Source organism: Mauremys mutica, chromosome 12 (assembly GCF_020497125.1).
Source record: "Mauremys mutica isolate MM-2020 ecotype Southern chromosome 12, ASM2049712v1, whole genome shotgun sequence".
Lineage (NCBI taxonomy): Eukaryota > Metazoa > Chordata > Testudines > Geoemydidae > Mauremys > Mauremys mutica.
Genome location: NC_059083.1, coordinates 39,861,982 through 40,003,325, shown reverse-complemented (window position 1 = coordinate 40,003,325; position 141,344 = coordinate 39,861,982). Strand labels below are relative to the sequence as shown.

Below are 141,344 nucleotides of genomic sequence, written 5' to 3'. Positions count from 1 at the left end.
AGTCTCCTGTCAGAGCGTTCAGCTTAGTACCAGAGATGTATGTTTGATCCTAAAGAGATGTGGGCAACATTTTCAATACTGTTGTGACCAAGTTACATGTGTTTGGGTGCCCCTAAGTGTGGTTTGCAATGGTGGTTTGTAATAGTTTAACTTCTGGATGGTTTTAGTTAAAACTGGATCTTAACTTTTAATTTCCATGATTTAAAAGTTTGATTTCTTAAAATCTAAAATTGATTTTAATGCTCTTTTGAAAAAATGTCTGGCACCTCTGCTCAGCCTTCTCTGACACTGAGATAAATGGTCTGTGTATAATAATGATAATTAGCTATGCTGGTTTTAGCACTGATTCTAAACAGGGAGCTATAGAACTGACAGGTACATGTCCACATGTTCTGTGATGAACTAGATAAACCCAAAGTAGACTGGAGGAGCTCTGTGGGAAATGTACATCCATTTGGAAGGCCAGCATGAGACCTAGACCCAAATGAAATCCTGCTGAAGTCCCATTTTGAGGCTCTAAATGAGATGTAAGTGGCCTTGTGCTGGTCCCCTGTGAAGAGGAGAATTACATCCTTTCTAAATGCTTCTGAAATGAAATATAACTGCAGATACAGTGGGGCACTGAGAAAGTTGTTCTTTTTTCCATGACTAAATTTTTGTGTCCTGCTCTAAACACTATAGAGTGCTCACCTGCAGCAAATATCAAAAGTAAGGATACTATTCTGTCACAGAGACACGGAGACACGGCCCCTGCCAGCTATCAGCCCCTGGCAGCACTCACAGTGTTAGTCCACCGCGCCCTCAGGCTTTTTTTAGTTAAAAAATTTAGTTGCTGCCTTGCATGAATTTTGGTTTATTGCCTGTGACCGGTCCCTGGCTTTTACTAAAAATACTCCTGACAGAATCTTAACTTTAGTCATCAGCAGTAGGCTTCTGGACTTTCAGTTGATTCCCTGTAATTTCACTTGTGCCCACCAAGTGGCATCACTTTGTCAATATTATTCATCAAGATGTGCCTACACCTCAGATTACCTTGTCTTGGTCACTCATAAATGAATTGCTCTGTCATATTCCTAAGTGGGTCCCTCTCAAACCCTCTGTCAAAACAGTTCTAGGTGGTATCAATAATTATATAGTCATAGACAGAGAGATTGGGACCCAGGTGCTCACCCCTCCCCCCCTAATTCCCAACCTACAGAGTGATTCACACTTGCTTTCTGGACCAATAAGTATTAAAGTATATAAGTATGGAGGTAGATATTATCACATCCGAGGTAGAAGCCAAACTCGAACAGCTTAATGGGACAAAATCGGAGGGCCCAGATAATCTTCATCCAAGAATATTAAAGGAACTGGAACATGAAATTGCAAGCCCATTAGCAAGACTTTTGAATGAATCAGTAAACTCAGGGGTTGTACCCTACGACTGGAAAATTGATAACATAGTTCCTATTTTTAAGAAAGGGAAAAAATGTGATCTGAGCAACTACAGGCCTGTTAGTTTGACATCAGTAGTATGCTAGGTCTTGGAAAAAAATTTGGAGGAGAAAGTAGTTAAGGACATTGAGGTCAATGGTAATCGGGACAAAATACAACATGGTTTTACAAAAGGTAGATCATGCCAAACCAACCTGATCTCCTTCTTTGGGAAGGTAACAAATTTTTTAGACAAAGGAAACACAGTGGATCTAATTTACCTCGATTTCAGTAGGGCATTTGATATGGTTCCACATGGGGTATTATTAGTTAAATTTGAAAAGATGGGGATCAATATGAAAATTGAAAGATGGATAAGGAACTAGTTAAAGGGAAGACTACAACGGGTCGTACTGAAAGGTGAACTGTCAGGCTGGGAGATTACTAGTGGAGTTCCTCAGGGATCAGTTTTGGGACCAATCTTATCTAATCTTTTTATTACTGACCTTGGCACAAAAAGTGGGAATGTGCTAATAAAGTTTGCAGATGACACAAAACTGGGAGGTATTGCCAATACAGAGAAGGACCGGGATATCATACAGGAAGATCTGGATGACCATGTAAACTGGAGTAATTGTAATAGGTTGAAATTTAATAGTGAAAAGTGCAAGGTCATGCATTTAGGGATTAATAACAAGAATTTTAGTTATAAACTGGGGACACATCAGTTGGAAGTAACAGAGGAGGAGAAGGACCTTGGAGTATTGGTTGATCACAGGATGACTATGAGCCGCCAATGTGATATGGCCATTAAAAAAGCTAATGCAGTTTTAGGATACATTAGGCGAGGTATTTCCAGCAAAGATAAGGAGGTGTTAGTACCGTTATATATGGAACTGGAGAGACCTCATCTGGAATACTGTGTGCAGTTCTGGTCTCCCATGTTTAAGAAGGATGAATTCAAACTGGAACAGGTACAGAGACGGGCTACTAGGATGATCCGAGGAATGGAAAGGAGACTCAATGAGCTTGGCTTGTTTAGCCTAACCAAAAGAAGGTTGAGGGGGGATATGATTGCTCTATATAAATATATCAGAGGGATTAATATCAGGGAGGGAGAGGAACTATTTAAGCTTAGTACCAATGTGGACACAAGAACAAATGGATATAAACTGGACACTAGGAAGTTTAGACTTGAAATGAGACGAAGGTTTCTAACCGTTAGAGGAGTGAAGTTCTGGAACAGCCTTCCAAGGGGAGTAGTGGGGGCAAAAGACATATCTGGCTTCAAGACTAAGCTTGATAAGTTTATGGAGGGGATGGTATGATGGGATAGCCTAATTTTGGCAATTAAATTGGCAATTGATCTTTGATTATCAGCAGGTAAGTATGCCCAGTGGTCTGTGATGGGATGTTAGATGAGGTGGGATCTGAGTTACTACAGAGAATTCTTTCCTGGGTGCTGGCTGGTGAGTCTTGCCCACATGCTCAGGGTTTAACTAATCGCCATATTTGAGGTCGGGAAGGAATTTTCCTCCAGGGCAGATTGGCAGAGGCCCTGGAGGTTTTTCACCTTCCGCTGCAACATGGAGCACAGGTCACTTGCTGGAGGATTCTCTGCAGCTTGAGGTCTTCAAACCACAATTTGAGGACTTCAATAACTCAGACATAGGTTAGGGGTTTGTTACAGGAGTGGGTGGGTGAGATTCTGTGGCCTGCATTGTGCAGGAGGTCAGACTAGATGATCATGATGGTCCCTTCTGACCTTAAAGTCTATGAGTCTATTTTCATAAGTATTCACTAAGGTATATAAATTATATATAACGGTGACAGCCCTGCTAGAGATAAGGTTTAGATCAGGTTTCTGTTTAAAGCTGGTCTTTCCAAAGTGTTGTAAAATCTACACTGTTACTTGGACTGACCTGAAATGTAGTGTGGCTCTTGGGTGTGTAGGTTTCTATTACTGGTCCAAATTTGGGACCATTTGACCAAGGGGTTGCAGAGATACAGCATCCCCACCCCCAAGCCAGCTTTTCTTAAATTTGACAGATTTTGGCAACCAATTTTTGCTCATAGATAGAGATCAGACTAGGGCTCAGTTGGTCACATCAAGGTCTCCAAAGCTCAAGGACTGCCTAAACAGGGTGTGTGGGCATCCACCAGCCCTGAGGTGGCTCTGTGGGAAAGTTGCAGCCATTGAATGGGTTTAAGTCCAAACGGGGGGAGATGTGTCAACAACAAAAAACAGGCCTGTTGCTCCAATCTTCCTCTTCAAAGGGGGTTTGATTTGGGGGAAATGTAATCAGAGTACAGCAGAATAATCCAAAGGCATTTACACTATTTTAGAGCAGAAAATAAACTACACAAGAAAATAGTCGCTAGGAAGGGAGGATGTTTGGTGTGGAAGAGTAGGTGGGAATATAGGGAGAGGGGTTGGAGGCTCAGATGATGGGTTGGGGGAATGGGACACTGAAGGAAAAGATGGGAGTCAGTGACAAGAGGACTGAAGAAGAATAGGGGCAGGGGCACCTGTCAGTCTCACATTCCCCTCCTGTATGTGTGTGATGATCTGGGGACCCTAGCCGAGCTACAGAGGTGTGACCCACCCGTCCTTGTCCTCTCGTGAGAACCAGCTCCTGGAGGGAGACCCTGCCTTTCTGGGCAAATCTGAGCCCCCTCCCAGCTCTCTGGGTAGGGTGGGATGTGGATGTCCCTTCCTTTCCCAGACTTCTCCTTACAGGCAAGGGAGAGAAACCCTCCTCCCTGCCAACCACACGAATTACACGTAAGAGAACCCTCCAGTCTCAGCCCTCTGACTCCCTATCAGCACTTGGTCCAAGCCCTTGGCTGTTGCAGGAAGAGGGGTTGGCTTTTATCTTAAACTGATACAGTCATTCCTCATGAAGATGTCAAGCTGATGTCCAGGAGAATTCCCACTACCACCCACCCCAATCCTTCGTGTGTCTGCACAGGGATCTGAGCCATAGGCAGGGCAAACAGCTCCACATTTGGAAGCTCACCCCTGACTGTGCATCCTTTCAGCAGTGGTTGAGGTTTTACCACACACATTTTGATGGATATCCTGGGTTGCCCATCCCATGGTCCAGGGGTAGCAACTTGTGATGGAAGGGGATCTCCCTCATCACAACTTGTAACCCCCACTTGGCACAGGTGCAGCCATCTGAGTCCTTTCCTATCACAATTTGCTACCCCTGTGAAATCCTTATTTTAAGTTTGGACACAGATAAAATGAGATTTTTCTAATTTAGAAAATTATATCAAATTAGAATCTTATTTTCTTTGTGCCCAAATTTAAAACAGAGATTTCACAGTCAGCACATTGTGATGAGAGTGCTTCCACCTAGCAGAACTTCCTTCCCCTGGATCAGGGGATGTGGAATGGTGGGGGCAGCAAATTGTGATGGGGCGGCAAAAAATCCTAGCTGAGTGTCAGTAACTGCTATAGGTTGGAAATTGTGATGGGAGCAGTTTGTAATGTTACTCCTGGCTCCACAGGGAAAATGTCAATATCTTCATAGAGCAAGTGCTCTAAATAAAGGTCTCAAGCCTGGGGCAGTACCCAGGCCCCCAGGCGCTGACGAAGGTAGGGTAGGAGCCAGGACCAGACCCCAGCCCAGGGCCAGCTCCAGGCACCAATGAAGGAAGTAGGTGCTTGGGGTGGCCAATGGAAAGGTGCGGCACATCCAGGTCTTTGGCTGCAATTCGGCAGTGGGTCCCTCACTCCCTCTCAGAGGGAAGGACCCGCCGCTGAATTGCTGCCGAAGAATGAAGCGGCGGCGGTAGAGCTGCCGCCGAAGTGCCGGCAATCTTGGCTTTATCTTTTTTTTTGGCTTCACCGCTTTGGGCAGCAAAAAAGCTGGAGCCGGCCCTGGCCCAGCCTGAGGTACTAGCAGCAGAAACAGCAAACCCCAAAGCACACATGGCCAATGGAGAGCTAGAGTCACACACCACAGGGGATGGGCAGGAAAACTCACAGGATCCTGGTGTAAATCAGGAGTAACGCATTGGAATCACTGGGGCTAAGTCTGCTCTTGTTACCCTTGGGGTGTCATGTCTCCGCCACATTGGCTTGTTGGGTGAGTGTGGAAGGAGGGGGAAGGTGTCGTGAGCTGCTGCCACCAGAGAGCTCCAGTTATTTGTAATGGAGGGAGACTTTTTGCTCTCTGTGCTGAGCTTTTGGGTCAGATGCTGCTTCCCCCTTTCTTTTCAGCTTTGAGCCTGGACTGAGCAGCTGCTGCTCCCCCTGGGTTCTGTGCTAGTGAGAGACCTTCATTAAAGCTCCTCTGAGGGCTGAAACCAGCCACCTGGGCAGCCCGGCCTCTGCCATCATCAGCTGCTGAGCCAGAGACTCCAGGGGATGAGAGAGACCTGGGGGAAAGTGCTGGGGACAGGCAGGAAAGTGACTGGATAAACAGCCTCTCCTCACCCTGTGACATTCCCCAGGGTACCATCTGGACTGCTGGACCATTGTGTTCCCTTAATGCTCCAATATGGGTCACCTTTTGCACTGCTTTTCTGTGTAAACAGCCACTCCTGGTCAGTTTACACACAGCCGCTAGAATGTAAATTCCACCCAGCCAAAATATACGAATGGTCTGGCCAGCCACTCATGAATTATATATAAGATGATAATGGCAAATTCCCCAGTCCCAGACTTTCCCCAGAAATGTGCATCTTTTACTGCCCAGCCCTTTCCCCCGCTGGACAATGGTTCTTTAAGAACTGACTGGGGCCTACGGGCTTTTATCTCTGAAAAACTGGTTTGTGGATGTTAACAAACCAAATATGTATCAAAATTACAGCATATTACAGTAACAAGCACACAGTAGAATCTTGTAGCTTCATACACCATGTTGTTACACGTAGTTCAACAGGACGATAATGTTCAGCACATTATGAGTTTTCAGATGACACCTCACAAGGCATTCTTTGTACAAGATTTATCATCATTTTATGAAAAGGGGTGAACATGGGGTGCAGTTTGGCACACACCCCATCTCTGCTCCCTGTGTGTCTGTGAGTCCCAGAGCTGCTGCTCTCCCTGACATACCTAGGGTCTCACTCCCGTTACCACATGCAGGAGCTGATCTAGCTCCAGGAAAGCCAACACCCCCAGGGAGAACCCAATGACCAACTCTCCCAGCTAGAGGGGAGCAGAATGGGGGAAGAGGAGAGAATGGAACAGTGACTGAAGGCTTTGTTATATCCTTGGAGGCAGCCGGTTTAGGAAGAAATCACTTGAGGCCACAGAGCAGACAGCTAACAAAACAACCATTTTATTGACAGACTTCAGAGAGCTCACCCAGCCGGCTGAAGCTGGCCGAGCTATCCCCTAATAATCTAACTCAGTTGTCATAGGAACAAAAACCATGACAACCAAATACACAACATATTCCTCCCCCCCTAATAAGAACATCCCCTAAATAAAACACACACTAGACTAGAGAAGGAGGGTAGACTGCCTCCATTCCCGGCTAAACCCTGGGGATTATTTTGCCCCATAACCGTGGGTTCACCCTAGCTAAAGATCCAGCCGATGAGGAGGCCTTCTGTCTCTAGGTGGATTACGGCGAACTTCTGGTGGTGTTGCACCTGAAAGTACTAGGGGCTCAGGGTCCGCAGCACGAACGGGTGAGGAGGTGGTATCAGCTCGTGCTGGGCAAAGGGGTATCTCAGCCGCCGGCAGTAATGGAGGAGAACAGTCAGGAACAGGTGACTCGTGATTCGGTGTCTCACCAGAAGAGGTGAAGTCAGACCCCTCAACTGCAGATGGGTCCTGAGGACTGGCATGACCTGGCAACAGCTGATCTACATGTCGCCGCCAGGTAAGATTCTCTGCAGTCCGGACTGTGTAGGAAACAGGTCCTGTTTGAGTGATGACTGTGGCCGGGATCCATTTAGCTCTGGAAGTATAATTCCGAGCCAAAACTGGCTGTCCCGGGCTAAAGGTTCGGTCTTTTGCTCTGGGTGCCCGTCTGATGACTTGATATTGCTGCTGATGTTGCACAGTTTGTCGGGGTTCAGAAGGTTTCAGCAGATCAAAGCAAGTGCGCAGCTGTCGTCCCAACATTAGAAAGGCCGGGGATGCCTGGGTCGTAGCATGAGGTGTGTTTCTGTAGGAAAGTAAGAAGGTATCCAGATGCTTTTGAATGGAGTGTTGTCCCCTTGCTGATTTCAAAGCGTTTTTCATTGTCTGCACAAATCTTTCAGCTAATCCGTTGGTGGACGGATGATATGGTGCTGATGTGATGTGGTGTATCCCATTTGCCTTCATAAAATTTTGAAACTCCTCAGAGATGAACTGCGGTCCGTTGTCGCTCACAAGTTGTTCTGGCAGACCAAAACAAATAAAGAGTCCTCGTAGTTTTTGGATAGTACTCTCTGCAGAAGTGGACTGCATTATAGAGACTTCTGGCCATTTAGAATGGGCATCTATTGCCACCAAGAACATGCTTCCTTCAAGGGGGCCAGCAAAGTCAACGTGAATACGTTGCCACGGGTTTTCAGGCCAGTCCCATGGGTGTAGGGGTGCCCACTGGGGTGCATTCCTCACACCCTGACATGACATACAAGCTTTTGCCTTCTCTTCAATAGCACTGTCCAATCCAGGCCACCAAAAATAGCTTTGTGCAATTTCCTTCATGCGCACTATTCCACAGTGACCAGAATGTAGCTGTTCTAACATCTGTGATCTCAGTGGTGGTGGAATAATGACACGTCTCCCCCACAACAAACAACCAGATTGGACCGATAACTCCGTCCGCCTGGACATGTAGGGAACAAGGTCGGATGAGACCGGAGAGGTTTGTCGAGATTTTCCATGCATAACCAGGTCCATAACGTGGGACAATACTGGGTCAACGCGGGTTGCCTTCTTTATCTGAGTAGCGGCGATGGGTGTATTCTCTACCTGTTCAAAGTAGATTTGCTTTTGGGCACTATCTTGTGTTGGGAATAGAATGTGAAATGATGAGATTGTTTAGGCTTCTGGGACGAGCCGATAACGCTGGAAATTGTGTATAAAGGGCTGACCTTGGGCGCGCTCTCATCGGCCAGCTAACTGTAAATAGGATGATAAGTCAAACAGGTGTGTAGGATGTTAATTAGGATGGGGTTACAGCTGCGGCTGTGTATATTTAATTAACCAATTAGCAACTGTCTGATTGCTGGCCATAATGGGATATAAGAGCATGCTGGAAATGAATAAAGAACTCTCTGCTTATGATCACATGGGTTGTCAGACTCTGTCCCTGCTCCTCTGCGATGCAACAAATGGTGACCCCGACGTGATTCGTATCGAATGAGGATAGTGTTGGTGGCCTGAACTGAAAAGAAGAAAAGGAGGCGCACCTGAGCTCAGTGTCGAGCGGCTAGGAGCCGCAGGGCGTCCGAAAAGAGGGACGCACCTGAGCTCAGTGTCGAGCGGCGGCCGCAGGGCGTCCGAAGAGAAGGGCGCACCTGAGTTCAGTGTCGAGCGGCTAGGAGCCGCAGGGCATCCGAAAAGAGGGGCGCACCTGAGCTCAGTGTCGAGCGGCAAGCCGCAGGGCGTCTGAAAAAGGGAGGCACACCCCAGCCCAGAGGTGAGCAGCTAACATGGGAACCGCTGCATCAGCGGAAGAAAGGACGGTGCATGAATATTTGATGCGCATCGCGGAGCGGCAGGGAGAGAAGCTCCCCTCTGATAAGTTATCCCGTCTGCTGCGGTGGGGACGGAGAAGGGGACTTTCTGTTCAACCAAGTACAATTTTTGATAAAACTGTTTGGGAGCGGCTAGGCTCCGAGCTTTGGAAGTCGGTGGCTCGGGGCGATAAGGAGGCCTTCTCCCTGAGTCCAGTATGGAATAAGGCAAAGGAGATAGTAGAAACTCTCGCGGCCGAGGCAGGAGTGCAGGCGGCCCTTTCTGAGCTTTGCCGCCCAACGCCCGGAATGCCTTCTGTGTTGCCGGTTGGAGCCAGAGAGTTTTTCGGTGGTGAGGACACGGTGATACCTTTGGCTTCCAACCCCTACCCTATGGATGATGTTGCCCCTGCTACGGCCCCACTACCCTCCAATGTGGCTATCGGCCCCGACATGATTGATCCTGCTACGGTCCCGTTACCCCCCGATACGCCCGAGCCTATGGAGACAGCCTTGCCGTATGCACCCCCTCCAAAGCCATGCCGTGTCCACGGGGCCTGGGGGTGCCACGATTGCGGGGGGACAGAGGAGGCTCGGGTGGAACATGTGCCATCGAACCCATATCCCGATTTGACTACGTTTACTCAGTTTACTCAGTCTGATGCCTTCTATAAGGAGATGGAGCGCCAGGGTCGACAGCTGCAGCATATATGTGATAAGTTGGACCGATTGGAAGGTCTTCCACCTGGATCATCGCGATCGCATCTTCACAAGTGCTTTCATTCGACTCGCCCCCCCGCCCCGCCTGGCCCCGGGGACCCTCCACCTGGAGACCCTCCGGATCCGGTACAGCGCTGGCATGGGGTTTTAAGTGAAGCCATCCTTGAAGGTCTAACACCTGAGGCCTTTCCGGTGATTACGCCAGACCCTCAACACCCTAATCATAGACGGTGGGCCCCTTTGGACTGGAAGTTGATCCGTGAGGCACAGAAATCGATCATGGCTTATGGACTAGATAATCCGTATGTACAGTCTATCATTGAACAGATATTTGTTGGCCAAGCAATGTGTCCGTACGATGCGATTAAGCTAGCTGACATGCTTCTTACACCTACACAGAAACTGTTGTGGAAAGATGATTGGGCTAAGAGAGTTGACTTGGCTCTTGTCCGCAATTTGGATTTACCGGATGATGATCCTCGGCGCCTGGCCACTGCTGATATGTTTTTGGGAGCCGGTCGCTTTGTTGACCCGCACTTGCAAGCTCGCCTTGAGCCCCGGATCCTGCAGCAATCACAGGAACTAGCTTTGGCTGCCTTTAAAGCGGTGCCCCAGATGGGAAAGCCGGTCCCTCCCTATGCTAAAATTACACAAGGCCCATCGGAACCGTATTCCACCTTTTTGGATCGCCTTCGAGAGGCTATTGATAGATCTCCCAATCTGACGCCAGAAGCCAGAACTGCAGTTGGACTTGATCTTGCAACCCAGAATGCAAATCCCACTTGCCGCCGTATATTAGCCACCTTGCCCAAGACTGCGACCCTGATGGAAATGATCGAGGCATGTGGTAGGGCCGCTATGCTTGAGGAGACGGATAAGGCGGCAATTCATGCTAAGGCACAGGCCTCTGCACTGGCCGTGGCGTTACAACCCCTGCTCGGGCGACAGCGGGGGGCTAGAAGACCGACCCGGCCAGCCGGCCCCTGTTTTGGTTGTGGAAAACCCGGGCATTTCCGGCGGGACTGCCCTATGCAAAATGGGCAGCAGGCCTCTGATGTGTCACCTAAAGCTGCAACTGGCGCTTGCACACGATGTGATAAGTTTGGACATCGCGCCGCCGACTGTTGGGCGCGTTACACGAAGGATGGAACACCGCTGCCGGGAAACGGATCGCGGAGCGCCCCTCGGAGGAGCGCGACGACACAAGTGCCTCCACCCGCCAACCCGGCTGCCTGGAACACCTCACCGGAGCAACCCGTGGCAGTGCCGGAGTGGACTTGGCCACAGCGACAGATGTAGTTTTAGAGAGTGATGAGGTTCAAGTTCTTCCTTCCAACATCGATGGTCCATTAGGATTTGGACTGAGTGCCCTTTTGATTGGCCGTTCGTCAACATCGAAACAAGGTATTTTTGTTTTGCCTGGCCTTATTGATGCCGACCATACGGGGAATATTGGGATAATGGTACGCGCCCTTTGTCCCCCTGTGACTATAACTGCTGGTACACGTCTTGCTCAGTTAATACCTTTCAGGGGATGTGTGCCCCGACCGACCCCGATTGACCGCGGGTCTCGAGGGTTTGGATCCACTGGCCCTCCCCAACCTGCCTTTGCTATGGACATCACTTTGCGCAAGCCCACCCGAACCGCTCGGCTTCAGGGATCCGATGGGTGGCAGATCACTCAGGAAGCTTTTATTGGGGATGCAATGCAGAGTGGGGTAACTGAGGCACCTGGGACGACAGAGGTAGAAGATACTGTGTTTACCTTGGAATCAGAGCACACTGAAGCGGTTGCAGCTGAGGCCCCCATGCAGAATGATGTAGGAGATGCGCCATCTAACCTAGTATCAGAATGCCCAGGGGCAGTTGTAAATGGGGCCCCTCTACAGAGCGCCATGTGTCCTCAAGAACTGCCTGTGTGTGGAAAGGGAGACGAAGAGGAGCAAGAGAATTTAGCTGTGCAGCTGGCAGATACTGGCTCACCCATTTTTAGTATTGAAAGCTCTGGGGCTCAAAAAACATTTGTGCCTGTTACAGCTGCAGCAATTGAAGAACAAATCATTGCAGAAACTGTAACATCTATGGAAACCTCAGCTGAAACTTTAAAGCCTTTAGAAGCAGTGCCTGGAAAACTATTTCCTGAACTAGTCCAAGATATTACCACTGCTCATTCGGGATTTGAGGCTGCAAACAGTAGGACTGAAGAAACTGCAACAGTGTCAGTATTAGAGATGACTGCTGCAATGGTGGATGGAATGACTGAGAAAGCAACAAGATGTACACACCCTGAGCCCCTGGAGGACAACTGCTTGTTAGCTGTGCCAGGATCCTTTTTGTTTGATCCTCCCTGAATGATTTAATTGATTGAGATAATTTTTGCTTTGCCTGAATGTATAGGATGATGTCCTGATAATTTCCCCCGTAGAACTTGAACCACGATGGTGGTGGAACAGGAGAAAAAACACTCACATCATTGATATTGCCAATGTCTAGAAATTCCTGACTAAAAAGACATTGAGAACTGACCCTGGTAAAGAAGCAAAGAATTGCACACTGGCAGGAAAAAATTTGGGACTCCTGCTAAAAACTGTGGTATTGATTGGATTTTGGGGTTTATTTTGCAGGCTGCGCCCTGTGTTGTGGAATTTTTTTTTAGCATGTATTGCCCTCCCTAATTGGATTGTAAATGATATTACCCCTCCCCATTACTAACCCCTGTTTTTTAGAGCCTATTTGTTTTTTGTTTTTAAAGTTTGAGAAAACTCGGCCTAAAGGTTTGTTGAGTATTCTTAAAGCGGGGAGTTGTAGGCATAAATCTAGGAAATTTGGGAGAATGGCTTTGAATTTATGTGACCCAAAATACCTTTATGTAAAGTGCTTTGGATCGGGCCCAGGCAGGCACGCAATAGATAGAGAACTTGAGGAGGAAAAAAGGATCGGGCCCAGGCGGCGGGCAACAGACAACAAGCTTGGAATACTGGTTGATAACCTTGAGGGTGTAGTTGATAGAAAAGGTAATTAATTACTAGCGAGTAATGTTAGGCAGAGTACAAAGTTAACTCTGTGGTTGCTGGAGGGAATAGCAGTTGAATTTAGAAGTAAGTTAGGATGCAATTGTATTACTGTAAATGATTTAATTGATGATGTAATTTTCCTTTTTTGCCTGATGGTACTAAGGGTATTTGTATATTGTATGTAATGATTGATTGCCCAGTAGGGGTAGTTTTGTTTTGTTTTTTAGATATTAAGAAAATTGGTGTTAGCTGCATAGCATTTTATGTACCATGCATTTATTTACAGAGTTAAATTTATGTTATGTGTTTTTTGTTTTGTTTTGTGGTGTTTGTTTGTTTGTTTTTTCTGGCCAGGATTGTTTTTTGTGTTTTATGTGGTTTATGTTGTGTTTTTTCTAGGACCCCCCCTCCCTCAGTGTCAGTTTGATCGCCTGACATCTGAGGGATGATTTGGTAATAGAAGTTTGCCACAAGTTGGTGTGCTATTGAGTAGGGGGGAATCCTGTAGAATTTACACCATTTATTTGTTGTGCTTTGTTTTTGTTTGGTGTTGTTGGGGTTATGTTAAGAATTGCATGGTTATATAGGTTGGCTTTATAAAGTTTTAATTTTGGTTTGTGATAGATTGTGGTGTTATGTTGTTATAAGTTGGAAATGTTTTGCTAATGTTTTTATCCCTTTTTTTTTTCCCCTCCTTTTTGATTTTGGGTGGAGGGGGGAAGTGTTGGGAATAGAATGTGAAATGCTGAGATTGTTTAGGCTTCTGGGACGAGCCGATAACGCTGGAAATTGTGTATAAAGGGCTGACCTTGGGCGCGCTCTCATCGGCCAGCTAACTGTAAATAGGATGATAAGTCAAACAGGTGTGTAGGATGTTAATTAGGATGGGGTTACAGCTGCGGCTGTGTATATTTAATTAACCAATTAGCAACTGTCTGATTGCTGGCCATAATGGGATATAAGAGCATGCTGGAAATGAATAAAGAACTCTCTGCTTATGATCACATGGGTTGTCAGACTCTGTCCCTGCTCCTCTGCGATGCAACAATCTTGATGTTTGAGCGGCAAAGGCAACCTTGAGAGACCATCTGCATTGCCGTGCAGAGTGGATTTCCGATATTTGATTTCATATGTGTGTGCTGAAAGTAACAATGCCCAACGTTGCATACGACTAGCAGCTAATGGGGGAATGCCTGTGTAGGGTCCAAAAATTGACGTCAGAGGTCGATGGTCTGTAAGAAGAGTAAACTTCCGAATTCCAAAAACAATTCCTAATGCCTCACGTTAGATTAGGGCATAGTTAGTTTCTGCTTTGCTTAGAGTGCGTGAAGCAAAAGCAATAGGTCTCTCTTCTCCCGAAGGCATAATGTGTGACACGACTGCTCCCACTCCATAAGGGGAAGCATCACAGGCCAATTGCAGGGGTAAGGATGGATCAAAGTGTGTTAGAACTTCAGAATTTAACAATGCATCCTTAGCTTTGTTAAATGCAACATCACAGGCTTCAGTCCACTTCCAGGCCTTGTTCTGCCCAACGAGCTCATGAAGTGGTTTTAGCAGTGTGGCTAACTGTGAGATGAACTTTCCATAATAGTTCAGTAGTCCTAGAAACTAGCGCAGATGGCTTACATTTCGAGATGGGGGAGCCTCCACAATAGCTTTAACTTTTGCAGGGGCCTTATGAAGACCTGCAGAATCAATGATGTGTCCCAAATATTCAACAGAGGGCTTGAAGAATTCACACTTGTCTTTGCGAACTCGTAGGCCATACTCTTCCAGTCTTTGTAGGGTAGCCTCTAAATTCTTTAAGTGACCCTCTTCATTTCTTCCAGTGACCAGGATATCATCCAGATAGCACTGAACTCCTGACAAGCCACACAAGATCTGGTCCATTGCCCTCTGGAACAGGGCAGGAGCCGATGTTATTCCGAAGGGTAGGCGACAGTATCGATAAAGCCCCTTATGAGTCACGATAGTCAACAGCTGTTGGGACTTTTCATCGACGTGCATCTGTAAATATGCTTGACTCAGATCAATCTTACTGAACTTCTGTCCCGCAGCCAGGCCTGCGAAGAGGTCATCGATGCGGGGAAGCGGGTATTGCTCTGCACACAACACTGGGTTGACAGTGACTTTAAAATCACCGCAGATCCGGAGAGAGACATCTTTCTTCACTATTGGAACGATAGGAGTGGCCCATGAGCTATGGGTAACTGGTATTAGGACTCCATTGGTGACCAGGTGCTCCAGGTCTGCTTCAACTTTTGGCCTGATGGCATATGGCACAGTTCGGGCTTTCAGATATTTTGGTGGACTGTCAGGTTTAATGTTCAATGTCACAGTGATTCCCTTCATACTTCCCAAATCATCTCCAAAAACAGCAGCATGTTTCCTTAGTATAGGGGTTAGACTGGTTTCTTCTTTAGTCATCCGGTGCACTTCTTCCCAGTTCAGTTGAATCTTCCCAAGCCAAGACCTACCCATTAAGGCTGGGTAGTTACCTCTCACCACAAACAGTGGCAATTTAGCCGCCTGTCCATTGAGCTCCACCTTAACATCAATTGTGCCCAACATGGGCACAGCTTCTCCCGTATATGTCTTCAGAACAGTTTTTGTTGCCTTAAGCAGAAGATGGTGTAGCTTTTCTTTATATACAGTCTCAGAGACCAGCGAGACAGCTGCACCGGTGTCCAGTTCCATGCGTATAGGTTTGCCCTCCAATAAGGGGGTTACCCAGTATTCATGTGAGCCCGCTGCCAAAGACAAAACATGCAGTGGCACTTCCTCTTGCGATGAGGTGTCACCTTGATCATCCTGGGTCTGCTCTAGGGTATGCAAGGTTCCTCTTTTTGTCGGCCAGACCACAGGCCTCTATTTCTTTTGTTTACAGGCATACTCAATGTGTTCCTTTTTGCCACAGTGTCAACACACCAGGTCCTTACACCAGCATTCTGATGCCTGGTGACCCGGCTTACCGCAGCGGTAACATTCTTGACTCTGCACCGTTTTGTGGGTCAGTTCTTGTGACACTTTTTGCACCCTAGGGGATGCACTGATGTATTGCGCCTCACTTGTAGCCAGTTCCATGGTCACAGCAATATCAACAGCCTTCTGTAATGTAAGCTGAGCCTCTGTCAGTAGGTACTTCCGTATAGCTTGACTGCAGAGGCCACACACTAACCTGTCACGCAGGGCATCATTTAACATCTCTTTAAATTCACAGTGTTCTGCTAGCTTTTTTAAAATTGCTACAAATTGTACAACTGTTTCCTCTTCCTTTTGGTTTCTTTTGTGGAACCTATATCTTTCAGCAATTACCAGTGGTTTTGGGGAAAAATGGGACCCCAGGATTTCCACAATGTCACTGTAAGATTTAATCTCAGGCTTAACAGGGTGTAGTAAGCTGCATAGCAGGGAGTAGGTTTTAGCCCCTACAACACTTAAGAATATTGGCACCTTCTTCGCTTCTGTAATGTCATTTGCAATACCAAAAAGCTCAAAACGCTCAGTATACACATGCCACTGCTCTATATTCTCATCAAAAGGTTCCAGTGGCCTGGTCAGAGTAGCCATGATTTTTAGTTTCACTTTCACAGTCAGTGCAAACAAGCAGTATTTTTCTTTGTTTGTTCTTCACCTTGGCTTCTACTTCCTTCTGTTACTGGAGCAGCACCAGGATCCCATCCATCGTCGCCACTTGTTATATCGTTGGGGGCAGCCGGTTTAGGAAGAAAACACTTGAGGCCAGAGAGCAGACAGCTAACAAAACTACCATTTTATTTACAGACTTCAGAGAGCTCACCCAGCCGGCTGAAGCTGGCCGAGCTATCCCCTAATAATCTAACTCAGTTGTCATAGGAACAAAAACCATGACAACCAAATACACAACAGGCTTGTCTATACTTACAGTACTGTTGTCCTTAGCAAAGATGCTACCTATGCCAACAGAAGAACATCTCCTGTCAATGTAGGACTTTCCACCCTGAGCAATGTAGTTCTACCAACTTAAGTTTGTAGGGTAGACCAAGGCCAAGTCTCTCAGCCAGAGGGGAGGGGAGAAGAGAGAAAGAGATTGAAAAAGGGCAGCGGGATCAAAAGTGTGTTGAGAGGCTACAGGAGCCAATCCAGCTACAGGGGAGGATCAGCCCACATACACATCCTCCTGTGTGAGTGTTTCTGTCCCACCATTGTCTTGCTGGAGGCAGCGATCAGTAGAGGAAGTAGTCTGGGGGGCCCTTGTGTTAATCAGGTCGGGTGTGTCATGATAGCTGGACTCACAGAACATCTCAAAACCACCAGGTGTTAATTAGAGAAAACAGCTCCCAAGTACAGACAGAACCAGACAAACAAATAGGCTTATATTCATCTTGAGTCCCAGCTGCGTTATGCTGTATTGCTGAAGGAATTTGGCTGGAAGTCCTGCCTAGCATGCCAGCGAGTGTCACTCCAGCAAAAGGTGTCCCAACAGTGGCATGGAGCTAACACAGGGGCTCAATGCTCAGGTTGCAGTGCCCTGAGCCCTGGGTTGTGCTGTACTTGTCTGTTCCCCATGTGCTGGGTTAGCACAGCTGCAGTTTGAGGGCTGCTCTCTCTAACTTACACCAGGCTGTAACAACCACCAGGAGCCAGGACACTGCCCCCGAACAGTGCAGTATCAGGGTGCCCCAGACATGGCTCCTTTCTCCTGCTGTGATAGTAACAGGGGGCAAGTGTTGTTTTAATTATCTGTATTATCCTAAAAAGAACTAGCATCTTGGGGCTCCAGCCATGGATCAGGACCATGTTGTCCCACAGAACAGAGACAGTCCTGCCTCAGGAAGCTCACAATCTAAGTATAAGACAAGAGGTGGCTGCAGAGGAAGTAGAACAAGGAAACAGTGAGACAATGTTGGTCAGCACAATAGGCTGTGGTCACACACACCAGCAGCCTAACCGGTGTCAAGTTTTCTGGAGGCATCACAGCAAAGGAGGGTTTTGAGGACAGACTTGAAGGAGGATAATGAGGTAGCTTTGCAGAGGTTTAGGGGGAGCTTCTCCCAAGCATGAGGGACAGCAGGAGAGAACGTACCAAGGACCTTGTTTGAAATTGTAACAAATGGTGATAGAAGCTGGCACCATGGGCTGATGGGAAGCAGGAGGTGACCTTTTGGTACTGAATGATAGCTAACAGGTAGGTCAGGATAGGCTGTGAAGAGCCTTGAAAGTGAAGACGCAGCTTTTGTTTGATGCAATGGAGAAAGCGGAGCCAGTGGGTGGATGCACAGAGAGGGGTGAGATGGCCAGTGCTATGGGCTAGGCAAATGACCTTTGGAGCAGCATTCAAAATGGCTGAGTGGGGAAAGGTTGCATTTGTCAGTGTCAGAGGGGCAGACATTGCAATAATTGAGATATGAGGTGATGAGAGCCTGGAGAGGGGGTTTAGCTGTGTGGGAGGATCGGAAAGGCCGTATCTTAGAGATGTTATGCAAAAAGAATCTGCTAGGCCTGGATGTGAGGGCCTAGTGACAGGTAGGATGGGGGTGTCCACAGTGATCAGGAAAGTAGGCAGTGGGAAGGGGGTGGGGGAAAAATTAGGAGCACTGTTTTAGCCATGTCGAGCTTAAGCTGGCATCTAGATATTCATGAGGAGATGTCAGAAACAAGATGAACTTTTAGTCTAGACAGCAGGAGAGAGGTCTGGACCACAGATGCAAATCTGTGAGTCATCATCAGCATGGAGAAGGTAACTGAATTTGTGTTTGCAGGTGAGATAACCCAGAGCTTCTCTCACTGGCATAGTTACTCTAACTCCCCTAGATGTGATAGCTATGTTGATAGGAGAAGCCCTCCCATGGACATAGTTCTGTCTCCAGCGGGGGTTAGGTTGGTATAACTACATCACTTTGGATTTTCCACAGCCCTGAGCAACGTAGTTATACTGACATAAATTGGTGGTGCAGACCAAGCCTAACTCACTGGATCCTCAAATCAGAACAAAAAATAGAGAAAAACCAAGGGAAGGAGAGAGGCAGAGCAAACCAAATCAATAAAAATGAAAACAAAGAGTCCCACATAAGATGCAGTTTTTTAACAATGTGGGTAATTAACCATTGGAACAGCTGGCCCAGAGGCATGGTGGATTCTCCATCACTTGGGATCTTTAAATCAAGATTGGATGTCACTTTCTAAAAGATCTGCTTTACCTCTACCACAAATTATGGGCTTGATGCAGGAATTACTAGGTGAAATTCTCTAGCCCATGCTATGGAGAGGTCAGAGTAGATGATCTTGTCCCTTCTGGCCTTCACATCTGTCGGTGTTTATTTATTCAGTGTAGATAAATGCAAAGTAATGCACATTAGAAAACATAATGCCAACTATATATACAAAATGATGGGGTCTAAATGAGCTTTCATCACTCAAGAAAGAGATCTTGGAGTCATTGTGGATAGTTCTCTGAAAACGATGGGAAGCGGCAGTCAAAATAGCGAACAGAACATTAGGAACCATTTGGAAAGGAATAGATAACACGACAGAAAATATCGTATTGCCTCTCTATAAATCCATGGTAAGCCACATCTTCAATGCTGTGTGCAGATCTGGTGGCCTCACCTCAGAAAAGATATATTGGAATTGGAAAAGGTACAGAGAGGGGCAACAAAAATTATTAGAGGGTATGGAATCGCTTCCATGTGAGGAGACATTTAAAAAGATTGGGACTTTTCCTCTTGGAAAAGAGATAAATAAGGGGGGATGTGATAGAGGTCTATAAAATCTTGACTGGTGTGGAGAAAGTGAATAAGGAAATGTCATTTTCTCCTTCACATAACACAAGAACTAGGGGTCACCCAATGAAAATAATAGGCAGCAAGTTTAAAACAAACAAAAGGAAGTATTTCTTCACTCAATGCACACTCAACCTGTGGCACTCCTTGCCAGAGGATGTTGTGAAGGCCAAGACTATAGTAGGGTTCAAAAAAGAACTAGATAAGTTCATGGAGGATTGGTCCATCAATGGCTATTAGCCAGGATGGGCAGGGATGGTGTCCCTAGCCTCTCCCAGAAACTGGGAATGGGCGACAGGGGATGGCTCACTTGATAATTGCCTGTTCTGTTCATTCCCTCTGGAGCATCTGGCATTGACCACTGTCAGAGGACAGGATACTGAGCTAGATGAACCAGTAGTCTGACCCACTATGGCCTTTCTTATGTTTTTATGTTCAGTGTACAGCAAATCTTTTAGAAAGGCTTCTAATAGTCTAAAAACTTGATGACAAATGCTGCCATTTCCATTGAGAAGCTGTTCCAATGGTTTGCTACCCTCACTGTTAAATATCATCTAATTTGCAGTTACAATATAACTCATTAAGTGAAACTGATCACTAAAACACTTACATTCCCACAGCCATGGCCTCTGCCCATCCTTTGATGAAGCTACTGGAAGAAGCGGTCTGTCCCATCTGTCTGGGTTACTTCAAGGATCCAGTGAGCATAGTTTGTGGACACAACTTCTGCAGAGTTTGTATCACAGAGCACTATGAAAAATGGGAAATGGAAACAGAGGGAGTTTTCTGTCCACAATGCAAGAAAAGTATCAAGAAAGAGAATTTCCAGACCAACAGGCAGTTTGCCAGCATGGTGGAAAATATCCAGGAATTAGGGATAAAACTTGAAGATCGAAAAAAGCAGACAGTCTGCAGGCAGCACAAGAACAAACACAAGCTGTTCTGTGAAGATGATGGTGAGGTGATCTGTCTGGTTTGTGATAAAACCCAGAAGCACGGATCTCACACTCTGGTGCCCATCGAGAAGGCTGCGCAGGAATACAAGGTAGGAAACATTATTTATTTCTAAATAGTCAGGAGACATTAAATCACTGCAGGAGAAGTTTAATTTTAAAATTACATGGAGTTTAGCCATGACGGGTTGGAGTCTTCTAAATATACTGGGTGAAATCCTGGTCCCATTGAAATTAATGGAAAACTCCCAGACCTGGATCCACAAAGATACATAGGAACCTAAGTCCCAGTTATAGGTGCCATTGCGATCCTCAGAGCCCCTTTATTAGCCAAAGTGGAAGAGCTTCAACAGGAGAGACTGAGGGAGCCCCTCATCAGAATGGCCATACTGGCAGTGTCAGACCAAAGATCCATCTAGCCCAGCATTCTGTCTTCCGATAGTGGCCAGTGCCAAGTGCCCCAGAGGGAATGAACAGAACAGGTAATCATCAAGTGATCCATCCCCTGTCGCCCATTCCCAGCTTCTGGCCAATATAGGCTAGGGACACCATTCATAGAATCATGGAATCTCAGGGTTGGAAGGGACCTCAGGAGGTCATCTAGTCCAACCCCCTGCTCAAAGCAGGACCAAACCCAACTAAATCATCCCAGCCAGGGCTTTGTCAAGCCTGACCTTAAAAACCTCTAAGGAAGGAGATTCCACTACCTCCCTAGGTAACCCATTCCAGTTCTTCACCACCCTACTAGTGAAAAAGTTTTTCCTAATATCCAACCTAAACCTCCCCCTCTGCAACTTGAGACCATTACTCCTTGTTCTGTCATCTTCTACCACTGAGAACAGTCTAGATCCATCCTCTTTGGAACCCCCTTTCAGGTAGTTGAAAGCAGCTATCAAATCCCCCCTCGTTCTTCTCTTCTGCAGACTAAACAATCCCAGTTCCCTCAGCCTCTCCTCATAAGTCATGTGCTCCAGCCCCCTAATCATTTTTGTTGCCCTCCGCTGGACTCTCTCCAATTTATCCACATCCTTCTTGTAGTGTGGGGCCCAAAACTGGACACAGTACTCCAAATGAGGCCTCACCAGTGCTGAGTAGAGGGGGATGATCACATCCCTTGATCTGCTGGAAATGCCCCTACTTATACAACCCAAAATGCCATTAGCCTTCTTGGCAACAGGGGCACACTGTTGACTCATATTCAGCTTTTCGTCCACCGTAACCCCTAGGTCCTTTTCTGCAGAACTGCTACCCAGCCATTCGGTCCCTAGTCTGTAGCAGTGCATGGGATTCATTCCTGCCCATCCTGCCCATCTATCCTCTATGAATTTCTCTACTTGTTTTTTGAACCTTGTTATAGTCTTGGCCTTCACAACATTCTCTGGCAGAGTTCCACATTGACTTAAGACTTTCCTCATTAGACTTTCCTGTAGCCCAGTGGTTAGAGCCCTCTCCTGAGAGGTAGTATTAGAACAGGGATCTCCTTTCTCATCGTCAGGCAGAAAGGGGGGAATTGAACATGGATCTCTCACATCCCAGGTGAGTGCTCCAACCACTGGGCTACAGGTTATGAAATGGGTGGGTCCTCCTCCTCCTCTAGCTGTTTTGTGCAGAGTGAGGAAGGCTCATAGCTCATTCCCCCAAGAAACGGCCTGGGTGTCCAACTACCTGACTCCAGGAAACGGGTTCCTGGCTGGGGGTCGCTGGCAGAGATAGGTGCCTCCCTGCAGCCTGGAGTTAGGTGTCTATCTCCCTGAAGGGGTGGGGCTCAGGGCACCTCTCATCAGCATCTCCCATTGTCTGCCTTAGGCAGCTCCCTCCCCGGCATGCTGGGGTTTATGGATCTCAATCTAAGGTGTCTGTCTCTCCCCAGTCATTGTACAGGGAGCTTAGCCCCTAACTCAGGCTTTGTGGATCGCAGAGTTGTTCCAGAGGTATTTGAGGTGCTTAAAAGATAGTCATTGCAATGCTGAGAGTCACAATATCAAAGTCACTTTGTGGATCCCGGCCCCACTGATGTCAATCAGACCAGGATTTCACCCACTGAATGTATTAATATGTCTCTGACTTGAAACTCTGCATGGCAGCCCCCAGCCCATGCAGGGCACATAGGAACGTTCTGACTCTTGTTTTCACTCCCCCATGGGCACTTGCTCTTATGAGAAATTAAAGCAGCAATAATGCTTTGTACTTGCATACAGCATGCGGCTTCCCATCCCAGGCTCACAGAGCCCCACACAGACACCAGTGGATCTAGCCGCAGAGCCTTGCCCTGTTTTCCTTGCTTTGCACAGGGACCTAAGGCACAGAGAGGTGACAGGCCCAGTTCTGCCCTCACTGACACCACTGGGAGTTTATCCAGGAGGTTTAAGGGGAGCAGGCCCTGTATGCGTCACCCAAGAACCATATGAGGAGTTTGTTTGCCCAGGGTTGGCACAGACAGAGCTGCTGAATGTTGTGTATTTGGTCGTCATGGTTTTTCTTCCTATGGCTACTGAGTATTCAGCCTTCTGTAAGGTAAGCTGAGCCTCTGTCAGTAGGCGCTTCCGTATAGCTTCACTGTAGAGGCCACACACTAACCTGTCACGCAGGGCATCATTTAACATCTCTTTAAATTCACAGTGTTCTGCTAGAGTGAATACTGAGTATTATTAGGGGATAGCTCGGCCAGCTTCAGCCGGCTGAGTGAGCTCTCTGTGTCTTTAAATAAAATGGTAGTTTTGTTAGCTGTCTGCTCTCTGGCCTCAAGTGATTTCTTCCTAAACCGGCTGCCCCCAACGATATAACAAGTGGTGACGATGGATGGGATCCTGGTGCTGTTCCAGTAAAAGAAGGAAGTAGAAGTCAAGGTACAGAACAAACAAATAAAAATACTGCTTGTTTACACTGACTGTAAAAGTGAAACTAAAAATCATGGCTACTCTGACCAGGCCACTGGAACCTTTTGATGAGAATACAGAGCAGTGGCATGTGTATACTGAGCGTTTTGAGCTTTTTGGTATTGCAAATGACATTACAGAAGCGAAGAAGGTGCCAATATTCTTAAGTGTTGTAGGGGCTAAAACCTACTCCCTGCTATGCAGCTTACTACACCCTGTTAAGCCTGAGATTAAATCTTACAGTGACATTGTGGAAATCCTGGGGTCCCATTTTTCCCCAAAACCACTGGTAATTGCTGAAAGATATAGGTTCCACAAAAGAAACCAAAAGGAAGAGGAAACAGTTGTACAATTTGTAGCAATTTTTAAAAAGCTAGCAGAACACTGTGAATTTAAAGAGATGTTAAATGATGCCCTGCGTGACAGGTTAGTGTGTGGCCTCTACAGTGAAGCTATACGGAAGCGCCTACTGACAGAGGCTCAGCTTACCTTACAGAAGGCTGTTGATATTGCTGTCTCCATGGAACTGTCTACAAGGGAGGCGCAATACATCGGTGCATCCCCTAGGGTGCAAAAAGTGTCCCAAGAACTGACCCACAAAACGGTGCAGAGTCAAGAATGTTACCGCTGCGGTAAGCCGGGTCACCAGGCATCAGAATGCTGGTGTAAGGACCTGGTGTGTCGACACTGTGGCAAAAAGGGACACATTGAGTGTGCCTGTAAACAAAAGAAAAAGAGGCCTGTGGTCTGGCCGACAAAAAGAGGAACCTTGCATACCCTAGAGCAGACCCAGGATGATCAAGATGACACCTCAGCGCAAGAAGAAGTGTCACTGCATGTTTTGTCTTTGGCAGTCGGCTCACATGAATATTGGGTAACCCCGTTATTGGATAGCAAACCTATACGCATGGAACTGGACACTGGTGCAGCCGTATCACTGGTCTCCGAGACTGTGTATAAAGAAAAGCTACAGCATCTTCCGCTTAAGGCAACAAAAACTGTTCTGAAGACGTATACGGGAGAAGCTGTGCCCATGTTGGGCACTATTGATGTTAAGGTGGAGCTAAATTGCCACTGTTTGTGGTGAGAGGTAACTACCCAGCCTTAATGGGTAGGTCTTGGCTTGGGAAGATTCAACTGAACTGGGCAGAAGTGCACCGGATGACTAAAGAAGATAGCAGTCTAACCCCTATACTATGGAAACATGCTGCTCTTTTTGGAGATGATTTGGGAAGTATGAAGGGAATCACTCTGACATTGAACGTTAAACCTGGCAGTCCACCAAAATATCTGAAAGCCCGAACTGTGCCATATGCCATCAGGCCAAAAGTTGAAGCAGACCTGGAGCACCTGGTCACCAATGGAGTCCTAATACCAGTTACCCATAGCTCATGGGCCACTCCTATCGTTCCAATAGTGAAGAAAGATGTCTCTCTCCGGATTTGCGGTGATTTTAAAGTCACTGTCAACCCAGTGTTGTGTGCAGAGCAATACCCGCTTCCCCGCATCGATGACCTCTTCGCAGGCCTGGCTGGGGGACAGAAGTTCAGTAAGATTGATCTGAGTCAAGCATATTTACAGATGCACGTCGATGAAAAGTCCCAACAGCTGTTGACTATTGTGACTCAAAAGCGGCTTTATCGATACTGTCGCCTACCTTTCGGAATAACATCTGCTCCCGCCCTGTTCCAGAGGGCTATGGACCAGATCTTGTGTGGCTTGTCAGGAGTTCAGTGCTATCTGGATGATATCCTGGTCACTGGAAGAAATGAAGAGGATCACTTAAAGAATTTAGAGGCTACCCTACAAAGACTGGAAAAGTATGGCCTACGAGTTCGCAAAGACAAGTGTGAATTCTTCAAGCCCTCTGTTGAATATTTGGGACACATCATTGATTCTGCAGGTCTTCATAAGGCCCCTGCAAAAGTTAAAGCTATTGTGGAGGCTCCCCCACCTCGAAATGTAAGCCATCTGCGCTAGTTTCTAGGACTACTGAACTATTATGGAAAGTTCATCTCACAGTTAGCCACACTGCTAAAACCACTTCATGAGCTCGTTGGGCAGAACAAGGCCTGGAAGTGGACTGAAGCCTGTGATGTTGCATTTAACAAAGCTAAGGATGCATTGCTAAATTCTGAAGTTCTAACGCACTTTAATCCATCCTTACCCGTACAATTGGCCTGCAATGCCTCTCCTTATGGAGTGGGAGCAGTCGTGTCACACATTATGCCTTCGGGAGAAGAGAGACCTATTGCTTTTGCTTCACGCACTCTAAGCAAAGCAGAAACTAACTATGCCCAAATCGAACGTGAGGCATTAGGAATTGTTTTTGGAATTCGGAAGTTTCATCAGTACCTGTTTGGGCGAAAGTTTACTCTTCTCACAGACCATCGACCTCTGACGTCAATTTTTGGACCCTACACAGGCATTCCCCCATTAGCTGCTAGTCGTATGCAACGTTGGGCATTGTTACTTTCAGCACACACATATGAAATCAAATATCGGAAATCCACTCTGCACGGCAATGCAGATGGCCTCTCAAGGTTGCCTTTGCCACTCAAACATCAAGATAGTGCCCAAAAGGAAATCTTCTACTTTGAACGGGTAGAGAATACACCCATCACTGCTACTCAGATAAAGAAGGCAATCCACGTTGACCCAGTATTGTCCCAAGTTATGGACCTGGTGATGCATGGAAAATCTCGACAAACCTCTCCGGTCTCATCTGACCTTGTTCCCTACATGTCCAGGCGGACGGAGTTATCAGTCCAATCTGGTTGTTTGTTGTGGGGGAGACGTGTCATTATTCCACCACCACCGAGATCACAGATGTTAGAACAGCTACATTCCGGTCACTGTGGAATAGTGCACATGAAGGAAATTGCTCAAAGCTATTTTTGGTGGCCTGGATTGGACAGTGCTATTGAAGAGAAGGCAAAAGCTTGTATGTCATGTCAGGGTGTGAGGAATGCACCCCAGTGGGCACCCCTACACCCATGGGACTGGCCTGAAAACCCGTGGCAACGTATTCACGTTGACTTTGCTGGCCCCCTTGAAGGAAGCATGTTCTTGGTGGCAATAGATGCCCATTCTAAATGGCCAGAAGTCTCTATAATGCAGTCCACTACTGCAGAGAGTACTATACAAAAACTACGAGGACTCTTTAGTCGTTTTGGTCTGCCAGAACAACTTGTGAGTGACAACGGACCGCAGTTCGTCTCTGAGGAGTTTCAAAATTTTATGAAGGCAAATGGGATACACCACATCACGTCAGCACCATATCATCCGTCCACCAATGGATTAGCTGAAAGATTTGTGCAGACAATGAAAAACGCTTTGAAATCAGCAAGGGGACAACACTCCATTCAAAAGCATCTGGATACCTTCTTACTTTCCTACAGAAACACACCTCATGCTACGACCCAGGCATCCCCAGCCTTTCTAATGTTGGGACGACAGCTGCGCACTTGCTTTGATCTGCTGAAACCTTCTGAACCCCGACAAACTGTGCAACATCAGCAGCAATATCAAGTCATCAGACGGGCACCCAGAGCAAAAGACCGAACCTTTAGCCCGGGACAGCCAGTTTTGGCTCGGAATTATACTTCCAGAGCTAAATGGATCCCGGCCACAGTCATCACTCAAACAAGACCTGTTTCCTACACAGTCCGGACTGCAGAGAATCTTACCTGGCGGCGACATGTAGATCAGCTGTTGCCAGGTCATGCCAGTCCTCAGGACCCATCTGCAGTTGAGGGGTCTGACTTCACCTCTTCTGGTGAGACACCGAATCACGAATCACCTATTCCTGACTGTTCTCCTCCATTACTGCCGGCGGCTGAGATGCTCCTTTGCCCAGCACAAGCTGATATGGTACTTTTGGGTGCAACAACACCAGAAGTTCGCCGTAATCCACCTAGAGACAGAAGGCCTCCTCAGCGGCTGGATCTTTAGCTAGGGCGAACCCACGGTTATGGGGCAAAATAATCCCCAGGGTTTAGCCGGGAATGGAGGCAGTCTACCCTCCTTCTCTAGTCTAGTGTGTGTTTTATTTAGGGGATGTTCTTATTGGGGGGGAGGAATATGTTGTGTATTTGGTTGTCATGGTTTTTGTTCCTATGGCAACTGAATTAGATTATTAGGGGATAGCTCAGCCAGCTTCAGCCAGCTGAGTGAGCTCTCTGTGTCTGTAAATAAAATGGTAGTTTTGTTAGCTGTCTGCTCTCTGGCCTCAAGTGATTTCTTCCTAAACCGGCTGCCCCCAAGGATATAACACTGAACTGGCTGAAGCAGGTTAAAAGCCAGTGTGATGCTCATGCTCGCTCCAGTGCCATGTGCTGGAGCCCAAGGTGTGACCGTGGGGTTCCCAGTGCTGGGGAAGGGGTCCCAGACACACACCTTGGCACAAACACAATCTCTCCCTCCTAGCGGGTCGAGTTAACCCCTGGAACAAGCACCACATGTGCCAAGAGCACAACACTTTTCTCTAACCCAGAGAGAGCCAGGAGCAGACCTGGTCAGGCTCTCTAGCAGGGGTTACACAGACTCCCTCACCCTGGCACAGCACACAGCTCTTCCCTGCCCAGTCCCACCCTAGGCTAAATGCATGCAGACTCCCTGCCCCATGCCAGTGCAATCCTCTAGCCCCTTGGGCCAGTCCAGCCTGTCTGTGGGCTGTGTTCTGGTGCTGTCATGCAATGTATGCACAGGATGAAGTATCAGTTTCACAGTCTCAGCACCAGGATAAGAGTTTACACAAGTCCCCTTTTGCAAGCAGCTGCCTCTCCTCCAAGCAGCTTCTTCTGGCCCCTCACCCAAGGCCTTTCCTTCTTTCTTTGATTTCCTTCCTAATTTACCAGTCTGGTCCCCCACCTCCCACCTGCTCATTAGCTCAAACCCTCCTTGGGATTGGAGCTAATTTTGTGTTTAACTGGCACTCCCCCACCCCCAGACAGTCAGGAAAAGTGGGGAGAAAGTGCTGTCTCACCAGCTCCACAGGGACTTCAGGCTGACCAGAGCTCTGAGGTGATCACTTCAGCTTCCTGGGTACTGAGGTGTCTTCCTCTGTGTAGGCAATGTCCTCCTTATGACACCTCTACTCCCTGAGCCCCTCTCACAAACCCCAGTGCTGACCACCTCACTTGCCCCTCTTCCTAGCCTCTCAAGGCATGCCAGAGCAGTGTAGGGTAAGTGGGAAGAAAGGCAGCACCCTGAATCTTGGACTGGGCTGTTTGAGGACCTAATAGGACAGCTCTGCAGAGAGCCCTGAGGTTACCCAGATCAGCCCTATCTGTGGCAGAGCTGGGGACAGAACCCAGATCCCCTCACTGCCAGGCCCGGGCTTGGCCACAAGGCCCTTCTGCCGCCCATGGGTGAAGAGTCCCCAGAGCTCTGACCCACTGCAGCAAAATTCCCCAGACATCGTTTTTCCCACAGGTGAAACTCCACAAAGACATTGAGCTTCTGAAGAAAGCGAAGGAGGAGATTTCAGAGCTGAAATCCAAGGAGCAGAATAAACCGAAAGAGTGGAAAGTAAGTGTCTGTGGTTTGGTTTAATCTCTCATTTCATTTAGGTGTTTTAAAGAACTCCCAAGACGATCTCGATAAAAAAAAAGACAACACCAGCATAGCATTAAAACAAATAAACCCTGTTTATTATTATAATCAGACTTTAATTCCATAAAATGTTGAACCTGAGGGGTATGGAGGGGAACAGAAGTGTAAAATTAACAAATCTTCATGACACTTAACAATAATGGGTTGATTTACACTGACTCAAAATGCAAATGAGGCCCAGATAAATCCATGTTTTATTTATCTGCATTTCTACTGTAGAAGCCCCTTTGGGATCAAGCCCAGTCGTTCTTGCAACACCTAGGAAGGTAGAGGGCCAGACTCTTCCCTGTCTCACACCTTGTGTCAGCATTTACACCAGGGTCAAGTCTGTGTAAAATGCAGCCATTCTGGTTTAGTTGATTTTACATTGCCTGTGCTCATTGGGACAGCCCTGCTCTCGCTCACACCAGCTTTACACTACTATAGCCCCATTAGCATGGATAGGGTTACCCCTGATTTACACTGGGTCAGTGAGAGGGGAATCGGCCCTAGTGAGTCCAATGGAGTGGCACACATTTAGGGGAAGCCTTTCTGCACCATACTTAAGGCTGAAACACCATTTCAGTTTAAAGCTGCTATTCAAAGTGCTCTACAATCCACAGGCATGCTCAGATTGGTTTGAAAATTGCTGTTTGTTGAGGGAATACATGGGGCAAATTTATGGGCATTTGATCAAGAGGTTCTGGAGACTGTATCCCCCACCCTCATAGGATGACCTGGTTTCTAGATGCTAATTCTTTCCCATCTTTCCTTTTATGGACATTTTGCATTTCCTGGTGAATATCTAGTGTAATGAAAGGAGGGGTGGTGGGAGTTGCTTTTTCCCAAATATGAGTTTTGGTTTTGTAGTCTCAAGTGGGGCAGAGTTAAGGATGTAATTGTTATTTGAAGGTAAATCTGGCTCAGAACCACAATGGGACTTAGCTATTACAACACCAAAGCTTTAGGCACCTGGAAAATCACTGGCTTAATAGCCTCAGCCCCCTGTACAATGAATAGGGTAGGGGTAGATGGTGCCTCTCTTATAACTTTTAGCCCAGTGGTTAGAGTATTCACTTGGGATGTGGGAGATTTTCTTCTTGGCCTGAGGGGGAGAAAGGATTGGAACAGGGGAATCTCACACCTCTCAGGAGAGTTGTGGGGAGAGTGGGGGGAAGGCAAGTCTCTTCTGTTGAAATTGTTCCACTGTGTGTAAATACTTGTACAGTCATTTGGGCAGAGCGTAAAAGAGCCTGGGTCTATAGTCCAGAAGTTGGGGTATCCACCTAGGAAGTGGGAGACACAGAGTCCAGTCCCCCTGCTTCACTGATTATTTATTTACTCAGAAGTTATGGGCTTGATGCAGGAACCCCTTGGTGTAATTTTCTGGCCGGTGCCAGGCAGGGCAGATGATCACAATGGTTCCTTCAGCCCTTAAAATATGAATCTGTGAACATTCATTCAAATCTAATGTACTTCACCAAAAATGGCCTTATATGCTTGATAATTCTGCTGATATTTATGGGTTGGTTTGTTCATTTTTATTCACTAAAGGAAAGAGTAAAGTGCCAGAGACAGCAAATCTTGTCTGAATTTGAGAAACTTCAGCTGCTTCTGAATGCAGAAAAGAAACTCTTTCTCCAGAGATTGGCTGAGGAGGAGAGGGAGACTCTAAAGAAACTAAATGAAAATGTCACCAAACTCTCCCAGCAAAGCTCCTCTCTTTAGCAGCTGATCTCAGAGATCGAGGAGAAGTGTCAGCAACCAGCCACTGAGCTGCTGCAGGTGAGTTATACAAAGTTCCCCTTTAGTTTTGATTTTCCTCAACCACGGGAACAAACACAGATTGTCTTCCCACCACCACCATATTATCATTATTATTTACTGATTTACTATTTATTATGTAGTGCCACAGATTTACACAGTATTACACACCATTATTAGCAATAGTTAGGCCAAAATGTTCAAATTTGGCTCCCGAAAGTTAAGGACCTAAGGCACCGACTTCCAGATTTCCCAGAGGGTGCTCAACCCCTTGCTCCATCCTCAGCCCTGCCTCCACTCCACTCCTTCCCCCAATGCCCCACCTCCTCCTGCTCTGACCCTCCCCCAAGGGTGCCCCATATTCAACTGGTGCCTCCCCATAGTGGGGGGGCATGAGCAAAAGGGCAGGTCTCATGAGTCCACCCCATGTGTTCAGACCTGGGGCCACCAGTGCTCTCCCTGACCCATGTTACCTGCTGGGGGGGTGCTTTGTCCTCATGCTGCCCCTGCCCCTCCCCCAGCACATTCAGCTGCCCTCCCTGCTCCCCAGGAGCCCAGGAGGAAGATGATTTTAATGCTGGCCCCTCCCGGTCGCTGCTCTGCAGCCCTGCCTGGCGGCTGCCTGAGAGCCTGGTTGGGGAGGTGACTCCTGCTCCCCGCTCGGCTCAGCTGCTAAGGACCCAGCACCTGAGCCTGGGCAGGGAGCAGGAGTCACCTCCCCAGCCAGGCTCTCAGGCAGCCACTGGGCAGGGCTGCAGAGCAGCCTCAGTGGCTGGAGGGGACTTGTCCCGCCCCTTCCACTCCCCGCATCTGGGCTGTGTGTTGCCTAGGCCCATCCCCACCCCCCGCTGCTCCCCCAGCAAGCCACCAAACAGCTGATGGCGGCTGGTGGGAGGCACCAGGGGGATGGGGATGAGGTGATCAGTGGGGCTCAATGCTGAGGAGGGGCCTGCCAGTGGATGCTCAGCACCCACTATTTTTTTTCCATGGGTGTTCCAGCCCCAGAGCACCCATGGAGTCAGCGCCTATGTGTAGAATGATCAAAAGCACCTAAGTGACTTGGAAGGCCACCTCTCATTTTGAAGAATGACTTAGGGCCAGATTTTCAGAAGTATGTAGGTGCCTAGCAATGCAGATTGGCACCTTGTGAGGTTTTCAAAAGCATCAAACAGGTTAGGCACCCAGCTCCCATTGACTGGTTTTAATGTTCCTATCAGGGTAGCACTCGCCCTGTGCTGGATGCTTTCCAGTATCCAGAAAGATGCATCCCTGCCCCTAAAAAAAGGGTAGTCAATAAGTGGATCATAGGCCAAATCTTGACCACCAGATGCTTTTGAACAGAACCTGAAATATTTTTATTTACTGTAAGCAGAGTCAGGATGAGCTCTACGCTGACATCTGGTGGTGAATTATGGCAAGTGCAGAAAGGAACTTAGGGGGCTGATCTTGTTTGCATAGGCACACCCACTCCGCCTAGCATGAGCCCACGGCAGCCCAAAATGGTCACTTTGACAGCTGTGGGATCCCCAATTTCTCGGTTATTGGGGTAGGAGCAATAAAGTGTTGTTACCCTGATTATGTGAATGAAGGACTATGAGACTGTTTTATGACAGAGGGTCTCACCATCAACTAAGGAGCACTCGCTAGACAAGGGACATGGGTTCCAAAACCCAGAGCAGTGAGAAAAGTTGGGGATAGGTATGTGTTTCTGAGGAGTCCATTTTGTGGGCCTGGCACACCAATTTTTCTCTTTTTTCTTTTCCCACTGTGAAATAGCAGACCTAGTTTTGATTCAATTAGGAGTCTAGCTAGAGGCTGCTGAGCTGTATTCCTTTTAGGTCAATAGTGCACCAGCACTGGGGCTCCTCTACTACAAGCTGAAACCACTAAAAGAGCTAAAATTATTGAACTGAGATCACTGAGTATTGTGTTAACTAGTGGGGGAGCCTGAAGATATATATTGATAAACAGCTGGTAGAGCAGAGCAACTTGCAGGACAGTTGGAGCTGTGGGTGGAGCAGAGTGGAGTTGAGCAGTTTGTGGGAACAACTGGAGTGGTTCAAGGGACAGCTGGTGGAGTAGAGCAGCTGGTGGAGCAGAGCACCTTGTGGGACGGTTGGAGTGGCCCCCAAGTTAGCTCCATAAGCTAGAAATAGGAGGGTTTTTTGGTTTTTTTTGGGGGGGGGAGGGGTTGTGTAATGGTCGGAGATATGTTTCTGACTTATGCAAAATTTGAGATATGCAAGGCTTAAGTCAGGGAACGTCTGTATTTGCAGCTCTAGAGGCTAGTTTTACCATCACTTTTTGCAGTACAGTTGCTGTTTAACATCTGCATAAGCATGATTTAGACAGTGGCTTTTTCTAATCTTGTGATTTATTTTGGCAGCTCAGCACAATATTTTTGTGAAAATTAAATTTCACTTATTGTTGTTTGCAAATAGTTAATAACCATTTAGTGACCCAGTGCACCCTCTGGTACCGTTAGTGACTGATGAGTCATACACATGTCTGCACTTCTCTGGAGCTGGAGTTATGCATCAGCACCATTGTAATCATACACCATTCAGCTATTACCTATTTATAAACACATCTTCATGTAACTCAGAGCTGCAGCTGTTTTCCTGTCTCTAAAGTTTCAGGGAACAGAGAAAATTAACTGGCCATTCTGTGAACACAGAACAGCTGAACCATACAACACTAATACTTCCTTATTTACTTTCTCTCCTGTTAGGATGTAAAGGACACACTGGCCAGGTGAGATTCCATGTTCAGTTTACCATCAATTTCTATCAAGCCCATTGCAATGGTACCTGTGCTGAGCGTCAATAACGGGACTGTGTTCTCCTTAGGAGTGAGCAGGTGAGGCTTCAAGAACCAGAGCTCAGTGCTGCTGAACTGAAGAATGCGTACGGAGTCCCCGGCATGATGGAAGTGCTGAGGGAATTCACAGGTAAGTTAAAACTAATGCAGCAGGCCTCTCTAGCTTTTCCTATCTGCAACCTGAAAAGCACCCATCTTTCCCCATTCCTAAATCCATGTGCTAGGTTCCTCTGAGCTCTTCCAGCCGAAGGTTCTAAGAGTGCTATGATATATAGCAGCCAATACATTAATACTGGGCCCCCTATGGAAAAGGGGCACTTACATTCAGGGACTCTGCCTTTGATAATTTAACTTTGAAAAAGCCTGTGAAGTAAATGTACCAGCTCCTGCAGTGGTGTTGGAACTGTTTGTATAGTGGGGCTGCTGAGAACCAAATTGTAAACCCTCTATTTCAGGGGTAGGCAACCTATGGCATGGGTGCTGAACGCAGCACAGGAGCTGATTTTCAGCGGCACTCACACTGCCTGGGTCCTGGCCACCAGTCTGGGGTCTCTGCATTTTAATTTAATTTTAAATGAAGCTTCTTAAACATTTTAAAAGCCTTAACTTTACAGACAACAATAGTTTAGTTATATATTATAGATTTATAGAAAGAGACCGTCTTAAAATGTTACAATGTATTACTGGCATGCAAAACCTTGAATTAAAGTGAATAACTGAAGACTCGGCACAGCACTTCTGAAAGGTTGCCGACCCCTGCTCTATATGATGGAAACCACTTCAAGCCAGAGGTTCCTGCTGCACACCAGCACCTCTTATTGCTGGTGAAAATCCCATCACTGCTCGGTCCCCAGGGGCTGTGAACTGTGAGCATTACATATCGTTCAGAAAGGGAACAACACTTGGCTCTTATATGGAGTTATTCAGCCACAGCTCACAAAATGCTTTACAAAAGAGGAAGTTTTCATTGTCCCAGCATTCCAGAGTGGGAACTGAGGCACAGAGACACACCCAAGGTAAGACCAGAGCCAGGAACAGAACTAAGGTCTCCTGGTTTGTTGCCCTGACCATTGAACAATGCTGCCTCCTACAGATACAGTGAGGGTTGCCATATTCAGCACTGACAAGACATCTTAGTCACCAACACATGCCATATAAGTTCTGTCAGAGGTGGGGGAGAAAGAACAGCTAGAGGCATTTTTCCAGGCCTGGCACTCCCAGCAAGAATGAGCAGTGGCTTGTTGCAGCTGCCTGCAGTACTGGAGGAAACAGGCTGCTCAGACTCCTGCTTGCAGCACCAGCTGGCTGCTGCTTTGCCTCTCTCTTGGCAGTCCCTGCAGTGCTCACCCCTGGAGACAGGATGTGCGAGGGAGCCTGAGCCAAGGGCCAACTCTGCCTGTCCCCTCTCCTTTCCCCTGGCCTGAGGAGAGCCCCAGACCCCACAGAGAGGCCCAGGGAGGAGTCACCCCAGCTAAATGGCCCAGCTCTGAGAGTTTTCACTAGAGCTGGTCAAAAATGCTAAGAACCTGAAGACTGGGTGTAAAAGCACCACCTGGTGATGCCTGCCAGAACAATGTTTTCTGCAAAGTAATTTTGAAAATTTTCATTTTTACCAGATTTTTTGTTTTGTCATTGAAACAAAACCTGAGAAAAAGTTGTTCAGGTTTTCACTGAAAACTTTTGAAAGAAGGAAACAAACAAAAAGATTTATCTTTTTTTAACCAGTTCTTCTTTTTCCTTCCCCTTCATCCACGTACCGGTAAATGAGGAGGGTTGGAGGGAGACATGTTATTGTCACAGGGGAAAGCCTGAGATCAGAGTTAAGGATTTGCATTGTAGTGCAATGGGAAGAGTGTGGCACTGCACATCCTGGAGCTGTGAAAGTGGTGACTGGGATGTAGACGTTAACGTTTGTTTCCCTTCAGACCCTTTCTCTGGGCATTTCTTTTTGTTCAGGGGATCGGGTGGTTTGATGCTTCCCTTCAGCAGATGTAACCATACTGAGTGAGGTTTCTCTTTCTGGGAAGTGCCTTGGTTCTATGCAGGAATGTGGTAAAGTGGAACCCTCAATAACATTGTTATTCTCTTGGGAGACTGCTAAGAAGCAGTTACAGCTGTTGCCCTAGAGTAGGGTCTTCTGGTCCCCATCCCATCCATCACACCAGGCTGCCCATCATTGCAGGGGCATTAAAAGTGGCACCTGAAGTGGTGCCAGGAACATGGGACTGTGAGTGAGTGGCAGAAGCATGAACTGCCCCCACCACAGGATCCCTCACTGTTCAAGAATATTCTCGTGTGACCTCAGCCCCTTGTCCCTCCCACCCACACAGCAAGATGAGCCCCCTGGGGTATAGGCACCAACTCTGTGGCTGCTCCAGCCCCAGAGCATCTACAGGGAAAAAATAGAGGGTGCTCAACACCCACTGGCAGCCCCACGGACCAACGCCTACCCCTTCTCCCCAGCACCTCCCACCCACCATGATCAGCTGTTCGGCTGGTGGTGTGCAGGAGGAGGAGGAACAGCAGGAGTGGGAAGAAGTGGGTGGATGGGGTGGACCAGGGGCAGGAAGAGGCAGGGTGAGGGTGGAGGCTTGGAAGAAAGGGTGGAGTGGGGGCAGGGCCTGGGTGGAGCCGGGGTCGAGCACCCCACAGGAACAGGGGAAGTTGGTGCCTATTGCCTGTGGGTCTGGGCACAGCTGTCATGATCCTGAGCCTCTCTCCTTGGTTCTTCATTTAGGAAAGGGGCCAGCCTCCTGCCACCCCCTGGTACCACATCCTGGGCAGCCCCCCAGCCCCGAGAGATTCGCTGGCTGCTCCAGGCTGGCCAGGCCCAGAATCTCCAGCAGGGCTGTTGGTGCTGGCACCACGCTCGTTGCCAGAGCTCCCAGCCCGGCCTGTTGTCCCAGCGCTGACCCCTCCCCTGCAGGTGGAGACCCTGCTGTTCTCAATGGCTGAGCCCCTCTCTCTGCTGCTGCCTCTGCTGCTGCGCTCGCAGGCTCAGTGTGTGCCAGGGCCAATGTGGTGCTGCTGGGACTGCTCCTTCTCTTGTGTAATCGTTCGCGCCGGGGCTCGACCCTCCTGGGGGCAGGAGGGGAGCCACACCGACTCACTACAGGTCCTCTGTTACAAGGGCTGAGCAACAGCACACCGTTCAAGGCAGCTCAGGCCCTCTGGGGCAGGGGGTGAGCAGCAAACAGTATATAGGCCCAGGTCCTTACACCTGAGCGTTGGGTGAGAGGGAAAACTGCCACCCGTGAGTGAGGTGGCAGGGGGGACGCAGGCCCACCCACTCCACTGCGTCCCAGTCCGGGGCCCTAGCAGCGGCTATCACTGCTGCAGGTCAGTGGGGTCCTGACTGCAACACACTGACAGCGGCTCGTATGTGTCTTCAGCCTGACTGGGGTCAGCTACCCCCGGGCTACTTCCACTTTCCCCCTCAGGGCCTACCTCGTCTGTGGCACTGGTTCCAGGCCAGTCCACCAGCATGGGCTCCTCTCGACCAGGGTTTGGTGGCAGGTCCGGCAGCTCCTCAGGGAAGTCCGGACAGGCGTGCTCGGGCGGCTTCTCCGGGTAACAGCAGGGACGGGGAGGCTCCGTCGGCTCCTCCTTGTAGTGCGTGTCGGGGAGCTCCGGCCAGTCAGGGCAACTGCCTCGGGTCCTGGAGGGTTCCCAGTTGCAAGCTCCCAGCGGCGGCTGGGCCCTGACTGAGCTCTGGCGGCCGGCTTTTATACTTCCTGTCCCGTCCCTTGACTTCCGGGGGGCGGGAACAGGCGTCGGTGGCTCCGCCCACTTGGGTGGCTGCAGGGGCGCTCCTTCTGCTGGGCAGGAGGGGAGCCACACCGACTCACTACACCTCTGCACCTGGATTCTCTGTGTCTGGGACAAATGGCCGGGTGAATGGGCAGGGACCTGCTCAGAGACACACGTCCTGTGCTGCACCCAGAGGTCAGAGACCAGCCAGGGCCGGGCAGCAAAGTGCCACTGTGCTGGGATTAACCCTTTTCTTCCTCCCACCCCAGCAGCCCCAGCCGGTCAGTGCCTCTCGACTGCCCACACTCTGACCCCAGGGACATGGGTCCGGCAGCTCAGGGGAGTCGCTGGGTGAATGTGTGGGGCAGAGTAACCAAGGCTCCCTGCACCCCAGGGTCCCTGTGTGCAATGGGGAAGGGCCCGTGCTGTCACACAGCCGTTAAGGGCTGGGCAGTGAGTGTTATTGATATAGCGCCCACGAGTGAGCCAGGCACTGCAGAGACAGAACAAGGGGCTGCTGGCCCCACAGGGCTCCTGGTCTGAGTGCAGACAAGGCCCAGCAAAAGCAGCAGCAAACACTGGGGGAGGGGGCATGAGGGTCCTATTGTGGGGCCAGCAACTCCCAGAGCCCATCCTGTGCCTGTCTTCTGGGGGTGGTAGACAGGATTGTAGTGACCCTGATGGCTCCATGCTGGGCCCTGGGTCACCCCCGAGGGAACAAGACAGGGTAGAGGCAGCCTGAGGTCGGGGGGAGCTAGAGGCTGTGGGAGAGGGGGAGCAGCCAGGGAAATGGGACAGGGACACTGGAAGCCAGGTGGGTGCCCAAACCCTGTGCTGTGTTTGGTCCAGGCTCCCACTCTGTGCTGCAGGCTCTGTTGGGGTCAGATGCTGCAGTGAGGGGCCCACGCAGACAGATCGAAGAGAGTGAGGCTCTGTCTGCATGGAGAAGGGGCAGCAGTTCTGTTAAATGAGTTCCAGTTTTGTAGACTCATCATGGGGTGGCGTCCTCAGTTACCACCCCTCAGTCATTTCAGGATGTCTTGGCAATCATCTTGCCTCAGTTTACCCTCTTCAGCACTCCTTAAATTATGCCTCACAGTCTAAAAGATCTAAGAAAAAAGTCCCCTACTGGGGTCCACTCTGAATCTAAGTAAACCCCAAAATAAAATCTTTTCCCTCACTTTGCTCCAGCCTCCAGCTCTTACTCCAGCTCCTCACTGTCCCCAAGTCAGGAACCCTCAGTCCTTCCCGGATCTGGGCTTGGATTAGTTTCCATCGTGGAATCAGATGACTGCAGCCCTCCTTCCTGGAGCTGGAGTCATTTCAGACTGTGCCTTTATTCTCTGCATCCACTTTCTCCAGCCCGGGACAGCTCTCCAGGATTCTCTCCTGCTACAGCTGCTGCTGTCATTGTCATCTCTGGCAGCTCCTCCCCCTCAGAGCTTCCCTCTCAGCCAGATACACCCCAGATGTGTTCATCACAAAACCCTTTAATGTTCTGCCAAGTATGGCTGAGGTCAGTTTAAATATCGTATTTTACACACAGCACTACCTAGTGGTTGAACAGCATAATACAGTTTAGCATTCAATTACATCTCCCCCTTTAAATTCTACATTCCTACCATTTATAATACTTACATTATCACACTGTCTTTGAGGTTCAGTGCAGATCAGTCTGTTAGGTCTGAATGGTGCTGGTCTTCTAATTACACGGCCCGAACAGGTAACAGCTTGGTCATCTGGCTGTCCATTAGTTCCAATGACTGACTATAGTCGGTCTGGAATCCTTGAGTCATCTTGTTCTGCATCCACTATCTGTAAAGTTTGCTCCGTTGATTGTTCTTTCTGAGGAAGAAACTGTAGATGTTGACAGTTTCTCTTGAACTCTCCTCTCTTAGTCTTGATCACATGCAGCCTGGGTGTTGAATTATTTTTCTTTACAACAGCTGGAGTATTCCATTCTTTTTCTCCATCCAGTTTGACACAAACATGGTCTCAGGGTTCTAGGCCTGGTAGTTTTCTGAATGATGTCTGTTGAAAAAGTGTTTGTAAGCTCTTTTTGTCTTTTTATTCAATTTGGCTACTCTCTATTTGTCAGGCAACTTTGGAGATAGATTCTTTTCCAAAGATGAGAGGGTAGTTCTGAGTTGTCTTCCCCTCAGGAGTTGTGTGCACTATATCCAGTAGCTGCTATTGGTGTTGATCTGTAACTCAGTAGAGCAAAGAATGGATCTTCCTGCTGAAGGATATTCTTGGCTGTCTGCACAGCTCTCTCAGCCTCTCCATTCGCTTGTGAGTAATCTGGGCTGCTAGTAATATGAGGAAGATCATATTTTGTTTGGATAAATTAAATTCTACATCAATGAGTTGTGGTCCATGCTCTGTCACAAGTTCTTCTGGAACCCTGAAATGACCAAAAGTGTACTTCAGTTCCTCTGTAACACTCTGGTGTGTTACATCTTTCAAGTACACTATTTCTATATACCTGGAAAAATAGTCCACGACTACCAGGTAATGATGTCCCCTGAATTCACATAAATCTGCAGCTAGTCTCTTCCAAGGTCTCTTTCATTCAGACTAGCTCCTTGTTAGTGTCAGTAATTACTTACTGGCCATAACCTTTCTCCCACAGCCTTCAGTAAAAGAGCTATGGAAGCCCGAGGGGGCATTTTTCTACCAAGGGCAAATTTAACAGCAGCTCTGGAGTGTGTCATAGCTGATGTCCTGAGCCTGCCCTGCCCGTACCTGTGTGTTTCTGGGGATGTTGACAGTCACTCACTGCAACTCACTGGGATTTGGGCTCCTAAGTTGCTGGGACAGTTTGAAATAGAGCTGGGTGTAATTTTGGGGGCAGTTTATTTGCTGAAAAATTATATTTGGGGTCGACCCCCAAACATCCTTATTCTGAATCCATGTTGAGTTTCCTGAATAGTTTCAATGAACAGAAAAAGGTGCCGCCACTTCCCTTCTAGCCTTTAGCCCAGTGGCTGGGCCCTCAGCTGGGAGCCGCAGGTTCAATCCCCCTGTGATGTGGGGCAGGAATTAGAATGTGGGTCTCCCCCTCTCAGGTGAAGGCTCCAACTGCTGATGTGGGGCTCCCTCAATCGCTCCTGCTGAAGACACCCCCTGTGTCTAAACCAGGGGTCGGCAACCTTTCAGAAGTGATGTGCCGAGTCTTCATTTATTCACTCTAATTTAAGGTTTCGCGTGCCAGTAATACATTTTAATGTTTTTAGAAGGTCTCTTTCTATAAGTCTATGATATATAACTAAACTATTGTTGTATGTAAAGTAAATAAGGCTTTAAAATGTTTAATAAGCTTCATTTAAAGTTAAATTAAAATGCAGAGCCCCCCTCCCCGGACCGGTGGCCAGGACCCGGGCAGTGTGAGTGCCATTGAAAACCAGCTCGCGTGCTGCCTTTGGCACACATGCTATAGATTGCCTACCCCTGATCTAAACACTGCCATGGGCCCTGGGCCAGAGCATGAGTCAGATTGGCTCTGCAGCCCAGTGGGTCAGGCCCCACCTGGGAGTCCAGACGCCAGCTCCCCTGGTCCTGTGACCCTGTAATTGTTGATCCATAACCCCGGTGAGGGGAGGGGTTACGGCCCCTGGCTCAGCAGTGCCTCAGGCATGTTGGTGCCCTTATGCAAACCACTAATGCAGAAACATTGCACAGGTGTGAACTGGGATTGGCATCCGGTGCAACTTATCCCAGATGGAGGGGGTAGTAAGTGGGCAAATGCCCCCTCCCCTCCCCACTGCCCCAGCCTCATTAGCAATGGCCCCTGTTCCCCCCAGAACCCCGCAACTCCCATCCCCCAACTACTCTGCCCTCTTCCAGCAAGCACAGACACCCTGTCCGTGCCCTAGCATGGAGAGTCCCAGCTGCGCCCCGTGGTGCAGGGCTGCACCCCCAGTGTGTGTGTGGATGGCACCAACCTACTCTTAGCAACAAACCAGCTACACACGGCCCCAAAGCAACAGAGATTCCCTAGGGCCTGCCCCCTTCACCTTCCCACCTGCCCCCTTCACCTCCCGCTACCCCCTGGCACCTGCCCCTCCCTTACCCTTCCCTCAACCCCTGTGTCCACCTGACCCCTGCCTCTATCCTGTCCCCTCCCCCTCCCCCTTCCCCCAAACTCTTGCTGCTGCCCTGGGCCTCTCCCCTCTCCCCCCCAACTTTATCTCCCTGGCATGTGCCCCTGCTCTCCACCCACCTCTGCCCCCTGGAACTCCCCTCCCTTCTCCCCCTGCCATCCTGGCACCTGCCCCCCTCCCACAATCATCCTTTGCACCCTGGAGCCCTCCCATCACTTCACCCCGCTCCTACCTCTTGGCAAGAACCTCTCCCCTTTCCCCCTCTGCTGCCATGTCTCCCACCCCTCCCCTCGCCCACCACCTGCCCTCCGGTGTCTGCCACTGCCCTCACCCCTCTGCCCCTTCATGCCCCCCCACTCCTCACCCTCCTCTACTGTGTTGTCTCCCACCCCTCTCACCCCCCTCAGCCCCACCTGGTACCCATCCCTCTCCCCACCCTCTCTGACCCCTGGTACCCGCCCCTTCCCTCACCCCCCTGTACCCACGCCTCTTCTAGCCCCACTCTGACCCTCTGACTGCTGCCCCTCCTCATCCCCTCTCCTAACACCTCCTTCTACCCACCTGCCCTGCCTCTCTCCTCGCCTCTCTCTGCCCCCTGGTGCCTGTCCCTCCCCTCCTCTGCTCTCTGTGTCTGCCCTTCTGCTCAACACCCTCAATCCCCCTGGCACCTGCCCTTTCCCTTACCCGCCGCACCATCCTGGTGCTGACCTCTTCCCTCACTCCCTCTGCCCCCTGACACCTGCCCTTCGCCTTGCGCCCTTCATCCCTGCTGCCCACCCCCATCAGGCCCTCTGCCCCTCTGACTCCACTCTCCTCACACCCCTCTGCCCGCATAACCCATGACTTGCCCCACCCCCTGCCTTCCTCCGGCCCACCTCTTCTTCACCCCTCCTCTCCTGGCACACACTCCTCCCCACTCCCTTCCCTCCTGTCTGTCCCTTCCTTTTCCCTCTTCTGTCCCCCAGCACCTGCCTCTCCCCTGCCCCTCTGGCACCCCCCTCATCCCTTGGCCCCTTTGCCCCCAATACCTGCTCTTGCCCCTTGTTCTCCCTGGTGCCTGTCCCATTCCATGCCTCGCCACTGTCCCCCTGGCACCTGCCCCTCCCCCTGTCCCATTGCTGCCTGTCCATATGCTCACCCTCCACTGCCCCCTGTCTTTCATCCCTCGCCTCATACCTCTCTAGTCCCCTGGCACAAACCCTTTCCCCTTTCCCTTGCCCTTCCACCCACTGATGAACTCACCTTCCCTCACCTCCCCATTTTCCCCTGGTTCTTTCACGATCCCATGCCCCACTACTGTCCTCCCCCAAGACATTTGTATCTCCCCCACTCTGCCCCCAGTTTCTGCCCCTTCCTTCTGGCTCTCACTTCTCCCCTTGGCACAAGCCCGTTCCCTTGCCCCCACCCCCTGGTGCCTGCCCCTTCCCTTGAATCCCCTCCCCTAGCCACCTTCCCCTTAGTTCTCCCCCATCCCCTCCCCTCACCCTCTGCCTCCCTGAAACCTGCGCCCCTCACCCCCCTCTAGTGCCCTGGTGCCAGCCCCTCTGTTCACTCCTCCTCTGCCCCCCTGAGGCCCATCTCTACCATTGTCCCCATCTGCCTCCATGGTGCCCGCCCCTTCCCTTGCCCCTTCTGCCTGCCTGGTGCAAACCCCTTCCCTTGCCCGTCTTTGGGCCCCTTGGTGTCTGCCCCTCCCTTCACCTTCTCCTAATCTTTGGGTCCTGCCTCTCTCCTCATCCTCCCTCTGCCCCCTGGTGCCTGCCCTCTCCTCTCTTCCCTCCTTGCATCTGCCCCTCTTCTCATAGAATCTTAGAATCTCAGGGTTGGAAGGGACCTCAGGAGGTCATCTAGTCTAACCCCCTGCTCAAAGTCCATCCCCCCCCATTCTTCCTGGTGACTACCCCTTCCCTTGCCCCACCTCTGTCTTCCTTGCACTCACCCCTCATATCTCTCTCCCCATTTATGACTGCCCTTTCCCTCGCTCCACTGTTGCCCCCTGGGGCTTTTCCCACCCCTTGTCCCCTCATGTCTCTCTGGCACCTGTCCTACCTCTCAGCCCTCTTTGTCTCCTGGTCACCTGTGTCTTCTCCCACTCCCTCCTTTTCCCCTGGTGCCATCCCATCCTTCTACTCCCCCTCTGCCTCCCTAGCGCCTGCCCCTCTGTTCATCCCTTGTGTCCCCTGGTGCAAGCCCCTTCCCTCTCAATCTCCCAGTGCCACCCTCTCCTTCTCTAGCCCACCCTTTGGACCCCTGGTGCCCATCTCTCTCCTCATCTCTCTCTTTCCCTTGGCACCAGTCCTACCTCTCACACATACTCCACACCCCTCATGCATGCTCCTCCCCTTCCCTCTTCACCCCCCAGTACCCACCCCTCCCATCACTCCATTCTGCCCACTGGCACATGCTCCTCTGCTCACACACATCTCCCACAGCCCCCTGGCACCTGCCCCTCCTCCACCCACTGGTGACAGCCCCTGCCCTAGCCAGCCTCTCTGCCCCTGGGCTCCTGCCTCACTCTGTCCCCCTGGTGCCTGCCCATTCCCTCCCTCCATGGTCCTGGCAACTGCCCCACTCCTCATCCTCCCCTTCCCCTGACACCAGTCCCTCCCCTTGATTCCCCCTGACCCAGGGCCGGCTCTAGGCACCAGTGCTCCAAGCATGTGCTTGGAGCGGCAGTTTCCAAGGGGCAGCACTCCAACCCTTTTGTTGTTGTTTTTTTGCTTCAGGCGGCAAAAAGCCAGGAGCCGGCCCTGACCAGAGCCTTGCTGCTGGACAGCCAGAGCATCATCCCCTGGGCTGCGGCAGTGAGAAGGGCTCCTGGAGTGTGTGAGGAGCCGGGGAGGGAGGGAAGTGGGGCCTAAGATGCAGGGAGGGAGGAGGGGTCCTGCTGCTGCCACTGCTGCTGCTCTGAGTCTCTCCAGAGCGGCTCGGTGTTTCTCTACCCGAGTGGGCTGTGCATGGCGCTGCCAGGCTGGGCAGGGGGCGTGGGTGGATCCCGGCTTGCGCGCTGATGGGGCAAGTGGCTGGGCAGCCCAAGCTGCCAAGGAGCTGCCGACGCCCCCTCCTGCTCCTGGACCCAGCCTGCCACGCAACTCCCCCGCCTCAGCCCCGCACTGCTTGCCCCGGGCCCCCACAGCACCGGGGCGGGGAGAGGCAGAGCCCGGCTCCGAGCGGGACAGTGGGGGATACTGCCCTGCTGGGGGACTCCTGCGGCTCGGGCACCTGGGGTCAGTGTCCGTCCTCTCAGCTCTGCCTGCACAGGGCTGGGGAAGCAGCTGTCAGCGCCTGCCCCTCTCAGCCCTTGCACTCCCCATCCCACTCACAGCCCTTCCACTTGTACCTCACCCCATCGCTCCTTCGCTGCACCCCTTCCCCTGTACTCTCCCTTCACCCGCACCTCTCACCTTATACCCTTCTCCAGCCCTCTCCTCCCACACCTCCCCGCTTTCCCTGCATCTCTTCTCCCACAACCCTCCTGATACCCCCTCTCCTCCTCCACCCTCCTCCGCAAGTACATCGCACCCGGCTTCTCCGCCAGTGTAGAGCCCCCAAGCACCCCCACACCCGCTCCTCTGCCTGAACCTTCTTTACTAGATCCCCATCCCTTTCCAGGTATAAGGTTTGAGGGTTAATCCTTATGCCTTCCATGTGCATTTGGAGCACTGGGGTTGCGGGGAACGGGAGGAGGTGAGATTTATACTAAAGTGAAATAAAAATAGGAGAAACGGTTTGATCCCCACTGCAAGTGTAAACGGAGATTGCTGTGGTGAACGAGGAGGTCACGTTTGGTTCTGTCAGTTTGATTCATCCTCAGCCTCTTCTCCCTAGTCTGGTTCAGCACGGTTTGTGCTTGTATGGGTGGATTCGCTTGCTCTCCATGAGCAGAAAGCAAGAGATCTAGGAAGAGAGATGTTGACTTCTTAAAATTCCACAACAGTCATTTATTTACTCAGGCTTTGGCTACACTTGCAGATTTGCAGCGCTGGAGCAGGGTGTGAAAAAACACCCCCTCCAGCGCTGCAAGTTGCAGCACTGCAAAGCGCCAGTGTGATCAGAGCACCAGTGTGATTAGGGAGGTGGAGTACGGACAGCGCTGGGAGAGCTCTCTCCCAGCACTGGCGCTCCGACTACACTTAGCGCTTCAAAGCGCTTCCGCGGCAGCGCTTTGAAGCGCTAAGTGTAGCCAAAGCCGAAGTCTCTCACAGGAAAAACTACTCCAGGCAGCTGCTCCAACCCAGAGAGACTTAGTACATCAGCAGCAGAGAGGGGACAGGAGAGAGAGGCCTAGAGAGGAAATATTCATTCACACAGCTGTACCAGTGGGGATCCTCCCACTTATCAACTTTATCCCACAATGGACATAAAGGCAGTAGATCTAATGCATAGTTACTTCTGGTTCCTCCTGCCAACAAAATATACCAATGACCACATTTTCTCAAAACCCTAAAACAGAACTGTTTCATGTGGCTTGACTTTCTGAATTTCTCTTTGATATTTTTAGGTTACTTAAGTGCTAATGAAGTGCTAATTGCACTCCTCCCTCTTGTCTCAATGAAAGAGAGTAGAACCAACATTGGAAGGCAGAATGGCAGATTTTTATTTATATGGGGGTTTTGCATTTCTATACAATATGTGATGCCAATCAAATTCTTTCGATTCTCCACATGCAATTTCTTCCTAACACTGGGGTTTGTTAAAAAGCAGGGGTAGCCACAGATTTTTTGCTTGGGGTGGAAAAAACCTAGAGCCAGCCCTGCCCTGCCCCATTGGAGCCCTCCCCTTCCTTCACATCCTTCTGTCCCCTGGTGCCAGCCCCTTCCCTTGCTTCCCTGTGCTTTCTGGGGTCTGTCCCCTTCTTCTGCCCTGGTGTCAACCCCTCCTCTCAGCCCCTGAGACCCCCAGGAACCTGCCCTTCCCTTCACCCCCCTCGGTCCTCCTGGTGCTCGCTCCTTCCCCCCCCCCCACACACACCCATTGCCTTGTGCCTGCCCGTCACCTAGGGTGACCAGACAGCAAGTGTGAAAAATCGGGACCGGGGGCGGGTGGTAATAGGAGCCTATATAAGAAAAAGACCCCAAAATCGGGACTGTCCCTATAAAATCGGGACAACTGGTCACCCTACCCTCACCCCTCTAGTCCTGTCACCTGCCCCTCCCCTTTCTTCTTCCAGCATCAGCCTGTTCCCTCCCCCGCCTGCATAGACACTTTCCCATCCTTTCCCCAGCTCCTCCTGCCCTTTCCCTGCTCATTGTCTCCTCAAAGGCAGATGGGCCCTGACTTCCCTCAGGCAACAACCCCCACCAGCAATTAACAGGGAGGCAGGTTAATTTCCCTTTGATCCCAGTGACCAGCCCCTGCCCCCGGCCCTGACTCTGTGACTCTCTCCCCAGTGGACGTGACTCTAGATCAAGACACGGCAAATCCCAAACTCATCCTGTCTGAGGATCGGAAACATGTGAGACGTGGAAACATACACCAGGATCTGCCCAACAACCCTGAGAGATTTGATCCTTATCCCTGTGTCCTGGGTGCTGAAGGGTTCACGGGCGGGAGGCGTTACTGGGAGGTGGAGGTGGGAGACAAGACTCAGTGGGAACTGGGGGTTTGTAGGGAATCTGTGAGCAGGAAGGGGCAGGTCACATTCACACCCGAGGATGGATTCTGGTCTGTGTGGCTGAGGGATGGGAGATACCAGGCCCTCACATCCCCCTGGACCTCCCTCCCCATGAGCGTCAGGCCCGGCCGGGTGGGGATTTTCCTGGACTATGAGGTGGGTGAGGTCTCGTTTTACAATGTGACTGACAGGTCCCATCTCTTCACTTTCACTGACACCTTCTCCGGGAAGCTCCGCCCTTATTTCTATCCTGGTCCCAACGCTGGGGGTAAAAACGCAACTCCCCTGATAATCTGCCCAGTCCCAGCTCAGGCCAGAGGGAATCTCTGTCCCTGACAGTGACCCCGCGGCATAGACTGGCCCCTCCCAGCCCTGCTGCTCTTCCCGCCCCCAGTGGTGGGGGCCAGTTACTGCAGGCAACTGGTCTTTTTGTGTGGACAGGATGCTGCCCGTTTCCCTTTTCAATTAGAGGCTCCAGTCGAAAACTGGACACTTGGCAACCGCCAGCCCTCACCTTTCCCCATCCCCTGCCCCATGAGTAGCAGATAGTGACGGACGGGGATCATTCACTCCTGTGAGAATTTTCTACCCCTGTGAAATCTCCATATAAAATATAAAAGAAAAAAAGATTATTCTAATTTAGAAAATGTTATTGTAACTAGGTGTAAATACAAGAATATTTTAATTTACATTTCAACAGTATTTAAAAAACAAGCATCTAAACATATATTTTAGAAATGGAATTATTTACATTTATTTTTTTATTCTTCCCCCAAATCTATATTGAAATTTAACTTCTCTAAATAACGTCATTTGTATTTCAACTGTGGAATTTCAAAAAATATCCAAAATATTTATTTTAATGAAATAAATGATTAAATTGTCAGACTGGGTTGTTCAGTTACAATGTACATGTGTCATAAACATCACAACTACACATAGGTGCAGCTGCTCTCTCTCTCTCTCGCTCTCTTTATTGTCTTGACTGGTTCTCTCTGGCAGGAAGGACACATACACCTACCTCCTGCACAACATCTTTGACAATTAATAGGTGAAAAAATTATAGAATTAATTAAGCAATTGTGATAGACCCAGGCCAGTTAGGTACAGCAGAATAGCAGAAGGCAGATATACTGGCCATTGGATTAACAGTTTTCTGTTCCCTGACTGACCAGAGCAGGGGCTGCTCCAGGCTAATGAGAACACCTGACTCTAATTAACCTGTAACGAGTCAGGTGAGGCCATTCAGTTAATGTGACCACCTGACTCTAATTAAGGCCCTGCTGTTACTATAAAAAGGGCTCACTCCAGTCAGGCAGGGGAGAGCCAGGGAGCCAGAGGAGTGGAAGTGTGGCTGAAGGGCTGGTTAATGAAGACACCCTCAAACTATCATTAAAGGAGCCCTAAGGTAAGGGTGAAGAAGGGAAAAGCAGGAGAGGTGTGGGGAAGTGGCCCAGGGAAATGTAGCAACTCTGGCAGTGAAAGGTTGGCTGCCAACAACTGCTACCATTAGGGTCCCTGGGCTGGAACCCGGAGTAGAGGGCGGTTCCCCGCAACCCACCACTACAGGAACAGCTTCTGGAAGGGGAAGTCAGGTCCCTGTCAGGACAGGAGGCTGAACAGAGACTGTGGGAGTTGTCTCACTAACCTCCTTGCAGCCTATGATGAAAAGGGCTCAGTAGACTGTAACCCTGGCCCTAGAGAGAGAAGGGCTACGTGGAGGGTCACAGTGAGCCACTGAGGCTAGCAAAAACCACCTAGAAGCGCAGAACCCACGGGAGCAAGGTCAGAGCTCTGCCACACAATATATTTAAGTTAACTGACACAAGATTATATAATAGTCTTTGAACTTCTGTCAGCATTAATTCATGTGATTTTTAACTTTCTAGCTACATATAATCGGTAATCAAAACATGACCCTTCCTTTCTTGTTCTCACATCAGTTAAGAAAACATGGTCCCCAACATCAAATGCTAACTCCCTATAGATAGCAGCAAAGAATCCTGTGGCACCTTATAGACTAACAGACGTTTTGCAGCATGAGCTTTCGTGGGTGAATACCCACTTCTTGAAGTGGGTATTCACCCACGAAAGCTCATGCTGCAAAACGTCTGTTAGTCTATAAGGTGCCACAGGATTCTTTGCTGCTTCTACAGAACCAGACTAACACGGCTACCCCTCTGATCCCTATAGATAGAAATCCCTTCTACAGTATCTATTTTTTTATTTTAGTTTAGAAATATTATTTGGAGGCAATTTACTGTCAGTGCCCACTGTTGATTTCAATGGACTGCCAGGCTCTTCATCTTTTTTATTATAAGGACACAACAAATGTAAAAAGAACAGGAGTTTGATAAAGAAATAGAGAAGGGATTGTATTGCTTTACTGAATCATGATCACAAGTTAACTTAATTGTATTAAAGATGCTGGCAGTTAATGGCCTATAACATGAAATTTGATGAAGCTTTATTGGGAAACCTTTCTTCTCGGCCATAAATCAGTTGAAAGGGAGATATTTCTGTTGTCATGTTAGGTTTAGAGTACAAAGAAAATAAAGTTGCTCCAGGAAATTCATCACAATTCCTCTGGGTTCTCTGTCCACCACCTTCTTGAATGCTCTGTAAAAATAATGACTGATTGGTCTAATTCCTTCAAATTAGCCATTGAACCTAATTTCTTGAAGAGCTAGCTGAGCAGATATGAGGGGAGGCACATCACATGCAATTGCTAGGACTACTTTTTGTTGTAAATGTGATGCGTTATGAATATTTTCAATGTAATAATTCAGTTTTGAATATTAACAATATGCCATTCATGGCAGTGTGCCCTAAACTTACCTTGATTATTTGAAAATAAACACCCTAAAATTATCTTGTGATTGATTCGTTTGTGTTTTTATCCAGTCTGCTGGTGTCTAGGTGGCATGGGCTGCTGATGCTATATGTTTGTCATATCATGTTATTATGTTATTACATGGGAAAATGTTTTGACAAATGGGTTAATGTACAACATGTATTTTGCTATCTGAGAAGACATAAAAATGTGTCACTCACAATTGACAGCATGAAGTGTCATGAAGAGATTGCAGGCAATGTTCATTTTTAAATTTCTAACTATGAATGGGCTCCCCAATCAGTTCCTGCAACCCCTGGCTGGCAGACCTCTTTGTGAATTAAGCAGCCTGCAGTCTGCCAGCGAACCTCCACCAAGTGTCTTTATTACTTTTTATGGTGCTGTGACATTGCACTCCATATGATTTTATGAGAATATGCTAATGAGTGTGAATATAATGTAACTGGAATATGCCTCATGCAAAAAGTCTGTAAGGTATCATTACAAAGCTTATAATCTACTGAGTGTGTTCATCCTATTTGTATGTATGTAACATTCTTGTATCTGAAACTAGAAATATGAAATATAACTCTGAGGTCCTTGCCATGGGGTGGGACTCACTGCTGTGGTGCCATCTGCTGGTTCCTGGGAATTAGCTCTGCTTCCAGGTCCGAAGCGCCCTCTACAGGCAGGTGTCCCGCTTGCCACAGGCCCCGTGTCCCTCCCGGACCCTGGTGACCCTATATCTTGGGTGCTGCCCCCTGGCAGTACCCCCTCAGTCTCTGGGTCTCCCCTCCCCAGGGAATCCCGAACCCTCTATCCCCACCTCATCTCAGTCTATGGCCACTGCCAGTCAGGGCTGCCCAGAGGATTCAGGGGGCCTGGGGCAAAGCAATTTTGGGGGCCCCTTCCATTAAAAAAAAGATGCAACACTATATTCCCGTGGGGACCCCTGTGGGGCCCAGGGCCTGGGGCAAATTGCCCCACTTACCCCCACCAGGGAGCCCTGCTGCCAGTCATCACCTAGCCCCCGTTCCCTGGGGCAGACTGCAGTGTAAGTGCCACTCATCACCGGCAAGGACGGTTGGGACCTGCTGCCTCTGCTTACCCTTGGCCTGCCCTCTGCAACCCTAATACCTTTTTCTGACCTTTAACAAGGCCTGCAGCCTGGGGGGTTTCTAGGCCAGCTTCCAAGCAGCCAGGCCCTTCCCTCTCAGGCTGCCCTGTGGCTGCAGCTCTCCCTCTCTGGCTGCTGTGGGCTGCTGCTGCTGGCTGGAGCTCTCCCTCCCTTTCTAGGCTGATGAGTGCTGATGCTTCTGCTGGCTAGAATCTCCCTCCCTGGCCTACTGCTACTATTGCTGGAGGGGGAGCGGGGGCCTTGCCAGCCTGCCCCACCCCCGCCTCTTGTAACCTGATTTGGGGTGTGTTAGTAGTGTTGATTTAATTTATCCACTTAATTTAATTAATTTTAATTAATTAATAATTTTAATAAATTATTGTGGATATTAATTAGTATGGGTTTCGGCTCACCCATTTGTTTGATCAGAAGATAAAGTTCATCCTGAATCAGGCTTCACAGAGGTTATAAAAGGAACTTCGGGGGTATGACAGGAGCTTACACTGAGACAGATATAGTCATAAAGATCTTTTATTAAAATCAATGAAATAGTAAGCAAATGGTAAAACAGTTAGAATTATAGAGTTACAAGTATCACAGTTCTTTAAGCGATATATCTATGGTAATATAAGATTGTGTGCTGCAAAGTTGATTAATACTCGCACTCTGTTTTAATAAGCTGGTGTTGGGAGATGTAGTACCATGCCTATGGCAATTTCCATTTTCACACCTCTGGCAGAGGAAGCTAATGCAGAGCTGTTTACTCTCTGGTTTAACCTATTAAGCTTGAACTGAAATAAATGCAAGCTTAATCTAGTTACCTTAAACTTACAGTTTGAAAAGAAATAATAATACAGCCTGTTAATAGTTAATAGCCATCATAGATGAGTAGTATTGATACGTAGTTGAAGGTGGAGGTAATGAAGAGTAGACAAGAGTAGATAGGTGAGTAGATTGCCTGCCTAATGGCGAGTTGCCTCGCCTTTTTATAGGGTATTAGTCTGAAATCCTTCCTCTTATGCCCAAATTTCATTCTTCCTCCACGGAAATGTTAGGGTACACTTACCCCATAGGCTAATATGTATGTGCCTATGGATGACAGGTACATTTGTGGGCAAAAATCCCATTTTTTCACCCTTTATTGTTATTGGTTCAGGCAAAGGTCTCTAGACATCCACATGGGTGTTTTGTCTAATTTTACTTTTCTGGGTAAGGGTCCCAAAATATGTTAACTTCGCATTCTCTTAACATACAGGGTTTGGCCTGTAGGTCTCTTGCATTACAGCCAAACTTATTTTAATATAAATCTATAAACCTATTACATCAAATAGTCAAATAAGAAAAGATATATTTATACACACAAATAGATTTAATCTTTTGGGCTACACTCTGGAAGGAGAAGCATGGGCCCCACCACCACCTAGGGGTCCCTCCTGCTTGGCCAGCTGACTGCTGTTTGCTGCTGCGTCAGAGCCAGTGCCCCCATCAAGGAGACAGAAGAGGAGGATTCCTGCTGAGGGACATTCTGGAGGGGGGTTGTTCACAAACGGAGTGACTTTTACCTCTCTGCTCCTGGGGTGGTGGCGATTTCCATTGCTGGTGAGGGGAGCAAGGGGGAGAGGCGCAGAGCCCTCCCCCTCGCCCATCTGCTCCCCCCCACCACCCTGTGTACCACCTTGATCTGCTCTTCACCCCTCCATGTGGCTGTTTGGTCCTCCCCTTTTCACCACCTGGGACTGTTTGCAGCAGTGAGGAGGAAGGACTGAGCTACACAAGCGCACATGGGAGCACGTACCTCCCCACCTTGTACTTGCTTTACTCCCCCCAGCTCTGTTTGGCTGGTGGGGCTCCCTCCCTGCTGTGCCCCCGTTCCCTCTGTGTTAGTTTGCCCCTTTCCCCCTGCAGCCTGCCCCGCCCACCACTTGCTTTGACCCTTAGGGAATTTCCCTTTCTGTTGGTTTGCCTGCCCCCCCCCACCCCACCCTTCAGTGTTTGTTACCTGCCCCGCCCGAAACTTTGGGTTTTGTTGTGTATTTGGTTGTCATGGTTTTTGTTGCTATGGCAACTGAGTTAGATTATTATGGGTTAGCTCAGCCAGCTTCAGCCGGCTGAGTGAGCTCTCTGTCTCTGTAAATAAAATGGTGGTTTTGTTAACTGTCAGCTCTCTGGCCTCAACTGATTTCTTCCTAAACCGGCTCCCCCCCAAGGATATAACAGGTTTTGGTTTGGTTGCCTGTCCCACCCTTATCCTGGAAGCTCCCCCCTGTGATTTACCTGGCCCCTTTCATTTTCTTGCCCCCCCCAGTTCGGTCCCTCTGTGCACCCATGCCCCCTCCGTAAGCGCTTGTGCCCCCTTTTGGTTGAGCTCCCACCATTTTTCACAGCCCTCCCAATTAAATTGTATACCCCCCCTTCCCAGTGCAGCCGAAGGAGCCAGTATCCCTACCCAGTACCTGTGCCCCCTTTTCGCCCCTGCGTATCCCACTGCTGGTGCACTCCTCCCCTGCCTGCAGCCTAGCAGGGACGAGTGGTTGGTTCTTCCTACTTTCCCTGCCCCCACCCCCACCCCAGGGGCGCCCTCCTTCCCTAAACACAGCCTAACAGGGAGGCGTGGTTGGCCCCATTCCCTATCCCTAGCCCCTCTCCTCCTCCCACTAGACCCTCCTCCCCTGCATGTTGCCTAGCAGGGAGGAGTAGCTGGCAGTCACCTCACACACATATTAGGGCCACCTCATGCTATCAATGGAGGAGGACCCTGCTCCTGCCTCTGATCTAACCCACACTCCAACCCATGCCCCTGCCCCTGCTGACCCTGTGGTTCCCCCCTTGCCACTGCCCCTGCCTGTCCATGCAGCTGACCTCTTGGCCACCACTAACCCAGACTCTGCCACTGCCATGGCTGCCCCTTCCACCGGCAGAAAGGGTGAAGGGAATAAGAAGGGCAAAGGCCCTGCCTGGAAAACAAAATCTCCTCCTGGCAAGGTAGCCCTCCCTGCCACAGCCCCGAAACCTGCCACAGCCCTTTCTTCCCCTGCCGTTCCTTCCACCAGCTCTGGGGGTGTTCCATCTCAAGCCCCCAGAGTGTACGCCCAGGTGGCCACCACCCCTCCATGTGCCACCGCGTCATCCACCCCGACCACCACCTCTGCTACCATCCCTGGTGGTCGGGGTCCCTTCCCCTCGCTGACCAGGAGGCATGGCGTCTGCTGCCTCCTGGTGCCCGCCTCACCCCACGTTGAAACATATGTGTGGGCGCTGGCAAGGGTGGTAGGGGCCATGGCCATTGTGGTGGCCTCCAAAATGTACGGGAAGGTTCTATTCTTCCTGGAGTCAGAGGCCGCTGCGCAGGAGGTGGTGGAAAAGGGAATGGCAGTAAGGGGCATGTTTGTTCCCTTGGATGACCTGAGCGTACAGGTGGTGTTAACCTCCGTCCTGCCCTTCCTTCCCAACGCTGCCCTGTTACCTGTCCTCTCCACCCTGGGGAAGCCCATTTCCATCATCAGCCCTCCGCCGCTGGGCTCCGTCATGTCCTGTCTTTCTGCCGGCAGGCCCAGATCCAACTACGGTCAGCGGTGTGTGACTGAGTGGCGCTTGAGGGGTCCTTCCTGGTGCCCAACCAGGGGGCCCAGTACCGAGTCCATTATACGATGGGGGAGGCCTGTTGCTTCCTCTGCCGGGTAATGGGGTCAGGGCCGGCTCTAACATTTTTGCCACCCCAAGCAAAAAAAAAAAGAGTGCCGTCCTGCCCCTTCCTGAGCATCGCGTCGCACCGTCCAAGTCCCCACCCCCCCAGCGCCGTGTTGCGTCCCCCAAATCCCCACCCCCGAAGGTCACACCACCCAAATCCCCGCAACCCCACGCACCATCACGCCGCCCAAGTCCCCGCCCCCCCAGAGCCGTGTCGCACTGCCCAACTCCCCGTGCCCCCAGCGCCGCATCACACCGCCCAAATCCCCACCCCTCAGCGCCGCCCAAGTCCCTGCCCCTCAGCGCCGCCTCACGTCGCCCAAGTCCCCGCCCCTCAGCGCCGCCTCACGTCGCCCAAGTCCCCGCCCCTCAGCGCCGCCTCACGTCGCCCAAGTCCCCGCCCCCCAGCGCTGCATCGCGTCGCCCAAGTCCCCGCCCCCTCAGCGCCGCGTCGCGCCGCCCAAGTCCCCGCCCCCTCAGCGCCACGCCGCTCCGCCCAAGTCCCCTCCCCCGCCAGCGCCGCATCACCCAAGTCCCTCCCTGCCCCCAGCGCTGCCTGGCCAAACCAAAAACAACAAAAACAAACCCTGATCGCCGCCCCCTCCCAAGGTCATAGAATCATAGAATCATAGAATTTAAGATCAGAAGGGACCTTCTGATCATCTAGTCTGACCTCCCGCAAGATGCAGGCCACAAAAGCTGACCCACCCACTCCTGCAATAATTCTCTCCCTTGACTCAGCTGTTGAAGTCTCCAAATCATGATTTAAAGACTTCAAGAAGCAGATAATTCTCCAGCAAGCGACCCCTGCCCCATGCTGCGGAGGAAGGCGAAAAACCTCCAGGGCCACTGCCAATCTACCCTGGAGGAAAATTCCTTCCTGACCCCAAATATGGCAATCAGCTGAACCCCGAGCATGCGGGCAAGACTCTCCAGCCAGACACTTAGGAAAAAGGCTTACAATATCCCAACATTGACCCTTGGTACTAATTATTGGTGGCATGTTATTGACCTATTGACTAAATCACATTAACCTATCAAACCATCCCCTCCATAAACTTATCAAGCTTAATCTTGAAGCCAGAGAGGTCCTTTGCCCCCACTGTTTCCCTCGGTAGGCTGTTCCAGAATTTCACTCCTCTGATGGTTATAAACCTTCGTCTAATTTCAAGCCTAAATTTCCTGACTGCCAATTTATATCCATTTGTTCTCGTGTCCACATTAGTACTGAGCTGAAATAATTCCTCTCCCTCCCTGGTATTTATCCCTCTGATATATTTAAAGAGAGCAATCATATCTCCCCATAGCCTTCTTTTAGTTAAGGAAAACAAACCGAGCTCCTCAAGTCTCCTTTCATACGACGGGCTTTCCATTCCTCAGATCATTCTAGAAGCCCTTCTTTGTACCTGTTTCAGTTTGAATTCATCCTTCTTAAACATGGGAGACCAAAACTGCACACAGTACTCCAAATGAGGTCTCACCAACGCCTTGTATAACGGGACTAGCACCTCCTTATCTCTACTAGAAATACCTCGCCTAATGCATCCCAAGACCGCATTAGCTTTTTTAACGGCCACATCACATTGCCGACTCATAGTCATCCTGCGATCAACCAGGTCTCCTAGGTCCTTCTCCTCTTCCGTTACTTCCAACTGGTGCGTCCCCAGCTTGTAACTAAAATTCCTGTTAGTCATCCCTAAATGCATAACCTTACACTTCTCACTATTGAATTTCATCCTGTTACTAATACTCCAGTTTACAAGGTCATCCAAATCTCCCTGGAGGATATCCCGATCCTTCTCCGAATTGGCAATGCCTCCCAACTTCGTGTCATCCGCAAACTTTATCAGCCCACTCCTACTTTTGATTCCGAGGTCAGTGATAAATAGATTGAATAAAATCGGACCCAAAACCGAACCTTGAGGAAATCCACTGGTAATCTCCTTCCAACCCGACAGATCACCTTTCAATACGATCCGCTGCAGTCCCCCAGCGCTTGGTAGGCTGGTGCCTGGAGCCGGCCCTGGATGGGGCACGTCTGGAGAGCCTGTCCCCTGGCCCGGCACGTAGAGGCATCCGGGACCGCCGAGACCCGGGACGGCACCATCCCTGTCATCGCCGGTGACCCTGGTGGCCCGACTACCGCTGCTGCTGCTCCTCCTCCTCCTGATGCAGGCCCCACTCAGGCCGTGGGGCCGGCCGAGCAGGCGGGCCTTGCCTCCATCGGTTGCAGTTCGGCGGGGCCTGCAGAGGAGAGGGAGCAAGACTCCTGCCGGCTGCGAGAGAGGGAAGTTTCCCTTTCCCCCACTGTCCCGTCCTTGCCGCCCCAAGCCCTGGAACCATCACCCTTGCGCCCTGGCCCTGCCCCTGCTGACGGGCCCTACACTTCCACCTCGGAGGGCTGGGTGCTCATCCGGGAGAAGCGCAGCACCTGCAAATTTGCAGGCTCGATCCCTCCCCTCCAATGAGGAGGAAGAGGAGGCCCACCGAAAGATGCTGCAGGAGGCTGAGGTTGCTAAATCTTCTGCTGCACCCCCGGATGGAGCTCAGCAGAAGGTAATGGCTATGGAAGCCATGGCAGAAGATGGAGGCGATCCTACTTCCCTTGTCGGGTCCCCCCGAGGAGGCCTCTGTGGAAGTTCCCATGGCCCCTATACCACCTGTGCCCCCTGGCACCACCAATACCGGGGCAATTGTTGCCTCTGTCACTGGCGGGGAGGTTGCCGGGGCCGTGGGAACTGATTTTACATTCATATTTGAGGAGATCGAGGCCCTAGGTCTGACCACAGATACCCGGGGGAGGACAACCCCCTGCCAGCGGGCCTCAATCTGGGCGGCGGCTTAGCCCCGCCACCCCCTCCTCCACCCTGCCCCTCACCCCAAGTTGTTGCCCCTGCTCTTGTCCTTGGGGCACCCCTGGCCCTACCTATCAGCCTGGCCATGGATACCACCCCATGTGAGCCCACCGAGCCCCTCAGGGCAATGGCCGATAACGAGTGGCCGGACCCTGAGCCTGTGGGAGCTACCTCTACCACCCAGATGGAGAGTTTAGCCTCCCTTCCAGAGAGGGCCCCCCGCTGATGAGTCCATCATGCCAGACGCCATGGCTGCAGGTGACGTGCTTGCAGTGACGGCCATGCCCAGCGTCTGTCCTGGCCCCCCGCCTGCCCTGAGTCCCTGTCGAGAAGAGCCGCACCCCAGCAGCTCGGCTGCTGGGGACCATGGATCTTTCTCTGTCCCTGTTATATTCTTGGGGCAGCCAGTTTAGGAAGAAATCAGTTGAAGCCAGAGAGCAGCAGACTAACAAGCTACCATTTATTTACAGACACGGAGCTCACTTAACCCAAACCAGTCGAAGTTGGCTGGCCTATCCCCTACTAATCTAACTCATTTTCCATAGGAACAGAAACCACAACAACCAAATACCCAACATATTCCTCCCCCTTTAATAAGAACATCCACTAAATAAAACACACACTAGACTAGAGAAGGAGGGTAGACTGCCTCCATTCCCGGCTAAACCCTGGGATTATTTTGCCCCATAACTGTGGGTTCACCCTAGCTAAAGATCCAGCCATTGAGAAAGTCTTCTGTCTCTAGGTGGATTACGGCGAACTTCTGGTGTTGTTGCACCCGAAAGTACCATGGGTGCAGGCCTTACAATGGGCTCCGGGTTCGCAGCGCAAACGGGTGAGGAGATGGTATCAGCTCATGCCAGGCAAAGGGGTATCTCAGCCGCCAGCAGTAATGGAGGAGAGCAGTCAGGAACAGGTGATTGTTATTCTGTGTCTTGCCAGAAAAGGTAAAGTCAGACAACTCAATTGAAGATGTGTCCTGAGAACTGGCATGACCTGGCAACAGCTGATCTACATGTCGCTGCCAGGTGAGATTCTCTGCAGTCCGGACTGTGTAGGAAACAGGTCCTGTTTGAGCGATGATCGTGGCAGGGACCCATTTAGCTCCAGAAGTATAATTCTGAGCCAAAACTAGCTGTCCCAAGCTAAAGGTTCAGTCTTTTGCTCTGGGTGACCATCTGATGACTTGATATTGCTGCTGATGTTACACAATTTGTCGGGGTTCAGAAGGTTTCAGGAGATCGAAGCAAGTGTGCAGCTGTCATCCCATCATTAGAAAGGCCGGGGATGCCTTGGTCGTAGCATGAGGTGTGTTTCTGTAGGAAAGTAAGAAGGTATCCAGATGCTTTTGAATGGAGTGTTGTCCCCTTGCCAATTTCAAAACTTGTTTCATTATCTGCACAAATCTTTCAGCTAATCCACTGGTGGATGGATGATATGGTGCTGAAGTGATGTGGTGTATCCCATTTGCCTTCATAAAATGTTGAAACTCCTGAGAAACAAACTGCAGTCGTTGTCGCTCACAAGTTGTTCTGGCAGACCAAAACGACTAAAGAGTCCTTGTAGTTTTTGGATAGTACTCTCTGCAGTTGTGGACTGCATTATAGAGACTTCTGGCCATTTAGAATGGGCATCTACCACCACCAAGAACATGCTTCCTTCAAGGGGGCCAGCGAAGTCAACGTGAATACATTGCCACGGATTTTCAGGCCAGTCCCATGGGTGTAGGGGTGCCCAATGGGGTGCATTCATCACACTCTTACATAACATACAAGCTTTTGCCTTCTCTTCAATAGCACTGTACAATCCAGGCCACCAAAAATAGCTTCATGCAATTTCCTTCATGTGCACTATTCCACAGTGTTGGTGGCACCAGGCATGGCCCAGTATTAACAGAAGGGTGGAAAACAACAGTGCCAATAAGGCCTCCCTGTATTAGGCCTAAATAAACCAAAGTTGCCTTATGCTTGCCCACAGTGCGCCCCTGTTTAAACTCGGATCGACCTTACAAGTCAGTAACCGAGAATGGAATGTGTTATCAGTGCAGCACTGATACCAGAAGGCAATTCCTGCTTGCACCTGGATAGCACAGAGGGAGTTAAACAAAATAACCGGTCGGGAAAAAGTTACTAACGAGCTAATATGTTTGCTGCCAAGTATGATTTAACTTGCTTAGTATAATTGCTACTTTATAATGTATCTGCTATATGGGAACTAGAAGGGAGGGAAGAAGAGGGGGGGGAAGGGGGGGCTGGGCAGTGGGGGTAATAGAGATGCTTAGCTGAAATCATGTATAAAGAGAGAGAGCTGCTTGTATGGAGTGTGCTTGATTTGAGACTTGTCTGTCTCCAAGTACCGTGCTTTGAGATCTCAAATAAACCTTTGCTTCTCCACCTTGGTGTGTCTATTGGAGCGAGGCACACCGGGCAACGAACCACTGTTGCTGTCGCCTCAGGCCTTTGTGCCGGCAACAGTTTTGGCGTCCCTGGGTGGGCTCGAGGCTAAAATCTAGCCTTGCCCGGACCCCTCCTGGAGGTCGACGGATTGCGGCGACGACCGACGCCTAGCGCGCACCGGTGACTTCATCGGGGGCCTCGGCGGAGACGTGGTGTGGTCGACCCCGGAGGGCACTACGGTGCAACGCGCTCAGATAGTGGAGAAGCAGCTGCGGGCGACGGTGGGGAAACCGGTCTCGTGGATAAGGTAGGAACAGTCCAGTGCTGTTAACCTTTTGTTTGCCTGTTAAGACCTGGGGACGCCCAGTGTCTTCCCATAGGTATGGGGGCAGGGACAGAGTACAGGCAGGGCACGGTGTACACCCTTAGAATGCATTCTGATGAATTGGAAAGTGTTTGAAAAAGATCCATTGACTAAAAGTAAACTGAAAAGATTCTGTACAGTAGACTGGCCTCAGTACCAGCTAGAGGGCCAGGAAAGGTGGCCACCGGAGGGATCACTTAATTACAACACGATCCTTCAATTAGCTTTGTTTTGTCAGCGAATGAATAAGTGGAATGAATTTATGTATGCACGGTTGTTTATGTTGTTGAGAGATAGGTCAGATCTGTTGCAAGAGTGTAATTTGACTCCGACGGGTAGTCACTGCTGTTAGTTCCCCGAACCCCTCCCTGGTTGTAATGGCAGAGTCGGTGTCCCCTTCGGCTCCTACACCCCCACCATATAAAGACCAGGTGCCTCGGGTTCCAGAGATTGCTCCTTCAGTGGGACTTTATCCATTGATTACTGAGACCGTGGTGGCCCGCCCGGGAGCGGAGGGGCGCCAGGCCACTACTATGCTAGTTTACTCGCATGTGCCTTTTAACCCAGTGGACCTAGCAGCCTTTAAGGCACAGGCAGGGGAATTCTCCACGAATCCCAGCAAGTTCATTTCGGTTTTTGAGGGATGTTTTGCCAGCCATAAGCCTGACTGGGATGACTGTAATATCCTTATGAGGACCTTGTTATCTGAAGTGGAGAGGAATCAGGTTATAGCTAAGGCAAGGGAAGAAGCACAAATAAGGCATGATCAGGATCGGTTTCATGTCCCCATTCCTGCTGACATGGTCCCCACAGCAGATCCTAGGTGGAATCCTAATGATCCTAATGGTCAGACCCACCTCACCGTGTACAAGGAGCTGCTCTTGCTCGGACTCCGATGCTCAGCTGTTCACCATAACAATTGGGCCAAGCCTTATGAGCTCATACAGGAGCCTAAGGAAAGTCCGGTCGCTTTTCTGCAGTGTATCCGGGATGCCATTCGGCAACACACTAACGCAGACCCTGATAATGCAGCAACGGAGGCAATTATAAAGGGTATCTTTACCAGCCATGCGGCCCCTGACATTAAAAAGAAATTGCAGAAAAAGGAGGATTTAATGGGCATGTCTGTGGCACAGATTTTGGAAACTGCAAACAAGGTTTACAGCCTTAGAGAGGGAGAGAAGGAAAAGAGGCAAGTGAAGATGATGGTTGCAGCAGTACAGGCTGGTGACAAGAGAAAGTTTCAGGAAGGAGGTGGAAGGGGCCAGGGAATGAGAAGCCGTGGACGTGGGCGCCCTGGCTCACAGGAAAGGCGTTTGGGTCACAATCAGTGTGCCATATGCCGAAAGGAGGGACACTGGAAAAATGAGTGCCCCGAGAGGAAGGATACCCCTATGATGGCAGCAGAGAATCAAGACTAGGGGTGTCAGGGGAGACGGACTATCCTGCCCCCGGAACCCCGAGTAAAAATGCGGGTGGGAAATTCGGAAATAGACTTTTTAGTAGACTCTGGAGCAGCTCGAACCGCCGTAAATCAACCCCTCCAGTTGCCCGTGGCAGATTCCCTCACTGTGGTCGGCGCTACAGGAAAAGTAATCAAGTGTCCAGTGTATGCCCCAGCAGAATGTGCTTTGGGAGACAGAACTCTCTCCCACAAGCTGGTTTACCTCCCCGACTGCCCAACGCCTCTACTGGGACGGGATCTGCTTTGTCGCTTAGGTGCCACCCTGCATTTCACCCAAGATGAAATCACCCTCACCCTGCCCCCAGAAAATGCCTGGATAATGACTCTTGCAGTTGAGCCCTCAGCCATGCAAGCCCCAGAGTGGAGCCAGTGGGAGAACCAGGTTTTTCCTCTAGTATGAGCATCGGGGGTCCCAGGAAAGGCAGCACATCACACCCCCATTAAGGTTCAGCTCCTGCTAGGAAAAGGTCCGGTGCGGATCAAGCAGTATCCGATCAAGAGGGAGGCCAGAGAAGGGCTGCAGGAAACTATAAATCAGTTTCTGAAGTACGGGGTACTGTGAGAATGCCAGTCAGCCTGGAACACCCCCATCCTTCCTGTTCGGAAGCCCAATGGCACCTATCGGCTGGTCCAGGACCTAAGGGCAGTTAATGAACGGGTTAAGACTCTGCACCCCCTTGTTCCAAACCCGTATACACTGTTGGCATCTATAGGGGGACAGTACACCCACTTTTCGGTCCTAGACCTGAAAGATGCTTTCTTCACAATTCCGGTCGACACACAATCTCAGGAGATTTTCTCCTTCGAGTGGGAAGACGAGAAAAGGGTTAAAAGGCAGCTTTGCTGGACTGTTTTAGCTCAGGGGTTTAAAAACTCCCCCACCCTTTTCGGCCAGGCTCTGGCCAAAGACCTGGAGGAGTGGAATACTCCAGACGGGATCCTCCTCTTGCAGTATGTAGACGACTTGTTAATTGCGGCTGTGGGATTAACCCCTTGCCTCCAAGCTACTGTGAGCCTCCTCAACTTTGTTGGGCTCCGAGGATACCGGGTAGCTCGGAGCAAGGCTCAGATTGCCCTCTCAGAAGTACAGTACTTAGGATTTCACATAAGACAGGGGGAAAGGCAGCTTTCAAACGAAAGGAAGGAAGCTATCTGTCAAATTCCTGTCCCAAGCAATCGTAAACGGCTCAGGGCTTTTCTGGGCATGGCAGGCTTTTGCAGAATATGGATCCCAGAGTTCGGACTGTGGGCTAAGCCCTTGTATGAATGTGTTAAGGAAACAGATCACGACCCCTTTCACTGGTCCTCAGAAGCCGACAAGGCATTTAAAGTGTTAAAGAGAAAGCTAATGGAAGTCCCTGCACTCGGTCTGCCTGACCTCTTTAAGCCGTTTCAACTGTATGTGCATGAAAGAAAGGAAGTGGCTCTGGGAGTGCTTACTCAATTACTAGGCACCTGGAAACGTCCTGTGGCATATTTCTCTAAACAGCTGGATCAAGTTGCCAAGGGGTGGCCAGCATGTTTGCGGGGGGTCGCGGCAACTGCCCTAGTGCTTGAGGAGGCAGAGAAACTGACTTTGGGGGGAACTGTGCAGGTGTATACCCCTCACATGGTTCAAGCCCTGCTGGACACTAAGGGTGGTCTCTGGCTCACGCAGGCTCGGGTAGCTCGGTACCAGGCTAAACTCCTAGAAAATCCTGAAGTTACCCTGCAGACCTGCCCCTCTCTTAACCCAGCCACTATGTTGCCAGAAACAGAGGAGCAGGAACACGACTGTTTAGAGATCATAGATGCCCAGTACTCCAGCCGTCCAGACTTAAAAGATCAGCCACTCCCCAATGCAGAGTATGAGTGGTACACTGACGGCAGCAGCTTCATTACAGACGGCCAAAGGAGGGCGGGCTATGCTGTTGTAACTCTCCACGAAACTGTGGAAGCGGAGGGTTTGCCTGCCGGAACATCAGCCCAGCTGGCTGAATTGGTAGCTTTAACCTGTGCACTCGAACTGTCAAAAGGAAAAAGAGTTAACATTTTTACTGATTCCAGATATGCCTTTGGAGTGCTACATGCTCATGCAGGTCTGTGGAAGGAAAGAGGAATGCTTACAGCTCAAGGGTCGCCGGTCAAGCATGGGACACAGATCCTCCGGCTTCTGGAAGAGGTACAGCTCCCCTCAGAGGTAGCAGTGGTGCACTGCAAAGCCCATCAAAAAGAAGACCAGGACGTAGCCAAGGGCAACGCCAGGGCCGACAGGGAAGCCAAGCGAGCTGCCACCCTGGAACCATTGGAAGCTGAGGAGGCCCACGTGCATGCCCTCATCCCATCAGTGGGTGAGCTCCCAGCCCCTCAGTACTCTCGCGAAGAAAGGAATCTGGCCGACTCCCTTGGGCTCCAGGAAAAGGAGGGATGGCTCCACTCCACAGAAGGAAAAATCCTCCTACCTAAAAGCCTGATATGGCCAGTACTACAGAAACTACATCAGACCACTCACGCTGGAAGGGAGGCTCTCACCCAGCTTATGAATAAGTATTTTCTAACCTCTGGGTTGAGACCCCTGGCTTCCCAGGTACAGGCTGAATGTTTGGTCTGTCAAAAGAACAACCCTCGACCAGGAGTGTCAGTGCCACCAGCCACTCTGGAACCTACCCCAGGGCCAGGATTGGTGTGGCAAGTAGACTTCACTGAATTCCCCCGGACCCAAGGATTCAAATACCTCCTCGTCATGGTGGATCGATTCAGCGGATGGCCTGAAGCCTTCCCATGCCGAAACAACACTGCCAGAATGGTAGCTCTCAAGTTTGTCAAGGAAATCATTCCTCGCTTCGGACTCCCCCAGTGGATGGAATCTGACAACGGAACACACTTCACATCGCAAGTCATTCAGGGGATTTCGGATGTTCTACAGATCACCTGGAAGCTCCACACTCCATGGCGACCACAGGCCAGTGGAGTAGTGGAACGTACTAATCAGACACTCAAGCGGCATCTCTCAAAGGTCTGCCAAGAGGCTTCTCTTCGGTGGCCTGATGCCTTACCCCTTGTTTTGCTCCGAGTTCGTGCTCTCCCAAAGGGCAGGTTAGGGCTTACTCCCTTCGAGATTATGTTTGGGAGGGCATGGCCTATGAATGGTACACCGGTTCTGTTAGGGGAGTGGGAGGTAGGCTGCGGTTTCTTATCTCAGTACATGTGCTCTCTGTCTGCTGTTCTTTGTTCTCTCCACAGGTATACCAAAGATTTGCAGCCTCTCCCGCTGGATGTCCCTGTCCACTACCTGCAGCCTGGTGACTCCGTTCTCGTTCGTACCTGGAAGGACGAGCCTCTCCAAGAGAAGTGGAAGGGACCTCACACCGTCCTGCTGATCACCCACACAGCAGCAAAGGTCGAGGGATACAAGAACTGGATCCACTACTCCCGTCTGAAAGCAGTGCCAGCTCCTGAACGGTGGACCGTCCAACCTGCGGAGAAGACTGCCAACGACGATCTGGGACTTAAACTGTTATTCAGACGACAGTAAGGCCTGCTGGGAATGCCCTGTGACCCCTTTTGGACAGTTACAGCGCACTCCCCGTGAACACTCTGAGCGTTGGCTGTGTTTATTTTCACAGGGCCAGCCTAACCTGTGGGCCTGGTCCCTTTTGTTTTTAATCTGCTTGTTATTAGTAGTAGTAATTTTGTGGGTATTTGGGGAATTGTAATTGTTAGGCCTTAGGATCACTTGCTCAGTATGGATCCAGGCCTAGGGTTTGCCACAGTGTTACTCTTTGCTATGGGAACACTCCTCTCGTTAACTCCCGTTTCTCCCCAGGCACATGCGGGATGGAGGGGAATCCCTAACAAGTTAGAGTCAAATACGTATGAGAACCTGAAGATCTGTTTTGCCCAAGAGTTTAATCTCTCTAACTGCTGGATATGCTCCCAAATCCCGCACCACGCAGCTGGGTTGCCCTGGAGGGTGGTTCCCCAAAATTGGTCAGACCTCTGTTGGGGATAGTTCAGTAGGGGAAAGAACATCTCGGGTACCCTCTTGTCACAAAACTGTACTACTGAATCCCAGTATGCATTGAGGAATGACCCCTGGGAACCGCAGGCCAACTCGACGCGTATTCCTACCCCTATTAGGCTGCGGTCAGTGGACCCCGGGTTATTGTGCTATCGACAGTTCCAGTCTGACAATCACACTTGGTCCGCTGGAAATAGCACCTGTCAGTATTATTTCTCCCCTGACGATAATGATTCTCTCCCGGTCTATGTTAATGACAAATCCAACTCCATCGCCCGGTTTAGAACTCTCAGTGGTGCCAAAGCAAGACAATGGAGAAGTGGGAATAATGGGTTGGTAGGAAATGGCCACTCCTTTTACATTTGCGGTACCTCTGCCTATAAGTGGCTCCCAAATCGGTGGTATGGAAGTTGTTATGTAGGATATCTTGCCCCTCCCCTTCGAGTACTCCCTAAGCTGCCCCCTGGTCGCCCCAGGCAGCGTAGGTCCTTGTATGCCACCCCAGAGCCCATTAAGGAGGGAGACAGACTTGGCATGATCCTCCTCCCATCTTATGGGGTGGGACGGCTGTCTCAAATTTACCGTAAGCTCTCTACGTTTCTCACCAAGTTTGCCAATGAGACCATGGCCATAGAGAAAAGCCTTAACTCCGAGCTTTATCAGCTCCGGCTGCTGGCCCTGCAAAACAGACAGGCCCTAGATTATGTTTTGGCTTCTCAGGGCGGGGTATGTGCCCTTATTGGAAATGAATGTTGTACTTATGTCCCAGAAAACTCACAGGACATTAACAAACACATCCTGTCAGCCGAACAGGCTTTCGAGCAGTGGAAGGCCCAGGAAAGGGAACCCACAATTTTTGATTCCCTTTGGAGTTGGTTGCCCAACCTAGGAGGACTGGGAAGTGGCCTTGTGCGTCTCCTCCTCACAGGTGTGGTACTGTGCCTGGTCACCCTCCTCCTGCTTGCTTGTTTTAAACTGCTCCTCCGTAAACTTTGTGCCCCCCGTGCCCCGAAGGTCCCTATGTACCCTCTCATTGACAGCCTCAGCTCCATGGAACTCAATTACATTTTGTCCACAGTATATGAGAACACTCAGCCAAAGGTTTGTTGAGTATTCTCAAAGGAGGGAATTGTTGGTGGCACCAGGCATGGCCCAGTATTAACAGAAGGGTGGAAAACAACAGTGCCAATAAGGCCTCCCTGTATTAGGCCTAAATAAACCAAAGTTGCCTTACGCTTGCCCACAGTGCACCCATGTTTAAACTCGGATCGACCTTACAAGTCAGTAACCGAGAATGGAATGTGTTATCAGTGCAGCACTGATACCAGAAGGCAATTCCTGCTTGCACCTGGATAGCACAGAGGGAGTTAAACAAAATAACCGGTCGGGAAAAAGTTACTAACGAGATAATATGTTTGCTGCCAAGTATGATTTAACTTGCTTAGTATAATTGCTACTTTATAATGTATCTGCTATATGGGAACTAGAAGGGAGGGAAGAAGGGGGAGGAAGGGTGGGCTGGGCAGTGGGGGTAATAGAGATGCTTAGCTGAAATCATGTATAAAGAGAGAGAGCTGCTTGTATGGAGTGTGCTTGATTTGAGACTTGTCTGTCTCCAAGTACCGTGCTTTGAGATCTCAAATAAACCTTTGCTTCTCCACCTTGGTGTGTCTATTGGAGCGAGGCACACCGGGCAACGAACCACTGTTGCTGTCGCCTCAGGCCTTTGTGCCGGCAACAACAGTGACCAGAATGTAGCTGTTCTAACATCTGTGATCTCAGCGGTGGTCGGATAATGACATGTCTCCCCCACAACACACAACCAGATTGGATCGATAACTCCATCCTCCTGGACATGTAGGTAACAAGGTCGGGTGAGACCAGGGAGGTTTGTCAAGATTTTCCCTGCATCACCAGGTCCATAACTTGGGACAATACTGGGTCAACGCGAGTTGCCTTCTTAATCTGAGTAGCAGTGATGGGTGTATTCTCAACCTGTTCAAAGTAGAAGATTTCCTTTTGGGCACTATCTTGATGTTTGACTGGCAAAGTCAACGTTGAGAGGCCATTTGCACTGCCGTGCAGAGTGGATTTCCGATATTTGATTTCATATGTGTGCGCTGAAAGTAACAATGCCCAACGTTGCATACGACTAGCAGCTAATGGGGAAATGCCTGTGTAGGGTCCAAAAATTGACGTCAGAGGTCGATGGTCTGTGAGAAGAGTAAACTTCTGCCCATACAGGTACTGATGAAACTTCCAAATTCCAAAAACGATTCCCAATGCCTCACTTTCGATTTGGGCATAGTTAGTTTCTGCTTTTCTTAGAGTGCGTGAAGCAAAAGCAAGAGGCCTCTCTTCTCCCGAAGGCATACTGTGTGACACACTGCTCCCACTCCATACAGGGAGGCATCGCAGGCCAATTGTAGGGGTAAGGATGGATCAAAGTGCATTAAAAATTCAGAATTTAGCAATGCATCCTTAGCTTTGTTAAATGCAACATTACAAGCTTCAGTCCACTTTCAGGTCTTGTTCTGCCCAAGGAATTCGTGAAGTGGTTTTAGCAGTGTGGCTAACTGTGAGACGAACTTTCCATATTAGTTCAATAGTCCTAGAAAGGAGCGCAGCTGGCTACATTTCGAGATGGGGGAGCCTCCACAATAGCCTTAATTTTTTCAGAGGCCTTATGAATACCCACAGCATCAATGATGTATCCCAAATATTCAACAGAGGGCTGGAAGAATTCACACTTGTCTTTGCGGACTCATAGGCCATACTCTTCCAGTCTTTGTAGGGTAGCCTCTAAATTCTTTAAGTGATCCTCTTCATTCCTTCCAGTGACCAGGATGTCATCCAGACAGCACTGAACTCCTGACAAGTTACACAAGATGTGGTCAATAACCCTCTGGAACAGGGAGGGAGCAGACATTATTCCGAAGGGTAGGTGACAGTATCGGTAAAGCCCCTTATGAGTCACAATAGTCAACAGCTCTTGGGACTTTTCATTGATGTGCATCTGTAAATATGCTTGACGCAGATCAGTCTTACTGAACTTTTGTCCCCCAGCCAGAGGTCATTGATGCGGGGAAGCGGGTATTGCTCTACACACAACACTGGGTTGACAGTGACTTTAAAATCACCGCAGATCCGGAGAGAGACATCTTTCTTCACTGTTGGAATGATAGGAGTGGCCTATGGGCTATGGGTAACTAGTATTAGGACTCCATTGGTGACCAGGCGCTCCAGGTCCGCTTCAACTTTTGGCCTGATGGCATATGGCACAGTTCGAACTTTCAGATATTTTGGTGGACTGTCAGGTTTAATGTTCAATGTCACAGTGATTCCCTTCATACTTCCCAGATCCTCTCCAAAAACAGCAGCATGTTTCCTTAGTATAGGGGTCAGACCGGTTTCTTCTTTAGTCATTCGGTGCACTTCTGCCCAGTTCAGTTGAATCTTCCCAAGCCAAGAACTACCCATTAAGGCTGGGTAGTTACCTCTCACCACAAACACTGGTAATTTACAGTCTGTCCATTGTGCTCCACCTTAACATCAATAGTGCCCAACATGGGCACAGCTTCTCCCGTATACGTCTTCAGAACAGTTTTTGTTGCCTTAAGCGGAAGATACTGTAGCTTTTCTTTATACACAGTCTTGGAGACGAGCGAGACGGCTGCACCGGTGTCCAGTTCCATGCATATATGTTTGCCATCCAACAACAGGGTTACCCAGTATTCATGTGAGCCCACTGCCAAAGACAAAACATGCAGTGGCACTTCCTCTTGTGCTGAGGTGTCACCTTGATCATCCTGGGTCTGCTCTAGGGTATGCAGGATTCCTCTTTTTGTCGGCCAGACCACAGGCCTCTTTTTCTTTTGTTTACAGGCACTCTCAATGTGTCCCTTTTTGTCACAGTGTCGACGAACCAGATCCTTACACCAGCATTCTGATGCCTGGTGACCCGGCTTACCACAGCGGTAACATTCCTGACTCTGCACAGTTTTGTGGGTAAGTTCGTGTGACACTTTATGCACCCTCGGGGATGCACCGGTGTATTGCACCTCCTTTGAAGCCAGTTCCATGGAGACTGCAATATCAACAGCCTTCTGTAAAGTAATTTGGGCCTCTGTCAATAGGCGCTTCCGTATAGCTTCACTGTACAGGCCACACACTTAACCTGTCACGCAGGGCATCATTTAACATCCCCTTAAATTCACAGTGTTCTGCTAGCTCTCTCAAAGTTGCTACAAATTGTACAACTGTTTCATCTTCTTTTTGGTCTCTTTTGTGGAATCTATATCTTTCAGCAATTACGAGTGGTTTTGGGGAAAAATGGGACCCCAGGATTTCCACAATGTCACTGTAAGATTTGGTCTCAGGCATAACAAGGTATAGTAAGCTGCGTAGCAGGGAGCAGGTTTTAGCTCCTACAACACTTAAGAATATTGGCACCTTCTTTGCTTCTGTAATGTTATTTGCAATAACAAAAAGCTCAAAACATTCAGTATACACATGCCAGTGCACTATATTCTCGTCAAAAGGTTCCAGTAGCCCTTTAAGTGTAGCCATGGTTTTAGTTTCAGTTTCACAGTCAGTGCAAACAAGCAACAGCTAAAAGAGTTTGGTAGGGTATTTTTTCTTTTTCTTTACCTTGACTTTTACTTCCTTCTGTTGCTGGGGCAGCACAGGGATTCCACCCTCATCGCCACTTTGTTGTATCCTTGGAGGCAGCAGGTTTAGGAAGAAATCACTTGAGACCAGTGAGCTGTAAGCCTTAAAAAGCAACCATTTATTTTCACACACTGGGCTATCCAGTAATTTTCCTACACACACACCCCTAAGGGGGGTGTACACCCCCCTGAATTTCCCCAAAAACTCCCCCCGCAGTTTTGTGAACTAGTTACATGCCAAACCTGGTGGCTGAACTTTGTGACTTTGTCCTCACCCACAACTATTTCACATTTGGGGACAATATATACCTTCAAGTCAGTGGCACTTCTATGGGTACCTGCATGGCCCCATAGTATGCCAACATCTTTATGGCTGACTTAGAACAACGCTTCCTTAGCTCTCATCCCCTAACACCCCTACTCTATTTGCGCTACATTGATGACATCTTCATCATATGGACCCATGGAAAAGAAGCCCTTGAGGAATTCCACCATGATTTTAACAATTTCCATCTCACCATCAACCTCAGCCTAGACCAATCCACACAAGTGGTCCATTTCCTGGACACTACTGTGCTAATAAACGATGGTCACATAAACACTAACCTATATCGGAAACCTACTGACCGCTATACTTACCTACATGCCTACAGCTTCCCTCCAGGACACACCACACAATCCATTGTCTACTGCCAAGCTCTAAAATACAAACGCATTTGCTCCAATCCCTCAGACAGAGACAAACACCTACAAGATCTCTATCAAGCATTCTTACAACTACAATACCCACCAGCTGAAATGAAAAAACAGATTGACAGAGCCAGAAGAGTACCCAGAAGTCACCTACTACAAGACAGGCCCAACATAGAAAATATCAGAACGCCACTAACCGTTACCTTCATCCCCCAACTAAAACCTCTCCAGCGCATCCTGAAAGATCTACAACCTATCCTGAAAGATGATCCCTCACTCTCCCAGATCTTGGGAGACAGGCCTGTCCTTGCTTACAGACAGCCTCCCAACCTAAAGCAAATAGTAACCAGCAACCACACACCACAGAACAAAAACACTAACCCAGGAACCTATCCTTGCAACAAAGCCCGATGCCAGCTCTGTCCACATATCTATTCAAGTGACACCAGGGTAGGACCTAATCACATCAGCCACGCCATCAGGGGCTTGTTCACCTTCACATCTACCAATGTTATATATGCCATCATGTGCCAGCAATGCCCCTCTGCCATATACATTGGCCGAACCAGTCAGTCTCTATGCAAAAAAATAAATGGACACAAACCTGACATCAGGAATCATAACATTCAAAAACCACTAGGAGATCACTTCAACCTCTCTGGCCATTCAGTAACAGATTTAAAGGTGGCAATTTTGCAACAGAAAATCTTCAAAAACAGACTCCAAGGAGAAACTGCTGAACTTGAATTAATATGCAAACGAGATACAATCAATTTAGGCTTAAATAGAGACTGGGAATGGCTGACCCATTACACACATTGACTTTATTTCCCCATGTTAAGTATCCTCACACCTTCTTGTTAAACTGTCTTAAATGGGCTATCTTGATTATCACTACAAAAGTTTTTTTTCTCCTGCTGACAATAGCGCATCTTAGAGTTGGTTGGTCAACTCCCACCTTTTCATGTTCTCTGAATGTATATATATCTCCTCACTATAAGTTCCATTCTATGCATCCGATGAAGTGGACCCACAAAAGCTTATGCTCAAATACATTTATTATTCTCTAAGGTGCCACAAGTACTCCTGTTCTTTTTGCGGATACAGACTAACATGGCTGCTACTCCGAAACATGCCAATTTAGTGACTGTTTGGAAATTTGAATTGAAATTGAAACATTAATACACACTTTAAAAGCATTTACAGTGTATGATAAAATACATGTATCTGAAAGTATAATAGATTTGAAAAGTATGAACATAGACTAGCTTCCTTATACAGCTGTTGTTTTTTATGACAATGTCAGTGCATTCATTTCAGTGATGTTGGCCAACCTAATAATTTCAAATGATGATTTGTAACCAAAGTCTAAATGAGCTCTCCCTGACAGCTAATGATGAGCTGGGGGCTGGGGGGAAAGGCTTCAGGACCAGACTGTATTTACATTCACACCTAATCTACCTAGGTATCCAACAAACAGAGCTGTGTTGCCCAAGTGATAAATTTTGGCTGGGGTTGGGTTACAAATCACTTGAATGCGGGGGTGGGGGTGGAGGAATGAAATGTTGTTCTTATTGTATGAGGAAAGGGCAGTAGAACTGTACTTAGCCTGTGCTGATTCAGGGCATCAAAAGAGAGGATGGGGACCTGTCTCTCTCCACTGTTTAAAGACAGAGCTGATTAGGCTCCATAGAGAGTCTTTTGTTCTGTTAAGTGACCACTGCAGCTGAAATCACTGATAATCAGGTCCCAATTGCTTAGTCTTGCTGTGGGGACAGTGTTCCTGTGGGGACAGTGTTTTTGTGTAAAAGACAGCCCAGACTGCACTAGCAGCGAGGTTCCCCCACTGAGAGTTCAGCTGAAATCACTGAGAGCTGGTGGAACCACAAGATACCAACTTGCAGAGGTCACAGTGGCAGGTGGCAGCAGAAGGTGACAACAGAGCAGTGGAGTGAACGGTGGCACAACGAATAGCTGTGGCCAGAGTGAACAGTGAGCAGCTGGAGGAACGAGCAAGGTGCCTTCTTGCCCCCCACCTGGGAGGTGTACTCACTTGAAAGCACCTCCGACAACTTAAATAAGGGGCACATTAAATAAACATTGGTTTGTTGGACTATATTTTAGTGACTTTTCTCCAGAATGCTGGATTTGTGACTGGGAATGGAAACTTACATAAATATGTTTCCTAGTAGGCCAAGATTTTTAAAATGCATTATTTGCCAAGGTTGTTATCTCACATTGTTGCTATCTTGAGAGGTCGTGTTGGGGAGTTTCTGTACTAAACATTTTTATTATTATAATTAATTTTTACATAAGAATGGTCATACTGGGTCAGACCAATGGTCCATATAGCCCAGTATCCTGTCTTCTGACAGTGGTCAAGGCCAGGTGCTTCAGAGGGAATGAATAGAACAGGTAATCATCAAGTGATCCATCCCCTGTTTCCCATTCCCAGCTTCTGGCAAACAGGCTAGGGACACTCAGAGCATGCTGTTGCATCCATCCCCATCCTGGCTAATAGCCACTGACGGACCTATTCTCCAGGAATTTATCTAGTTCTTTTTTTAATCCTGTTATAGTTTTGGTCTTCACAGCATCCCCTGGCAAAGAGTTCCACGGGTTGACTTTATGTTGTGTGAAGAAGTACTTCCTTTTGTTTTTTTTAAAACCTGCTGCCTATTAATTTCATTGGGTGACTGCTAGTTCTTGTGTTATGTGAAGGATTAGACAACATTTCCTTATTCACTTTCTTCACACCAGTCAAGATTTTATAGACCTTTATCATATCCCCCCTTAGTTGTCTCTTTACTAAGCTGAAAATTCCCAGTCATTTTAATTTCTCCTCCTGTTTCATACCCCTAATCATTTTAGTTGCCCATCTCTGTACCTTTTCCATTTCCAATATATCTTTTTTGGGATGGGGTGACCAGATCTGCACCAGTATTCAAGGTGTACACATACCATGGATTTATATAGAGGCAATATGATATTTTCTGTCTTATTATCTATCCCTTTCTTTAAAAAGCAAAGGTTTCAGAGTAGCAGACATGTTAGTCTGTATTCACAAAAAGAACAGGAGTACTTGTGGCACCTTAGAGACTAACAAATTTATTTGAGCATAAGCTTTCGTGGGCTACATCCGATGAAGTGGGCTGGAGCCCCCAAAGCTTATGCTCAAATAAATTCGTTAGTCTCTAAGGTGCCACAAGTACTCCTGTTCTTTTTAAAAAAGCAAACAGAATGTTGGAAACATTGACTGCCGCTGCACATTGAGTGGATGTTTTCAGAGAACTATCCACAATGACTCCAAGATCTCTTTCTTGAGTGGTAACAGCTAATTTAGACCCCATCATTTTATATGTATAGTTGAGATTGTTTTCCAGTGTGCATTACTTTGCATTTATCAACGCTGAATTTCATCTGCCATTTTTGTTGCCCAGTCATCCAGTTTTGTGATCCCTTTGTAACATTTCGCAGTCTGCCTAGGACTTAACTATCTTGAATAGTTTTGTATCATCTGCAAATTTTGCCACCTCACTGTTTACCCCTTTTTCCAGATCATTTATGAGTATGTTGAACAGTACTGGTCCCAGTACCGGGTACCCCTCAGGGATACCACTATTTATCTCTCTCCATTCTGAAAACTGATTATTTATTCCTACCCTTTGTTTCCCATCTTTTAATGGTTACTGATCCATGAGAGGACTTCCCTCTTACCCCATGATGGCTTACTTTTCAAAAGTCAATTTAAATTAAATACATTTTTAAAAAAATATATATGTTTTTAGAAATCTAGATCTGTTATATGTTTTGGTGTAACTTGCATTACCCTTATGTTAAATTTGCATTATCCTAACAAAACATTTACTTTATTCATATCTCTTTTATATATTTCATCAGTCCTGACACCCCCCCTGTAAATTCGAACACCCCCCCCTAATTTCAATTCCTGGGGAAACCACTGGGGCTATCCCCTAATAATCTAACTCAGTTGCCATAGGAACAACCACCACAACAACCAAATACACAACAGGAACCATCTTTCTTCGCTATTGGAACAATAGGAGTTGCCCATGAGCTGTGGGTAACTGGTATTATTAGGACTCCATTTGTGACCAGGCGCTCCAGGTACACTTCAACTTTTGGCCTGATGGCATATGGCACAGTTCGGGCTTTCAGATATTTTGGCTGACTGTCAGGTTTAATGTTCAATGTCACAGTGATTCCCTTCATACTTCCCAGATCCTCTCCAAAACCAGCAGCATGTAGTATAGGGGTCAGATCGTTGTCTTCTTTAGTCATTTTGTGCACTTCTGCCCAGTTCAGTTGAATCTTCTTAAGCCAAGACCTACCCATTAAGGCTGAGTAATTTCCTCTCACCACAAACAGTGGCAATTTAGCAGCCTGTCCACTGAGGTCCACCTTAACATCAGGAGTGCCAAACATGGGCACAGCTTCTCCCATATACATCTTCAGAACAGTTTTTGTTGCCTTAAAGCTGGAGAAAAATGGGATTCCAGGATTTCCACAATGCGACTGTAAGATCTTGTCTCAGGCTTAACAGGGTGTAGTAAGCTGTGTAGCAGGGAGTAGGTCTTAGCCCTTACAACACTTAAGAATATTGGCACCTTCTTCTCTTCTGTAATGTCATTTGCAATAACAAAAAGCTCAAAATGCTCAGTATATACAGGCCACTGCACTATAGTCTCCTCAAAGGGTTCCAGTGGCCCCCTAAGTGTAGCCATGGTTTTAGTTTCAGTTTGCACAGTCAGTGCAAACAAGCCAGTTCTCATCCCCTGCCAACAGCAAAAAGGTTTTTTGGTTTTTTTGTACCTTCTACTTCCATTACTGGGGCAGCACAGGAATCCCACCCTCATCTCTACATGTTATATCCTTGGGGGCAACCATTTTAGGAAGAAATCACTGGAGACACAGAGAGCTGTAAAGCTTAAAAGCAGCCATTTATTGCCACACACTGAACAAACCAAAAACCAGTCAAAACTGGCTGGGCTATCCCCTAATAATCTAACTCAGTTGCCATAGCAACAACAAGATTCTATTACCATGACAACCAAATACACAGCATTTTGGGGAAAATGGTCTCAGGAGGGCTCTCCGGAGGCTGCCTGTGCATAGCAGGCAGCAGCAGGCCAGGAGCTGGGGCAGGAAGGCTGAGGTCCAGGCAGAGACACACCCAGTCACTGGCAGAGGGCAGCAGACCAGGGCCTGGGGTGGGAAGGCTAAGATAAGAGCCAGGCACAGAGACACCCAGTCACTGGCAGAGGGTGACAGGACAGGGCATGAGACGGGAAGGCTAAGAGCCAGGCACAGAGACATGCAGTCACTGACAGGCAGGCGGCAGCACTAGATTCAACTGGAGGCCATGGGCAGACTGAGGCTGGGACCTGGCATCTGGGGTGGCAGGATAAAGGAGTGGGGTCCACTCAGATCATGGGGGAAAGAATTGAGCTGTGGCTGGCAGGGCCAGTAGGTCAGGACTTCCTTGCCTCCGTTGGGGAGGGGCTAGGGGTAACCCTCAGCTACGGATCCCCATAGAGCGCAGTTCCCTCTCTCTCCTGGGCTGTCAGGCTGGTCGGTATCACTGAGCACAGGGTGTCTGCACCTGGCAGCATGTGGCAACCTGGGAGGGATCCTCTGCTGTTGGGAATCATTGCATGTATAAGCGGGAGAATGGTCCCGCTATTGCGGGGAACTTTCCTGGCTTCCGCACTACTCCGGTGAAGTGGGCTAGCGAAAGGATCTGAGTCCTGGCTCCCACTTCCTTTACCCAGAGGCCTCCCTGCCCTTGAGGACTCCCCTTCCACTCTCCTGTCTGGCAGAGTCCTTGTAACCCCAACAAGGCTGGGCCCAGGATTCCTGGGGGGCTCGACCCCCAAACCTGCTGTGGTCACCTAGGAGAGGGGCTAGGGTGTCCCCACTCTGGGGTACCTCTCTGCACTGGGCACCTCCCTGACCCACTGATTATTCCATACAGTTTAAAGCAAATACAAGTTGTTTAATTAACAATTAATTTTAAAAAAGAATAAGGAAAAATGGGAAAGGTTACAGGAAAACACACCATGCTGCTCTGTGGCAGGGAACATTACAAAGAGTGCCTCTGGACATCAAGGCAGTTCACAGTCTGTTCCTCATAGGTCCCAGGCCTCTGTCTCAGGCCCTGGCTGTGCAGCAGGGATGCTGTGGGTTGGACACTTGCAATGGTGGTGGCCACACACCTCCAGGCTTTGGGTGGTGGGACCCTTCTTCCCAGCCCTCCATCAGGTTAAGATCCCCCTCCCAACCTGGCCTGCAAGGACCCTTGGCTGGGGGTGTCTTTCTGCACTGGGCCCTTTGCCCAAGGTCCCCCTCTTGGCTGCAGGGGCGGCTCCAGGCCCCAGCACGCCAAGAGTGTGCGTGGGGCGGCATGCCGCTGGGGGCGCTCTGCCAATCGCCGGGAGGGCGGTAGGCGGCTCCGGTGGACCTCCCGCAGGCATGCCTGCGGAGGGTCTGCTGGTCCCGCGGCTGGGGTGGAGCATCTGCAGTCACGTCTGCGGGAGGTCCACCGGAGCCGCGGGACCGGCGACCGGCAGAGCGCCCCCCACGGCGTGCCGCCGTGCTTGGGGCGGCGAAATCGCTAGAGCCGCCCCTGCTTGGCTGGCCCCAGTTGCTCACCACGCCTGGCTCTATGGCTGCAGCTCTGCTCCCAGCACAGGATCTGCTCTCCCTGGGCTGTGTCTCTGGCTCTGTGGCTGCAGCTCTGTTCCCTCTGGATCTAGCACGGCTCTGCTCTCCAGCTTAGCTTGGCCCCCTGCTTTCTCCTTAGCTTGGCCCCACTCTGTCTGACCCAGGCAATTCCAGCTCACACGTAGGATGGGACCCACCCTGGCCTTCTGTCTCCCTGATTAGTCTGCCCACCCTGTCAATCAGGCTGACCTGGAGCATTGGCCTCTCGCCATTGTTCCTGGAGACTGTCAGTTGCAGGGTCCTGATTTCCCATTGACCCCCCCACCCCTTTTAGTGCTGAGAACTAGCAACCAAAACACCCCCACTGAATGTTAGTAAGGGGGCAACAGTCCCCTTACACATGGGGTGGAGGTGGGATGGTGGAAAAGGCCAGCAGAGCCATGTGCCAGGAGTGTCTACAGTGCCAAAGTTGGCCAGCAAGGTTGGGGTTTGCTGCTTTGGGGAAGCTGCCAGCCCTGGGTGCCCACAGTCCTGGCTCTGGGTGAGGAAGAGAGGGGGCTGCAGGCAGGGGAGGGGGTGGCTGATGCACAGAGAATTATCCCTCTTCCCTCCCGGAAATCCTACTGCCTCTTGCTTCTCTTTCAAGTGTGTTTGTGTTTGCTGGCCTCAGATGCAGTGTGTGTGTTGGGGGGTGGGGCACAAAGGTTATATTGATGTCATAGTGCTGACCCCTTTCCTATATGTTACCCCTGTGTCTCTGGCTCTGGGCCACCTAGAACAGACACTGGTCAGTATCCCTGGGCCCAGATCAGCAGCACCGGGACTCTCTCTTGTAATGTCAGAGGTAGCAACTCCCCTCTCATGAGAACAGCTTTGATGTTGAGGGGTGGGGAGGGACAACTCTTCCTGCTGTAGCCCTGATTGGGTGGCGTCATGGAGCTTCTTGTGTCATCGCGAGATGGGTTCCAGCCCAGCCAGAATCATGTCACCGCGAGAACATTGTGTGCTAGTTGTTGACACTGCCTGGCTGTTAATGGGAGCTGGGCAAGGAGCCGTTTGTACTGTGTGCAAGGGAGCTCCTAAGGAGGACAGCTGGTCCAGTGGGTAGGCTGCTGAGCTGTGGGCTGATGAGAACCTCGAGCTCGGTCCCATAAGCTACTTGTGCCCTGTGGGTAAGGTGTTTAGGCCTTGTCTATGTAGCTAGATGTTCAATTGCCCCTCCTGCCAAGTGGAGGTGCTGCTGATATTGACAGCCAATGCTTTTCCCAGTGTAGATGACGCCAGTTCCCTGAAGGGAAAAAGTAGTACCAATAAAAGGGCTACATGGCAGCTTTTGCTGGCAGAGCTATGTGGGCTGGGGGTGGGTTTTTTCACACTCCTAAATGATGTAGCTAGGCCAACACTACATTTAACTGTCTCTCTGGGCCTCCACAGTAATGACGCAGATACAAGTACTGCCCACCTCACAGACTGTGTGAGAACAAAAATCCATTAGTGATTGTGAGGGACTCAGTATGGTAGTGGGACCATTTCAGTAGGAGAACAAGAATGACTAGGCCAACTCACCACAGGCTGCTTCCCCCACACAGGGTCCTGCATGGCTACTTACAATTAAAAAAAAGTTGAGGCCAAAAATTCTATCAAATTCAGAAAATTGCAGCGGGATTTCAGAATGTTCTAGGGGAGGAGACCTACATCCTTTCATTTTAGTGCCTCCCCCACAGTCTCCCAGAGAACCCCAGTGGGGTCAGCTCCAGTCCTGGCTTGGGGGGATTCCCAGGTCTCCTCAGGGCCAAAAACTGCAGGGTCTGACTCCAAAATAAAAGCCGAGCCCAGGACCCCAGTGAGTGCGATGGAGCTAGTGAGCAACAAGGGATTTCCAGGCATTTACTGCCCTAGGGACTCTTTACCTATAACAAGGAGTGAAACAGCCACAGGGATTAAGAGTGAGAGTGCCAGGACCTGCTGTACAGGCTGGTTTGTGCTGCCAACTCAGCTGTGTCAGGGAAACTGGTCCCAGTGGGATGGAGGGAGGGGTGGGGATGGGGAGTGGGGAAAGCTGGGGAAGGGCAGTCAGTAGGGGGGCCAGGGGAAGGGGAGGAAGAGCCCATCACCAGGGTTGCATGAGTGAGTGGACCAGGATGGGTGAATGGGACCTGGGAGCCCAGGAAGCTCTTCATCCCCCTCCCCACTCTGTGTCAGGGTTCCCTCCCCACTCTGAACTCTAGGGTACAGACGTGGGGACCCGCATGAAAGACCCCCTAAGCTTATTTCTACCAGCTTAGGTTAAAAACTCCCCAAGGCACAAATTCTCCCTTGTACCTTGGATTAGGTAATGCTGCCACCACCATGTGATTAGACAAAACTCAGGGAGAGGACCCCTTGGAGTTCCTACTTTCCCCTAATATTTCCAAAGCCCTAAACCCTCCTTCCTGGGGAGGCTTGAGAATAAACAAGATGAGCACAAACCAATCTTGGGGGTTTTTTAGACCACTAAAAAAAACCCAATCAGGTAAAAAAAAAACAGAACTTTATTAGAAAGAAAAAAGTTAAAAGAAGCATCTCTGTGAAATTAGAAAGGAAGATAATCTCACAGGGCAGTCAGATTCCAAACACAGAGGATTTCCCTCTGGGCAAAACTTTAAAGTTACAAAAAGAAAACCAGGAATACACCTCCCTCTCAGCACAGAGAAAATCACAAGCCAAAATAAAAGTAAGCTAACGCATTCCCTTGCTAGTATTTACTAATCCTAATGGAGCTGGATTGCATACTTTCATGACCTGTCTCCAGCAAACACACAGAACAGACAGACAAAGAACAGACAAAACAAAGCCTCCCCGCCCCCATATTTGAAAGTATCTTGTCCCCTTATTGGTCCTTTTGGTCAGGAGCCAGCTAGGAATAATAGTAACACCAGTAAGTCTTCAGGGAGAGCAAAGGCATAAATAAAAGTCAAGAGACCAAGACCCAGGGGTTGGGGGTCAGACAGAAGGGCTAAGAGCAGAGCTGGGGGAATAATGTGCAGCATGTAATGTGTCCAGCAAGATCAGCTTCTGTTCTGGTTTGTCAGCTGCCCACAAACTGATTACAATTTTCTCAGATTTGTTTGTCGTTCAAAAATATTTACTAAATAAATTTGTCAAATACATTGATCTGTGGGGGTTAGTTATGATTGGATGCACAGGTCACATGGGATTGTTTCTGTTTCTTCATTGGATGAATTTAACTCTTAGAAACAGGTGTTTGGTGCAAATATTTGTGATGAATGCTTTGGTGGGGTTGCTTGCATGCTGAAAGTTAGGCACATACCTTGTTGGATCAGGACCTAAATGTTCAGACATTGCTTCCCACGAATATTTTATAACATTCAGTAGAAATCCCTTGTTCACATGGACATTCCTGCCAGTGAGCACCTTTGATGAAATATGCATGGGATGAATGCAGAAGGGTCAGGATCCAAAGGGAATTCATGGGATTCAGGCACCTAACTCACTCAGGCACTTTTGAAAGTCCCCCTAGGCTACTATCTGCATCTTTAGGAGCCTAAATAGCTTTGCAAATCTGACACAGAGACTAAGGGGCAGATTTTGGAAGGTATTTAGGCGCTTAAAGATTTTCAAAAGCATTTAGGTGCATAACTCCCATTGGAAGCTAGGTGTCCAGGCACCTTTGAAAATTCCACTTTGCACCTGTCTGCATCTTTAGACATCAGAACATCTTGGAAACTCTGGGCCTAAGTGACTTGCCTAAGGCCACACAGGGAGTCTGTAGCAGAGCAGGGAATTATGCACCTTACCCTGGAACTCCCTTCAGAGCCGCACCTGAAGCATCTCAGATCCCCTGAGCTCTGTCAGCCCCAGCAGCAAAGTGTTTAATTATCATGACCTATCAGTGTGTTCTGGGGCACACAGACTCAGCCTTGCTGTTACCCTGACTCAGGGCCTGTCTATCAGACAATAGTTTGATGATGTGCAATAAAAACGGAGACTCTGACCCCAGAGGCTCCCCTCTGCAGCTCAATAAACTGCTGCTTATTGTTACCCTTTGTAACACGCTCACCACCTGCACCTTCCTGCTGCTGTTACTCAAGGTCGTCATCTCAGCAGGATCATAAACGATGGGGGAGAGGAGTATGCCCTGGGAATGGTGGGTAGAGCTAGACATTAACTAGAGTGTCTTGCTAACTTTTCCTCTTCATTTTTAAATGCTATTTTTCTCTCTCACCAGGCTGAGCCTATTTTCTTGGAAAAAATAATGTGGCTACATAAAAGAACAGCCGAGAAAATCACATTGTTAGTTTCTCTTTGCTTCTTTCTGTTCAGTTACCTGGGGTTTGCCACATTCAAACTGAAACCTGCAGCCTAAGTCTTATCTGGCATCTGACTTGGGCTGGGGTTGCACTTCAGCCCCTGGAGCAATAGAACTCACAGTGTCTCTGCAGAGTCACTCAGATCAGCCCTGGGGCTGTTGTTACTTTCTGACATTTTCATTTTCAGGGGCAGGATGGCAAAAACCCAGAGGAGATTTAACAGACAAGACAGAAATCTGTGAGCTCAGCTCAGTGTCTCCCTGTAACAATAACCCAGGGGTCACTAGGCCCCTAACAACGCACAGTGCAATACACAGGTGATGAGATGTGAGCTAGGGCCAGATCCAAGGGCCAATGGGAATCTGACCATTGACTGCAAGGGGCACCAGGTCAGGTTCCAAGGCCCAGAGAGTCTCCGACAAGCCACAGCTAACTGAGAGAAATGTGGGGCTGGAAGGACCCTCAAGAAGTCACCAAGTCCAGCCCCCTGTGCTGAGGCAGGGCCCAGTAAACCTAACTGCCCGGGTTTCAATCACCCTGGTCTCTGGGTGGGGTGGGGGAGAAGCATCCTCAGACCATGCTTCATCCAGACCTTATTTTGCTGCTAACACAAGGTGATCCTGGGCAAGCAGAGAACCACGGGAGGGAAGGGAGAGGGGCTCAGCAGAGAGCTCAGCAGGGACACGTGGTGCTGGGGGCACAGGTGCTATTGCTGAGCTGTAACATGTGGGTCTTTATTAGGCAGCTGCCACTTTCAATAGGAGTAAGGAAGAGCAGAGTCCAGGGGAAGAGCTGGGATGGGGGCAGCTGGTGTGGGATACAGGATTTGTTGTGACTAAACCGTACGAGACAGATGGCTACCCAGCCTCCTTTGAAAACCTCCAGAAAAGGAGCTTCCACGAGTTCCCATGGCAGTCTGTTCCATTGCCCTATTGTTCTTACAGTTAGGAAGTTTTTCCTGAGATTTAATCTAAATCTGCTATGCTGTACTTTGAACCCATTGCATCTTGTCCTGCCCTCTGTGGCAAGAGAACAACTTTTCTCATCCATCTTTTTTATGGCAGCTTTTCTAGTATTTGAAGATTATCATATCCCTCCTTAATCTCCTCTTTTCTAAACTAAACAGACCCAGTTCCTTCAGCCTTTGCTTAGATGGCTGCATTCCATCCCTTTTCATAAGAACATAGGAACATAAAAATGGCCCTACTGGTTCAGACCAAAGGTTCATCTAATCAAGTAGCCAATAAAATCACATTGTTACTTTCTCTTTGCTTCTTTCTGCTCAGTTACCTGGGGTCCAACAGTGGCCAGTGCCAGGTGCCCAAGAAGGAATGAACAGAACAGGTAATCATCAAATGATCCATCCCCTGTTGCTCATTCCCAGCTTCTGGCAAACAGAGGCTCAGGACACCATTTCTGCCCATCCTGGCTAATAGCCATTGATGGACCGATCCTCCATGAATTTATCTACTTTTTTTTAACCCTATTATGGTGCTGGCCTTCACAACATCCTCTGGCAAGGAGTTCCACAGGTTGACTGTGCGTTGTGTGAAGAAATACTTCCTTTTATTTGTTTTAAACCTGCTGCCTATTTGATCATCTTTGTCGCTCACCTCTGGATCCTTTCCAGTTTCTCCACATCCTTTCTATACATTGGTGACCAAAATTGGACACAGTGCTCCAGCTGAGGCCTAACCAGCACCGAGTAGCATGGTACTATCACCTCCCATGACTTGCATGCTATGCCTCTGTTAATGCAACTTAAAATTGCATTTGCCTTTTTTGCAACAGCATTTCATTGTTGACTCATGTTGAGGTTGTGATCCACCACTACTCCAAGATCCTTCCCAGCAGTGCTGCTGCCAAGAAAATTAACCCCCATTCTTTATTTGTGCATTTGGGGTTCAACCTCACTAGAAATGGGTTAGGCAGAGGCAGCAGGCCCAGTGGGTAAAGCCGGACATCTATGATCCTATTACAGCTGAGCTAATGGCTACCTGCCCTCTACTGTTCCCCCTGATATACTGTGATGGATGTAGCATCACAGAATCATAGACTGTTAGGGTTGGAAGAGACCTCAGGAGGTCATCTAGTCCAACCCCCTGCTCAAAGCAGGACCAACACCAACTAAATCATCCCAGCCAGGGCTTTGCCAAGACGGGCCTTGAAAACCTCTAAGGATGGAGATTCCACCAATTCCCTAGGTAACCCATTACAGTGCTTCACCACCCTTCTAGTGAAATAGTTTCTCCTAATATCCAATCTAGACCTCCCCCACTGTAACTTGAGACCATTGCTCCTGGTTCTGTCATCTGCTACCACTGAGAACAGTCTAGATCCATCCTCTTTGGAACCCCCCTTCAGGTAGTTGAAGGCTGCTATCAAATGCTCCCCTCCCTGTTCTCTTCTGCAGACTAAACAATCCCAGTTCCCTCAGCCTCTCCTCATAAGTCATGTGCCCCAGCCCCCTAATCATTTTCATTTCCCTCTGCTGGACTCTCTCCAATTTGTCCACATCCCTTCTGTAGTGGGGGGGGGGGCAAAACTGGATGCAATACTCCAGATGTGGCCTCACCAATAGAGGGGAATAATCTCTTCCCTCAATATGCTAGCAGTGCTCCTACTAATGCAACCCAATATGCCATTAGCCTTCTTGGCAACAAGGGCACACTGCTGACTCATATCCAGCTTCTCATCCACTGTAATCCCCAGGTCCTTTTCAGCAGAACTGCTGCTTAGCCAGTTGGTCCCCAGCCTCTAGCAGTGCATGGGATTCTTCCATCCTAAGTGTCCTTGTTGATCCTCAACAAATTTCTTTTGGCCAATCCTCCAATTTGTCTAGGTCACTCTGGACCCTATCCCTACCTTCCAGCATATCTACCTCTCTCCCCAGCTTAGTGTCATCCGCAAACTTGCTGAGCATACAATCCATCCCATCATCCAGATCGTTAATGAAGTTGTTGAACAAAACCGGCCCCGGCTGCCAACTAGACATCGAGCTGTTGATCACTACCCATAGAGCCTGATGATCTAGCCAGCTTTCCATCTACCTTATAATCCATTTATCCAATCCATATTTCTTTAACCTGCTGCCAAGAATACTGTGGGAGACAATATCTAAACCTTTGCTAAAGAAACCATGTCTGTCCTCAGGAGCTCAGTAATTCTCTCTAATACATTCCTTCCACCCAAGCCAGTTTCCCTGTCCACATTTGTGCCTGGGGCTCCCTGGAGTTGGGTCATTACACTAATTGAATCTATTTCCCTATGTTAACTTCTCCTCACACCTTCTATGGGTCTTTATTATCACTTCAAAAAGTTTTTTTTCCTCCTGCTAATGATAGCTCATCTCAATTGATTAGACTTTTCCTGTTGTTATGCATACTTCCACCTTTTCATATTCTCTGTATGTATAAATATCTCCTGTCTGTGTGTTCCATTCTATGCATCCGATGAAGTGAGCTGTAGCTCACGAAAGCTCATGCTAAAATAAATTTGTTAGTCTCTAAGGTGCCACAAGTACTCCTGTTCTTCTTGTGGGTTCAGGTCATGGTGTAATGGTCAATGTTTTATTCTAAGTATGAACACAGAATCAAAACTGGATGGAAAGTGAGTGTAAACAGGACAGTGGAAAATTCATTGTTCCCTTGGAAGCACTAGGCTAGTCTCAGACCCTCAGACTCAGGGGTTTTCTTCCCTATCGTCCTCCTGCATTTTTAAGGACCTCCAAGAAAGCTCCTAGCAATGGGCACATTTTACCCACAGCCTACTTAATTTATTATTATTCATGCTGTTTCTCCAGCATTGAGGCCTTGGATGATCTCAGTCCTGCTGGAATTCATAGATTCCTAATTTTTAAAACCTGAAGGGACTATTAAATTTAGTCTGATCTTTATAACACAGGACAGTGAATTTCACCTAGCTACTGAGCTCTATAACTTGTGTTTGACTAAAGCATCTTTCCAGAAAGGCACCAGTCTGGACTGGGAGATATTAAGGGATGGAGCATCCACCACCTTGGGAGTTTGTTAATCACCTGCACTGTTAAAAAATTGTGCCTTATTTCTCATTTGGATTTGTCTGGCTTCAGCTGCCAGCCATTGGTTCTTGTCCTGCCTTTCTCCACTAGATTACAGAGCCCTTCAATACCCAGGATTTTCTCCCCATGAAGGCACATAAACACAATGATCAAGCCACCTCTCACTTTTCCTTTTGATGAACTGAACAGATCTAGCTCTTTCATTCTGTCCCTGTAGGACATTTTCTCCAGCCCTCAAATCAAATCTGTGGCCCTTTTTTGCACCCTCTCCACTCTTTTGAACGTCGTTTCCAAAATGAAGACACCAGAACTGGATGCCGTGTTCTAGTGTCCATCTCACCAGTGCCGAACACGGAGCTAAAACCCCTCCCTGCTCCTGCTCGCTGGTGAGGGGGTGTCTGGCAGAGCTTCTTTCCCACCCCTTCTAACTGTTGTTCCTTCTCCTCTCCCAGTCAGTTCCTCATCCCCTGTTTTCTGTTTTCCATCTCCTTTTCCCCTCCAGGCCACTCCCTTCTCTTCACCTCCCCCTGCCATGAAGCAGGGCAGAGGCCACCAGCAGGCACCTCCCACCAGTGACAGCAGAACACACAGTGCAGGGGAAGGAGACAGACTGAGCCCAGCAGCAATGGGGACACCTGCTCCACCAGGGAAGAGGAAACGTAAGGCTGAGGGTCAGGAACCCCCAGCCCTAACATCTTTAGCAGGTAGAGGGCTAGAAGATGCCATTTGTCACATCTGTCGGGATTATTTGACAGACCCGGTGATTATAGAGTGTGGGCACAACTTCTGCCAGGGCTGTATCACCCAGCACTGTGAGGGAGTGGAGACAGCCACCTGTCCTCGGTGTAGAGAAACGATCCAGGAAAGAGCTTTCAGGCTCAACATGCAGCTGGGAAGCATCGTACAATTCATCAAACAACTGAGGTTAAAGCCAGGACAAAGGGGAAGGGAAGGAAATGTCTGCGAGGAACATGGCAAAGAGCTCACGTGGTTCTGTAAGAAGGATTCCAAAGCCCTCTGTGAGGATTGCAAAGGATCCCCGGCTCACCGCTCTCATGCTCTGATTCCCATGGCAAAGGCTGCCCATGAGTCCAAGGTAAGGGTGTTTTTGTTGGCTAATTAAATCCCTTCAGGGCCCTGTGTCACCCCCTCTCTGGACAGATACCAGTCTGCTGTGACTGGACCTAACCACAGGATCCCATGTGCTTCTAAGACTTCAGCTCTGGGTCTCTCAGAAGCACTCCCAGCTGCAGACCACATGTCTGCCCCCCTTCTCTGGGATGTGGTCCTCTGTACCCCAGCTGTCTGAAACCCCAGACCCAAAGCCGCAGCCCTGCCAAGCTCCCAGGTGAGTACACACGCTCCAGCAGATTTCCAGCTCACTGAAGGCACACTGAGTTCTCGACTGACCCCTTCAGGGACAATGTGTCAGGTGAGCCAGGAACACAGGCTTACCAAAGGGATTTCTTAATCACAGGCACTTGTATATTTAAGAAAGCACAGAGAGAGTTATAAATCTGCACAAAATAACAAACTGATGTCAAACTGCGCCCTACCCTCTATCCAGTCTCACCCCTTCTATCACTATGGCTACACTACAGCCTATATTGGCAAAACTTATGTTGCTCAGGGGTGTGAATATTCCACCCCGTGAGTGACATAAGGTACGTCAACATAGGTACCGCCACCTTTTATGCCAACAGGAGAGCTTTCTCCCTTCAGCACAGAGCGTCTTCACCACACGCGCTGCAGTGGCACAGCTGTATTGGGAGACCTGAGTGGCCGCAACCCTTCTAGTGCAGACATATGACTCTGAGATCTGGTCAGCATCTCAGGCAAGGCAGAGACCCTCCTACTTTCTCCCTCCAGCTTGTCTTCTGGCATATGGTGGTCGATGGCTCCTCTTGCTCTGAGAGCATCCATCCTTCAATATATCCCCCTCTTGCTAAATGGAACTGTCTGAGCTCCATGGACCTCCCTTATTTGTCAAATAAATTCTTCACTAAGCTCTATCCCCATGCCAACAGTAGAGTCAGAGCTCCTTGTTTCCATTACTAAGAGATGTTTTGTCTGCCTTTTAATCTTACTAGCCCTGCAGAGGGAAGCCAGGTCTGGGAGAGGGCTCTGTAATCCAGCAGACAAAGGCAGAGTGAGATATAATGGCTAGAAGTTAAAGCTGGACAGATTTATGCTAGAAATAAGGTTCACATATTTTACTACGAGCGGGATTTACCATTGGAAAAACCTACCAAGTGTTGTGGTGGGTTCCCCATCACTTGGAGTCTTTAAACCATTGCTGGGCATCTCTCAGAGACCTGCTCTAGCTCAGTCACAAGCTGATGATGCAGGAATCACTGTGGGAGGTTCTTTGGCCTGTGCTCAAAAACAGGAGGTCAGACAAGATGTTCAGAATGGCCCCTTTGGGCCTTATCAGCTGCAAATCTATGATTTATTGTGGCTAATGCTGGTCCATATAGAGGCATAACCCTTTGTGATTGACAAAGGTGCATGATCGTGGCTTTAGCAAACTGTAGCCACAGCGGGGAGAATAAGTGAGCTACATTATTTGCTTAGATGAATGAAATTCATAAATACCCAGGGAAGCAGGGCTAGCTGGGAATTTACCCTTCTGAAATGAGATTGCCGTGATGGAAAGAGGGTTTTGTGCCTGAAAATGTGTGGCACACCCATGGGGAATGGTCACTGGATGTTTTTTCACTTGGTTTTATTAAATTATTGACAGTTTCTCCATTTCTCCTTTCAGGGAGAAGTAAGCACATCAGGCAGGTACTGTACATGCATTTGCCTTTGTCATTTCCCCTTTCATTCCTTTTCGATGCACAGCAGAATTACTGCACTGAGCAACTGAGCTGAAATATGACAGAGAATGTCTTCTCTTTAGGAATGAAAATGTGAATGTTCAGGAACTGGAAGCCATTTCTACTCAACTGCAGGAACTTAGAGGTAAATGAATGCCACTCTCATATTCAGCAGTGCCCACCTTAAGTGCTCACAACTCATCAGTCAGGGTGAAATACATGACAAGACTGGATAAAAAATATCACACGATTATGAAAAAATATTGTGCCACCTTGTTTTTGAACACTTAAGGACATTCCAGCCCCCGCATTCTCCACTCCCTGCCCCCACAACCTGTGGGTGCTCTTTCAGGATGCACAGACAGGCTTAAGGACACACGTACACATGTGAGCATCTCCTGGAGTTGGGGCATTAGCTCAAATGGTGGAGGTGGTGGTGGCTCTCCAGGTTTGTGTTCAGACTGCACAGGTGGGAGTTGGTCACATACCGTCATGTGCAAATGCTCAGGCTGAGATCATGAGATTAGAGAGGCAGGGTGGTCCAGTGGTTACAGAACTAACCTGCTGTACCACAGATGTGCTGTGGGACCTTGGGTGAGTCACTTAGGGACAGATTATTAAAGCTGTGTAGGTGCCTAAAGATGCAGATGCCTAGTGGGATTTTCAGACATGCCCACGTGCTAAACTCTCATTGATTTCAATAGGAGTTAGGTGCCTCGTTGCTTTTGAAAAGCCTACTAGGCACCTGAGTCTTTGGGTGCCTCAATCCCTTTAGACTCAGGTCCCCATCTGTACAATGGGGATAGTAGTCAGGCTCTACCTCCCAGAGGGGTTTGGAGGATAAATACACTAAAGATTGTGAGGAGCCCAGACCTGTGGTAATGAGGGCCAGATAGGTACCAAAACAGATTATGGCACCATAACACCAGAAGAGCTCAGTCTCCTGTCAAAGGATTCTGCTTAGTACCAGAGATGTGTGTTTAATCCGAAAGAGATGTGGGCAACATTTTCAATACTGCTGTGATCGAGTTACATGTGTTTGGGTGCCCCCAAGTGTGGTTTGCAATAGTTTAACTTCTGTGTGGTTTTAGTTAAAGCTGAATCTAAACTTTTAATTTCCATGGTTTTAAAAGTTTGATTTCTTAAAATCTAAAATTAATTTTAATGTTCTTTTGAAAAAAATGTCTGGCACATCTGCTCAGCCTTCTCTGACACTGAAAGACATGGTCTGTGTATAATAATGATAATTAGCTAGGCTGTTTTAGCAATGGTTGTAAACAGGGAGCTATAGAACTGACAGGCACATTTCCACATTTTCTGTGATGAACTAGATAAACCCAAAGTAGACTAGAGGAGCTCTGTGGGAAATGTACATCCATTTGGAAGGGCAGCATGAGACCTAGATCCAACTGAAATCCTGCCGAAGTCCCATTTTGAGGCTCTAAATGAGATGTAAGTGGTTAGGCCTTGTGCTGGTCCCTTGTGAAGAGAACTACATCCTTCCTGAATGCTTCTGAAATGAAATATAACTGCAGATACAGTTTTCAGAGTAGCAGCCGTGTTAGTCTGTATCCGCAAAAAGAACAGGAGTACTTGTGGCACTTTAGAGACTAGCAAATTTATTTAAGCATAAGCTTTTGTGGGCTATAGCCCACTTCATCGGATGCATAGAATGGAACATATAGTGAGGAGATATATATACATACAGAGAACATGAAAAGGTGGGAGTTGTCTTACCAACTCTAAGAGGTTAATTAAGTAAAAGAAAAAAAAATTTCTAGTGATAATCAAGATAGCCCATTACAGACAGTTGGACAAGAGGTGTGAGAATACTTAATGTGGGGAAATAGATTCAGTGTTTGTAATGGCTCAGCCATTCCCAGATTGTATCTAGTTTGCATATTAATTCAAGTTCAGCAGTTTCTCGTTGGAGTCTGTTTTTGAAGCTTTTCTGTTGCAAAATTGCTACCTTTAGGTCTGTTATTGAGTGGCCAGAGAGGCTGAAGTGTTCTCCTACTGGTTTTTGAATGTTATGATTCCTGATGTCAGATTTGTGTCCATTTATTCTTTTGTGTAGAGACTGTCCAGTTTGGCCAATGTACAAATACAATGGGGCTCTTAGAAAGTTGTTCTTTTTTACATGACTAAACTTGTGTCCTGCTCTAAACATTATAGAGTGCTCACCTGCAGCAAATGTCATATGTAAGGATCAGAGGGGTAGCCGTGTTAGTCTGGATCTGTAAAAGCAACAAAGAATCCTGTGGCACCTTATAGACTAACAGACGTTTTGCAGCATGAGCTTTCGTGGGTGAATACCCACTTCTTCGGATGCAAGTGGTGGAAATTTCCAGGGGCAGGTTTATATATGCAAGCAAACCTGCCCCTGGAAATTTCCACCACTTGCATCCGAAGAAGTGGGTATTCACCCACGAAAGCTCATGCTGCAAAACGTCTGTTAGTCTATAAGGTGCCACAGGATTCTTTGTTGCTTATATGTAAGGATATGATTCTGTCAGAGAGACACGTAGCAGTGGCCCCCGCGGGCAGTCAGCCCCTGGCAGTCCCCCCTTCCCCCCGGGTATAATCAGGAACACGTTGCAGGTGTCTGAGAAAAACACAGATCTCACTCTCTTTTTGGGTGCAGCAAGTCAGATACTTTATTATCTCTAGCAATTGTGTGGAGGGCGAGAGTGCACTAGGACACAGGATTTCCCCCTCTTAGGTAGGTCTCTCTACAGGTAAACAATTACAGCAAGAATTTATACCTTTTGTTACATATAATAATGAACAACAGCTGCATTTTGTTTATACATAGGTCATCCTGATATCTTATTTTTCTCACTTATTTAGACTCTAATCTACAATCCATATTATCTACACAAGGTTGCAACAACTTCTCACACAGTTCTTTCCCACTTGCCTCACACAATCCTCGCTTCTACAAATCTCACGTTACAGGTTACAGCTAGCCTGACTCTTGCTCACAGAAGAGACTGTTTTCATTGAAATCCCCTTCAAATCCCTGTCAGGCCTTGCTCTGCTTCCACACGGGCTTGCATGAATTCGTTTTATTGCCCATGAGCTGTCCCTGACTTTTACTAATCGCAGTTAACCCACACGATTAACTCAACAAAATTAATTGCAATTCAAAAAAAAAATCACCATTTTAATTACACTGTTAAACAGTAATAGAATAGCAACTGAAATGTATTAAATATTTCTGGAAGTTTTTCACATTTTCAAATATATTGATTTCCATTACAACACAGAATACAAATTGTCCAGTGCTCACTTTACATTGCAAATATTTGTAATCAGAAATAATATAAATATGATAAACAAAGACATAGTATTTTTCAATTCACCTCATACAAGTACTGTAGTGCAATCTCTTTATTGTGAAAATGCAATTTACAAATGTAGATTTTTTTTGTTACATTGCACTCAAAAACAAAATAATGCAAAACTTTAGAGCCTACAAATCCACTCAGTCCTACTTCTTCGCTAAGACAGACAAGTTTGTTTACATTTATGGGAGATAATGCTGCCCACTTCTTGTTTACAATGTCACCTGAAAGTGAGAACAGGCATTTGTATGGCACTGTTGTAGCTGGTGTCACAAGATATTTACATTCCAGATGCATTAAAGATTCATATGTCCCTTCATGCTTCAACCACCATTGCAGAGGACATGTGTCCACAGGTTCTGCTCAATAACGATCCAAAGCAGTGCAGACTGATGCATGTTCATTTTCATCATTTGAGTCAGATGCCACCAGCAGAAGGTTGATTTCCTTTTTTGGTGGTTTGGGTTCTGTAGTTTCCACTTCAGAGTGTTGCTCTTTTAAGACTTCTGGAAGCATGCTCCACACCTCATCCCTCTCAGATTCTGGAAGGCACTTCAGATTCTTAAAGTTTTAGTCAAGTGCTGTAGCTATCTTTAGAAATATCACATTGGTACCTTCTTTGGTTTTTGTCAAATCTGCAGTAAAAGTGTTCTTAAAATGAAGAATGTGTTGGGTCATCATCCAAGACTGCTATAACATGAAATATATGGAAGAATGCAGGTAAAACAGAGCAGGAGACGTACAATTCTCCCCCAAGGAGTTCAGTCACAAATTTAATTAATGCATTATTTTTTAATGAGCATCATCATCATGGAAGCATGTCCTCTGGAATAGTGGCCGAAGCATGAACGAGCATATGAATGTTTAGCATATCTAGCATATAAATACCTTGCAGTCCTGGCTACAAAAGTCCCATGAGAACACCTGTTCTCACTTTCTGGTGATATTGTAAATAGGAAGTGGGTGGCATTATCTCCCATAAATGTAAACAAACTTGTTTGTCTTAGTGATTGCCTGAAGAAGAAGTAGGACTGAGTGGACTTGTAGGCTCTAAAATTTTCAATTGTTTTGTTTTTGAGTGCAGCTATGTAACAAAAAAAATCTACATTTGTAAGTTGCACTTTCAGTATAAAGAGATTGCACTACAGAACATTATGTGGTGAATTAAAAAATACTGTTTCATTTATCATTTTTACAATGCAAATATTTGTAATAAAAATAATAAATAGTGAGCAGTGTATACTTTGTATTCTGTGTTGTAATTAAAATCAGTATATTTGAAAATGTAGAAAAACATCCAAAAATATTTAAATAAATGGTATTCTATTATTAACAGTGCAATTAATCATGATTAATTTTTTTAATCACTTGACAGCCCTAAAAATACTCAACAGATTCTTAACCTTTATCATAAGCAGTAGTCACCCCAACTCTCAGTTGATTCTACTTGTGCTCACCAGGTGGCATCACTTTGTCAATACTGTTCATCAAAATTGCTTACCCCTCAGATTACCTTGTCTTGGTCATTCAGCTAGTCTCATAACAGAATTGCTCTGTCACATTCCTAAGTGGGTCCCTCTCAAACCCTCCTATCAAAGCTGTTCTAGGTGGTATCAATAATTAAATAGTCATAGACACAGAGGCTGGGACCCAGGTGATCACCCCTCCCCGATGACCATCCTAATTCCTGGCCTCCAGAGTGATTCACACTTGCTTTATGGACCAATAAGTATTAAAGTATATAAGTATTTTCATAAGTATTCTCTAAGGTATATTAAGTGCATAAGTATATAATGGTGACAGCTCTGCTAGAGTTAAGGTTTAGACCAGCTTTCTGTTTAAAGCTGGTCTTTCTGAAGTGCTGTAAAATCTGCACCATTCCTTGGATTGTCCTGAAAATTTGGTGTGGCTTGTGGGGATGTAGGTTTCTATTTCTGATCCAAATTTGGGACCCTTTGCCCAAGACGTTGTGGAGATATAGTCCCCCCACCCCAGTTTTTCTGAAAGTTGACAGATTTTGGCAACCATAGATAGAGATCAAACTAGGGCTCAGTTGATCACACCAGGGTCTCCAAAGTTCAAGGACTGACTGGACAGCATGTGTTGGCATCCACCAGCCCTGTGGTTAAAAGAAATTTAATTTGATTTTCAGCAGATTTTGCTCCTCTAGTTTACCTCATCAATAGTCTCTTGTGCTACATAGAATCATAGAATATTTAGGGTTGGAAGAGACCTCAGGAGGTCATCTAGTCCAACCCCCTGTTCAAAGCAGGACCAACCCCAACTAAATCATCCCAGCCAGGGCTTTGCCAAGATGGGCCTTAAAAACCTCTAAGGATGGAGATTCCACCAATTCCCTAGGTAACCCATTACAGTGCTTCACCACCCTTCTAGTGAAATAGTGTTTCCTAATATCCAACCTAGATCTCCCCGACTGCAACTTGAGACCATTGCTTCTTGTTCTGTCATTGACCACCACTGAGAACAGCCTAGCTCCATCCTTTTTGGAACCTCCCTTCAGGTAGTTGAAGACTGCTATCAAATCCCCCCTCACTCTTCTCTTCTGCAGACTAAATAATCCCAGTTCCCTCAGTCTGTTATCATAAATTGTGTGCCCCAACCCGCTAATTATTTTTGTTGCCCTCTGCTGGACTCTCTCCAATTTGTCCACATCCCTTCTGTAGTGGGAGGACCAAAAATGGACACAGTACTCCAGGTGTGGCCTCATCAGTGCTGAACAGAGGGGAATAATCACTTCCCTCAATCTGCTGGCAATGCTCCTATAATATGCTCCCAATACGCCATTGGCCTTCTTGGCAAGAAGGGCACACTATAGACTCATATCCAGCTTCTCGTCCACTGTAATCCCCACGTCCTTTTCTGCAGAACTGCTGCTTAGCCAGTTGGTCCCCAGTCTGTAGCAGTGCATGGGATTCTTCCTTCCTAAGTGCATGACTCTGCACTTGACCTTGTTGAACATCATCAGATTTGTCTAGGTCACTCTGGACCCTATCCCTACCTTCCAGCATATCTACCTCTCCCCCCAGCATAGTGTCATCTGTGAACTTGCTGAGGGTGAAATCCATCCCATTATCCAGATCATTAATAAAGATGTTGAACAAAACCAGCCCCAGAACTGACCCCTGGGGCTCTCCACTTGATACAGGCCGCCAACTAGACATCGAGCCATTGATCACTACCCATTGAGCCTGACAATCCAGCCAGCTTTCTATCCACCTTATAGTCCATTCATCCAATCCATACTTCTTTAACTTGCTGGCAAGAATACTGTGGGAGACCATATCAAAAGCTTTGCTAAAGTCAGGATATATCACATCCACCACTTTCCCCATATCCACAGAGCCAGTTATCTCATCATAGAAGGCAATCAGGTTGGTCAGGCATGATTTGCCCTTGGTGAATCCATGTTGACTGTTCCTGAACACCTTCCTCTCCTCCAAGTGCTTCAAAATGGATTCCTTGAGGACTTGCTCCATGATTTTGCCAGGGACTGAAGTGAGGCTGACCAGTCTGTAGTTTCCCAGGTTCTCTTTCTTCTCTTTTTTAAATATGGGCACTCTATTTGCCTTTTTCCAATCGTCCGGGAGCTCCCCTGATCACCATGAATTTTCAAAGATAATGGCCAATGGCTCTGCAATCACATCAGCCAACTCCCTCAACACCCTTGGATGCATTAGATCTGAACCTATGGACTTGTGCATGTCCAGCTTTTCTAAATAGTCCTTAACCTGTTCTTCCACCACTGAGCGCTGCTCACGTCCTCCCCATACTGTGTTGCCCAGTGCAGCAGTCTGGGAGCTGACCTTGCCTGTGAAGACAGAGGCAAAAAAAGCGTTGAGTACATTAGCTTTTTCCACATCCTCTGTCACTAGTTTGCCTCCCTCATTCAGTAAAGGTCCCACGCTTTCCCTGACCGTCTTCTTGTTGCTAACATACCTGTAGAAACCCTTCTTGTTATCCTTCACATCCCTTGCTAGCTGCAACTCCAATTGTGCCTTGGCCTTCCTGATTACACCCCTACATGCTCTAACAATATTCTTATGCTCCTCCCTAGTCATCTGTCCAAATTTCCACTTCTTGTAAGCTTCCTTTTTCAGTTTAAGCTCACCCAAGATTTCAGTGTTAAGCCAAGCTGGTCGCCTGCCATATTTGCTATTCTTTCTGCACATTGGGATGGTTTGTTCCTGAGCCCTCAATAAGGCTTCTTTAAAATACAGCCAGCTCTCCTGAACTCCTTGCCCCTTCATATTAGCTTCCCAGGGGATCCTGCCCATCAGTTCCCTAAGGGAGTCTAAGTCTGCTTTTCTGAAGTCCAGGGTCCGTATTTTGCTACTCTCCTTTCTTCCTTTTGTCAGGATCCTGAACTCGACCATCTCATGGTCACTGCTGCCTAGGTTGCCACCCACTTCTACTTCCCCTACCAGTTCTTCCCTGTTTGTAAGCAGCAGGTCAAGAGGAGCATGGCCCCTAGTCTGTTCCTCCAGCACTTGTACCAGGAAGTTGTCCCCAACGCTCTCCAAAAACTTCCTGGATTGTCTGTGCACTGCTGTATTGCTCTCCCAGCAGATGTCAGGGTGATTGAAGTCCCACATTAGAACCAGGGCCTGTGATCTGGAAACATGAGGAGGAGCTAAAGGGATTACAGTGAAGTCGTGCAGACAGAGAGGCTAACTACCTGGAAAACTACCTCATTTTTTACAGCACTTGGGTGGCTCTGAGGGAAAGTCACAGTAATTGAATGGGAGCCCTGCCCTAGGCAGTCTGGGTTTAAATCCAAAAGGAGGGAGATGTGTCAACAACAAAAAACAGGCCTATTGCTCCAATCCAATCAAAGGGGGGCTGATTTGTGGGAAATGTAATCAGAGTTCAGCAGAATAATCCAAAGGCATTTACACTATGTTAGAACAGAAAGTAAACTACACAAGCAAATAGTTGCTTGGAAGGGAGGGCGTTTGATGTGGAATAGTAGGTAGGAATATAGGAGAGGGTTGGAGGCTTAGATGATGGGGTGGGGGAATGGGACACTGCAAAGGAAAGGATGGGGATCAGTGACAAGGGGACTGAAGAAGAATAGGGGCAGGGGCACCTGTAAGTCTCACATTCCCTTCCTGTGTGTGTGTGCAATTATCTGGAGGCCCCCATTCCAGCTACAGAGGTGTGACCCACCCTTCCTTGTCCTCTCATGCGAACCAGCTCCTGGAGGGGCCCTGCCTCTCTGGGGGAATCTGAGCCCCCTCACCACCCCCAGGTAGGCTGGAATGTGGGTTTCCCTTCCCTGACGCCTCCCCCAGTGGTTCCTGAGCCCATCTTTCTGACCTTGTTTGTTCCAGCATGTGGGGAGGCCCTGCACATTAATGGGTGTCTGACACCCCCGTATCCCCTCATGTGAGCCAGATTCCAGGGGAACTTGCATTTCCGGCGGTGTCTGAGCCTTCTTCTCTCCTCCTCACCCATCTGGGAAAGCCCTGCCCATCTGGGTGGGGAGCTGAGAACTGGCATGGTCAGAGCATGCCCCAAGAACACACTGCTGAGACTGGGGTGAGGGGCTGAGAATGGGAGACTTGGCAGGTATCGAACTCTCGGGCATTAGGGAGGGGCCAGAACACTCACTGACATGAATGGAGCAGTTCTCAGAGCGATCTCAGAGCTATTGTTTCAGGCTGTGCTCGCCTCCATGGGGAGAACATCTCACTGAGATCAGTGGGCCTCCTAACATTTCAGTGAGCCTATAACTTTGTACTTTGAAGTTTGAAACCTACTGTGGGCAGAGCTCTGAGAAGAAACAGTGACCATCTGGGGAACATCTGCCTCTGTCAAGGTGTTTTCATTATGATGATGATGATGATGATGATTGTGGAGTAATGTCCCCTGAATACAGAATATTCAAAAGGTGCTGAAATTATTTTTGAAAATTAAAATAAATGACCTATGTGCATACTCACTGGGAGGAGCGGTGCTCAGGGATGCAAGAGCAGTTGGGAACATTGGAAGAGGGTCTGCATCTAAGGATGGAGGTATTAGGAGGAGGAGGATAAATGGGAATGGATGGTAAGGGAGTGAAAAGGGGTTGGGGACTCGTAAGAGGGAGAGGTGGAAATTACAGGGTAGTGGGAAGAGAGAAGATATAAAGGCTTGCAGAATCTGAGGGGTAGCAGAGGCTGTTGGGGGTTATGGGGTGAAGGGGCCTGTCATTCCTGAATTCTCCCCTTCTGTGTATGCACTGAGATCTGGGAGACCCTCCTCCTCTCAGGGTGTCTGAGCCTCTTTCCTGCCCCTTCATGTGAGCTAGGATCAGTGGGAGATAGGAGGTTGCACAAATTTTAACATCTGAAATCCAGAAAAAGAAGAGTTAATCTACACAACCAAACAACTCCCAAGTGTTACCAAACATTGAAGTGTTACCCACAGCTGCTATTGCAAAGTTCTGTGTTTCTTTTGGGTTGCAAGGAAACATCTTTTTGGGCAGCATTGTTAACTTACTGCAGATATTAATGTCTTCTAGAGTGTACACATCCTGGCATTTAGCCATCAATACCATAAGGCTGTGTGCCTCAGTTTCCCCTTCCACACAGCAAACCAGGTTCATTATGGCTTCCCTGCTGTGACAAGCTTTAAGCCTGTTTACAGGTGTTAGCTGAGAGGCAGTATCCTTATAGGACTTCCTGGATACCACCCCAAGCTTGTCCAAAAGCTCTTTCCAAAAAGGATGCATGTTACACCATTTCATAGGATTTACCATCAGTACCAACTACTTTGTCATAAGGCTTACCGTTAACGACAAACTTTGTATCATGAGATTTAACAATAACAGCAAATGTTTTATCACAGGTAGGAATTTCCAAGTATTTTTAACATACCATGCCTCATGTTTAGACAGTATGGTTTGTTTAATACCCATTGTGTCTTTCAACTCCTCCCTGAACCTTAGCACATGTTTAGTTGCTGGTTTTTCTTTCCCTTCAGTGTTTTTTCCAGTGTCGCCTTCAGTAAGAGTTTTCAGTTTATGTAGGTCTTTAGGGTTCTGGTGAGGTAAGGACGTGAGGAGACCTTGAATGTTGGCTGGCCCACTGTGGAGCTGTATTTGATCTCTCTGGGGCTATGGCCATGCAAAAAATCCACCCACCCACTCTCACTTGGAGGTTTCCTTGTGATTTCCACTCCCAGCACTGTGACTTTCCTCACACCCCTTTCTTAGATGGGTTGTGACCTTTCAGCAGCTCTTTCTTAGCTACTTGCTGTATCTTACCAGCCCAGGTAATTATTCCCTCCTCCCCTTTCTCAGGTGGGTCATTAGCATTTTCACTGACAATCAACTCTTCAGTAGGATCTCCATCCTGTCTTAAAAAGACAGTTAGTTTTCTCAAGTACACCAGGAACCTGAGAAAATGGGACCTGGATTGGGGTCCCCTCAGTCACCCCTCTCTCTGTCCCCGAGAGATCAATTGTGTGACGGCTCCCCTCTGGGAGGTCAGTTCACAGTCCCCTCTCCAAACCTGAGCCACAGATTGGGTGCCTGGGTACACAGATGCTGAACAAGCCTTTCTGTCCTGGGCAAACCCCACTTCCCTCATGTAATAGTGAGGAGACTGTCCCACTAATTCTTTCTCAGCTTCCTCTTCTGGGCCCACCCTAAGACACACGCACCTCTGTGCTCTCTGGAGTGGATCTGTCCCCTGTTCAGCTGTGAAGGGCTCAGAGCTTACAGCCAGAACTGTTCTTTCACTGGTAGGCACTTCACGCCCCTGCCTTTCTGAGTTGGGTTTGCCTCTAGCTGTACTCACTGTGTTATGTGTAGCTGTATTGAATGGTGGAGGGAGAAGCGTCAGAAGACTGGAAAAGCTGTTATTGGGATATGAGGTGATCTGAGTCTCAGTCCACCCCATGTGATCAAAAGAACGAGATGCACGTGAACCCTGGAGATTCCAGTCTCCTCCATTTCAATACAGAATTGGGTAGCTTGTGTCAGGAGCAGGGCACTGGGGTCATTTTGCCATGGGGATTGTCACTAGTGAGGTGGGATATGTGAGCAGGCTGTGGGTTTAATGATGGGTAGGGGAAAGTACAGGTTTAAGTGGTATCCTGTTTGCAAACGTGAGGAGGCTGTAGAAAGTTATCAAGTGGTTGCTAAATTTTACAAGTGTAGTGTTCTGTGGGGAGAGCAGGCTAAGTGTTTGCGCACAGGGAAAGTGCAGGTAGGGCCTGTCCACTCCACTGACAAGGCAGAGTGGAAGTGTGTGTGTTATGGGCACATAGGGGCATTGCTCCAAGAGGGCAGAGTTAAGGTTGTGTGGGTGTTTACTTTTATTCTGTATTTCCTGGGTTTATGAAGTTTGAATTTTGCTGAACTCAACTTTCTGGAAGGGCAGAGCTACCACTGGGAAACCTTAACTCTTCATTAGTCACAGAGTCATAGAAAGGTTGTCAAGTCCAGCTCCTTGCACTGAGGCAAGACTAAGTAAATCTAGATCATCCTTGGCAGGTGTTTGTCCAACCTGTTTTACAAACCTCCAGTGATGGGGATTCCACAACCTCCCTTGGAAGCCTGTTCCAGAATTTAATTATCCTTTGAGTTGGGAAGTTTTCCAGAATATCTAGCCTAAATCTCTCTTCTAGAGGGAAAGGGTAAAGTCCAAGGAACTGCTGAGGGAATGGGAGTAAATCTTGATTCCTCTGCAGCAGTGGGAAACTGTATGCCTCCAGGTGTGGGTGTGGTTGAGACTGGCTCCTGCCCTGTAGCTAAAGGCAGTGTCTCTTCCAGGGGAAGGGAAATATGTTGCCAGCCAGTGAGAAGACTGTCCAGGTTGCTGGCTGCCAGGAGGTTGCAGTAAGTGAGGGACAGACTCCACTCTAGGCTGCATAGGGAGATGTGTCCTGGAGGGAAGCCCAGAAAAGGGTGATGGCATCTCAGAAACCACTGAGGTGGGTGAGGGTTCCTTTAATGCTGTGTATACCAGGGGTAGGCAACCTACGGCACATGTGCCGAAGGCGGCATGCGAGCTGATTTTCAGTGGCACTCACACTGCCCAGGTCCTGGCCACCGTCCAAGAGGCTCTGCATTTTAATTTAATTTTAAATGAAGCTTCTTAAACATTTTAAAAACCTTATTTACTTTACATACAACAATAGTTTAGTTATATATTATAGACTTATAGAAAGAGACCTTCTAAACATGTTAAAATGTATGACTGGCATACAAAACCTTAAATTAGAGAGAATAAATGAAGACTCGGCACATCACTTCTGAAAGGTTGCCGATCCCTGGTGTATACGGATAATTCCCAGTGCTTCTTACTAGCTGCAGGGGGGCAGAGTTCAGGTTTTGGGAGTGTCTACCTTCACTCTGTAGTTCCCATATTTCTGAAGTTTGGAGTTTGCTGAACTTGACATTCTGGAAGGGCACGAGCTATCTCCAGGCAACTTTAACTCTATTAATGAAGTTTTTTGCCTTTACATTTATGCAAAGTGGAACAGCCCCAATAGGAGAGATTAAAAAGACTCTTTAGCAGAATATCCAATATCCTGGTAGTCAGGGTAATTACACAGGGGAAGGGGAAGGACTGGTTTCAAACTTGTGTCTACACACCTCAGGTGCATTCACTAACTCCTAGTCTCTTTGGTATAAAGGGGGTTGCCATCACCGCTATTTTGTGAATGGCATGTAAATCCCTTTGTGACTATAGACCCAAAATTGATGTTTCATTTTTGGAAATCTTAAAAGCAACATTTCAATATTTTACCCCCAAAGTTCTTTTTGTTGTTGTTTTGACTGAAACAATTCACCAAAAGCAACATGAATTTATGAAAGTATTGTTTGACCCAAATAGGTATTTTCCGGTGAAAAATATTCTAGTTGAAAAATTTTGCCCAATTATTGCCATAAACAATGGCAGAAAAGTGCATTCCAATACCAGGAAACAAACAAATAAAAACAATCAGTGTTTGACTTTGCAAACATACCAAAATGGTGGTGGTCGGGGAAACCTCTGTATTGCCACTTCTTAACCACTATCATAATTCATAGATTATTAATTTATCTTTTCTATCTTGTAGAGGAATTTTTTTCTGAACTTGGTAAGTACTATTTTACCTCTTCTTTGTTCTGGGTCTGCCCTGAAACACACCCCACTAAGGGATGGGGCTTCCCTGAACCATGTCCCAATAAACACTCCTGTGTCGCCTTCCTTTCCTCATGCTTCCCACTCCCAACTTCCCCAGTCCATCACACCTCTCAGCCCCCCAAGTTATATCATCATCCCCCACAGCCAATGACTTTCTCTCCCTCACCGTGACTCCACCTAATCACACGGCATGTTGGAGACAGGTGTGTTTTAAACCACGGACTGTAAATCTGTCCCTCTCTTTCACAAGTACAGCACATTGTGTTAGTCAGAATATTGCCATAAACCTGGCAGAATGAAAGCTCATAATTTGCCTTTTTCTCCCTCTAGCAACTGTGCGATCTGAAATGAAGAAAGACAAAGGTAATTTCTGGGACTAATGGCGGGTGTTAAAGGGACAAGCAAAGGGGTAACAAACACAGTTTGTGTTCTTCTTCTTCGCTTCTTTAAGGTAAATGGGGAACTCCTGAAATATTTATTAAAATGGGCTTGTTCAATTCAATACATTAGCAATTCAGGTCCTGCCTAGGACCACAGAGGGCAGGGAGCAGACCAGAGCAAACAGACAATCAGCAAACTGACAATAATGTTCTATATCCAAACTGGAAAAGGTGGAGGCCAGAGGCTGTGAGGCCAGAGGCTATTGTTGCTTCTCTGGCTATTGCTGGGGGTGTCCATTTGTCTGCAGGGGCCTGTAGCACCCACAAGTGTTCCTACAGTCCCCATTCCCATGTGGTTGGCACTCCTGTGATCAGGGGGACCCTGGTTCAGTCTCACCCCTTGTACCAGGTGCTTTTTGTTGCTTTTAAAACTCTTCTCCCCAAGAGCAACAAAGAGACCAATCCAACATTGTGCCAGAATCAGTCATCTATCTTGGAAGGGGGACATCATGGTCCAGATGCCTGAGACCCAATACCAGTACTGAACCTCCATAAGACACCCTGTACTTATGCACACCCCTCCCAGAGCTCCCACCCTAGTGGATACTCCAATTTATACTTTATCTCTTTGGGGACACCTGATATTGTCTTCAACTAAGACACAAACTTGGTAAAGGAATTTCTAGATCAGGCACTTTTAGACAGCACAAGAGATTTAGAGATGCAGGCAAAATAAGAAACATGTACATGCTGTTCCCTGCCCCAGTTTCCTCACCATTCTTGAGTTCTCTGGAAATTGGTCAGTTTCCTCTAAAGAGTCCAGGAGCATTCTTTCTCTCTCCCTCCTGTACAGTCTTGCCTTCTACTTCTACTCCTTTCACAAAAAGGCCACTGAGCGAACCTTCCTTTTATAGGCATCCGATTACCCCCTGGCAGGTGACCCTCCCCTCTCCACAATAGCCTCAAAGCCCCATCAGGTGATGAAAGTCCAGTTGCTTGTTTACTAGCCAATTGGGAGAATGGATTTCCGTGGGAGGCAGACAGCTCTGTCCACTTTGGTGAGTGGGCGCTGTGAGCCTTCAACTGACCCAGCCAGTTCTTCCAAAAACTTCTCCCTTCAGCCAGCACCACTGTGGTGTTGCCTGGGTTGTGTCTGAGCCATAGAATCATAGAATCTCAGGGTTGGAAGGGACCTCAGGAGGTCATCTAGTCCAACCCCCTGCTCAAAGCAGGACCTAACCCAACTAAATCATCCCAGCCAGGGCTTTGTCAAGCCTGACCTTAGAAACCTCTAAGGAAGGAGATTCCACTACCTCCCTAGGTAACCCATTCCAGTTCTTCACCACCCTACTAGTGAAAAAGTTTTTCCTAATGTCCAACCTAAACCTCCCCCTCTGCAACTTGAGACCATTACTCCTTGTTCTGTTATCTTCTACCACTGAGAACAGTCTAGATCCATCCTCTTTGGAACCCCCTTTCAGGTAGTTGAAAGCTGCTATCAAATCCCCCCTCATTCTTCTCTTCTGCAGACTAAACAATCCCAGTTGCCTCAGCCTCTCCTCATAAGTCATGTGCTCCAGCCCCCTAATCATTTTTGTTGCCCTCCGCTGGACTCTCTCCAATTTATCCACATCCTTCTTGTAGTGTGGGGCCCAAAACTGGACACAGTACTCCAAATGAGGCCTCACCAGTGCTGAGTAGAGGGGAATGATCACATCCCTCGATCTGCTGGAAATGCCCCTACTTATACAACCCAAAATGCCATTAGCCTTCTTGGCAACAAGGGCACACTGTTGACTCATATTCAGCTTTTCGTCCACGGTAACCCCTAGGTCCTTTTCTGCAGAACTGCTGCCCAGCCATTTGGTCCCTAGTCTGTAGCAGTGCATGGGATTCTTCCGTCCTAAGTGCAGGACTCTGCACTTGTCCTTGTTGAACCTCATCATATTTCTTTTGGCCCAATCCTCTAATTTGTCTAGGTCCCTCTGTATCCTATCCCTACCCTCCAGCGTATCAACCACTCCTCCCAGTTTAGTGTCATCTGCAAACTTGCTAAGGGTGCAGTCCACACCATCCTCCAGATCGTTAATGAAGATATTGAATAAAACCGGCCCCAGCACCGACCCTTGGGGCACTCCACTTGATACCGGCTGCCAACTAGACATGGAACCATTGATCACTACCCGTTGAGCCCGACCATCTAGCCAGTTTTCTATCCACCTTACCGTCCATTCATCCAGCCCAGACTTCTTTAACTTGCTGGCAAGAATACTGTGGGAGACTGTATCAAAAGCTTTGCTAAAGTCCAGAAATAGCACATCCACTGTTTTCCCCTCATCCACAGAGCCGGTTATCTCATCATAGAAGGCAATTAGGTTAGTCAGGCATGACTTGCCCTTGGTGAATCCATGCTGACTGTTCCTGATCACTTTCCCCTCCTTTAAGTGGTTCAGGATTGATTCCTTGAGGACCTGTTCCATGATTTTTCCAGGGACTGAGGTGAGACTGACTGGCCTGTAGTTCCCTGGATCTTCCTTCTTCCCTTTTTTAAAGATGGGCACTACATTAGCTTTTTTCCAGTCATCCGGGACCTCCCCCGATCGCCATGATTTTTCAAAGATAATGGCCAATGGCTCTGCAATCTCATCGGCCAACTCCTTTAGCACCCTCGGATGCAGCGCATCCGGCCCCATGGACTTGTGCTCATCCAGCTTTTCTAAATAGTCCCGAACTACTTCTTTCTCCACAAAGAGCTGGTCACCTCCTCCCCATACCATGCTGCAGAGTGCAGCTGTCTGGGAGCTGACCTTGTCTGTGAAGACAGAGGCAAAAAAAGCATTGAGTACACTAGGTTTCTCCACATCCTCTGTCACTAGGTTCCCTCCCTCATTCAGCAAGGGGCCCATACTTTCCTGCTTTCCTGCTCTTCCTCCAGCAGCTGATCTGAGATATACATCCTGACATCAGAGCAGCACTGGTGGTTGCATGACAGACATTTGGGTGTCATTGGCATATAACTCACAGCAGAGCCTTCTCTCACTCCCCCCACCCACAGTGATCTCCTGTAGATACTGCAGAGCAGGTGTATTGCCCTCAGCCTGGAAATCTGTTTATGCATCTGTTCATGGGTCTGCTGTGCACAGAGCTTGCGGATCTCTCTGGTAACCAAGATTTTAGGTCAAGGGGGCAGAGTTTATAGAACTGCTCCAGGCCCATAAGTTCATAAGATTTTTTCCACAATTGTAACCCCCCCCAGCCATTCACCCATTTCCTAATCTGATCCCTCACTGAGATAGTATCTTCAGCAGAATTCAGAGCCCCTTTTCTCTGAAACCTCTGCAATTTCCTCTTATCTGCTTTGAGTGTTAGACTTTTACAGTAAAGCTCATTTACATTGCTCATAATTTCCATAGTCCTTCCTGGCCATATGGGTGAAAGTGTCTAAAGCCTTCCCTTTCAGTAACAGAGACAGCTACCATGCCACGTCGCCCAGTTCAGAACTCATCTCAAAGCATTTTTATTTTAAACGTACATCTATGCCATCCCCATCCTTATGAGGAGGTAACAATGCAGAGTTTCTGCCATCTAAGGTGCTAGGCATACGGTGTCTGCTCCACCTACTGGATCAGTGAGCTGCTGGTACAGCCTCTCCCTCTATAATTCATGCTGTCACTGCTTCTCTGTCTTCATCCTGCTCATGCTAGTGTTCCTTCTCACATTCCACTTCTCCTGCTCCTGTCAGCAAGTCCCTGGTGCTCTGGCTGCAGTTTCTCTCTTCTGAGCTGCAGCTTTCCCCATTCCAGACCCCGCTGGTCTGGGGAACTCACTCTGGATGACAGCTGGATGCCCTTCCAGCTGCTGCCTACATGCTGGTTGTCCGTCTCTAGGCCTCTGTCTGGAATCCTGACAGCTTTGGAATCTTCCTCCCTGTTCCTGATGCATTTCCTGACAAAGCTGCTATTTGGCTAAATCAAGATCTTCATATAGTAAATATCACAGTAATCTGGACAAAATTTTGCCACGTCTTGGCTTATCCCTTTTTCTAAGTCACTGATAAATAGACTAACCTCCAGTCCTACTACTGAGCTTTGAGGCATCCCATTGCCTATACTTTCCATGTGAAAATTGACCATTTATTTCTACTCTTTGTTTTCTGTCTTTTAGCTGGTTTCTGACCCAGGACAATACTTGACCTCTGACCACATGATGACAATTTCCATACTAATGTGGAACGTAAAAGCTTTTTGAAAGTCCACATAAACTATGCCCTTGGGTTTTCCTTTGTACATTATTTTACTGACATACTCATAGACTTTAAGGTCAGAAAGGACCATTATGATCATCTAGTCTGACCTCCTGCACAATGCAGGCCACAGAATCTCACCCATCCACTTCAATAACAAACCCCTAACCTATGTCTGAGTTATTGAAGTCTTCAAATTGTGGTTTGAAGACCTCAAGCTGCAGAGAATCCTCCAGCAAGTGACCCAAGCCCCATGCTGCAGAGGAAGGCGAAAAACCTCCAGCCGGGGCCTCTGCCAATCTGCCCTGGAGGAAAATTCCTTCCTGACCCCAAATATGGAGACTGGTTAAACCCTGAGCATGTGAGCAAGACTCACCAGCCAGCACCCAGGAAAGAATTCTCTGTAGTAACTCAGATCCCACCCCATGTAACATCCCATCACAGACCACTGGGCATACTTACCTGCTGATAATCAAAGATCAATTACTCAAAGCAATTTAATAGATTTATTGGGACACAGACACAGGCTTCTTGTCCAGATCTGCTAGTCAGACCTTATCCTATCATTATCATACAGCTGTTTTATAATTCTATTTTAGTTACTATTTGAACCAGGTTACCAGATACTGAAGTAAAGCTCACTGGGCTGTAATTCTCAGGATTACTCCAGCCAGATTTTTAAAGCTGGGTACAACATTGCCAGGCCTCCAATTCTCCAGAATAGTAGCTGATTCTAATGAGAGATGCATATTATTAACAACAGCTCAGCCATATCTCTCTGATGTCATTTTCAGAGCTCCTGGGCTTTGATATCTGGCAGGGAACCCCTCTGGTCTTGGTGGTTGCTGGCCCTTTAATGTATCAATTTGTTTCAATATCTCCTCTTCCTGAACAGAGCAGCTCCAGGGCAGGACTCTCCCCAGCACCCTCTATAGTGAAACCTGATGCAAATAAATCAGTTAGGCTCTCAGCATTGTCCTGAACCTTCTCAATTGCTCCCTTTAACCCCTGATGAATCAGGGGACACATTGATTCTCTGACAGGCTTCTTGATTCCAATATACTGAAATACTTCCCTGGAATTTGTTTTATATCTCTGACCATTCACTTTACTAATTCCATTTTAGCCTATTAAGTCCCATCACAAACCTCACCCAACATGCTTTATACTCCTTTCTCCTAGCTTCATAGGGTTAATACTTACCATTTGCTGAAGGATTGCTCAGGGGTTGCTGCTGATGTAGCCTCCAGGCTGAATCTAAGGATTGCAACTTCCCTGTTTTAAGGTCTTTTTGACTCACTTCTCTTCTGCAAGATAATGTGATACTGACTCATTTCTCTTTGTTTTATTTTTAGACAAACTCCAGGCTGAGCTCAGTAAGTCCCATTCCCCCCTGTATCACCCTTGTCTGCCATTGGCTCCTGCTCAGTGTGTCTGTGTTCAGGGGAGTTCCCACCCCTCTGTCTGTTTGGGTACAGGGTGAAGAAGTGCCCAGCTTTATGCAGGTACTGTACATATCACTGATATTTTATCCATGATGAGACTCACCTCCCGCTGGGAGCTCTCTGTACCTTTTCCTGCACAGAACATATGAAATTCAATAGGCTGGAAACAGCAATATCACTGGGGGCAGATGGAAAGGGGCAGGCGACACCCCAGGTTAATTGCAGAGCAGGGACATGCTCCCTTTGGGAAGGGCTGATTAGTGATGAAATGCTGCCCCCTGGTGTCACCTTTGCAGGGGGTACCTGGGCTCTGCAGGATGCACGTTCTTAGCTGTCCATAATTGAACTGAACTTCTAAGCTCTCTCCTCCCAACAGCAGCAATGCCATGCTCAGACTGTGTTTTAGTCACAATTTCTTTATGGCATAACATGACCAGACAAAAGCTTGTAACAGGGCTCCACTCACCACGTTGGCACCTCCTGCTGGTCATCTTAGGAATGAGATCCACAAGTAGATACGCCCTCTCCCAATGGTGTCTCACCCACCATCACATCTGCTCCTAGCCAAGAACCGCAACATCTGGCATATCAAGAACTGTGCTTCCCCCTCCACTTCCTCCACTGGTGACTGCTGTCAATTGTCCAGCCACTTCCCAGTGGGGAGGGAGGAGAGACCTGGGCCCACCCACTACTCCAGGTCCTAGTCCAGGGACCCTGTAGATGGCAGCCACATGCTGCATCCCTTCCAATCTCTCAGTACATTTCCCAGGGTCACTTCTCCAGAGCCCCAGCACCTTCTTCACCCTCACCTGAGGGCCTGAGCGTGCCAGTCCTAGCTGCCTCTCACTCCCCTGTTGCTGCCCAGCACTGCATTGTCCACACACTGCTAGCTTCCTTCCACCTGCAAGGCACCCAGTCCTCCCTCCTTGAACTGCAGGTAGTAATTGACTCCACTTTGCCCTGCAGCTCTTCTTATAAGGTTCTTCTGGGCCCTGATTTTCTGACCCTCACAACCCCTCTCCTATTGGCTGTTTCTCTTGTAGCCTCCCTTGGTCTCTATTAACTCCTTACAGGCCGGTGTGAGACCAATGCCTCATTACAGAGCTGTTCACTGTCTCCATGGATTTGGAGTGAGGAAGGCCCTGTGCTCACTGCAAGAGCAGACAGGTTTTCATAAAGAGACACTCCACTGACCCAGTTACAACAAATTGTGCCCACATGGCAGCTTTTCTGCCTCACAGGTGTGGCTGAGCTGTGTGTGTGTGTTTGCTCCCAGCCTGCTGTCTGACTGTGTGTGCACCCTGGTGCATGCTGGGAGAGTCTGGGCTGCAGGGATCAGAGAGCCCAGGGAACATGCACACACATTGCAACACCAGTGGCGCAGGGTCCATGCACTCCAGGTTATCCTACCGCACAGAGTTGGGGAGTGGGGGCAGTTCCACAAACACTGTTGGGGGTCCTATTAGGGTTGTCACCTCTGAGGTGCAAAAAACTATGACATCTGTCTGCTCCACATACACCACCTGTCCCACCACCCAGGGCACTGTCTCCCCATCCCACCCCTGGGAGATAGTACCAGCCCCCACTGGCTCTTGTCTCTGTGTCTACCCCAGGTACCAAACATGCCTAGAAGGCCATAGAGCCAGATCTACCCAGCTCCCCCTGGTGGAGACCCCACAGCCAGTACCTGCATGGTGGTGACTGGGCCCTGCTGCCCCTAGCTCCCCATGACACTCACTGCTCCGAAGCTGCCCTGTCCGTGCAGCTACCAGGCAACCTGGAGGCAGACCTCTCTCTGTGCAGAACTCCCTCCGCCACCCTACAGCTTCCCCGCTACAGCCACCAACACATCCAGGACTTGTAACGTCCTGGGCAGACTCACAGATTTCCCAGGACAGCGACCTGAACAAAGGAACGATCCTGGGAAAATCTGGACAGGTGCCAACCTTAGGTCCTGTTCACACAGCATAGTAGCACCTGCTGAGCCCAGTACAGGCAGCCGTTCAGACATGTGCCAGCCCAGGCCCCTGGCAGGGACAGTGAGCTGCCAGAGTCACTAACTGTGTTAACTTCCCCAGGGTCCTCCCTGGACTGGTTTAACCTGTTTCCCCCAAAATTGTTCAAAGACAGAGCTAAATAGGCTTCATAAGGAGCATCTTTATTATGTTGAATGCTCAATCACAGTTGAACTCTGTTGTGGTATGACTTTGTTTCTGCCTTGCCTACAAAGAGCTAAAAATCACTGAGAGCTGAAATCACTTGAGCTGGGGCAGTGTTTCTGCCTCGCATGCAAAGAGCTAAAAATTACTAACAGTCTGATGTGCAGAGGTCACAGCAGAGAGGCAGGTGGTAGCAGAAGTTGACTGACAGTCAGCTGATGAATGAGTGGCTGGTGGAGAGAAGCGGCTTGAGCGGTGAGCAGGCAGCTAGCAGGAGCAATGACCAGCGAGCAGCCAGCAGGGTGGCTGGCAGAGAGGGGCGATGAGCGAGTGCCTGAGCAGTGGAGAGAGTTAGGTGCCTCTTTACCACCCCCTCCATCCAAGGTCAGGGCCACCCAGGGGGTGGGGGCAAATGGGGCAATTTGCCTCAGGCCCCAAGGCCCGAAGGGCCCCCTGGCCCCGTCTCCACCTTCCCCCAGTGCCTCAGCACACCGCATCAGGAGCAGCCCTGGACAGCGCTGCAGCGGTGTGGATCCAGCGGGGCCTGAGCTCCTCCCACTGAGTCAGAGCCGTGTGGTAAGGGGGAGGGGCTGCGAGCTCTGGACCCACCGGAACCATGCCGCTGCAGCACTGTCCAGGGGCCAGCTCCTGGACACAGCTCATTGAGGCTCCGAGAGAGGGGAGAGGCGGCGGTAACCCAGGAGTGGCCCTGGACAGCGCTGCTGGGGGGGGAGCGGTCAGGGGACGGGGAGTTGGATCATGGGCGTTCGGGGGTCTGTCAGGACTCGGCGGGGGGGTAGTAGGGGTCGGGGCAGTCAGGGGACAGGGAGGGTTGGTGGGGGGTGGGGCCCCAGGGTGCTGGGGGTGGTGGTGAGGGGACAAGGAACAGGATGGGTCAGGGATTCTGAGGGAGGCAGTCAGGGGGCAGGAAGTGGGTGGGGGTCAGATAGGGGGCAGGGCCAGGCTGTTGAGGCACAGCCTTCCCTAACCTAAAGCTCATTCAGCAGTTTGAGGCTTGCAGACAGCTATTTAACACAATGAGCCAAGCTGTTATCTTTTCCCTTAGAGCTACCATCCCTTTCACTTCTCAAATGTCAAATTATAGTCTACATTTAATTTCAGTGTCATAGGGAGAGTCAGTCAGGGGAGGGTAGCTTCATTTAAAATTAGCCACTTTAGATTAACAGTGATAGAGCCAAGAGAGCCATGGGGGAGGGATCACATGAAAAGAGCAATATCATACACCACCTACCTCCTTCCCAACCCTACCAAGGGAGACCCCCATCCCCTGCATTCCCCGAGGCTCCAGAGGGGTTATTTCAGTGGTTCTCAAACTTTTGTACTGGTGACCCCTTTCACATAGCAAACCTCTGAGTACGACCCCCCCTTTTAAATTAAAAACATTTTTATATATTTAACACTGTTATAAAAGCTGGAGGCAAAGTGGGGTTTGAGGTGGAGGCTGACAGCTCGTGACCCCCAGTAATAACCTTGTGACCAGGGACGGCTCCAGACCCAAGCACTCCAAGCGCACACTTGGGGTGGCATGCCGCGTGGGGCGCTCTGCCAGTCGCCGGCAGGCGGCTCCGGTGGACCTCCTGCAGACATGGGGCCAGCGGACCCTCCGCAGATACGTCTGCAGGAGGTCCACTGGAGCCGCGGGACCAGCGACCGTCAGAGCGCCCCCCGCAGCGTGCCGCCGTGCTTGGGGTGGCGAAATTCCCAGAGCTGCCCCTGCTTGTGACCCCCTCAGGGGTCCCAACCCCCAGTTTGCGAACCCCTGGATTAATTAATTTTAGCATCCTGTGCCCATTCACATGCATGTGCTATTTTGAGCATTTCAGTTTTCATAACATAGGCTCATCCCAGATTCTGGAACAAGCTCAAATGCTCAGTTCGTGGAGTAGGTACATAAGCTACTAAAGACAAACCCACAGTAACCGTCTCCAGTTTGTGAGGGGACCCCATGGAGCCAGTCTCTAGGAAACAGATAAATGCATGGAGGTTAAGTCCATTAATGGCTATTAGCCAAGATGGGTAAGGAATGGTGTCCCTAGCCTCTGTTTGTCAGAGGATGGAGATGGATGGCAGGAGAGAGATCACTTGATCATTGCCTGTTAGGTTTACTCCCTTTGGGGCACTTGGCATTGGCCACTGTCGGTAGACAGGATACTGGGCTGGTTGTACCTTTGGTCTGACTCAGTATGGCCATTCTTATGTTCTTACGTTCTAACCTAAATGAACCCAAAGTTATGGAGACAGATGTGAATCAAGGAAGCCAGCAGAGTATCAGAAAGCTGGAAAAATCTCTGACTGGATGGGCTCAGGCATTTGGTCACAAGCTGAGGTGGTTCAAAAGTTTTGGATTTTTTTTAAACAGAATTTTTTTATTGTTTCTTTAAACAATAAAACACAGCAAGCAGCAAATATTTGGCCACACACTTCTGAAACCCCAAACCTTGTTCAGGTTTTAGCAGACTAATTTCAGCTTTTCAATTAAAAAAAAAACAACAAATTTTGAAGGAAAGCAGACATTGTCCGTGATTTTTTCTGCTTTTAAAAACCCCTAGTTTTTTATCCAGAAAAGTTTTGACAGAAAATATTTGTCCAACCTTTTTAATGAGCTTTAGTGCCTTTTAGCACTAGCTGATGCTGAGAACCAGTGATACCTTGTAAAGGTGACTTGAAAAGAAGTTTTCTCAAAACTGGGTTTATGCCGAGATGCAGAAGGTTTTTAAATGTTTATTTTTCCCAGGGCCGCCCTGGGGGGAGGGGGAACAAGTGGGGCAATTTGCCCCGGGCCACAGGGGCCCCCATGAGAATATAGTATTCTATAGTATTGCAGCTTTTTTTTAATGGAAGGGGCTCCCCAAATTGCTTTGCCCCAGGCCCCCTGAATTTTCTGGGTGGCCCTGTCCAAGGCGGGAAGTGAACTTGCACCTCAGAACTCTGGGTCTGCACTGACCAAGGATAGCAACTGTGAGTGGGATGCAGAGAAGGGTCAGGCATGTGAAAGGGACTTTCAGTTGCTGGACTTAAGAACCTGAGGGGAAAAGAACACTGCCCAACCTACTTGGGGTTGGGTCTTTTACTCATGGTTTATGTTTATGAACTCTTTTTGCGGTCTTTCCCCAAATTAATGCCAAGTTATTTCCTTCTTTTATTAAAGGTTTCTTTTCTACACTCAGACTCTGTGCTTACAAGTGGGGAAGTATTGCCTCTCAGAGGCACCCAGGGGTAGTGTGTAAATTTCCAAGGTTACTGGGTGGGTGCTTAAGCTGATTCTGTGTTGTATCAATGGAAAGGAACCCCCAGGTATTGAACCCAGCCCTGGTTGCTGCTGGCTCCACCTGGCAGAAGGGTTACAGTAATATGAGTGCTCAACTGTAGTTTTTTCTCTGCTCATAAAGGGCAGAAATTGACCTTTAGTGATCTGTGTGTTTATAGGGAGCTGGGGTTTACAGAGCTCCCTTAGGGGTCTGGATACTCAATTATTTTTTTAATAAATGGGCACTGAATGTACAAATGCCCAAAGCACCTTTGAAAGTCCCACCCAGAGTGTATTCTCACCTGAAGTGCTGTAAATGTTAGGTAGAAATTTGCAAGTGTCAGAAGGATTGGAAAGAGGAAATGTCTGGTACAATGATTTCCCAGTGGGGACAGAAGCAGGTAATTCAGAGAAGCAGAAAGGAGCTGTGCTTTGTGCTTGTGAAAGTTGGAACTGGATGTTGCACCTTTAGAACCTTTCACACTCTGTCACTACCAGGTGCAAACTGGTTTAGTTCACAGTTTTAACAGATACAATATGTGGGTTGAGTCCATGTTTAGGTGCCAGGGATTAACTCATTTTGAGTTGTATGTAAAATTTGTGTCTGTGCCCAGAGAGAGTTATGTTGGGCTCATTTCCAACCACTAAAAAAATCAAGAACAATTAATTGTCACTGCCTTGTTCCCTGGGCCTTTCAGAGAATTCTCCACAGCAGCTGCACTGGTGAGCTGTGGTTAGGATGCTGTAATAACACAAACACACTCAAGACTTGCACAGCTGGTCTGAGACGCTGCTCACACTGGGCACAAGATGGTCTCACTCGGGCTGTTCTCAGCAGTGACTGGCAGACATGACGCTACCTCCATTTCCTGCAGTGTTGATACCTCAGGACTGATGCACCAAGGGGACAAGCTCCCAGTGGGAAAGAGCAGATCTTAGAGGCGATGTCTGTAGGGGCCCATCCACACACCCCTCCTTAGCTCATGCTGACCTGAGCACCCAGCTAAAGAAAGGCATCTTCACCCTGTTTTTAGCTGGGACACTCCCCATCTACCCAGGCCCTAGGGGGAGCTGTTCCCAGGTATCACTTTCCCGGGGGCAGGCACCACCCACAAGGTCAGGAGTTGGCCTAGGATGGGGATGCAGGGACCTCCACAGACAGACCTGAGTGTCTCCATATTTCATAACTACAGCAGAGCTGAATTAAACTTCACCATAAACATGATGGAATGAAATCTCCCCTCTCTCCCCTTTTTCTCTCTAGAGATGCTGCAATCTGAACTGGAGAGCAAGAAAGGTCAGTGACTTGGCTAGTTACATTAACTGATGTAAGGATTATTCCCATAAACACGACAGGGGAATCTCACCTCTCTCCCTTTTCTCCCCCTAGAGCAGTGGTTCCCAAATTGGGGTTTGCAGAACGTTACAGGGGGTTCGCCCAAAACATTTCACTAATCGCTGCCAGAGGACCCCGGGCATTGGAGACAGCAGGTGGGACCCGGTTGCAGGGCAGACAGCCCGAGGCCCAGGGAGAGCAGGGAGGGTAGTTGAGGCTGGCAGCCTGAGCCCTGCCCCTGTCAGCGGGGGAGCCGGCAACCCAAACCCCAGCACTCCACGCAGGGCTGGCAGCCCGAGCCCCAGGGAGAACGGGGCCGGGCTGTTGGGGCTGGCAGCCTGAGTCACAGCGGTCAGCGGGGGAGCCGGCAGCCTGAACCCCAGCCTGAGCCCCAGAAAGAGCAGGGCCGGACAGTTGGGGCATCCATCACACTGAGGAAATTTAAACTTAAATCCCTGAAAATATTCATTTTTAGGAGGGGGTTCGCAAGATTTCACAATTTAGTGAAAGGGGTTCGCGGGCTGTTAAAGTTTGGGAATCACTGGCCTAGAGCAGCGGTTTTGAGCCTGTGGCCCACGGACTCCTGCAAGTCGGCAAACTATGCCTAAGATTTCCAAAGGGGTCTGCACCACGATTCAAAATTTTGTAGGGGTCTTGTAAACGGGTCGGACTCACCCCTGCGGCGCCTCCTGCTGGTTGCTCTGCGAACTTTAGCTCAGTCCAGCCCTGGAGCACCCTCTGCAGGCCGGTGATCCACCTGTTCGTAGGCCCCCGTGTCCCTCCCTGGACCCGGTGCCCTTCTACATGGGGTGCTGCCCCCTAGCAGCGACCCCTTTCTCTCTCTGGGTCTCCCTTTCTCTCTCAGGGAACCCCCCACCCTCTATCCCTACCTTGCCTCAGTATTTGGCTACTGCCAGTCATCGTCTAGCCCCACACTCTGGGGCAGACTGCAGTCTCAGCCTACTCATCACAGGCAAATTTGGGTTTGGACCTGCTGCTTTGTCCTACCCCTAGGTTGCCCCCTACAACCCCCAGTACCTTTGGCCCACTGCTAGGCCACAGCCTGGGGCTTTCTAGGCTGGAGCGCCCCGGCTCCTCAGCCTTCCCCAGCCCTGCTGCACTCAGGTATCTAGTCTCAAGCTCCTAAGCAGCCAGGCCCATCTCTCTCTATAGCCAGAGAGAGACTATCTGGCTCCTGGCTTCCCTGCCTTGTTATAAGGCCCTGTTCCTCTGTTTGGGGCATGGCCCCCAGCTGCAGCCACTTCCCTGATCAGCTCAGCCTGAAGGCTGTCTTCTCAAGCCCTGCCAGGCCACTTTTTAAACCCCTTCGGGCAGGAGCAGGGTCCACCCTGCTACACGTCTGCAAATGAAAAAAGGCACGCAGCATAACTGCTGTTTGTTCATGGGAGAAAGCTCTCCTGCTGACAAAACACTTCCACCCACAAGGAGCAGCAGTAGCTTTGTCAGTAGGAGAGCTCTCCTGCTGACAAAGCGCTGTTCAAACCGGAGCTTTTCATGGGCAAAACTTTTGTCTTTCGGGTGTGTGTATTTTTTTTAACAACTCTGAACAACAAAAGTTTTTTCATTCAGTCAACTGTAGTTTTTTCATTCAGTCAACTGTAGACAAAGCCTCAGTGTAAAGATCATCACAGGATGGGGATTCCCTCTCTCGCCCTGGGGACCTGGGTGTGCCTGGAGGCCCATGGGAAGTGATGGCTCAGGCTGCAGCTATGGAATTGAGTGGGCTGCAGCGCCTGAAGTGAGGAACAGCAGAGCAACGGGGAGATGGGTGGGAAATGAGCAGAGCCCCCCATTTCAGCAGGGGCATGGAAGGGGAAGGTATTTGCAGAGAGACTAATCTGATGGGGCTGGAGGGGGCTACACGTGTGTGCTGGAGAAAGTGTAAAACACACGTAGGATGTAACAATTACAAATAACGTGCTGGTATTTGAACGGGTGATGGGGAATGTCTCTGTATTGGGCTCTGAGGGAGAAGGGGCCAATTGTCCTAAAACCCCATGGAAATTACAGGAACAGCACCTTGAGCCCAGAGCCTGAGTAGCCCTAGACCAGTTGGGCCAGAGTCATTGCTAGGGACTGTGAGACTTGCCCAGTGTATAATAGCATCCCTCTCATGGGATTCCCCACCCCATATCCTGGCCTTTCCACAGCCATGTAAAGAGGGAAGGGGCAGGATTTTGCCCTCAGAGAGTGTGTGTGTGTGTTCTGGTATTCAGGACCAGGAGGCATTTTGTACTTGAGGGAAGGGAGGGGAAATGTATCTCCTCTCTCCCCTCCCCATTTTAGCATGCACAGAGGTTACACTGTACTTGGATGGAGGAGGGAGAAGCCTGAACTCAGTTTCTCACCCCAGCAACCTTTGATGACAGGTAGCTGCCCCACTGCCCTTGCCCCACTGCTGCCCTCCCCAGTATCTGTCCTAATCCAGCTGTGAGGGACAGGGCCAGCTCTAGGTTTTTTGCCACCCCAAGCCCTGGGCTCTCTCTTCCCCCACCCCCACCCCCACCCCCACCCGTACTCCCTGCTGCCCCAGCCCTGGGCTCTCTCTTCCCTCACCCCCACCCGCACGCCCTGCCGCCCCAGCCCTGGGCTCCCCCGCCAAACATGACCTCCTCGCTCACCACAGCAATCCCCGTTTACACTTGCAGTGGGAATCAAACTGTTTCTCCTATTTTTATTTCACTTTAGTATAAATCTCACCCCCTCCCCATCCCCCGCAACCCCATCTTTAGTGCTCCAAATGCACATGGAAGGCATAGGGACTAACCCTCAAACCTTGTACCCGGAAAGGGATGGGGATCTAGTGAAGAGGGTTCAGGCAGAGGAGCGAGCGTGGGGGTGCTTGGGGGCTCTACACTGGCAGAGAAGCAGGGTGTGATGTACTCTCAGAGGACAATGGAGGAGGAGAGGCGGGATCAGGAAAGCTGGGGGAGAAGAGGTGCAGGGGAAGGGGGCTGGAGGAGGGTATAAGGTGAGAGGTGCGGGTGAAGGGAGAGTACAAGGGGAAGGGGTGCAGCGAAGGAGCGATGGGGTGAGGTACAAGTGAAGGGGCTGTGAGTGAGATGGGGAGTGCAAGGGCTGAGAGGGGCAGGCGCTGACGGCTGCTTCCCTAGCCCTGTGCAGGCAGAGCCGAGAGGACAGACACTGACCTCCCAGGTGGCTGAGCCGCAGGGGTCCCCTGGTGGGGCAGTATGCCCCGCTGCCCCGCTCAGAGCCGGGCTCTGCCTCTCCCCACCCAGGGCAGGCAGCGCAGAGCTGAGGCAGGAGAGGTGCAAGGTGGGCTGGGTCCGGGGGCAGTTCCCTGGCAGCTCGGGCTGCCCAGCCACTCACCCTGTCAGCGCGGGAGCTGGGATCCACGCCCCCTGCACAGCCCGGCGGTGCCCTGCACAGCCCACTCAGGCGGGGAAACGCCGCGCCACCCTGGGGAGACTCAGAGCAGCAGCAGGACCCCTCCCTGCATCCCGGGCCCCACTTCCCTCCCTCCTCGGCTCCTCACACACAGGCTGGAGTGCAGTTCAGGCTGCCCTGCTGCTGGAGAGCCAGAGCATCATCCCCCAGAGCTGAGCCCCTCTCGCCACCGCAGCCCTGGCTCAGCTCCGGGGGATGATGCTTGGGCTCCCCAGCGGCAGGGCAGCCTGAACTGCAGTCCAGCCTGTTCAACTCAGGCTGCCATGAGCGCCATCTAGCTACTGAAGCCAGAACTGCAGTGTCAGGTCCCGCTCAGCCTGCAAGCCTCAGCTGACAGGGAACATCTTGGTTCAGGGCCCGCTACCGGCTTTTTGCGCCCCAAGCAAAAAAAAGTGGGGAGGGGGCTGGAGTGCCATCCCTTGGAAAGTGCCGCCCCAAGCACATGCTTGGAGCGCTGGTGCCTACAGCCGGCCCTGGTGAGGGAGAAGTACACAAGCTGCATGTTTCTGCTAAAATGATCAGCACTGAGATAATTGCAAATGGTGACAATTAAATTGTCATCAATCAGGCCTTAGTGTCAGCATCCCCACCCCACAGTGTTGAGTGTGAGCAGCAAGCAGCACTGTCTGCAGACTCAAGTAGATCTTCCTGGGCAGGTGCACTGCTTACACGGACGTCACTTGATCAATTATATCTTCATACCCATAAAAGCTGGGCACATTTAAATAAATGGAGGGTGAGGTTTTCACCCAGACTTCAACCCCTTTATGGTTAGTATAAAATGGCTCTAGAAGGCCTGGATCCAGCTGGGGGAGGATTCTTCCACCGCAGGCAGTGCAGGGAACAGCTACAGGCTACCCCTGAGGAACCTCTCATAAGCCCTATTTTAGGGGTGTGTGGGAGATGGGCCTGGGAACAAGAGAGGGGTGTCAGGAGTGGGGCCCAGGGCACAGTGCTGCAGAGATCCTGGGCTGTGCTGCTGCCCTTCACCCAGGGAAAGGCTGCCATAACTAAAGGCACAAGCCAAACCAGAAAAAGTCACTCCCATTACGGAATAACAGTGCTGACATGGGGCATTATTCTGGTGTAACACCGAGGTGGATTTACAGTAAAACACAGGGTGTCCTGGCAGGGGGCCCACCACTAACAGAGGGCCCCAGGGCCAGGCAGCTGTGGGGACAGAAGCTTGGTAGTGCTGGCTCCTAGGACTCCTGCTGCAGGCTCTGCCCCCACCGGCAGCCAAGCTCCCCTCTCCCCCGCCTCCTCCCTCCAGCATGCCACGTTCCAACCCCTCCCCTCCCTTCGTTGCCCGTGCTCAGGTCGCTCTGGGAGGGAGGGGAAGAAGCGGGGCCACTCGGGGGAGGAGGTGGAGAAGAGGCAGGGACTTGGGGAAGGGGTGGAATCAGGGCAGGGCAGAGCAAAGGTGGGGCCCTGCACTCCCCCTACACATATCCCCCCCAGCCCCTTGCTGTGAGTCACTTGGGGCAGGGGGCTGGGAGCCCCCCATGACCCCAGCCCACACCCCCAGCCCTCAGTCCTGCACCCCCTCACACACATCCAGCCCCCTGCCCTAACTCTTGCATCTGCCTCACACACACCCAGCCCCCTTCCCTGACTCTTGCATCCCCCTCATACACTCCCAGCCCCCTTCCCTCCCTGATTCCTGTACCCCTATACATACCCAGCCCCCCCACACCCATGCCCTGACCCCTGCACCCCACACATCTCCACCCCCACCCTGAGCACCAAATGGGAGCTGCCTCAGATATGTGCTCCACACCCCAACCTCCTGCCCCAACTCTGAGCCCCCTCCTACATCCTAACTCCTGGCCAGACCCTGCACCCCAACCCCCAGCCTGCTCCTCCACCCTAACTCCCTCCCAGACCCTGCACACCCAGCCCTGACTCCTGCACCCCCTCACACACTCGCAGCCCCCTGCCCTCCCTGACTCCTGCAACCCCCTTCACAACTCGCAGCCCTGACCCCTGCACCCCCCCCCACACACACCCAGCGCCCTGCCCTCCCTGACTCCAACATTTTTTTAATAAAGTGCTCTTATCCAAAGCGCTTTACAATAGTTAGCTAATGGTACAAACAATATTTGGAAAGATCATTGAGTGGTCGCCGAGACCCCCAGCGATTTTCAAGTGGTCTGTGGAAAAATAAGTTAGACTACAAAACCAATCAAGGTACCACACTTTATTTTCATTTACTTCCTATTACTTATAGGAGGAGGATGAAGAAAAAAAGAATGAAAAACAGGGGTCAGGAGGAAGATAAAAGAGAATGTTCTTTTTCTTGGCTGGGTCCCAAGGAGGGGCCACAAAAATGAAGATGAGCACACGGCCCCACTAAGTCTAAATCTGCCGCTGGTGTAACAAGAGCAGTTTAAATTCCCACCTTACCTTACATTGGTGTAACCTTCCCATAAAGACAAGCCCTGAGTTACAGCGGAAGCTGCTTTGGCATCCAGAGCACCCAGGATCAGGGGCATGCAGTGTGGGTTTAAAGCTGCCTTAGCCCTCCTGTGCCCCTGGGCTACAGATTCTGAGCACAGAATCTCACCCTGACAGTTTAGATCACGGAGCACAATTATGTGGCAATTCTGTAACTAGAGGGTTGCTTACTTCGTTGCTTACATAGGCCCAGAGCTGAATCCACCTGGGCACCTCACCCCAGCAGGGCTGCCCAGAGGGGGGGTGTCATAAGTAGTTAGTTAATGGTTAAGTTCTACCTGTAAAGGGTTAACACAGACCTGGTGAAACACCTGACCAAAGGACCAATCAGGGAAGAGAATTTGAAAATCCCAGAGAGCGGGAACTTGGGTCTCTGTGTTCTTTGTTCTGTGATCTTAGCCGTCTGGAACTACACCAGCCCAGACGCTTAATCCTGTCTGCTCATCTTTCTGAACTAATTTCTTCTATTCAAGCTAGTGAGTATTAGAAGTACTGGGTAATTTCATATAAGAATCCTGTGTCTGCAATTCTGTGTGTTTGTATTGATTATTCGTAATTTTGCCTGTATTGTTTGTACTGAGGAAAAGGGAGAAATTTCTCCAGGGATTAATAAGATTAGACCCTATGAATGTCTATCTTGGATTCATAGAGATTGTGTATTTTTTTCCTTTTTTATTCTTTTAATAAACTCTTTTAGGTTCAGGACTTGGTTAAGTTCCTTACCTGTGGATTCAGGGGAAGGAAGCTAGGCGCCACTCTGTGGAGACAAGGGTTGTCTCCAAGCAGAGAAAGCAGGGAAGGGAGAGGGAAGTGAAAGGAATCTTTCTCCCTCTGTGATTTGATCTGTGCTTCCCCAGGAAAGTCTCTGGAAGGAGGAGGGGGGAACAGAGGGGTGTCACGATTCACCGAATTAATCGAGTGGTGGCAGCGAGAAGGAAACCTACCCTAAGGGTTAGGGTGGGGGGAGAATACCTGCGGGTCCCCATCTTTGAACTCACAAGCTCAAAGTGGGGGTGAGACCCTAGGACAGGGGGGCGAGTGGGGCAATTTGCCCCAGACCCGGGCTCCGCAGGGACCCCCACAAGAACGGCCGAGGCTCCCTCCCCAGCCCCAGCCAGACCCCGTCTCCACCTCTATCCCGGAGCCACAGCCCATCCAGGAGCATCCCTGCATTGCGGGGCATGTGCTATTTTGAGCATTTCAGTTTTCACAACATAGGCTCATCCCAGATTCTGGAACAAGCTCAAATGCTGAGTTCATTGAGTTTAAACAATCAAACACAGCAAGCAGCAAATATTTGGCCACACACTTCTGAAACCCCTAACTATATTCAGGTTTTGGCAGACTAATTTCAGCTTTTCAATTAAAAAAACTACAACAAATTTTGAAGGAAAGCAGACATTGTCCATGATTTTTTTCTGCTTTTTAAAACCCCCTAGTTTTCGATCCAGAAAAAGTTTTGACGAAAAATTTGTCCAACCCTTTTAATGAGCTTTAGTGCCTTTTAGCATTAGCTGATGCTGAGAACCAGTGATACCTTGAAAAGAATTTTTCTCAAAACTGGGTTTGTGCCAAGATGCAGAAGGTTTATTTTTCCCAGGGCCACCCGTGGCTCCGGAGCAAGTAGAGCAATTTGGGCCGGGCCCCGCAGGGGTCCCCATGAGAATATAGCATTGTATAGTATTGCAATTTTTTTTATGCAAGGGGCCCCTGAAATTGCTTTGCCCCAGGCCCCCTGAATCCTCTGGGCAGCCCTGCATCCCAGTCCCCCAACCTTCAAATGGGTCCCTCTCCTCCCACCCCCACCCCCCCCCCGACATCCCACTGTAGCTATAACCCTACTGATTTTTGTGAAAAGCAGAAAACTGGAAAAACTAATTTCCACTAAAATCAGGCTTTTCTGATTGTCACCCATATCCGTAGGTGACAGGGTGGGGAGGCGAGGGGCCCGGCTGGAATATGGGGATGAGGAGTCCAGCTGGCAGGGGTTGATTGAAGTGGAATGAGGAGCCTGTTAACCCTAACTCTGACCTCACCCTCACCTTAAACCCTGACCCCGAGGTCACTGCCTCACCCTGTATCTCGAGGGATCAGATGGTGATTTTAGTGGAAATCAGGCTGTTACAAATTTCCAGTTTTCATGAAAATCAGGAGGGTTCTGCCCATCTATGGCTAGAACATGTCCTGAAACACTGGAGCTGATGGGATGTGGTTTTCAAATATTATCCCATTACAGACAGAAACGCTACTGAGTTCAGTGTGGGGCCTCCCTTCACTCAGCCAGAGGGGAAAGGAGAGAGCCATTTACTCAGTGTTTTACCTGCACTTGGCCTTGTGTCTCCAGTATAACGCGGGCAGTGGGAATAGCTAGAGGCAGAGCCCCTGTGTGTGTTCTACTTTCTACCAGCAGAAAAATTACTCTAATGAGTTTGCAATAATTGAGTTAAATCTTCTGCCTTGTAACTCACCTCTCCTGTTATTCACTTTCAGTGGCACATCAGGCAGAGAAAGGTGAGTCCCTTTGTTCATTTCACTGGGGAGCGGAGGGAAATCTCAGACTTTATAACAAGTTTCATAGCCCTTCTGGGCAGCTCTCAGAGCCCTTGCTGTGAACAGAAAGTCAGTATGGTTTGTGCAGTGCACAGAGAAGCTCTGCCCTTTGTCCTTCACACTCAGGACATGGAGCAAACAGACCCAAACCCCACTCACTGAATCATAGAATATCAGTGTTGGAAGGGACCTCAGTGGGTCATCTAGTCCAACCCCCTGCTCAAAGCAGGACTAATCCCCAGGCAGATTTTTGCCCCAGATCCCTAAATGGTCCCCTCAAGGGCTGAACTTACAACCCTGGGTTTAGCAGGCCAATGTTGAAACTACTGAGCTATCCCTCACAGGGGTTTGTTGCTCCCACACAGCCAGGGGCGGGAGCAGGTTTGGGCTCACTCTGCACGTAGCCAGCGCTGTGCCCAGGCTGTGAGCTGACTGTAGTAGTTCACATCCTCAGTGTAACCCTGTCAGGCAGGTGGTGGCCAGGGACATGGTGGCTGATGATGTCATCATGCTGCTTGCAACAGTGTTACTCTGCCTGTCTTTTCTCCTGTGCTAATTGGCTGCCAGCTCCAAGCCCCTCCCACCCAGTCCTGTCACCCCAACCTCACTGCACCCCCTGCTCCCCTCCCCCATCCCTTTCCATGTAGCTCATCCCCTCCCCCCAGCACAGGCAGTTAGACTGTTAAATGGTGGCACTGACGTGCTGTTTGACCATCGCTCTGCTCACTCTGCTTGTGCGTTCTGCTCCTTCCCCGCCTTGTTCCTGTCCTGTCTGGTTAGTCTGAGTTCTTCAGGGGAGGGACTGGCAGCTCCTCCGTGTCTGTGCAGTACCCAGCACTGGCCTGGGCTGGCTGCTACACACTGCCATAGCACAGGGAGGGGCACACACTTTGTTACTCATGTAGGCTGAGCTGTACACCCAGGTGGGCCCTCAGCCCCAGTGCAGCCAGGTCCTTCACCCCTCCCCACCCCCCATTCCGGGCAGATCTCTATTGATCAAGGTGAAAATTAGAAAACCAAATGCCACTAAAATCTGGCTTTTCCATGTTTTTGATTTTCACCAAAACGAACAAGATTCTGCATGGGACTGGGGTCGGGGGAAGGGAGGAGTTTGGCTAGACTGAGGATGAGTGACCTAGCTAGGGCAATGGCCGGAGGAGGATGAGAGGCACCCTGACCCTAACCCTGAGGTCACTGCCTCACCCTGAATCCTGATATTTTAGTGGAAATCAGGCTTTTACAGATTTCCATTTTTCACCATAATACGGAAGGTTCTGCCCACTGATGCCTAAAACATGTCCTGAAACAGAGCTGATGGCACATGGTTGTCAAAAGTTATCACGCTGCAGACAGACAGACAGACAGACATGCCATTGAGTTGAGTGTGAGCCCTCACTTCCCTCATCCAATACTAATGGTTGATTTCCAAAAAAGCTTTAACCTCAAAGTAGTTGTTTTATTTGGGGATAAATATCTAAACCAGCCTTTAGTGTGTGTTCAGTAGGGCCCCAATTCAGTAGGGTAGTTAAGCAAATGCTGCACTTTAAGCCAATGAGTCAATTCATCCCTGTTCAGCCTGTGCTTAAGGGTTTCACTGGATCAGGCTCTAAAACAGAAGCAGTAGCTGCTTCAGAAGATGGGAGAAACCCCCTAGCGGCTGATGACGGACTAACCTGCCCCAGGGAAAGTTTCTTCCTGACCCCCATCAGTTAGCAATTGGCTTGTGCCCTAAAGCAGGAGGGGGTTTCTCTGCCTTCCAAAATGCTTGTGTTTTTTGAGAACTGTGATAACTCTGGAGATTCATATTTCCATATCAATGCCTGGGCCTTTTTGAATTCTTTGTCCATTTGGGTTCCTTTCTTTGCTTGTCTGTTTTGTTGTAATCCTACTCAGTATAAATCTGTATGTTCTCATTATCAGTCTAAATGTCCTTTTGTTTTACTCCTGCTAAACTCCTGGCCTCAATGCTATCTTGTGGCAAGTTGTTCCACAGGCTAATTGTGCATCCTATAAAACTATTTCATAGAATCATACAATCATAGAACTGGAAGGGACTTGAGAGGTCATTTTCTCTTACAGTTTGAAATTTGCTGCTTTTCAGTTTATTTGAGTATCCTCTTGTTCTTGTATTAGGAGAGAAGGTAGGTGTGAGCACCCAATTTCTCTCACACACTCACTGCTTTGTATTTCTTTGTCAGGTCTCCTATCAGAACTAAAATGTGCCACCTTTTAAAATCACTCCTTATACCGTGCCTTCAGGGCTCTAATCATTATTGTTGCCCATCTCTGAGACATCCTTTCTGGGATGGGGTGACCAGTCCTGCGCACAGTGCCCCGGTGAGGGACTAGATAAGTATATTTTTCTATCCTATTTTTTCTGCATCCTAACTCTTCATTCTTTAAACTATTGTTGCACATTGAACAGAGATCTTTATGGAGCTGTGTACAGTGAGGCCTGGGTCTCATTCCTGAGTAGTTACAGTTACAATTTAGAACCCTAGAACCTGTCTGAATAGCTGTAATTATTCCTTGCAATGTGCCTTACCTTACTTTGATCAATACTGAATTTCATCAGCCCTCATGTTGCCCAAGCTTAGTCCTTCTGAAATAACTCAAGATTTCTCTGCTCTTGTCTAACCTAAATAGTTCTGTGACATCTTCAAATTTCACCACCCTTTGGCTTATCCCTTTTTCCTAGTCACTGATAACTATACTGAACACCAGTCCTAACCGAAGGCCCAACTTTGAGGCACCCCACCGCTAACTCTTTTTCCATGGTAAATTTTCACCATTTATTCCTGCTTTGTGTCTGTCTTTGAGCTAGTTTTTGATCCAGGACAATACTTTACCCCTCATCCCATGATGACTTAGTTTCACTTTGTTAAAGTCTTTTTGAAGTCCACATCAGTTTTGTCAATGGATTCTCCTTTGTGCACTATTTTATTGACATACTTAAAGCAATTTAATAGATTAGTGGGACCTTTCCAGCTCTGCTAGTCAGACTGTATCCTATCATTCTCATATAACTGTTTTAGAATTCTGCTTTAGTTATTGTTTCAACCAGTTTAGCAGGTACTGACGTAAGGCTCACTGGTCTGTAGTTCTCAGGATTACTTCTACCAAAATTTTAAAGTTGGTTACAACATCCCCAACCCTCCGATTCTCCAGACGTGTAGCGGATTTTAATGAGATGTGTATTATTGTTAGCAGCTCAGCCATATAGTCTGATGTAATTTGAGAGTTCCTGGGATTTGCCATCTGGCAGGGATCTACGCTGCTCTGAGCAGCTGCTAGCTCTTCAGTTTGTTCCAATATCACCTCTTTACACCTCGATCCCTGATCTTTATTTCCTGAATAGAGCAGCTCCAGGGCAGGTCTCTCCCCAGGAACCTCTGTGGTAAAAACGGATGCAAAGAAACCTGTCTCTTAGCATTGTCCTTACCCTCCCCAGTTTCTTCTTTTCCCTGCTGCTGATCCAGGGGACCCATAAATTCTCTCACAGGCTTCCTGATTCTGATGGACTGAAATAATTCCCTGGTATTTGTTTTATATCTCTGGCTGTTCACTCTGCTAATTCCATTTTAGCCTCTTAATTCCCATCCTGCACTTCACTCAGTGTACTGTATCCTGCTTTCTGCTGGCTTCACAGGGTTAATATTTTCCATTTTCCGAGGGATCCCTGTTTAACTCTAACAACCTCCTGCACCTGGCCAGGTAGCGGGTGGGGTTATTGTATTTCTCCCCTTGCTGATTCCTTTGTTGCTCAGGGGTTGTGGTATTCACTCATTTCTCTGTGTTTTATTTTTAGACAAACTCCAGGCTGAGTTCAGTAAGTTCCATTCCCCCCAGTATCACCCTGTGTGACATTGTCTCCTGCTCAGCGTGTCGGTGTTCAGGGGTGTTCTCACCCCTCTGTCTATGTTTGGTTGCAGGGTGGAGAAGCGCCCAGCTCTATGCAGGTACTGTACATACCGCTGATGTTTTATCCATGGTGAGACCCACATCCCCCTGGGAGCTCTCTGCTCCTTTCCCTGCACAGAGCATTTTCCTATGAAATTCAATAGGCTAGAAACAGCAATATCACTGGGGTGGATGGAAAGGGGCAGACAAAACCCAGGTTCATTGCAGAGCAGGGACAGCCTCCCTTTGGGAAAGGGCTGATTAGTGATGAAATGCTGCCCCCTGGTGTCACTTTTGCAGGGGGTACCTGGGCTCTGCAGGATGCACATTCTTATCTGGCCATAATTGAACTGAACTGCCAAGCTCTCCCTTCCCAGCAGCAGGATCTAGCTCACAATTTCCTTCTAGTGTAACATGCCCAGACGGGAGCTGTTCAATGTCCCCCTGGATTTTGGGGGAGGAAGGCCCTGTCCCCACTGCAAAGGCAGGCAGGTTTTTATAACCAGCTTGTGACAGACCCCTGACCCAGTTACAACAAATTGTGCCCACACGGCAGCTTTTCTGCCTGACAGCCATGGCTGTGTTGTGTGTGTGTGTGTTTGCTCCCAGCTTGCTGCCTGACTGTGTGTGCGCCATGGTGCATGCTGGGAGAGTCTGGGCAGCTCCCCGGCATCCCCAGCTCCAGGGGCTTGGTGCACACATTACAGCAGCACTGGCCCAGGGGTCCATGCACCCCAGGGTGTCCTACCACACAGAGCTGGGAGGGAGGAGGGAGTCCAGGACAGTTACACAAACATCATTAGGGGTCCTGTTAGGGTCACCACCTCTGCTCCACATACACCACCTGTCCCCTCACCCAGAGCACTGTGTCCCCATCCCATCCCCGGGAGAGAGTACCAGCCCCTGCAGGCTCTTGTTCCTTTGGCTGCCCCAGGCACCAACCTCACCAAGTAGGACATGGCACTAAATATACCCCACTGCCCTCTGGCGGTGACCCCCAGAGCCGGTACCTGTGTGGTGTAAATGGCCTCTGCTGGCCCCAAGCTCCCCATCTCACTCACTGTTCCCAAGCTTCCCCATCCCCACGGCTCCCAGACACTCTGGACCTGGGCGGTGAGTTATATACCCACGTGGTGCCCGGGCACCAGCAATATTGCCCAGCTCCACCAATGTTTGAGGACAGGTCTCCCCCCCGGCTCCACCTGCCGCCCCCCTGCACCTCCCCCGAGTGTCCCCCGGCCCCCTCTTGCTGGCCCCGTGAATGTCCCCGGCCCCAGAGGGAGTAGAGCATCCATGCCTCTTCTGTGCAGCTCCATGCTGCCTCCCTGCAGAACTGCTGCCACAGGGTCCTAGTGCCCCCCACATTAACTGCCAGGGCAGACTGACTGAGTCTGCACTTCCACCTCAGACCCTTCCCTTTTCCGGCAGGACCCTCCACCAGCACAGCCCCCCCACCCCCAAGTCACCGCTCCTGCCCCATGCTGGGCAAGGAGGCAGCCCCATCCCCCACCCCCAGTGAGGCTACAGTCAGGGGCAACAGCAAGGGAGGAGGTACACATGTGCTGGCAGCCCCCCCCGGCACCCACCACAGGGGAGGCAAGGGAGATTCCTGGACCTGACAGGGTTCCTAGGGGTACATGCAGTGACAGTGGTGCGGGTGAGTGTGCTGCTGGGGGGGTGGGAAAGGGGGGCTCCTCCCCCAGAGCTTGCTGCTGCCAACAGGGAAAAGGCTAGGGGAGTCCTCCTCTCTGGCTCCTGTCATGGAGCAGCCTGCCTGCACCCCAAACTCATCCCCAGCCCTGCACCAACCCAGAACCCACACCCCCACTCAGAGCTTTCACCCCCACACCGCACCCTTAACCCTCTACCCTAGTCCTGAGCCCCTCCAACACCCCAAACGCCTTATCCCCAGTCCCACCCAGAGCCCTCATCCCCCAGTACTCCAACCCTCTGCCTTAGCCCTGAGCTCCTCCAGCACCCGAAACCCCTCATCCCCAGCCCCAGCCAGAGCCAGAGCCCTCACCCCCCACACACCTGCTCTCGCCCTGAGCCCCTCCCACGCTCCAAACCCCTCATCCCCAGCCAGAGCCAGAGCCCTCACCCCCCCACACCCTAACCGTCTGCCCTGAGCCCCCTCCTGCATCATGAACCCCTCATCCCCCAGCCTTATCCCACAGCCCTCACCCCACACCTCACCCCTCTGCCATAGCCCTGAGCCCCCTCCCACACTCCAAACCTCTCATCCCCAGCCCCACACCAAACCCAGCCCCACCCCTGCACCCGCTCCCATCCCCAAACTCCCTCCCAGTGCCTGCACCCCAGACCTCCTCCTCCACCCAAACTCCCTCCCAGAGCCTTGGGCAGGTAGGGGGTGGAGTTTGGGCAGGGCAGAGTTTGGGTGGGGGTGGGTTCTGGGCACCACCAAAATTTCTACAAACCTGTCGCCCATGGCCAGAGCTCCCTCTGTGCAGGCACTGACACCCTGCAGCTCCTCCGCTACAGCCACTGACACACCCAGGACTTGTAATATCCTGGACAGACTCACAGATTTCCCAGGACAGCGACCTGAACAAAGCGATAATCCTGGGAAAACCTGGACAGGTGCCAACCCACATCCTGTACAGTAACACCCAGCCGAGCCGGGTACAGGCAGCCAGACACGTGCCAGCCCAGGTCCCTGGCAGGGACACTGAGCTACCATGGTCACTAACTCTGTTAACTCCCCCACGTGCCACATGCCACGCTTAGAGCCCCCTGGGCCCAGTCCCAGAACAGCTGTAACCTAGAATCATAGCAATGCAGGGCTGGAAGGGACCTCATGAGGTTGCCTACTCCTGGGGCAGGGCCTAGATCAGGGGTGGGCAAACATTTTGGCCCGAGGGTCATATCTGGGCATGGAAATTGTATCGTGGGCCACAGATGCTCACAAAATTGGGGGTTGGGATGCAGTAGGGGGTGAGGGTTCTGGCTGGGGGTGCAGGCTCTGGAGTGGTGCCAGAAATTAGTTCAGGTCCAGCCTAAGTCTTCCTTGCTGCAGATTGTGTCCATTGCTCCTTGGACAGGCCCTCACCCTGCTTGCTGGGGCACTGTGGGTGTCATCAAGTGTGAGCATCGCTATCGCACTGCGGAGGGGGGGGAAACCAGCTGGTTCAGGGGGGCAGTGAAGGCAGCTGGGGTCTTTCACTCCCTAGTCACCGATCTCAGCCCAGGCTGAGAGTCCAGTTCTCAGCGGCCAGGAGCTCACATCATAACTCACCTTAACGGCAGCCTCAGCAGCCACCTCCACAGGGAGGCCAAGGCCTGAATGGGCCACAGGTATGATTCCTCTCCAGAGAGAGGTTCCAGCAGGTGTCAGGGCTGAGTCATGTTGGCAGGACAGTGGGGGGCTCACATGTCACGCTGACGTCCTCACACCTTTGCTCCTCCCCATCACCACAGAGCTCGAGCAGCTGGGGTGTAAAATTCCACTCATACCCCCAGCACTGAGCTCACTGACACTGCCTCAAGGCACCTTCTCCTCCTGAGGTGGGAGAGGGTGAGTAAGGGGTACCAGAAGAGGGGTGACAGGGGGCCATGGCCCCATCACTTTTAAAAGTGAGAGGGCTTGGTCTCTCACTTTTTGCCATCTGTAAGGGTTAGAGTTAGAAAGAAGAGACTGGGGAGGCAGGGTCTTGGGGAGAAGAGGCAGAGCAGGGAGAAGGGGTGGTGTGAGGACAGTGCGGAGGCAGGATCTTGGGGTGAAAGATTGGAGTGGGGGTGGGGCCTTGGGGGGAAGGGGCAGCACAGGGGAAAGGGGTGGTAGGAGAGCGAGTGCTTGGGGAGAAGGGGTGGTGCAGGGGCAGGAACTTGGGAGGAAGGGGCGGCACGGGTGGGCACAGCCACAGTTCGGGTTCCGGTGGCCCTTCTACTTTTAGGGATCTTCAGTCACTCCTGGGGAGAGACCATCCCAGTTCCTGATCCCAGAGGCACAAACTTTCTAATATGCAAGGGGGTGCCCGGCCCCCGCACTGGCCCAGGCCCCAGCCCTACTCCATCCCTTCCTCCAAGGCCCCACCCCCACCCTGCCTCTTCCCACCCTGTTCCACCCCCTCCCCCAAGTGCATCCTGCTGTTACTCCTCCCCGTCACCCCAGTGCCTCCTGCAGGCCATTGAACAGCTGATCGCGGCTGGCGGGCAGTGCTTGGAGGGAGTGGGAGGAGCTGATTGGCGGGGCTACTAGTGGGTGCTCAGCACCCAACATTTTTTTCCTGTGGGTGCTCCAGCGCCTATGCACATCTGTGTATTTGCTGAGTGTGCAGAGCTCTCTGGATGAAGACTCTTTCACACTGACTCAGGAATTGGTGGGGAGGCCCCACTGCACAGGAGGCTGAGGGCTCTCACTCCCCTGCCCTGGGGGGTGAAGGGAGGGGCCCTGGGGGTGCTGTTCCCCATCCCAGGAATGGGGGTAAAGGGGACATGGACACAGACAATGTTCCCATGTGTGCTGTGAGGGGCAAACCTGGCTCCACCCTGGGCTTCAGAACCTGAGCTCCAGCCGGAGCCTGAATGTCTACACGGCTATTTTTAGTGCCAGAGAGGGATCCCCGCAAGCCTGAATCTGTCCACCCAGTTCTGAGACTCGCTGCTGCCAGGGCCGGCCAGGGGGGGTGGAAGTGGGGCAATTTGCCCCAGGCCCCGGGCTCCGCAGCGGCCCCCACAAGAACGGCCGAGGCTCCCTCTGCGGCCTGAGCCAGATCTCGTCTCCACCTCTCTCCCGGAGCCACAGCCCATCCAGGAGCATCCCTGCAGAGCCAGAGCTGCGTGGTCAGGGGGCAGGGCTGCAAGCTCGCCCCCTGACCATGCGGCTCTGAGCGGGGCGGAGCTCAGGGGCCCTGCCGGAGACACGCTGCAGCTGTCGAGGGTCGCTGCTGGATGCGCTGAGGCTCCGGGTGAGGGGGAGCTGGGGGTAAGGAGCTGGGGCTGGGGCCGGGGTGGTTGGCTAAAGGGCAGGAAGTCCCAGGGACTGTCAGGGCACAGGGAGGGGGCAGAGGGTGGGGCAGTCAGGGGACAGGGAATTGGCAGGGGGTTGGATTGTGGGTGTTCGTGGGGTCTGTCAGGACTCAGCAGGGGGGTGGATAGGGGTCAGGACAGTCAGGGGACAGGGTGCAGGGGTGGGGTCCCCGTGTGGTGGTTGGGAGTGGGGTCTCTGAGGGACAGTGAGGGGACAAGGAGCAGGATGGGTTGGGGATTCTGAGGGGAGCAGGCAGTTGGGGGGCAGGAAGTGGGTGGGGGTGGGATGGGGGCAGGGCCAGGCTGTTTGGGAGGCACAGCCTTCCCTACCCTAAAGCTCATTCAGCAGTTTGAGGCTTGCAGAAGAGCCAAGCTGTTAGCTTTTCCATTAGGGCTACCATCCCTTTCACTTCTCAAATGCCAAATTATAGTCTATATTTAATTTCAGTGCCATAGGGAGATTCATGTCAGGGGAGGGTAGCTTCATTTAAAATTACCCACTGGGGGAGGGATCACATGAGAAGAGCAATATCCTACATGACCTAGCTCCTTCCCAACCCTACCAAGGGAGACCACCCTCCCCTGCATTCACTGAGGCTTCAGAGGGGTTAATTCAGTGGTTCTCAAACTCTTAATACTGGTGACCGCTTTCACATAGCAAACCTCTGAGTGCGACCCCCTTATAAATTAAAAACATTTCTTTATATATTTAACACTATTATAAATGCTGGAGGCAAAGCAGGGTTTGAGGTGGAGGCTGACAGCTCACGACCCCCAGTAATAACCTTGTGATGCCCTGAGGGGTCCTGACCCCAATTTGAGACATCCGGGTTAATTTAATTTTAGCACCCTGTGTTCATTCACATGCATGTGCTATTTTGAGCATTTCAGTTTTCACAACATAGGCTCATCCCAGATTCTGGATCAAGCTCAAATGCTGAGTTCGTGGAGTTTAAACAATCAAACACAGCAAGCAGCAAATATTTGGCCACACACTTCTGAAACCCCAAACTATATTCAGGTTTTGGCAGACTAATTTCAGCTTTTCAATTAAAAAAACTACAACAAATTTTGAAGGAAAGCAGACATTGTCCGTGATTTTTTTCTGCTTTTTAAAAACCCCTAGTTTTCGATCCAGAAAAAGTTTTGATGAAAAAAATTTGTCCAACCCTTTTAATGAGCTTTAGTGCCTTTTAGCACTAGCTGATGCTGAGAACCAGTGATACCTTGAAAAGAATTTTTCTCAAAACTGGGTTTGTGCCAAGATGCAGAAGTCTTATTTTTCCCAGGGCCACCTGTGGGTACGGAGCAAGTGGGGCAATTTGGACCGGGCCCCACAGGGGCCCCCATGAGAATATAGCATTGTATAATATTGCAATTTTTTTTACGGAAGGGGCCCCTGAAATTGCTTTGCCCCAGGCCTCCTGAATCCTCTGGGCGGCCCTGGCTGCTGCAGGTCTGTGTAGATGAACCCAAAGTGTCTCCAGAGTCTGGGTGTGAAAGTTCCCAGGACCAGTTAATGAGATTGAGGGGGGTGGCTGGCGCAGTCATTAGATGGAGACTCCTGAGCCCCTGGGGCTCTGAGACAGTCTCTGTGACCATTATCTGCTCTGAGATATGCCCAGGTGCAGCTGCAGAGGGTCTGTGCCGCTGGCAGAGTCCATTGGACAAATCACTTTGGGCAGAGAATTCAGGGTGGAGCTGAGTCTCCATTTTCAGCCTGATTTGTGGGGTGAGATCAGGAGCCCAGGTGGAATTTTTCTATCTAGGGTAAATTAAATAATTCTGGAGTGTTTCATAGCTGATGTCCTTAGTCTGGCCTGCCCGTAACTCAGCATTGCTGGGATGTTGACAGTCACTCATTGCAAGTTACTGGGATTTGGGCTCCTGAGTTGCTCAGACAGGTTTGCAGTGGAGCTGGGTGGAATTTGGGTGCAAATAGTTTGTTTGCTGAAAAATTGTATTTCAGGTCGACTGAAACTATTTGCGAATCTATGTCGAATTTGCTGACTAGTTTCAATGAACAGAAAAAGGTGCCACCACTTCCCTTCTGGCCTTTAGCCCAGTGGCTGGGCCCTCAGCTGGAAGCCCCAGGTTAAATCCCCCCGTGTGATGTGGTGCAGGAATTGGAATGTGGGTCTCCACCCCTCACATGAGGGCTGGAACCGCTCAGCTCTGGGGTGTCTGATGTGGGGCTCCCTCAGTCTCTCCTTTGACGCCCCCCGTGTCTAAACACTGCCATGGGCCAAAGCTTGGGAGTGAGAATGACTCTACAGCCTGGTGGGTTGGGCCCCCACTTGGGAGTCCAGAGTCCAGCTCCCCTGGCCCAGTGACCCTGTAATTATTGATCCATAACCCCAGTGAGGGGAGGGGTTACGGCTCCTGGCACAGCAGCATCTCAGGCATGTCGGTGCCCCCATGCAAAACGCTAGTGCAGACACGCTGCATGGGTATGAACTGGGACTGGCCCCCAGTGCAGCTTCTCCCAGATGGAGCGGGAAGGATCCTGTGTGAGGATCAGAAACATGTTGAGATGCAGAGACAGATGTCAGGATCTGCCTGACAATCCTGAGAGATTTGATTATCTGATTATTGTGTCTTTGTCCTGTGTGGGGGGATGGCAAGGACCTGCTCTTAGTAACAAACCAACCACACATGGCCCCAGATCAACAGACATTCCCTGGGGCCTGCCCCCCATGTCATCTCTCTACACCCATGGCACTGCCCCTCCCTTACCCTTCCCTCACCCCTGTGATCACCTGGCCCCTGCCTCTATCCTCCACCCCCTCCTTTCAACCCCTTTCTGCTTCCCTTGTCCCCTGCCCCTCTCCCCCCGCTTTATCTCCCTGGCACATGCCCCTGCCCTCCATCCACCTCTGCCCATCTAGAACTCCCCCTCCCTTTGTCCCCCTGACCTCTTGGCACCTGCCCTCCAGGCAAAGGGGGCAATTGTCCAGGTAACCCCCCCAGGACCCCTGGGCAATTGCCCCCTTTGCCCCCAACCCCCATTAGCAGGCCTGACCACCTGGCATCCACCTCTCCCTTTTCCCCCTTTGATCCCATGTCTCCCACCCTCCCGTTGCCACCATCTACCCCCTTGTCCTGCCACTGCCCTTGCCCCCAATTCCCACTCCACCCCTCACCTTCCTATGCCCACCTCTTTTCTAGACCCATTCTGATCCCCTTTGCCCCTCTGGAGTCCTCTCGTCTACTCACCCCTCCCTCTGCCCCACTGGTGCCAGCCCCTTCCCCCTGCCCTCCTTTTGTCTGCCCCCTGCTCAACCCCCTTCAGCCCCCCTGGCACCTGCCCCTCCCTTTGCCCCCTTCCTGCCTGGTGCCCACCCACCTCTGCTCCACTGGACCCCCCTCTCCTCTGCCCTGGCATCCACTCCTACCCTCCCTCCTTTCCCTCCTTTTTCCTGCCCCTTCCTTTCCCTCCTCTTTTGTCCCCCTGGCACCTGCCCCACTTCCTGCCCCTTTGACACCCACCCCTTCCCTTGTCCTCTCTACCCCCTCATGGCTTCCTCTCCCCTTGCCCCTTTTTGGCCCTGGTGCCTGCCCCATCCCACACCTCACCAGTGTCCCCCCAGTACCCGCCTCTTCCTGCTCCTACACCGACCCCCTCCCATCCACTTGCCCCCTGGCACAATCTCCTTCCCTCACCCCCTGCCTCTGGTGCCTGCCGCTTCCCTCTCTCCTTCTACCCTCTGGGTCCTGCTCCTCCCCTCATGTTCCCTCGCCCCTCCCCCCCCCCCCCCCGGTGCCCACATCTGCCTTCACACCCCTCTGTCCTTCCAGGGCCTGCCCTTTTCCACACTCCTCTCTCTGTCCCCTTGTGCTCACCTGTTCCTTCATCCCCCACTCTTGCCCCCCTGCCCTCCTTCCATCTGCCCCTCTGCTCAACTACCCCCAACCCTCCTGGGGTCTGCCCCTGCCCACCATCTCCCTCTTGGTTCCCACCGCTCCCCTCACTCCCCCCATTTCCCTCTAGTGCCTGCCCCACCCCTCACCGCCTTTGTCCCCTAGTCACCTGCGCCTTCCCCTGTCCCCTCCTTTGCCCACCTCATGTCCCTTCCCTTGCTCCCCTCTAGCCCCCGGTGCCAACCCCTCCTTTTTCAACCCCTCTGCATCCCTAGTGCCTGCCCTTCCATTCACCCCTTGTGTCCACTGGTGCAATCCCCTTCCCTCCGCCCCCCTCTGTGCCCCAGTGCCTGCCTCTTCTCCTGCTCCCCTTTGGCCCCCTGGTGCCAACCTCTCCCCTCTCTCCCCCTAGGCACCAGACCCTCCCCTCACCAACCCTCTACTGCCTGGTGCCCACCCCCCCTCTTCCCCCTAAGCTCCCTGGCACCAGCCCCTCTGATCACCCCACCCTGTCCCCTTGACACCTGCTCCTCTCCTCACCCTGTTCTGATCTCCAGTAACCGCCTCTGCTCTAGCTACCTCCTCTCTCCAGGTTCCTGCCTCACTTTGTCCCCTTGGTGCCTGCACCACTCCTCATCCTCGCACCCCTTGTACCTGTCCCTCCCCTCGACTCCCATCTGCCCCTCTGGAGTCCACTCTTCTCCTCATTTCCCCTGCCCCTTGGAGCCCCCCCATTCCCTTACACTCCGTTGCCCCCTGCTACCTGCCCCTTCCTTTGCTTCCCTGTGCCCTCTTGGGTCTGTCCCTTTCTTCTTGGTGCCCACTCCTCCCCTCCCCCCGCCGGGAACCTGCCCTTCCCTCCCTTCCCCCATATTCCTGGTGCCTGCTTGTTCCCTTGCCCCCCATTGCTCTTGTGCCTGCCCCTCCTCTCACTCGTCTCTGCTCCTTCCCGTCCCTCTGCGGCCCTCTCGTCCCTGATCCCCACTGACACCCCCCCCACACACACCATCCTGACAGATGGGTCCTGACTCCCCTCAAGCAACTCCCTCTCCCCTGGAGTGATTAATGGGGATGCAGGTTAATATCCCTTTGATGCCAGTGACCAGCCCCTGCCCCGGCCCTGACTCTGTGACTCTCTCCCCAGTGGACGTGACTCTGGATCCAGATACGGCTCATCCCAACCTCGTCGTGTCTGAGGATCGGAAACGTGTGAGACATGGAGACAAACGACAGGATCTGCCTGACAACCCTGAGAGATTTGATCGTTGTTTCTGTGTCCTGGGCACTGAGGGGTTCATGGGTGGGAGGCGTTACTGGGAGGTGGAGGTGCGAGACAAGATTGAGTGGCACCTGGGGGTTTGTAGGGAATCTGTGAGCAGGAAGGGGTGGATCACACCCACACCTGAGGATGGATACTGGGTCGTGTGGCTCAGGGGTGGGGAATACAAGGCTTGCACCTCCCCCTCAACCCCCCTTTCCGTGAGCGTCAGGCCCAGCCGGGTGGGGATTTTCCTGGACTATGAGGCGGGCGAGGTCTCGTTTTACAATATGACTGACAGGTCCCATCTCTTCACTTTCACTGGCACCTTCTCCGGGACGCTTCGCCCTTATTTCTATCCTGGTTACAATCTTGGGAGTAAAAACGCAGCTCCCCTGATAATCAGCCCAGTCCCAGCTCAGGCCGGAGGGAGTCTCTGTCCATTACGGTGACACCCGTGGCACAGACTGGCCCCTCCCAGCCCTGCTGCTCTTCCCGCCCCCAGTGGGGGGCAGTTACTGCTGGCAACTGGACTTTTTGTGCTGACCAGACGCTGCCAATTTCCCTTTTCAACTGGAGGTTCCAGTCAAAAACCAGACACCTGGCAACCCCTAGCCCTCACCTTTCCCCATCCCCTACCCCAGGGGTAGCAGGTGGTGGTGGATGAGGTCATTCAATCCTGTCAGAATTTTCTACTCCTGTGAAATCACAATGTAAACTATGAAAGAAAAAAGATTATTTTAATTTAGAAAATATTATTGTAACAAGGTGTAAATACAAGAATCTTTTCATTTACATTTCAACAGCATTTCAAAAACAAGCATTTAAACATATTTTTAGAAATGGAATTATTTACATTTTTTTATTCTTCCCTCAAATCTATATTGAAGTTTATTTTCTCTAAATAACATCATTTGTATTTCAACTGTGGAATTTCAAGAAATCCAAAATATTTATCTGAACAAAATAAACATAAATTGTCAGACTGGATTGTTCAGTTACAGTGTACATGTGCAGCTGCTGTCTCTCTCGCGCCGCCTCCCCCCTTTTATTCTCTTGACTGTTTCTCTCTGGCAGGCAGGGCATGTACACCCACCTCCTGCACTACACCTTTGAAAATTAATCGGTGAAAAAATGATAGAATTAATTAAGCAATATATTTAAGTTAACTCACACACGATTATATAATATTCTTTGAGCTTATGTCAGCATTAATTTATGTTATTTTTAACTGTCTAGCTACATATAATCAGTAATCAAGTTATGACTCTTCCTTTCTTTTTCTCACATCAGTTAACAAAATAAGATCCCCAACCTCAAATGCTGTCTTCCTATAGACAGGAATCCCTTCTACAATCTCCATTTTTTAGGTTTTTTTCTTTAGAAATATTATTTGCAGGCAATGTACTGTCAGTGTCCACTGTTGATTTCAATGTACTGCTGGGCTCTTCATGTTCTTGATTATAAGGACACAAAAAATATATTTTGGTAAAGAAACAGAGACGGGGTTGTATTCCTTTACTGAATCATCACAAATTAACTTAATTGTATTAAAGACACTGGCACTTAATGACACATAACATGAAATTGGGTGAAGCTTTATTGGGAAACCTTTTGTTTTGGCCATAAATCAGTTGAAAGGGTGATATTTTTGTTTTCATGTGAGGTTTAGAGTACAAAGAAAATAAAGTTGCTCCAGGAAATTCAGCACAATTCCTCTGGGTTCTCTCCACCACTTTCTGGAATGCTCTGTAAAAATAGTGACTGATTAGTCTAATTCCTTCAAATTAACCATTGAACCTAATTCTTGAAGAGCTAGCTGAGCAGAGTATGAGGGGAGGCACATCACATGGCATTGCTAGGACTACTTTTTGGTTTAAATGTAATGCATTATGAACATTTTCAAAGTAATAATTCAGTTTTGAAGATTTATTCACAATATGCCATTCATGGCAGTATGCCCTAAACTAATCTTGATTATTTGAAAATAAATACCCTAAAATTATCTTTTGATGGAGTGATTTGTGTTTTTATCCAGTCTGCTGGTATCTAGGTGGCATGGCTGCTGAAGCTATGTGTTTTTCCTAGTTTTTAACACAGAGAAATTCTAATCTAAAAGTAGATAATTTTCCCCTAAAATTTCCTTCAGAAATATTTGCGTTCCTTTCCCTATTTCTCACTGAATTATGTGCAATTACTGTGGTTTCTTATCCAACGTTATTGTGTCATTACATGAGAAAATATGTTTGCAACTGACAAGACATAAAAATGTGTTGTCACTCATAATTTACACCATGAAGTATCATGAAGAGATTGCAGGCGATGTTCATTTTAAAATGTCTTAACTATGAATGGGCTCCCCCATCAGTTCCTGCAACCCCTGGCTGGCAGACCTCTGCATGAATTAAGCAGCAGGCAGTCTGCCAGGGAACCTCCACCAAGTGTCTTTATTACTGTTTTTTGCAAAAAGAACAGGAGTACTTGTGGCACCTTAGAGACTAACAAATGTATTTGAGCATAAGCTTTTGTGGGCTACAGCTCACTTCTTTGGATGCATAGAATGGAACATATAGTGAGGAGATATATATACAGATACAGAGAGCATGAAAAGGTGGGAGTTGTCCTACCAAGCTGGGAGGGGTTGCAAGTGCTTTGGAGGATAGGATTAAAATTCAAAATGATCTGGACAAACTGGAGAAATGGTCTAAAGTAAATAGGATGAAATTCAATAAGGAGAAATGCAAAGTACTCTATTTAGGAAGGAACAATCAGTTGCACACATACAAAATAGGAAATGACTGCCTAGGAAGGAGTACTGCGGAAAGGGATCTGGGGGTCATAGTGGATCACAAGCTAAATATGAGTCAACAGTGTAACGCTGTTGCAAAAAAAGCAAACATCATTCTTGGATGTATTAGCAGGAGTGTTGTGAGCAAGACACGAGAAGTAATTCTTCCACTCTACTCAGCGCTGATTAGGCCTCAACTGTGTTGCCGGCCCAAAAAGGCCTGAGGCAGCAAACAGTGGTTCATTGCCCGGTGTGCGTCGCACTAATTATCACACCAGGGTGGAGAATGCAGAAAAAGTTTATTTGAGCCCAAGTAAGGTGCCAGGGAGATATTTACAATCTCAAATCCTGCACACAGATGCAAGCTGTGTGTCTCTTCTTATACATGACTTCAACAAGGCATCCTCATTACCCCCCACTAGTCTCCTCCCCACTCCTATACAGTACATATAGTGTATAATTAACAATTACATCAAACAGGTTAAATCATCCTTGACAGCAAACAATTTATCTCGTAACTTTTCAAGGCTGTTACCTTGGTTTACTTCTGAATTTATTACCTTGTCTCCCCTCCCCTCTTTCTAAACTAAACAGGAGATAGTAAAAAGGGGCCCTATCTTCTGGTGTCTTACACTGATAAGAAGCTGTTACACATTCCATTCTCAATACTAGCCTGGGAGTTCAATCAGAGTTTAGACATGGAGGCACTATGGACAAACATAAAATAACTTTGGTCCATTCAGGCCTGGTACAGAAAAGCTTCATTAATACTATGTTTTTCTACCCTCCTGAGTTATCTAGGGATATGCCTAATGGCACCAACAATCCCCCCCTGT

General features: G+C 49.4%; 2 protein-coding genes across 2 annotated transcripts; both read left to right on the top strand.

Moving 5' to 3' along the window:
* Positions 1-20,174: 20,174 nt before the first annotated feature.
* On the top strand, positions 20,175-47,861 carry LOC123346790 (E3 ubiquitin-protein ligase TRIM39-like). Its single transcript, XM_044984249.1, has 5 exons — positions 20,175-20,597; positions 28,818-28,913; positions 33,472-33,494; positions 33,590-33,690; positions 46,804-47,861. The coding sequence occupies exons 1-5, from the start codon at positions 20,175-20,177 to the stop codon at positions 47,361-47,363; spliced, it is 1,203 nt and encodes a 400-aa protein (XP_044840184.1). The 3' UTR covers positions 47,364-47,861.
* A 9,296-nt stretch (positions 47,862-57,157) lies between these two features.
* LOC123346788 (E3 ubiquitin-protein ligase TRIM39-like) lies at positions 57,158-138,370 on the top strand. The gene is made up of 4 exons (XM_044984248.1): positions 57,158-57,220; positions 62,640-62,828; positions 66,354-66,470; positions 137,615-138,370. Exons 1-4 carry the CDS (start codon positions 57,158-57,160, stop codon positions 138,170-138,172), a joined length of 927 nt encoding a protein of 308 aa, XP_044840183.1. The 3' UTR covers positions 138,173-138,370.
* Positions 138,371-141,344: the final 2,974 nt, after the last annotated feature.

Bases quoted from the DNA above. Each gene is read 5' to 3' on its own strand.
- LOC123346788 (XM_044984248.1), top strand. From the start codon at position 57,158: ATGCTGCAGGAGGCTGAGGTTGCTAAATCTTCTGCTGCACCCCCGGAT. The intron at 57,221-62,639 runs GTAATGGCTATG...CTTTTCGGCCAG, and splicing joins CGGATGGAGCTCAGCAGAAG to GCTCTGGCCAAAGACCTGGA. The intron at 62,829-66,353 runs GTACAGTACTTA...TTTCTCACCAAG, and splicing joins CTCAGATTGCCCTCTCAGAA to TTTGCCAATGAGACCATGGC.
- LOC123346790 (XM_044984249.1), top strand. From the start codon at position 20,175: ATGGCCTCTGCCCATCCTTTGATGAAGCTACTGGAAGAAGCGGTCTGT. The intron at 28,914-33,471 runs GTAAGTGTCTGT...CTCTCCTGTTAG, and splicing joins ATAAACCGAAAGAGTGGAAA to GATGTAAAGGACACACTGGC. The intron at 33,495-33,589 runs GTGAGATTCCAT...TGTTCTCCTTAG, and splicing joins GTAAAGGACACACTGGCCAG to GAGTGAGCAGGTGAGGCTTC.